This window comes from Haemaphysalis longicornis, unplaced genomic scaffold (assembly GCF_048455015.1).
Source record: "Haemaphysalis longicornis isolate Haplotype H1 unplaced genomic scaffold, Haemaphysalis longicornis Haplotype H1 scaffold_4, whole genome shotgun sequence".
NCBI classification, from domain to species: domain Eukaryota; kingdom Metazoa; phylum Arthropoda; class Arachnida; order Ixodida; family Ixodidae; genus Haemaphysalis; species Haemaphysalis longicornis.
Window position 1 is genome coordinate 110,686,199 of NW_027526361.1, and position 133,505 is coordinate 110,819,703.

A 133,505-nucleotide genomic window follows, 5' to 3' on the forward strand; every position below is an offset into this window, starting at 1 on the left:
GACCGCGTAGAGGCCTCGCAACTGCGCTCGCTCTGAACTTTGCGACTGCGGTACTACGTGACTAGGCGGGGTTAAAAAGGGCCCTACATTAGGTTCCGAGGACCATAAGGCCTGGAGCTTGCGCTCGCCAAAGCGCTGTGGATGCTACGAGCATATAAGTTCAGAGCAAGACAACCGGGAGACACTTGTCAGGGCCCTTGCCCTCCGAGATAGGCACAACCATTGGCTATGGGCGGACGTCACGCTTTCATATAGTAGCTGACGCGCACTCTCCGCCTACTACTGGCTACACGGCACTGCTTTTCTCGTCGCACCTGTTAGCGTCTAGTTCTAGAATAGGGGAAACGGGCGTTTGCCGGCCAGATATAGGGAAACCGAAAGCACAATATGGTCCCTCACGACAATATTTGGAGATTTTCACGGACGACTCTCGGCCCGCTTGCGTTTCTTGCGTGCGGCAGTGTCGCGGCGAGCATGTCCTTCCGTGGCCGGGTCTCGCAGAAAAGGCTTCGCATCGCCGCAGTTATTGGGTCACGGTTTTATGAAGTCGTGCCGACGACGATCCTCAACGCAGTCGTTCACCACACCGTCACCCCCTTTCCCGCATTTCTAAACTGAGTTTCAACAATAGTCCTGCTCTGAGGGGCGGCAACAGGTTCTGCCGATTCCTGCGCTCTCCTTGCCCGTCCATGGAGGCACATTCTTCTCACGATCGCACACGAAGCGTTTCGGCCTGTAGACGTTCCGTGCTTTTAAGCGTTATTCATATCATGTAAAAGACGTGCTGTACAGTGAAATCTCGGTATAACGAACTTCAGAAGGCCACGGCAAATCGCTCGTTATTCTGAAAGGTCGTTGTAGTGAAAATCGCAAAATTTAAGACAACAAATTACAGTGTAGACTACTTATAACATAACCGCTTATATATAGTGCGGATATAAGGCGGGTTTTCCGGGCCATCGGCAGGCCTCCCGTAGAGCTCAATGCATAAGCTTGCCACTTATAATGCGGTGGGTTTCTTGGCGGGTCAGCTGATCTAGCGGTGCAGCGGGGCATCGTCCTAGGGTCACAAAAGAAGAAAGAAAAATGATGGATGCAGCCATCGGAAGCAGCCTGCGCTCCCTTCCCTCCTCTAATAAAAGAAAGGCACTCTTCCGTTAGTGTGTTCCCTTTGCACTCACGTGATAACCACAACTACCCTTGTTCTCAACGCGCCTCTGAAGACCCACGGGCGCGCTAAGTTGTTGCGATTACAACATTGTGCAGATGAGCAACAACCCTTTTCCCGTGTCGAACATGTGGAGATAGCGAGCCGAGCGACGCCGGAGGTGGCCACAACCTGCACATTGTGCAAGCGCCTTCGGCATCGCGAACGCAAGAGGGATGAAAAAAAAAATGACACCACCTTCCCGCGAGGGAACCCTGAGTTCATGCGAAGCATCTCGGAGGTTCCGAAACGTTCACGAGATGAGGTATCCAAATAACGGAAATTGCAGAATTGTTGGCGTCCATTCAGCTCATCGGACGGCGCAGCGTGACTCAACCGAAGCAGCAACTGAGGGAGCGGCGCGCGGACAGGGTTTATTATATAGAGAAGATGGAGTGGAGAGGAGGAGATGATAGAGGAGACGCGCATGTGCGCTTATCGCGCAGCTGCGGTGATGAGCAGCGCGCGTGCTATCGCACAGTTGGCGTGGAAAGGGGGAGAGGAGGAGCAGCGCGCGCGCTATCGCACAGCTGGCGTGGAGAGAGAGAGAGAGGAAGAGAAGCGCGCGCGATATCGCACAGCTGGTGGGGAGAGGGGGAGAGGTGCGAACGGATGACGGACGACGGACGACAATCCCGAGAGCAAGAGATGCTTTGCGTCTAAAAAAAAATAAAAGCCGGCTTGCGTTCCTAACACGTCTCGCTGGTATATGCCGAGCTTCCGCCCTCTCTACGGCATCTGAAAACGATAGGTGAAAAAAAAAGTAACAAAAAGGAGTTCCTTTCTGCGTTTAGTTTTTCCTCTCCCACATTGCACCAGGTTCTCTGAGCACCGTAAAACCTAAAGCGTCGTCGCCTAAGAAGGCCGCCCAACCTTCTTTTCTTTCTGCTTTTAACATTAACTTCATTTATAAAATTTTATTTTCTTAAAACCTCTCGTATCGGCTTGCGCTTTCTGTGGAGCGAGGAGCAAGGCCTCCGCTTATTGCGCTTTGCCGTGTCGCCTGCTAGCCTAAGGCTCCGGTTGCCACGATTGTTTCACTGCGATCTAAGAATCTCCGGACTTCAAAATAACAGTTCGCAGAACTGAGGCGTTGCTAATATGGCACGTAGTTTAAAAAACGATAGATATTTTGAAAGGTTCGCTTTTCTGAAGTACGTAGTAGTAAAATAATTTCACATTAAAAGTATAAGCTGTGAGCGTGTGATTTCTTAAACGTTCGTTAATCTGAAAAGATCGTTAAGATGGTGTTCGTTGTACCGAGATTTGACTGTATCGGCAAACTCAGCTAAGCTGCTGTTACGGATGGCGACGATCGACATTCATCCATACAAAGGTTTGGCTTGCCCGAATGTCGCTCGCATAGACGCACCCGCCGCCGTGGCTCAGTGGCTAGGGCATTGCGCTGCTGAGCACTAGTTTGCGCGCGTGTGTACGAGATTTCGGCGCACGTTAAAGATCCCCAGGTGGTCAAAATTATTCCGGAGCCCTCCACTACGGTGTGCCTCATCGCCTGCGTTGCGTCGGCGTGTTCAACCCAACACTCAATCAATCATGCAGCTCGCATAAACGCAACCCCCCATGCCCCCCCTCCCTCGTTTTATTTAACGTTTATTGGCTTCCGCATTTGACGCATGCAACCCGCCAATAGCGACGCTGTAGTCCTCAGCGTCAGCTGCGTCGTAGCGGTTACGTCCCACGCGGAAATCCACCTCAACGCTCCCTTGAATGGCGACAAGGATTCAAATGTAAACTAGAAAAGAAAACACGTAATGTAGCGATAGCACGCTTCAAATCGCGACCTGTTTTAGGGCCCCTCTCACCGCGGCTTTGCCGGCGCATGCTCGCTCAATATTGTCATGGATGGCTAACCGTATGTGCGTGACCTTCAGCGCAAGCCACAGGCTGAATCCAATCGTCTAGAAGCCTCACCTGTATGAAACACTGTGTGCGTAGTCTGCAAAACCAAGCCAAATAGACCTTTCACCAGAAATAGCTTGGTTTACAAGTGACCCTCTTACAAGTGGCCCTCTGGTTTACAAGCCTGACCCTCTTTCGTTTATTCACTGCGTCCAGATTTTACAGCCGCAGGGTATCCTGGTCCGTACGATCTCCTCCCGGCTGATCGTAAAGACGTGCTGCCCATCGCGGTACGCTACGTGACTCCGACCATCGTGCAGATCGTTGGTTCTCTCACCATCGCAGCATCCGTGATGTCCACGGTCGACTCGTCCACACTCAGTGCATCGACGCTGGTCGCACGGAACGTTTACCATTCTCTAATTCGGCCAAAGGTGCGGTCAGTTTTCTTACCCTGTTTTCCAAGGCGTGAATACCGGCGATGTTTGTCGTGGCGATGATGAAGAAGGCGGCGCTCATTGTGGAACAATCAAAACGCGAAAACTTTGTTCTGTCGGTTTGTCTGTCACCCAGGAAGCAAGAAGAATGCTTGATCGCGAAGCACACGTATATACAGAAGACAGTTGGGGACAACTGAAACTGACGACATGCGTGTAGTTGTTCATGTGTGCGTACACATCAAAATATTTAAAATACATGTTAAACGTGCGTTTAGGATAGCAATCATAGCGCAGTGCAATAAAAAGGGGTCTATGAGAGGAGAAATAAGCAAACGCCAAAACCAAAAATAAATTGGCTCCAATCCACGCTGTGGAGCTGTTTAGAAAGCGAAGCTTTAAACGACACCCACAACAATTTCCCATGCGACGTCACTTGAATTCTCACACGTGGATCTACCCAGAGATTCAGACAGCCGTTACCTGAAATTTGCGGGGGCGGTGTCCTGAACGCCGCAGCGTCGGGCACGGCCGGGCTAGAGCGGGGAATGCCACCGCTGTAGCCCGGCCGTGCGTCGGCGGAAAACGGAGAGGAACATGTTTCGAAGGGTGAGAGAGCAGAACCTAGCCATCCTGACGTGCTAGCTTGGTGCTACACCACCGCGCGACACAAGCGCAGACACCGAAACAATTTGGCATGTGAGCTTGGTGATTCCCATTTATACCGATTTAAACTAGTTAGTTCAGTACGTAGGAGAATTGCGAGAAAGCTGAGGGGACTTTTATAATCGCCATTTATCAAATACAGTTGCTACATTCTCATTTTGTAATACCTCTATTAGCGCAACTGAATTGGCTGGTATTCGCTAATTGAGAAAACGAAGTCCCATTCGTGGCAATCAGTGCGCAAAAGGTAGCGTTTCTGTAGCGGCCAGATGCGTGTAAGATGTTTCGAAATTTTGTTTTCCCGCCCTGCAAACCAATCATTAACGTATCTTTGAGGTACGCTGACTTCATTCCGTCGGGCCTGGTTTACCCAGAAGGTCTGTCAAAAAAGCTAATCAAGCCGTGCGAAGAAAGCACGCAGTTGATGGCAGAACTCACGGAGAGGTTGGAATCGACGTAACTCGAAGCTTCCATCATGGCATACCTGTATTGAAATCAACCGGTGATTGACATTTTTTGTGTTTTTCTCTTGTCGGTGTTACTGGTCATTCAGAACGGTGAGCCGTGGAGGGCGCGTCGAGAAATACGAGACAGAATAAACGTTCAAATTCGTAACCTCCCTGGCGAAAAGATATCAGCAGCGCCAAGCGTAAAGAACTGAATTCGCGCTTGTACTCGGGTTTGAGTACAAGCTGTAATCATAAAATTCGGACACGTACGTTCGCTTCGATTCTAACACAAATATTGATGTTCTGACAAAATCTACATCCAATATTTCTTCAAGCATTCTTTGCAGAATTTCTCACAGAGGCAATGTCTTTTTTCAATAAATTCCTTTGGTCAAACATTCAATTGGGAGGGCACAAACGTTCAAAGCAAAAGATGAGGCCTTACTTGTTTTGGCATTATTGGAATGGGGAGCGCAGTGCCATAAACTTCGGGAATACCCAGTGCTCCTCCAGTTGGAAACTATCTCGCTTGAAAAGTGCTTCCCGATGCACTGGAATGGTTCTTTTGTTGTCTGAAGGAACTAACGTTATTCAGCGAGGTTTTTACACCTTGTGGTCGCAGATAGCTCATGTAACATGTGTGCTGAGCCAAAGAGCGTGGGTTTGATTCCCAACCGTCGCGGCCGCTTATTTTATGGCGGCGAAAAGCAAGAACACCCGTGAGTCGAGATTTCGGGTAAAGATTCTCAGTAGGTCAAAATTAATCCGGACCCCTCCACTGTGGCACGACTCATAGAATGTGTAGCTTCGGCGCGTTAAACGTCCCGTTCAATCAAGTCAAATCTTGTAACATTGCTTGCTGGAGTGAGCAACAGAGATTGTGGTCTTTGGAGATTTCGTGGAATCTTCTATCTCTAATTTATCTCTTATCTCGATCATTTCCTCTGTTTCGTTTTCGCAGGCACGAGACGCGGAAGTCGCACTGGTTCTGCGCTCCACCGTATGGCTGGTAGGTGGCGCGGCAGTCACTTTGGCGCTCGCAGTAAGGTCGGGGGCCCATCTGTGGGCATTTGCCACCGACCTTGCCTACGTGCTACTGTTCCCTCAGCTCGTCTGTCTCCTCTTCTTTCCGGACCGCAGCAACGCTCGCGGCGCCGCTTCTGGTGAGCACACTCCGGAGTACTGACCGCAATATGCATTTACAAAGCTACAACCTGTGTAAATTATTTTGGGGCACGTGCCCACGTGTAGACCACTGCCTCAGACCTGAAAAACTCATCAGCCAGCCACTCTGTGAAGGTGAATGACTAGTGAAGATTTTTCCCGCACGACATAGAGGTAACACATAATCTAGGTGAACAGCATGAGCAAATTCTGTTTCTCTTAAGCGCTGACGACGGTCATCCAGTTACAAGGCCTGTTTCATTCATCATTTTGGACGGTGGAAATACTTATATCCTACAGAGGTGCTACCCGAAAGGTAATTTCGTGGGTATGAAGAGGCAGTCACTGTTCACAGGCCGAGATGCAAACAACAATTGCTTAGTGAATAGAAGGGAGCGATTCCCCGTAAGCTCCAAAGGCTGTCCTAGTGGTAACGTTCGCTGTAGCCGTTCGGACACGGGTGCCGTAACTGATTAAAAACCAGCTCCGTATTTCATTTTATCATATAAGTTGTATGATAAGAGCAGTTTTGCGGTGCCAAGGAATTGCTCGAAATCACTCAGAAGTGTCAAATAAAAGAAGCCAACACAAGTGCAGTGGGAGCCCTGGTTAGCGGGATGGCCTGGATTGGTGGTATAGGCTCACATGTTTGCAAACAAAGCGTGGGGCCTCCCTGTTTGGCTCTTTTATGGCGCGGTGTGGCTGCAATGACCTGAGCCGACAGGTGAGCGCAGGGACACTGCCTCCACAAAGGGTGTCGGGTCGCCTCTAATGGTGTTAGAAGAGACGTGAGGCTCCGCAAAAGACGGGGTTAGTCCCAAACTACCTGGTCGCCGCAAAGGTCCTCCAAGAGTTTCCCTAAACTAAGTAACAACCTTAAAATTTCGGCGCATTCATTTTTCGATGGCTTAACCCTCCTTATTGAGATTCTTGATGCATTGCTCCACGCTGTTTCGAACCTGGCTTGTGTGGTCGAAGTGTACCGTGGTTGGTGTGGTGCCGGGGCGGTCATGAGGACGAAGTTTAAGGGGAAAGAGAAAAATTTAAACAAGTATTTACATCTTGATCTCAGTGAACAGGCAGTGCGCTCCGGCGCACGCGAGAATAAATAAATGGGTTCGGTCCATTTCCGTTCTCCCTTTCTCTCCGTTGTTGCCAGGAACACACCAATCCGAGAGCCCATGGCGCTAAGAGTCACACGTAGACGCACGCGCACACGCACACACGCACGCACATACAGCCACACACACACACGCACAAGCACACACACGCAAACACATGCACACGGATAGGCGCGTTTCCCTCTGACACAGAACAACGTCAGGTTTACTCTGGTGAGGCAATTTGCCTGGAGTCTAAGCCCTTTGGACCACTGAAGTGGGACCACCGTAAGGACATCTGGAACGTACCGGCGGTTCGTTGAACAACGGCGTCAAAAGCGCCTTCAGACACGCTGCAAAGAGAAGGAAAACGATGTTCGGCACGCCGCCGAGGATCATAGGAACGCTCAGCCTGCCATTGAAAGGGAGGCGCTGAGTGTTGTTGTTGCCACCGCCGCTGATCGTTTCCATGATCCCAATCCGATGTGACTTACCAACTCATGACCTACGGGCCTAAAAAGCATCGTGTACCGACACGGAAAGTTTCACATAACACGAAAGTGTTATTAATCGCTAGTTTGCTGCTGTTAGAAATATATAATACTAAACTAGAAATGCATTTTAGTTTAGTTTTACTGCGAAGCAGCAGACCTCCAACCAGCCAAGGAAATTATCGTCTCCGCGTCAGAAGAAAACCCCGAGGCTATTACTGGCTACACAAACAAACGTCGCTGGGCTATTACTTGCTTCTGACTACACCCCTGGCTATATAAAAAAACTGCTTGAACCGCCAGGGATTGAACCTGGGCCCGAATAGGGAAGACGAGCGAGAGCCCGCCGTCTTTCCGACTAAGCTACCCTCACATGTGGAGAGCTAGGAGGTAGACGGTGGTTTGGATTCAGCGTTTTGGGAGAAGGAGGGCGCTCTTTGGAGGCGACGCATTCACCAGGAACAGGAGTGAGGGGGAAGTAGTGAGAGAGTTGAGTGAAAGTGAGAGTGATTTATTGATACAGAAAGTGGAAAGGAAGTGGACTGGGGATATTTTGAACTCACTTGGAGTTCACCAGCATACAACCCAGTCCGGCGGAATGGGAGAAGGGGAATGAAAGGGGATATGTGAGAACAAATTGGCACAGAGAAAGAGGGAGAGAGAGAGAAAGAAAGAGATAAGGAGTGCGTAAAGGCTGGCCGGCAGGCATCGGGCTACAGCCGTTGTATGAGTTTCGTCTCCTCGAGGAAGGCCAGGAGAAGTCGGAATGCTTTCCGCCAGATGGAGTCGGGGCCCTCCGGTAAAATTAGGTCCATCAGGGTCTAGCTAAGTAGCCCGAGACGCTGGAGTGCGGCCCGAACATCTGGGGCGGTATTCTCGAGTTTTGCCCCTTTTGCGTCCCTTTCAAAAGTGTCCCTTTTGGCAAGCCCTGATTGGCTAAAAGCAAACAACCGGAAGTGACGTAACGCAGGCGCAACAAACCTACTGCCAACGCACACTGCTTAACCGGAAGTACGTCACGATGAAAGGGACTCAAAAGGGACGTTTTCAAAAGGGGCAGTTACGAGAATACCGCCCCTGCTCGCATGTCGCCCTCCTCCTCACCCTTGCAAAGACGCTACAGGTGGCAGCCAGAAATGGCGCGTTCCACAGTGCGCAGCAAGGCGCCGGGCCGTAAGAAATAAAAGCAAGCAAAAAAAGATCAAAACTGAGCTCAGCTGTTCAGGCAGGGGGCGCGGCGGCACTGCGAAGGCGGGCAATTTGATTAGCACTCTATACACCTCCGTTTTATTCATCAAGAGAAGAGTGAGACAGGGAGGCGAAGAGCATGATGGATGTAGCAGTGAGCGGATGCCACGTGTGTGAATTCAAGTGACGCCGCATGGGTAATCGTTGTGGGGGTCGTTTGCAGTTTCGTGCGTTTGCTACTTGTTACTTAGTTGTGTGTTTTTTACTTAGTTGTGTGTTTTGCCATGTATACGGGGCACTCTCCCAGTCAAGCCGAGCCACGGCTTTTTGATTGTGCCCCCAGCATCGAGAACTCTTGTAGTTGTTGATGTTGAAATAAAGATGATGATGATGATGATGTAACCACCTTCACAGCGTGGATTGGAGCCAATTTCTTTATTAAATTACACTAGTGGTCTTCCACGGAAGAGTTTAATTTCTTTACTTCAGTACAGAAGTGAAAGATTCCTAAAATATGCAAAGTAGGGTGCCTGGAACATTTTTATGTATTTTAAAAACTTTGCCTATTGGTGTTAGATGGTTTCGAAGCCATTGGCTCATGTCGCCGTAAGTTCCATAGAAATGTTAACAGGTGAGTACCCCATAAAGCGGCCTTCACCGGATGGGCGCTTAGGGGGCCGCGAAGACACCCAGTAGGCTTACGTGAAGCGGCAGCATAAGTCACCGCCGCGTCATAGCGCAGAGTAAAATGTGTTTTGAGAGGAGGCTGAGAGCAATGGATAAACGCAAGTGGACAGCTAAAGATTTTAGCAACTTATACTTGAAATGCTGGACCCGCAGTGGCTTAGGAAGACAAGAAGGCTTAGGATTAAATACGGAAAGAACAGTGGAGAATTGAAAACAGCCAAGGTAACCAAAACAGATGTAAGGCAGATAGAAACGAATAAATGTAGAAAAAAAATGGAAGGTAAAACGTAGTTAGAGATGTACAGGGCTCAGAAAGTGGACATCGGAAAGGAAAATTTCTACGATAATTCCAAGGGCAGTGTTTTACTTTTTGAGGCTAGAGCAGCTTGCTCGCGAACTAAGAGCTTTGTAGGGGAGTAATCACAAAAATGATGGGATATGCGTGGTCTGCGGAGAAACAACAAACTATGCGGCACATAGTGTTAGAATGCGACGGTATCCATCCAAACCTACATGAGGCAACTATACGGCTTCCAGAAGCGGTAGGATGTAAGGGTAGCACAGAGGGAATTAACTTTAAGGCTGTCCAGGCGACGAAAAGAAGATTACAATCCTGGTGGATGAAAAGCAGAGAGGGGAATATTGCCTAGGACAGCTACCACCTCTAGCAGGAAAAAATACATATTTTGTGCGTAATAAGTTTTTTTGTGCCTGCCCTAAGAGCAGCGCTAGTATTAAACGATGAGTATAAAACATAGGTATATATTACTTTTTTTATTAAGATGACACGTCATCACCCCACTGTAAAGGGGATAGGAATAGCAGTCATCATCATCATTGTCCTTTCCCGTAGATGAGGGGGCCGGAGGGGGGAGGGGGCACCCGGACGGCGGCAGGCTTAGATGGTCGATGTGTGCTCAGGCGTAAAACATTCCGCCGCGGCGTTAGACCTGTGCCCTGATACTCAAACTTGAAACACGCCGCTGAAGCATGGGGAATAGTCCAACAACGGCAAGGATTGCCAGTCATTATATATATATATATATATATATATCTCCGCTGTTAATAATGAATCAGAATAAAACTAATACCCGTGCCACACGTAACGAAAAATGACATTAGGGGCTTAATAATGCCTTAAGTTTTAATGCCATTAATTTGACGCTACATGCAAAATCTAATGGCATTCGCTCTAATGTCATTTTTGGTTTAATGAGTTCCGCATAACTCATTGCTCCTCACCAATGCTTTAAATCTGCCTAATCTGGAACGCGATGAGCACTAAATGAAACCAACGAAACTCTCACCACCAGAGTGTTGACGCGGAAACGTAGCTGATATTCGAAATAGGGCGATGTTTTGTGTACTGTTGGTGGCGAAGTTCTGAAGAAGGTAAAGTTCACTAAAAGAGTGGCAAGAGGCAAAACTTTGTATTACTCGTCGTTTTGAATTGTTCGAGTTTGGATACCGCTGGCAGGCGACGGCAGCTACCGAAGCCACTTTTAGAAACGGCTGACAACATGTTTTTAGAAAACACTATTTCTGATAACGTTTAATTTAGCAAAAACATTTTCTACCCTTGGAAGGTGCTTTTCTCCGCGTTAAAAAACTTCAAATATATGAGTGCATTTATAGTTCTGGTCATTATCACCACCATGGCTAACACATTTAATGCCTTTGCGTTCTCGCGTGTAGCACGGCCTTCCCAAATAATCTCATTTGGTATGTTAAGCCCTTAAAAACTTAATCGCATTTTTTGTGTACGCGTGGCACGGGTATTATACATCATGAGCCATACACATGCTTGGTATCGCACCCACAATGTACAGGATCTGCTTTAACCATGACAGAAATTTGATACTTGTTTGATTGGTCCCTCCTTTCCTCGTGTGTGGCCTTCCTCAACTAAGCCTCTTAATGCCATTTTGTGCCTACTAGAAATTTCTCGCGTAGAGATCGACTTTAACCTGCATATAAATAGGCGCATGCTACAATCATCGGCAACGATATCGTGCACACGGCTGTTATCGTGCCGGCCTCTAGTTTCCCTTGAAAATCTTCGGCTGCTCGTTAATGTACTCGTTTGGAAAGTGCTCTCGTCTCGAAAACGAGCTACTTATACTTGAGTTTCATTATTTTAGACTACGACTTTTGAAAATGTCAGCGAAAGGACTTTTCCTATGCAAACACAGACTCCAAGGAAATTAGATCCTACTTTCATAAGACGGAATATGATTGCCTTAATATATTTTGTCGCGTTGTCACTGAGTATGCTCATTTAAATTTCTTGCAGCCTTCTTCGTAGGTTTGGTGCTTCGTGTCCTATGCGGTGATCCAGGGCTGGGTGTTCCGGCGTTAGTCAAGTTGCCGCTATACGACAGCGAGCTGGGGCAGCAGTTTCCTTACCGCACGCTCTGCATGGTGACCAGCCTCGGTAGCCTGATTGTGATATCTAGACTGACAGCACGCGCCCCCCGCCAGGACATAAATATGCAACCCTCGCCATCGTTGGCGATACTGGACAATTTAGAGAATACCAAACCGCGATTGGACAATTTAGAGAATAACGAACCACGATTGGACAATTTAGAGAATACCAAACCGCGATTGGACAAGTTAGAGAATTACGAACCCCGATTGGACAATTTAGAGAATGTCAAACCCCGGTTGGACAACTTAGGTAATACCAAACCCCGATTGGACAATTTGGAGAATACCAAACCCCGATTGGAGAATATGGAAAATACCAAACCCCGATTGGACAATTTACAGAATACCAAACCCCGATTGGACAATTTGGAGAATTCCAAACCCCGCCCAGGTGATGGCGGTTTGCCTTCAAACTCAAAGGCTCGAACAGTTGCCAGCAGCCGCATGTCACCTGAACGCCAGCCTGCTACCAAGGCGAGGGTGCCGCGTGAAGAGTTTTTCACGGCCCAGTGTGGGGCCGCTCCACCGGCAGTCGTTAAAAAAAGCGAACTTCCCTCACCCACTGCGAGCACTCCCTTTAAAAAAACTCCGGCTTCAGTGGCCCGACGTAGCCGGAACCCCAGGCGCGCCAACGGAATCAATTCCGTTAGCAGGCCGAGCGACAAAGCAGGCAAATCTTCGACGCCGCCTACGGCGACATCAAAAGCTCCGTCGTCATTTGTGAGTGGGGCCCCTTCCAGAATGGAGGTAGCAGGGGATCCTCACAAGCACTCCGACGTTTTGGACGCCAAAGGGGAGCATAAGAAGGAGCGGCCAGTTTCAGATTCGCCAGCCAAAGTCAGAAAAACCGAGGACGCGGGATCGAGAGGCGGGAAAAGGAGCCGCCAATCTACAGCCGCGTCGACACCTAATGACTGCGTTACAGGTACTGCTTCTGCTGCTTCTGCAGCACTCGCGGCTTCAGCCACAAGTCAACCGAAAGCGAGCAAGCAAGCAAGGAGAACCGAGAAGACGAAAGCCCCTAGTGAGAAGAGTGAGGTCGGCGGTGGCATAGGCAGAGACCGTTCCTAAAATCGAAGTACTCACAGGAATCCTAGCCGACAGTCCAGGGAGAAGCCAGTCGCATGTTTCGATGAACTCTTGGTGATGATTTTACGTGCCGCTAACACTTTTTGTATGCATTAGGTTTTTAGTGTCGGAGAATAAAATATATATCCTATAGTTTGCATGACGCTATCGTTTTGTTACACGTTTTTTTTTTCAGGTCACCAAATCTGGAATTCTTTATTTGAGGCAAATGGAACGCGCGAATTAAAAAAGGAGATATAGACATTTCATGAAAAATAAAAATAAAAATTGAGATACGTTCTACGACAAAGTTGGCTGGAGTTTTCTTTCCCCTAAAGAAAGTCCCAACGTCTACATCAAACGCTCTCCATTTGCATACAGCCACAGTGATGTCCATTTTGTGATTGCGGTTACTAAGATTTACTCGCTTTCACAGAGTACATGCCTTAACAGAAACGGTTCTTTTAAGAAGACAACATGAATACAACAAATAAGGTCTGTAAGAAAGTGTCGCTGGCCATTTTGTGATGCAGCGGTAACATTTAGTAGGCTTGATGGTAGGTGAAAATTTATTTACTGCATTAGAAGGCTATAACCATTAGATATAAAGACTTGCCCCAAAACACCAACTCTGTACGATCAGGTAGGTGAAAAGAAAATGCAAGCCGCTGCTGCTCCTTCGTTCTTCGTTGCTTCCAGAAGTTGATGCCTACTCACGTTGGCGGTGAAAATTGTCGCTCGTGTGTAGCCCATGGCCCCTCATGCCGGTTGCCCTGCGCTTGCTACGAATGTGACGCCTCTACGACACCCTTGACCCGGTGCCTCACTTTGTGGACCTGTCGTCTCAACCCCTTTCCTCAACTTCACCATCACGCTGTGGGAAGGGGGGGGGGGAGCAGAGACGAGCTGGGTTGCTCGCAACCTGGGCTTCAAGTCTCTTCGGGACTTCCTCCGGGAAACTAGTGCGAACCTGTATCTTTAGCACTCTATAAACTAAGCCAAAGGCATGCTATCGTAATTAAAAACAAACTGCTGCTGCTTGACCGAGACGCCACCGTCGCAGCCAGCCTGCGGCCGGCGGCCACTACGCCTTCCTAATCCAACCCAAGAACAGATTAAAATATTCCGTTGTGAAAAACGCTTGTTCACTGAAAATGCTCAATCTCGCACTTCAGTTGTTGGGTTAAAAAATGAATGCAATAATATTGATTCCTCTAAGTTATTTCGGCCTCGCGGACAGAACGTTACGCAAGGTAAGTGTTTATTTAGTCGTTATCTTGTGATACGTCAAGCACTAACGTGATTTGTTCTATATTTGTTCCCCCACTAGAAGCAGTATACGTTTGTGTAACGTAAACTGTCCACACCGCGTCCTTTTCAGCTAGTGGAAAAAGAAGTATATCACTTTAGAATAGGTGCTTCCGGAAAAAATTAGCAGAATAGGTCTGTATTAGTGGACACGTTTTTATCCCATGGGAATAATGTCTTCGGCTCTATTTTTGCTATTTCTCAGCTGGCTGCCCTCATTAGGAGTGTGTACCATAAGTGACGTCATCGTTTTTGAGTTGCCAGTAGCTTTTCAAAAGCTTTTATGCATGCACGCCAGCCGTCATATTATTTTCAAGGTAACAGCACACTGCCACTCCACAATCACAAAAATTGCGAAATCGAAGTCATTTCGCTGTCATTTCGCTGTTTCACTGTCCCGAATTTGAAGGAGCGTATGTTATGCACAATTTCACAGAATTTGCCAAGTGTGGTGCGCCTTCTTGCGCTGTGTAATGTGTCATCTTCTTTTGGTCCTGTACTTCTGGCGCAATTTTCTTTCCATCATGCCACTTAAATGCAGTGCGTCCAATGCCGTAATTCAGGGTTTGTTTAAAGTATCATTGCCAGCGTATGTTACACCATCCACATAGAAACATGTTTACGTTACTGTTCTTGATTGATTGATTGTAGGGCTCAACGCGCCAACGCAACGTAGGCGATGAGGCGTGCCGTAGTGGTGGGCTCCGGATTTATTTTGATCACCTGGGGATCTTTAACGTCCGCAGAAATGTCGTGTACACGGGCGTTTTTGCTTTTCGCCTCCATCAAAAGAGCGGCCGCCGCGGCTGGGAATCGAACCCGCGACGTAGTGCTCAGCAGCGCAACGCCTGAGCCACTGGGCCACCGCGACAGGTACGTTACTGTTCTCTCTAGACATTTACGTTTTGCCCCTTACCATTCCGAAAGCAAAAAAAAAAAAAAACGATTGGTCGCTATCTCGCCCTGCGCAAGTGGATGTTTAGCAAAGCTGTTATAAAACGCTACAAATGGCGAAGGAGGATGGCATGAATGGTATGTCGTCGTCTCGGCGGGCTTGTCGCTTGCGCTCAGCTTGTGTCACTAGATTAGCGTACTGAGTATCGGCACACTTTTCTCCTATTGTTCCTTGGCGCCGCCGTGGTCACTGCTCAGTACGCATTACGTGACATTTGTTGACACTACGTCCGTTCATGGGCGGCGCCGCCATTTTGTTGTTTACTTGTTTAATCAATCAACTCTGGTAGGGTTAGCTTGTCCTCCCTGCTCTGCGGCTGCGCGCGACCGACGTCATTCTGAATGCGAGTCAACATTACCGTTTTGCTGCATCTTCGGGAGTGTTGTTAACGAATGACCCGGTCGAAGTTAACGGCGAAGCCGTAGATTCGGCAATCCCGCAGCACTCATCAAGGCCAAAATGACCACCGTTGCTGATTTTTGTGTATCAGTGGCGGTACACTAATACCTTATCTACAGACACTACGCTCGGCTTCTCCGGCGGCAAATGCTGGGCCCTGCCTAGCCTAACTCATGAAATTATACAGTCGTGCATCAAAGGCTTGCACTCACTCCTCAGTTTCAGCAATGGATACCCCATTCACGCTGAGTAATCTTCAAACAGCCCTCGCTAGCTTACGGAAACGGTGTGCAGCTGGCCCTGACGGAATCACGAACCAAATGCTGCGTAACTTGACATTGGAGTTCCAGCATAGTCTCCTGGGTTTTTAACCATATTTGGACGACAGGCGACTTTTTTCGTCATGGAAGCTTGCCTGGGTGGTACCGGTTCCTAAACCTGACAAGGATACAACAGATATCTCATTATACTAGCCGGTATCGCCTACTTCTTGTGTCTCAAAGCTCATGAAAAAGCTAGTCAGTGCCAGACTTATGTGGCGGCTAGAGCACCGGAAAAAGCTTCCCGCCTGCATACCTGGCTTCCGCCAGCGGCTGAGCGCCCAAGATAGTGTTGTGGCTTTGGTCAGCCACTTAGAACATAATAGAACATATGGCTTGCCCACTGTTGCCCTGTTTCTTCGTGTGGCTAAGGCATACGGCTGTGTTTTGCAAAGTGCCATTTTGAGTCATCTGCAAGAAACGGAGGTGAAAGGACACCTACTCCGCTTCATTGGCCGTCCGCTTCATGCAGGTGCGGATAGAGAATGGTTTGAGTTCAAAAAGGACAGTGTTCTGTCACCCATTCTCTTCAATGTAGCTATGGCTGCCCTGCCTTCTCCACTGAAGAATCATCGGTCAAAAGCTCGCATGTCAATATATGCGGACGGCATCTGCATGTGGCTCAGCGGATACCAGCCAAAGCGATTGCGTGTAGTAGTACAACATGCTGTTTCATCTGTTCAAGCCTACCTTTCAACAGTAGGTCTAACACTATCAGCGAAGAAATCGTTCTTTGTTCTATTCCCTGGCGTGCGACGCAGGTCTGCACGTCTAAGGATAGAACTGAATGACATCCCTATCTACCAAGCTACTCATTTCTAGTAATCATTCTTGTCCATAGTTTGAATTGGTGAAAGGCTGTAGACAATATGGCTTCCTCTGTGGCACCCAGATTTAATGTACTGCGGAGAATTTCCGGTGTGACGTGGGGACATCACCCAGCCTCTATGGTTAAGTTGCACGAAGCCTTGATCTTGAACTGTATTCTATATCAGCTGCCTCTCATATCGCCTTCAGAAACACACAATCCGAGCGGTTGGAAACCTTACACAAGAAAGGCCTTAGGCTGTCTGTTGGCGTTCCTCAAGCAGCTGGAAACAACAAGATCCTCCATGAGGCGGAGTCAACATCTCGCCATCTTCAGGCTTCTCAACGTTTGCTTGTGTAAGAGTTGCGCCTCGGAATAACAAGTTCTGGATAAGCATTACTCCGCATCTACGATTAAGGGTAGAGTCTCGTGCCCATGCAAACCTGAATATTCTTGGAGTGTTGTGTCCCAAATGGCCTAAAAAAATAGCTACTTTGGACCCGCCTTGGCCAAACGAAAGTGTGTACTACACATTGACCATCCCTCGTATGCGCTCGAAGCGTTGTATACCTATTGCTAAAGCACGATCACTGGTGGCTGGTGCTGGAGCATTTCGAGCGGGAGTACGCGGCTCTCTGCAGATATACACTGATGGATCGATTGACACAAAAAGTGGGGTCTGCGCGGCGGCTTTTTTCATACCCAGTTTGAATATTTCGCGGGTTGCAATGGTGACGTCTTTGGTTTCATCTACAGGAAGTGAGTGTGTTGCCATAGAAGCTGCGTAGCGCCAACTGTCATCGTTTGAAGTGCAGAAAGTCACAATATTCAGCGGTTCGAAGGCTGCCCTTCACCTGTTCGGGGTATGCCTTTGGAAAGAAACGTGTCAGCGATCCCTAGTTTTACTAAAGCGGCTCAAGCATGAAGGCTTCACCGTGTAATTCCAATGGATCCAGTCGCTTGTCGGTGTTGCAGGAAACGAACGGGCTGACAGCCTAGCCAAGGACGCCTTATCATCTGCCAGGACGGTGCAAGAGTGGTGTGATTTCCAACGTATACAGAAAGAGACCGTTCGCGAGTACTTTCGGCAGCTGTGGCAAGCAACCAGCCAGTCGTGACGAAAGGCCTGAAGAGAACCGAAGCGTGTCTGCTCCACCGAGTAAGAACAGACTCAGCCCGTACACCAGCTTGGCTACATAAAATCAACATTGTTTCATCCCCTTTGTGCCACTGGTGTAGTGTGACTGGTGACATTGATCACTACACCACCTTCGCAGGGTGAATTGGCCCACATTTTTTCACAAAATTAGTGCGTTAGTTGCTTGAAATCACTGGTCTTTGAATTACGCTGTTTACAGTTAATAGGCGGACCTCTCTTTATAAAGAAGTCAAGAGCTCTATAGTGACCAAAGATTGTAATTTTTCGCGAAGTGAAAAGTAATAAATGTGTTTTTACTTAGATCGCGGTAAGCCTAGGGTTTGGTCTCTCTATTACACCACCTAATGTATCTAACGATTGAAAACATCAGTCTGCGTTCGGCCTGAAATATGCCCTTCATAATAACTACAGATTGACGCAGGTGGTGTTAGTCAGAGACCATAAAAATGGTAGTGTGGTACATATCACCCACAACTGCCCCTTGCTTCAAAAAAGTGATTGTGGACCTGTTCTGGAACTCTGCGATCGGCTACGCACTGCTTATACCAGTCATCCTCTTGAAAAAACGACCTCAGTATCCTGCATGCGTTTTTCGCTGCCAGACGGGTAGCGTATTTTAATGCGTAGTTTAAATATGGCTGCTCGCTCAATTGGAGCCTCGCAAAGGCTTGCAATGCCTAAAAATGGCGATGTGAGAATTGCGAGCTATTTATTGACGCCAATTTCCTGGAGAATTTTATCTAGAACAGATGCAATGAGCACCGAATCCTTGTGGGACATCAGGGGGCTTTCAGTGAGACCTGTAAAAACAAGGAGTAAGGGTTAAAAATAAAAAAAAGAAAGCTGTGGAGAGGAGAGTGCGAAAAGTAAATATGGTAAAGCTCTAGGGTGGTAAGCGGACTGTGTACGTAACGACAGCCCCAGCTGCAAATGAGCTTGCTGGCCGTACAGACCTTAGTCTGCGTGTCTTCAAAGAAGATATTTCTTTTAAAGAAGCTATATTTGTGTGCGAAAACTACTGGGTTTCGTTGCCTCTAATGAGGGGTTTAATTTTCGATTTAGAGCACATACAAAATTCAATGTTGGTAACACAAGCTGCCCGTCCCACTTCTAATCGATACAAATCGTTTCAACGCTGACCCGGAAATGATTTATTTAGGCGCCAACTCTTTGAAAGCTGTAATTGTCCGATGCTTCACAAGTGTTGAGACACCCCTGAGCATCTAAATAGCACCCCGGCTTAATGTTGCACTAATTTGAAACAACATCAGAGACAATCACAGACGTTGTAGATATTGTTTTTCTGTAAAATGTATCTAGTGAACACGCTAGTTGCCAAAGTTACAAAAAATTACAAATATTCCGTACGTAAATGTGCCGAGTGGTTCCCAAAATGGCTGAGAAATCTTTTATGACATATATTAGGAGCGTTTTGTATTCTACAGGGCACCATTTGAGCATTTCCATCTAGCAAAACTTCCTTCTGATGAAACCTGTTATAAAAGACAACATTCAATTATCATATAAGCCCTTGTTTGTCATTTCGGCTGTTCCATTAACCGCTGGTCTTTGTTATATTTCTGGTAGGTACTGAGAATTCCAAGCATCTAAAAGCCCCGTTGGTTTCCCATCCCTCCCCCAAAGAAACGCGGTAATGTGGAGCACTCTCTTTTTCTTTACTTCAAACAAGCACCGCTGTCATAAACATAATAAAAACCAACAAAACAAAACAATTGCACTAATACATAAAATCACAGTTCCACTCTGCTGGTTGCTAAAATATTTTCATTTTTGTTAACTTTTTCACTTGTGACAACCAGTCTGGAACACACTGGCGTATCTTTTGCACTTCAAGAAAAGAAAATGTGTCCTCTCTAGAATACTCATTTATTTTTAGGCCACATCTATTCGCAACAGAAGCACCTAGAGACGCCCGCTCTGCTAAATATCGGTCAAGATTATGAAGCCGGAAATTTATTCACAGGGTTGAGAAAATGCAGGATATCTGGAACGTGGTTGAGCGAACCCAAGACGCGGTGACTATTTTGGCATGTCGCGCGTGTGAACTACGTTGCGGTGACTGACAATAAAATTTTGCCAATGCATAGAATGGGGAACGCCTCAAATGAAAATATTCTTCAAATATCCGAGACACATTATAAAGGTAATTTTAATGCTTAGCATTTGTTTCCGAGTACCCTCCGCCTCCCCGCAAGAACCGTGTAACGCACTGCATATCCACAAAAATGCAGATTTGGCGGAAGTAATACCTTTTATCGTTATAATAGCGCATGTGGAGGTAATTGGTTCAACGCAAGTTTGAAAAACCATGAAAATAAGAAAGATAGAAATAAATAGCGAAAATGGCAGACAGTGTGACGCCCTTCATTTTCACAAAAATGCAGATTTCGCACAAGTAATGGCCTTAATACTAATAAGAGCATAAAAGAAGATAACTGGTCAGACAGAATTTAAGAAAACCAAGAAATAAGATTCATAGAAAAAAGCGAAAATGGCGAACCGTGTAGCGCCCTTAAATTACACAAAAATGCAGATTTGGTGAAAGTAACACCTGTAATCGTTATACTAGCGTAGATGGAGGAAATTGGAGGGACAGAATTTAGAAAAACAAAAAATATCGCTGTAGGGAACTCCCACTTTATACAAGCGGCATAACGATTCTACGCATTGTCAGAAAATCCTGTAAATTGTTGCAGATTTCTTTTATGCCGCGGTACGCGGTGCTCTACAGATGAACAGGTTTTGAATACTCCGCCCTGTATAGCGCGCCCTCATAAAATATTTTTGTCTTCCGCCTCTATACGAGCAATTCCTTCCACTGGCTGCATCAAAACAGCGTCCTGCGTCTCTGAAGAGCAAATCCATTGCCAGAAGTGGCTGGACATCCCGCATGGCACCTTCATGAGGGACGTGTAAAGTTTCTGTGCTGTGTCAACATAAAGTGGTGTGTCATACATTCATTAATCACCCTGTTGATGTCCATTGCAATACAAGGCCCCTCCCAGTATAAAAGGCTTCAGCAGAAAGCTACACCTGAGTTGCCAAAAGCTGCCCTGATGGGGGAAGAGTGCGTTCGTCCAGACAGCCCACATAGTGTGGTTGCACTTATCTAGTTTAGACTCCCTAGATCCCGACGTCACTATTAAAAGAGTGCACAAAGAAAGTGCTCGTGATTGCAAAAGAATAAGCACTGTTATCTCAAGAGCTCTGGAACAAATGTCAAAGACAATCGATAAGTGTTCTTTTTACGGTGGAGTAGTGCACGAGAACTGCTAGGTCTTGTCATGGCGGGTACAACGCGTTCAAACATTTACAACCACTTTATAGTGTTACTAAGCCATAGCTGTTTCAGCCCCCAGCTCGAGAACTACGCTTACAGTACCGACCACCAGCACGTCGTTCTTCTTGGCCCTACTTAGGCGCAACTATTGTATCCGACTGGATTCCTAAAAAACAGTTATGATCGATCACCGCCAATCAGCTATTTGCCTCGTTTGCGTAGCAGTGGATTAAAATACCAAAAATTTGTGGTGTCGCAACATCGGGCTTGGTCACAAAATATCTCCCCCTCCCCTTCTGTATGCGTTGGGCTAGGAGGCAACGGAGTGAAACTCGGCCAGCACGCGTAGGAAACCACCGCGCAACGCTAGCCGCTGCGCGCAGCTGACGGTAGCGTACGAGCACAAAAAAATTGGCCGCGTATCTGCTCCTTTCGTTGCAAATCTCGTCGAAAGACGATAGTCTTTATCAACTTTTGTCAAGTAAATGCCTCCCTTCGCTTTCCCACTCACCTCTCATGTTGTTCCTCTTGCGTCGCGCTCCTCCCAAGGTAAAGACGCCAAAGGTTTGCTTAAACCATTTTAAAGTTCCCGCGTTTCACTGCTCCAAACCGGGTGTCCCGATGCCAACGCTGCCGTACGGCGAAGACGCGCGTGAATCGAGGCGCCTACTTCAACGTTTAAAGAACCGCGTTTCTCTACTTCGCGTGCGTTGCAAGTAGAGCGTGGAATCTATCTAGAGGAACCTTTCGTAACTGTTGCCGGTTGATTTCTGAAAATGCCGCCAGAAGCTATAGTGGGGCGTGCGACAGCAGGCGACGGCGGATGGATTTTTTTTTCTGCAGTTGATGAAGTATCTAATCTCGCACAAATCAAACATGTACGATTTTTTTTATAAAGGAACGCTGCAAATATCACTTCTGTATTGCTTTGTTCTCTTATATTTGCGTAATATCTTGTTGTTCTTCACCAACATTGACAAGTATGAACATTACACTGGACTTATACGGGCACATTTAGCTGTGACTATATAAGACTATTGCGCAGGCCTTGTTTTAGTTTGGCCGGGTGGCTGAATCGGGTCACAGACAGACGGACAGACAGACATACAGACAGACCAAAATTTCAGGGTTTAAGTAGCCCAAGAAAGACTTTCGTCTTTAAAAGGAGTACATTATCGCTATGCAAAGAGGCAACAATGAATCGAAGTGACGCCGTGACCGATAGGTGGTCGGTGCCACTACGTGGCACCCTGAGGGCGGGAGTCAAGGAGCTTTTCCAGAATAACGTGGGGCTGGGAGAAGAATATGAGAACAGAAGATGACCAAGACGGATTGGTGCTTGAAATACTTTAAAAAGACGGGGAAAGGGGTTCTTGCGTGTGCGCTTTGCATCAAGAGGGCGGTCTCACAGAGTGTTGCAACCAGTGTGCAGTTTTATGGCGAAAGCCATATTGGCCTAGTCTAGCGAGTCTAGCCGTACGAGAAAGTTTGACCTTGAAGTCATCTCACGTGACTCTCCGCCACCGCTGCACCGACTGCTGCCAATAGAACGGGACAATAATAACCATATGTGGCTCACCAACCGTTTCAAAGGCAGACGACCCCGCCCCCACTGCCGCCTCGCAGTTTCGCGCTATAGCTTGGCCAGAGCTTCAGTACAGCCGTTGTTCGATGGTAGGAGGGAGCGAGGACACTGGCACATCGGTGCCAGAGTTATCTACGCGGTCTTAGTCATGAAAGCGGCAAGCTGCGTAGGACCATCCTTTAGAAGTCGGTTGGCTTGCTAATGAGTTAGAGCGAAACGTGAAATGCGCTCGCGAAGCGGCAGGCCACACGAAGTAAAAAACGGGAACTTTGGCGAGCGAAGCGTGTGGAGAAAGATGCAGAAAGATGACAGCGACGTGCTTTAGAGGCGTCAACGGTGCCTCGCCTTCCATGACAGCTTCGGAAACTTACGAAATGATGGTAATGAGTGCTTGTAGTGCGCAACGTTCGACTATTTACATCGTTCCGTCGGCAAACTGTGCTTGGGCTGCTTTTGTTTGCATAACCGAGCCTGGCCGAGCTAAGCCACAGCCATTTTTTTTTGCAGAGAGCTTTGGAACCAGTGGAAATAACGCATTTAAAGTGCGCCCTCAATCTTCCTCTAAACATTTCTCTGCTACTGCCGTATATAATTTTCTCCGCTGCTAAGCTCTTGAGGCATTTATGGGAATGGGGCGTTCTGCGTAGGTAAAAATGTGCATCGATATTCCGTACCAAATACCGCCTCCCTTGCGCAGCGCCACGTTTGTTCCCATTACTTGTGTTCACCCAAGGGCGCAAACCCTTCGGGTCATTTAGGGCATATCATTGCAAGTTTCAGGAATGGCGAATTAAACTTTCGCGCCGATTTCTTGCTATGTACAACGACACAAAATCGGCTGAGGGACCAGGCAAAAATTTCCGAATTCAAATGTTGGCCCGCCATAACAGAAGGGATTTGCCATTACCGCGCAACTACGGTTAATTTTCGCTTTCGTGTACAGAGAGGGGTCGCTGAGCAGGGCCTGACCTTTTCTGTGTTGCAAATGCGCTTCTACTATCGCAAACTAAAGCGCAGGCCACAGTTACGATGGTTCGCAGTTGACTTGTTGGCCACTTTCTTGAGTTGATGATGACCACAATGACAACGATTATCGTTCCGCTTTTGTCCATGTGTAGCTGGAGACGACCATGGCCGTTTTCACGGTAACTGTTAAGCTTTAAGGTGTATTTCCGACGCCGAGAAACACCGCGCGGTAACTGAATGACGGTTCCAAGACGGGAGGAGATAGCGGCCATTACCACCTCCCAGAGTCTTGCAAACTAACATTACCGAGCATACAGAAGCCACCGGAGCCCCTTTACTTGAGGCCAAGCCCGAAGGTATCCCCATACAATTCCGTCTTCCCCCTCTCACACCGGATGTGACTCTTCATATGCCCTCACATCATAACGAGGGTATGATAAATATTTTCCAATGTACCGCTTCGACATGGAGGGCAAAGTTCTTCAACAGTATTGTGGTTTTTTGGCTAATGACCGTCTGTTCATTGATAGTGATAGCCGAGGCGAATACTGTGGTTAACATTGAGATGTTTAGGCAATTCACTGCAACGAGGAAAACAAAGATGGCCATGACGATGACTACCAATCATCCACTGGAACTACAACATCTATGCTCATTCAGGGAGGTATAAAAAGCTGGGCTATAAGGTACGAGTCCGTCCCACTGAAAGCACGCAATGAAAGGAAGTATAGAACAGGTTTCTCATCTTCAGTCATGTTTTAGTATCCTTAGTCTAACGTGCCGTGTGAAGAATGGGAAAAGGGGGCTTTTAATTGTAAAAAGACAAAAAGATTTACCTTGAAGCAGGCAACGCCTGACTTCTTCTATCTCGTAGCGAAGTCCGGAGCTGAACTTGTAGTAGACGGATGCAGACAGAGGCGGAAACGGCATCTCCAGCCTTCCAGACGGTGTGTCAATACCAACGGGCGATGCGCTCGGTGGATGCAGCTTTGCGACCATGCAAACGAAACAAGAGTGATTTGACAGCTCTTCCTTTCAGTGAACCAGTTCTTAGTTCTTAATCTGGTAATCTTCTTTTAATAAAAAACGCATACTTGTATTGATGGTATAGATTCATACCTCACGGATGTAATAGTCATTTGGATTAAGATAACGATTTTCATCGGTCATGGCCTCGGTAGGTCACAAGTTTTTATGTCTAAAAATACCGTTTTTTCCATCTCCTTGCTAAGTTACTATCACTAACGTTCTCTCTGTTTGCGAATGTTAGTAGTCACAAATGAGTAGTTTTGTTATATTATTACCTAATATTAAATATCCTGTGATTTTATGAAAGCGCAAATAGGATGGATGCTGCCTGTCATTAATATATTTTATTGTAAGATGAAATTCTCCAGCTCCTATTTCAAGAAGAACATGCGGCACTTTTCATCGCCGCGATAAACTAAAGGCAACTAAATAAATTCGTTATTTCGGAACGCGTCCCTATTTCGTTCTCCACAAGAATTGCGAGTGGAGGCTCTACAGAGAGCTATTGGAATATAAGAATACTACAATGATCGGTGAGAGTAACGAGAGAAACGGTAACCGGGATGGCAAGGTTCATAGATTGTCGGTGGTGTAGTCAAGCAGGCGGCAGGGGCTCTAGACGACGGAAAAAAGGATGTTTAGCACGTTGATGCCACCTGGGCGGTGATTCCACAGGGGTGCTTAATCCTGGTATAATATGCCTCCCCCTTGTGGCCTCTATGCTAGCTACAAATTTATATAACAGGATATTATTGGGCTGCGCCTCCACCGGAAGAACCTTTGCCAAAGCCACCTGCAGATCCAGTGACTTGTGCCCAGTAGGGCAAAGCCTTAGCAATTTAGTTACATACGTGGCTAGACGTGCTCTGCTTGAAACTCTTAAAAGCCTGGAAGTGAGCTGAACCAGACCACCCTGCCCTGCTTTCTCCTGAACTGTCAGCCGCTAAACAAATAAAGCATCAGTTTGAGCTTCATCCTAGTGCTTCCGCCAATCCCAATAGCACGTGCATTAGACAGAGACAATAGGCTTACCGTTATAATGCCACTTGTTCCGGCTATTTCCACGCTGGATGGCATGTCAAAAACAGATGACATAGCAAATGTGGCTAGCCGGCCCCCGCTAAAGCACATGGTTCCAGCCACAGTCGTTTCCACGCCTAGAGAAACAAAATTACACAATATTACGGCTTTGGTGCAACATTGTGGTGCACCTGCTGGGTAAAATAGAAGATAAACATCTTCCTGTAAAAATCAGACGAGGTCATTGCCCATTGTATTCGCGGCGCGGAAGCAAGAAGACGCAATATATTTACGCAATTTACCTTGTGAAATAAGGCTAGGCGAAGAACGTAGCGTACAGTAGACGGAATGCTCGGCTTGGTCTAAAAGCCAGCCCATGAGAAATACGATCTTGGGTGGCATCTTTCTTACCGCCTTCGATTCTACCAGCCACCCCGAGAGAAGAGAAACAGAGGAACTCTTTATCAGAAAACAGGGTGTGTAGCTCGCCTACACAATCACCTTCATGCTACTCTGTTGGGAGAGGCAAAAAAGATAGGGCCAAGAGAGAGGACAACAGAAATATATTTAAGCCGGAGGAAATCTAACATGGCTATATTAAACATTTTGTTCTAACAGCGGAGATCTAATTTGGCTATATTAAGCATTTTGTTCTAACAGCGGAGCTGTTTAGGCGCTCCCAATGTCCCGCGATGATGCCCGTCACGCCGGGCGAAGGTACTCCGCTGGGGCATCAGATGACACCACAGCCCTGACGGCCCTTCGTGCGTGACCTCGGTAGGTGGCGCAAGTCCACCTTCCTATTTATGAACCTCTAAGCTACCATACCTTCGTAGGCGAGCTTCTGGGGTCTTAATATTACGTACCACGTGAGCGCCTGGAAAAAGCCACCGATGCGCCATCTGGAGGCCTGGCGCCTTTTGTCGAAGCGCGCATGCGCCCCTTCTGTACTCGCATGCAAGCAGACTTTTTCGCTTCCTGCAGCGGTGCAGAGCGACGCCTTTGTAATACTCCTTTCATCCTGATTGCACATTTGCGGCGTAATGTGAAGGTTGCGCCGGTTTTGGCTCAAATGCTCCTCGCGTCCTGACAAATACTTATGCGGAATGTTTTGTTTGGTATTTTTCTGTTTTGTGCTTTACCGTTTATACAAGATGAAACTAGGGGCTTCCGAATGGCGTCCTCGAGTGAACCGTGTATGAAGCACAATCCCACGGTGCCGTGCTATCGACATCAAAACGCCAGCGAGAGGAATCACGAACATCTTCTCTTCTTGTGCAGTTTTTATTTGACCACTGAACTTACCTTTCAGCTCGCTTTCGCGGCCGATAAACAAGCGATTTGCAGTTTCATAACCACAATTGTCTCGTTTTTAGCTGTCTTTCTTTTCTTAAAAATGATAGAAGACATGCTCATATAAATTGTGGGTTCATTCTGCTGGTCGGCATTCGTCGAGATGGCACCTCGGGTTCCCATAGAAACACGTAAGATTATGCGCAACCTTTTAGAAAGAATTCGTATAGGTCATGAGGTGCTGTTAGCCCAGGAGTTTATGCCTACAGAGATGAAGGCCTGCTTGCAGATGCCTCGCGGAGCGGAAGGACAAGTTGCACAACAGAAGAAGAGGACATATGAAGATTGTTGGGGCAGTGCTTGAAGACACGTTCCCTAGTGCCAAAGTATTTGATTGATTGATTGATTGATTGATTGATTGATTGATTGATTGATTGATTGATTGATTGATTGATTGATTGATTGATTGATTGATTGATAGGTTTAACGCGCCGACGCTACAGAGGCGATGAGGCGCGCGGTAGTGAGTGATTGTAGGGTTTAACGCGCCAACTCAACGCCATGTGATGAGTCGCGCCGTGGTAGAGGGCTCCGGATTCATTTTTACCACCTGGGGACCTTTAACGTGCGGCGAAAGCTCGTACACACGGGCGTTTTTGCTTTTCGCCTCCCTCAGAGAGCGGCCGCCGCAATCATGCAGGAATCGAGCCTGCGACCTCGTGCTCATCAGCGCAACGCTTTAGCCACTGAGCCACCGCGGCGGGTGGCGTACCGTAGCGGAGGGCTGCGGACTAATTTTGACCCCCTGGGGATCTTTAACATGCGCTCAAACCAGGAACACACGGGCGCTTTCGCTTTTCACCTCGATTATGCTAAAGACTTTCGAGAGGCCCCTAAGCTCAACGTCTCCGCAAAAACCGTGTTCGGAACTGTGTGGCGGTGCAGAAGCCCCATCTCACAGACAAACAACGGCACGCAAGGTTAGACTTCGCCTCAGCTGCTGAGCAGTGGTCCGCGCAAGACTGGGGTGAGGTCATCGTTAACGATGAGTCAACCTGCAGCACCCTCTGGGATCAGCAGCGATGTGTCAGGTGGCCTGTGAATTGCAGGTACGAAAGCCTAATTTCACCGCTACAACGCAGAATGCGCTTCGGTGAATCATTGTTTTACCCCAGTTGTAGCAGTAACGCTTACTCTACTTATATTACCACCTATACCTGGCGTAATGTTGGCATCTTGCGTTACGTTTTATTTGAGGGAAAGCGTGTGCGTTAAGTCACGTAAGTAAACCCCCTTTACTTAGACTTCGGGAAAGTCAGACAGTGGGAACCAACCTTCATCGTTGAAGTCGGCGCTAGCGGTTATTTTCGTGGGAACCTCAGTGCCGAACACTTCCAGGATTGCGTTAGCGCAGTATGTGCCCATTGTTAACACCGCGGATCCGCCGAGATCCTTGCGGAAAACCCTTTCCAGTCCTTGCATCGGGTACCCAATGGTCACGTGCACATAACGAGGATTGCCGATTTCACCAGCGGCAAGGGCTTCTCGCATCCGCTTGAAGACAGGAACAAAGCGGGTCCAGAGGGCCTGAAAAAAGAGTAAACAGTCTTCGAGGTGGTAATTACATAACACCAAGTTTACTATGTCCACCGAAGCCAGCCTTCTAGCTACCGTTTTGGTTTATTTAACCGGAGAAAGGGCGTTACTACTTCACTATTCAGAGAGTTGGACGCGGCGTATTTAGGTTGTATACATTCAATGTTTTTACTGAATGATTGATGCATAAACATCTTGGCTACCGTTCTGGTTTATGTAACCGGAAACGGGCGGTACTGATTGATTCGATTGATTGTAGGGTTTAACGCGCCGACACAAGCAGGCGATGAGGCCCGCCGTAGTGGAGGGCTCCGGATTAATTTTGACCACCTGGGGATCTTTACCGTGCGCCAAAATCTCGTACACACGGGCGTTTTTGCTTTTAGCCTCCATCGGAAAAGCGGCAGCCTCGGCCGGGAATCGAACCCGCGACCTCGAGCTCAGCAGCACAACGCCTTAGCCATTGCGCCACCGCGGCGGGTAAAAGGGCGTTACTACTTTACTATATGGAGAGTTGGTCGCAGCGTATTTCGGTGGCATACGTTCAATGTTTTTGCGGAATGATTGGTGGATAGACAGTTTGGCTACCGTTTTTAACCCGAAAAAGGGCGTTACTACTTTACTATTTGGAGAGTTGGACGCGGCATATTTCGGTTCTATACGTTCAATGTGTTTGCTAAATGATTGACGGATAAACACTTTGATCACTGCCCGTGCTTCTTTCAACCCAGCTTGGCACTGTTTCGGCATTTCTGCCCTTGCACCTGTATTATCGACATACTACTATTTTGACATGCCATTTCTTATTTCAGTCAAGACAAAGCTGTCAGAAATGATCCTTATGGGAGCAGGGGGCCATGAAACACATTCCTTGTATAGCCACAGAAAGAAAACCTTAATATCGGGGGAAAGAGCTACAAGAAGACAGGTTGAAATGATAGAAATACAACTGGGCAGAAATTCCCTCGTAACTATTAAAAGATCGAATAGCAATAAATTTGTGCGGAGTGCGAATAGTTTTGCTTTTATGCTTTATATCAAGGACACTAGATTGGTCATTTTTTTGTTTTAGCTCGCTATCCATATTTAAGCTTAACGGAGTTCAAAATTGTGAAAACCAGTAGGGAAATGTACAAGAACAGAAGATATCCACGTGACCGTTCCATAGGGCATGCGGAGCATACATTTATTTTGTTATCTAAGCATTCTCACAGCCACTGATCGGCTGCCCCATTTCAAGTAAAGCCAATCTGCACGGTATGACTAATACGCTTTTATTTCCACGAGTTCCGATTCCCACGGAGACGCCTTTGAACGCCGCTATCGGGGATGCACGTTCGACTAGAAACAGTCAACCATACCGAACTTCGAACTTACCAAAACGAGCAATAATCATTGCCCCGTGTCTTGTGAACAACGCGGCAACAAAAATGAGGCTTTTGAACACGGGTGTTGGCGACGAAAGCGACGAACACAGTTATTGTGGACGGGGCCGGAGACAACGTGACCGTGAGGTTAACAGGCCCGCTTGTACACGGAGTGCCCATAACAGTCTCGAATTCTCCGCAGTTCTATCGCTCCCTTTGACCTACTTAAACGTAGGTGTACTCGTTTTATTTAGTTTACTCAAGAAATAATTATGTAGTTTGATTTCAACGAACACTGCTAACGTCTGTTCCTTACTGGTGCTTGACTCCGAATGTGCGCATGTTCCCTTCACGCTGAATATGTTAATCCTGTATGATACGTTTTCGGTAAGGGTAGTACGAATGGGCATGGACATAGAAGTGTTGTGGACGATGGGAGTGTTATATTAGTTTCGAGCGACTTTTACAGAACAGCGCCATAAGAAAAGGCTATAGACTCTTGCGTGGGTCCGCCTGTATGCTTCTCAATAAAACAACAACTTTTTAAAAATAAGCAACAAATTCTAAGAGGTACTCAAGAAAGTACGTTGATACATGACCAAATAGCTTTTATTTTCAGCCTGCCTTTTGATTCCTGGAAAAAATCCAAAAACATGTGAAATGAGAGAGGTTTTTTTTTATCTTGTGGCGGGCCAAACTAAACGGCGATAGTTCCTGCGAGGATAGCGTGCCAAAAACTTAACACGCTTTTGCGACAGAAACTTGTAAATTATATGCGGCTGTCTTATTCCACGAAACGTGTAAACCTATCTCCTAGTAGGTCAGGAAGCAAATATTTTACATTGATATTTTGTGATTCTGACATCTCTTCATGTGTTTTATCGAAATTTGTAACGCAATGATTCACTCGGCTCTCTCTCAGTTCTTGAGTATGACAGACAACCGCAGCGACTCGGTTTTATGCATTCTTGATCAGACAAAAAGGAAAATAGTCATAGCAGGCTTCGTGTCCTGAACAAATAATCTTCACAAAGAACATTTGGCAGTGAGGCCGCAAGGGGAAACAAGAGGCTCTTAATTTTCGCAAAGTCCTTTCTTGCCACCTGCCGCTGTTTCTTATTCAATTGGGCACCACAGGAAAGGTTCTTTTGGAAAATTGTTATTACCGTACATACCCGATTCTAACGCGCCCCCGATTCTAACGCGCACCCGATTTTCGAGTAAAAAAAACCGAAAAACCTTGCACCTCCGATGGTAACGCGCACGGAACTTTGTGAGCAAGAAAAACGAATGCGAGAGAAACGGGCGATTTATTTCCAGAAGTAATCTCACTCCTCGTCGCTCTCCGAGAGCTCCTTGTCGCCTTCCGGTGACCGCGACATCTCGTCCTCTGTACCGTAGAGCACGCTCGCTATGCCACACTTCTGAACGAACGTTCAACCATGGTCGATTGGATTGTGGCCGGCGCCTCGCACGCCCATCCCGCGAGCTTCTCCAGAGGAGCACGCTTCAGCGAACCGCTCGTTGTGAACGCGTGGGAGCCGCTCGTAAGCCGTGGAAGCGGCGCACCTTCGTTGCCGCTGCTCGCATCGCTGTTATCAAGCGCGCAAGTTGAATAATTTGACCATTTGTGTGAACGCCGATAGACGTCTAGGCGCCTAGATCCGAAAAATTGCTGCTAAAAGCTTTGGCGCCATCTTGAGATGGTGATAGCGATGGGTAGGACGAAATTTCAGCTGTTCCGGCAGTTTCGATTTCGTATCCGATTCTAACGCGCATCCGATTTTTCGGCCTGTTTTTCCGGGAAAAAAGTGAGCGTTAGAATCGGGTAAGTTCGGTAGGCTATCCTCGAATTGTACGTAACAAAACAGCATGAGACTTACTCAGTTTAATGTAACCACAACAAAGCAAAAATTACTCTAGCTTCCCTAACGCTAGCGACCATGCTTTGTTGGGCATAAAAAACGAGGTTTACGCACTATTTTGTTTAATGGGTAGATGGAAATCAGAATTATGCTAGGCGCTTTTATGCATAAAATAGGCAAGAGAGTGCTGTTTTTTTAACCTCCATGAGGAACAGCTTCCTCTCTTGAGCCTTTCTGCAGACTTGCTCGGTGTCCTGACAGCTGCTCGTGAGTGGTTTCTCACAAAGCACGTGCTTTCCATGTTCCAAGAGCATGCTCACGGTAGCATAGTGGTCAGGGTGCAGGTTTCCAACGTAGGCGACATCTGTAGAATTGTAAGCAGCGTCGATTACTGAATAACACGGTCAGCATTAGAACATTTCACGAAAAACAGCAAAACACCAATGCACAGTGGCATCCGTCACGACCCGTCGTCTCCTCATAACTCCCGTGCATGACCTCGTGGAAGGTACACCTGAATCGGAAAACAGGAATTACATGGCCAGGTCAGTCAGACTGCGGAGCCTATAATCACGGGCACCGGCAGTGTATACTGGTGCGCCATGTTTTCGCTTGCTCCTTTCATCTTTCTACGTAATGCAATCAGGCTGCTACACTCTAAAGTGTACCCGTAGGGCGCCATTAGCAGAGGACATTAGATTAAGCAATCTAAAGTCCTGAGTAGTGTTCGAATTCGACGAATGATGAGGCCGAGCATTAAATTTTAGTGGGAAAGGGTATACGCGCTTCGACATTGTGCAATGTACAACGCTTTGCGTGCCTTTAGCGTTGTCACTGCGCAGATATTTCTTAGTCAAATCGTGTGTTGGGCTTCGTCGTTCGTTGAATTTGCACATTAGTCCACTCCGATTGGTCATTCTGAACCATTTTTGTGAAGATGCCGTTAACTGTAGGGCCAACGCTCTGTCAGGCGCTCAGGTCTTCGTCTTTTACACTTTGAGCTGTGCGAATATCCATTATGAAAACAGATTTTTAAATTCTAAGTTCGCGTCAATAACTTTCTCTCTATTTGCTATTTTGTGCAGAAGTGAACGACAGCCACCAAGCGTGCCCCACCTCGTGTGCAATTGTTAGAGTTCTTGGGCTGGAGAGTATCAAGAATTCGCCGGCTGCGCTCAACGCATATCCACTTATATCACGTTAGCATCTCTCTGTGTGCAGACAAGTCGCCGTCATGGCATGAAAGCGCCGATGCTGGGTCTCGGGTCGCTACTGAAGTCAGCCATTACACACGATAATATGATGTCCCCTTTCAAACGTCCGAAAGGCGAAGACCTGTGTCATCTCCACTGCTCCAACCGCAGGGACTTTACGCGTCGTCTGAAGAGGAGTGCTCCTCTCCCTTAAACCAGAGTTGAGAGAAGTTGTTTGGCATTGAAATGTTTCTCGAGAAGCTCGATTCCCTCCGAAATTCTTTGCAAGAAAGAGGTGCTAACCCAAGCCAAGTTCCAATAGCGCCTAGGATTGCCGATGCTGCTTTTTGCCATGGCAATTGTGGATCGCACCACTGTGGCAAATTGAATGCGGAACACATACGCTGATGAAGAGTCGCCCGAACGCAACAAGAACGGGACACCCCTATGGAGCACAGCGCAACGACCGGGGGAATTTTGGAAATTCAAAATCGCCATTTCGAGAAAAACGTGATTAACCAACCATTCGAGGCCTCGTGTAGCCCATTACGCAGAGTGGGTTTTCTCAAAAGTCCGCTCGATTAATCATTTAGAGTGTAATTCTAGTACCAAAGCGAGCGTTTTCCCGCTATGGTGTGCGTAAGTGAAGTAGTACCTGCCTCATTTTGTTCTTAACGTTTCAGTTGCATTAGTCAAACTTATGTGCTGTTTGCATGACACAAAGGTCTTGAATCAGGCTCTAAGGCATCAGAACGTGAATTTGATGTGCCGGAAATTCGGATCCACCCACTCAGTAATGGCATGATTTTGAGTACACAGGGCTCTATCGACTGACCCAACGTGTAAGCTAACTTCGCGTTGCCTATGCTGTTGTGAATACACGAGGACATAAAGATGTATTACTCTACTCCCAACTGAATATTGTTCTAACCTATGTTCCAACCTGTCTGCTCGCACCATCTGGTTTATACGTCTGTGGGTGTATTGCTTTAACCGAGTACAGTTTTGAAGAATTCGTAGTATCTTCCCATTCTAAGCAAATGACGGCTTGAAAATATAGGGTAATCGCGTGGAGCCATTTTGGTGACCGACAAGGTTAATCTACGTTGGCCTTTTCAACATGGTTCAAGTATCTTAAAGAACATATATTAGCTTCTAAAATAGGCTACCAAAAAGTTCCAGAAGTTTGCAAAGTACCACAACAATTGGTGTTCTTGAACGCAACTGCCCTTGAATTCCATTCGTGAGATGATGCTTTCGTTTAGCCCTAACCACGAACCTTTGTTACAGACCAAATACCGGTGGTGGTCATTGTGCGATTTGTTTTCAACTTTGAGGCTTCAAACTTGTTTCACTCGCTTGAATCCAGTCACGAAACAAAGAATTGAGATAATAAACACAAGTTACCGACGTCGTCATCTCGGGCGAGCTCCTCATAGTCCGAATAAACTTTGGCAATTCCGTGGAGCTCTCCAAACCGCTGTGCGTTCTCGAAGTTTCTTCCAGCCACTGCAACGACCTAAATTTCAATACGGAGAACAAGTTAATTTCATACAAGTACGTGCATTACCAATTTATACAGCAATCAACAGGGAAGTTCAACTTCGAAGCATAAAACAACACCGTGAGTCGGCCTAGTTGGAATCTATACATGGCTTTACCGATGCGCAAACAAACGAGGACGAAGAAGGAACCAACACGGACAAGCGCACTCTAACAACTGAATTTTTATTGAAGAAAACGAAAGACCTATATACCCACAAACCTGCGCACCATCATCCCAAAAATAGTTTTCACATCACGCATAGCACACGCATCAATCACATGTCGAAATCAGACACTACAAGAAAGCATCTCTATTTCTTTGTCCAATAAGGCCACAGAAGGGTGACTAACACTCTTGGTTTTATGCTTTGATATGTGAAATGCTTCAACAATCTCTCTGGAAGTTTGATTGTGATGAGTAAACAATTCAGTTGTTAGAGTTGTTAAAAATTCAGTTGTTATAGTGCGCTTGTCCGTGTTGGTTCTTTCTTCGTCCTCGTTTGTATGCGCATCGGTAAAGCCATGGATAAAACAACACTTAGACCCAAAACTGGCTACAAATACAATTTCTGGTGGCGGGAGAAAGGGTGGAGGCGTCATACCTTCGACTAGCTATGCAATCATTCCATTTACCAATGAACATTCCAGTATTCCTAAGTACACTGTGTCCGTTAATTAGTTATTTGAATAGCCTGCACGTTAAATAATGGCGTATAAAAAGCGATGCCTTTTAAACTAGTCGCACTGCATTCTGCTCAGTGTGGCTTATAATAACACAATTATTTACTCACACCAGGCATAATCATGGAGTACCGGGAGAAAAAGGAGTTAGATTGGCACTACACGATTGCTTTGGGAGAGGAGTACAAAGTTCGACTACAAGCTATAAAACCTTCTGAAAAAGGCTTGGGGAACAGGGTGATAGGAGTTAATAGAGATCATCTGAGCTTCGGGAGATTTCCGTGCGACGTTATTGAGCGAGTTCCGAAACTAATCCCCGCGTGGTGGAGAGCGCATTCAACGTAAACATTAAGGAGTGAAAGTAGGCAAATAACTAAAAAGTGAGGAAGCCGTTCAGTATCTATAACAATATTACATAAAACTGAAAGGAATTATATAATGATCTTCGCCAAAGCATGAGAACTGGATTCTTGTTGAACAGGTCTGGTGGTTGTGGTGGTTGTTTGGGGTGCGCCCTCGGGTACTAAGCCGGTGTCACAATAAATGGAAGCCACAGGAGTAACGCCTGCTTCCAGTAGTGAATATACGGACAGATGATTCGATTTTCCCTGTGCGATTCCAAACAAAATCTCAGGTGGCACAAAGAGCCATTCCGAGAATGATGACAGCGGTAAAACTTCGAACGAGAACGAGAGGTTAACCATTCAGGAAATAAAGCGCGAAAGCGCGTACACGTTTCAGCTAGCGCAATAAGTTATATTTCCTGTGTACATGCCATACGTTGGCGTTTGCGAAACCTCATACGATATCTGTTCTCCACGAGTAAAACAATGCTGACTTAGGGACTAATTGAGAAGTAGGGACCGACACAATATTTGGAACAGCGATTGAAAAACTATCAGTGCGTGAAAATATATTTAGGCTGACAGGGACTGTATCCGCAGTGTAATCTTCTGTAAATGGCTTTTTGTTGCAGTGCGCACGAGCGGCAAAAATGAACATGACAGTTTTTTATCCGATACAAGTTGTATATATGTATCTTTTTAATCCTGGATGAACAATTTTCTTGCATATTGGCACACTGAAACGCAGATTTCTTGTACCATTTCTACTCATTTGACAGCGAGAAGCATGGAACACCCCTGCAATCATGAGCAAAAGATTAGACATTGTAAAGTACCGTCGTTTTAAAATGGGCGCTTACAATAGTTTGAAAGTAACGGTCGGGACAATCGTCGAGCAAGCACTTGCAAGTGAAAAAGTGTGCAGCACACAGTTGCCACTGGAGTTAATTGCACGAGCAGCCCTTCCCATAAGCAATTAATTAGATCGACATTACTGTGCATCAAACAATCGCAGTTGAGGTCAGAGAGTGCCGGATCACTTTTTCCTAGTAAACGAGTGAGCTGGGTGCGGCCTAAGGCCAGACCGAACAAGTGAGGATATATGTATGGCTATGTTTGAGCAGAATGGACATACTATGTGTGCACATGTGAAAGTAAATGACTGAAGGCAGCGAAGGATATTTTTATACCACTGAAGGGTGGCAGATTTTCCCCCTGAACTTTTGATAACGGTAATAATGTCGTGGTTCAGTACAGAAACTCGCAACATGTTGTTGCCTTTGAATCCTTCTTTGTGTGAACGATCGTGGTCTGACTCATGACATTCGTAACTGTTGGTAGCTCGGGCAGGGCATTGACACTTAGGCAAGGTGAATGTTACGAACAGAAGGAGAGATGATCATGGTATATTTTTAATGGTATAGAAGAGGGCGCTGATTACAGAAAAAATTCAAGAAAGCTTGCAAAAGACTTGAATGGCGAAGCTGTTACAAGTAAGCCTTGCCTGACGCACAGTTACGGTTTAGTATCATTGTTTCTTTGCATTGTTTCAGTGCTAGTAATCGTCATCATATGCATTGAAGACGCTGTCATCTTGTTCGCGTCGAGTGGTGGATGCACAGTCATCGTCAGCATTGTGGACTTCCACCAGCTCAAGTGGCGAAGCTTGCACTAAGTGGCGGAAATGTTGAACCATAGCGAAGCTGCAGGATACCTTTAAACATGACCACTGAAGGACACATCACCACGTATTTTTATTTGTTTATTTTGAAATTGCTTATTTACATGTTACGTCATTGCTTTATATCATCGTGTCCATCGGGTTCCTCATGGCAAGCATTACATGCGCGGTTGCACTTGACGACCGCGCTGGAGTTCTTTTTGTTTTTGTTTTTTTGCTAAAGCCACTGCGCAAACCGGAACTCAGCGGTCACCGCGAGGCTCGTGCTCACGACTGGTAAGAATTCTCTCGCTCCTCGCGGTTTTTGCCAGACTTGTTTTTGCTAAAGCCAGTGCGCTTTCCGGGAACGCTCGGCGCGTACCACGCGCTCACGACCCCTCCGCATTTTCTTGGTATTTGTTAGTGCAACGACGAAATTACTGCTTGTGCAACAGCTATGCTGTTAAAATGACATAGAAAGTACTATAGAAAACTACCACGATTAAGGAAATGGCCTTGCTGCTTGGACGCCAAACATCAGAGCAGCGTGCCTATCATATGCAGGGTATGCAATACATACCTGGTGCTCCTCGGAAGACATACTTCTTATGCAGACGACGAAATCATTACTAATGCGTCCGGCGCCTACTACGCCCCATCTTGTAGGAACAGGCATAACGTATGGCGAATCTTGCTTTCGAAGTTTACACCGAAGAGCCGCGACAGGAGAATTTTGCAGTCGTTTAGCATTCGTTTGTGGAAACTCGGGATAACGTTGTGGCCACTGAAACACAAGCGCTGACTTCAGCAGCGTCTAGACAACGCCGTCACTCTTCCTGCCGACGCGCACATTTGAGTTATCTGTTCGTGTTGCTGCGGCTGTAGGCTAAAGATATAGGAGCTTTTTCTCACCCCACCAAGTGCCTGATAAGCGGAACTTGATCCATCGCACAGAAGCCATTCCACTCTTCTTATCGGGACAACCCAAATGGTTGTTAGCGTACTTCTTTTGACTTGCGAGTGCACGTGTATCTTCGTGATAAGATAATACCAACTATGGCTTTTTCAGGGCTGTATACCCTAGATAAATTTGGTTTGAACCTAACGAATGTGCGCTTTACGCGGCGACGCTGCACCTGGCCATGATGACTTCTGCGGTGGACCACAAAATATTTTATGCCACCCGAAGACCCTTAACGGGTGGCGAAATCTAGAAACAGCGATGTTATTGTTTATGCCTCCATCACAGGATCGTGCTACGTCGCCTGGATCGAACCCGGTTGCTCCTTCAGCAGCACAATACCTCAGCCAGTGAGCTTTCACAGCCAGTATAAGCACTGTGGCGGTTATGTAGTTTAATGCGGAGGCATTAAATTTCTCATTGAGCGAAATCGCCCGTGTTGTCGTCGCAGTTGGCGTGGGTGTCTGTAACAGCGAAGCGGCTGTCATTCCCCATTTCTTTGAGAGCCTACATATATGGTTTCCATTGTACGTTCTGACACCTGGTAGTAGCGAAAAATAGCCGTACCCGCATAAGCCGTATGAGAAGCAAGGGAGGGGGTAAACGCAGTCAAGCGAGCTCACCGGCAGGCAGCGATACACGCCGTGGTCCTAAACTCACCTAGTACAAAGGCGGCAGGAAGGGGCAGCGGCGCTAATCGTACGAGGCAAGTGGGAGTTATTCGAAGTCATGTTTGGTGTAACAGAAATGAACCATTCCAAAGCGTTAAGGTGGAAGGGAATTGGAGAGCAAAGCGTCTCAATCGTCAGAAGGACTAAGCCCTTCGACAACGCGCCGCGGTAACAAAGCGTGTTGACCGTTTAACTGGACATTAACTCTTTCACATGCTTACCCAAACAGCATTGCTTCAGTTTCTTGGGAGTTTGTTTTCTGAAACAACGAAAACATTGAGAAACATTCTAATGTGTGCTACATTTTATCGATCAAAAGATGATTCAGAATTTTATGCACTGGCTTTGCTGCTGTGGTTCTACGATCGTGGGAAAATATGGCAGGCACAATAGAATGACAGCGTATGCTCACAGTTGCCATGAGTGAGCTACCAGAGAAGGCGCACGGAGCACACAACAAAATTTTCTCTCTCTGAAATTTAAGGGACGTATTGGCACAGCAGTTCTTCACCTAAATTATCCAAGCTAAAACTGCTGTCCGAAGGGAGGGCTCACGTTGTTCGTAGGGGACCAGAAAGAGTATAAAGCAGTGAATTAAAATCCAGAGTGAATATATTTCCTTGAAAAAATCTGAACCAGGACTGGCGGCATTTATAACCTTTATGCTTAAAATACAGGCTCGTTTCATCGGGTTGTGCCAACTTTTTATCAACGAGGTTTTTTACACCTGCGAATCTTCAAAGTTCAGGCATGTAAGCTCAGGCGTTAAACTGGATCCGCTTCTCTGAGGGCAGTGCGGGTGATAGCCCTCGAACCCGGGTACGTTGTGTACCGCAGCGGACAATGCGCTTGAAACTCTTACGGCTTCGTGCAGTAGCACCAGACACGGACTATCTTCAGCTTTGCCTAACAACACATTTTCTCTACCTCGTGGCATTGTTCTTCTGTGGAACCTTGATTATATGCTTCACACTACGGCAGACCGATGGTTGCCTAAGGATGCTTGTGGCTGTCGCTAACAGCTACTGCCGGTGTATTATGATGGCTTCAAACACCGGTATGTTCTCTTGAAAAGCACGTGCTACGTGCCCTTGAAAGTGATTGATTGATTGATTGATTGATTGATTGATTGATTGATTGATTGATTGATTGATTGATTGTAGTTGATTGTGAAATTCCTATAGCGTTGCCCAAACTGATCTATGGGTATGCGCTGGTTCCGGGATGATTTAACCTCGCAGTAGGATTAAAACACAGTCAATTACTTTGCGATAGCGTGCGCTGTTGATTAGAAGGCTTACACCGAAAAGTAAATTTTAAATAGTAGAGATATACGTTTAGGCATAAATTATGTTCCACAGCACGCGCTGGTCGTAGGTGTAGTGTGTCGGTGTTCGGCATTGGCCAATACATATCTTCGGGTATGTGCGACGCTTCGTTCTTTCTGGATTTTTTCGGTTTAGGTATTCGGGGATTTGGGATGGTTAAGCTGGCCTCGAAGATAAATGGGAATTGCTGAAATAAATTATCTTCTGTGTGTATGAGGGAATCGGGGTTGGGTATATTGAGACCATAGCCAAAGGACATTCGCGGAACTTGCATTTCTTTTTGCGAGAGAGAAAATAAACTATTTTCGGGACCTTCATTACGAGCTCCACACTGGATGGAAGGTGTTACCTCTTCACGGGAATCCATCGCTGCTCTCGCCGCCTGGCATCTTGTGACCAGCCGTGACTGAGCCTCCATCTTTCGTTATAGGGTAGTGGGGGTAGGGCGAAGCTCGGTTAAAGGTGACGGGTACTTCGAGGTAAATATGCACTCTTCTATCATGTGCCGGAGAGTACCTAATTTTTTACAGACTGAGCAAGGTTCTTCAAATAGGTTTGGGAACATGCAGTTCAGTAGACGGGGGTGCGGAAAGGACTCTGCCTGTATCTGCCTGTATATAGTTTGCTATCCTTAGCGAGTTCTGCGTGTGGTGCTGGGAGTACTTATGTCCCTGTGTGTAAGCAATGGTTGGTTTCTCACCTCTACTTCGGACGTGACGCGGTAAGTCAGTGCTCAGGCCTGCTGGTGAGCAAACTCGTTACCCTTCACCGCAAAATGGGCCAACACCCACACTAGTACCACCGTTTCTTTCAGAAGTTTTTTTTTCATTGAGCACTGGGATAGCCAACCGGGACACCCAGCCGTACTGGTAGCTTATGCAGGCTTGCTGTGAATGCGTGACCACTTTAGTCTTGCCCCGTAAGGTAAGGGCCAGAGCAGTCGTCAGCTCCTCTGCCTCTTCAACGTTCTTAACTTCAGCGAATGTACACGTCAGCACCTCTTGCGTGGTTGTCACCGTTGCTGTTGACCAGTTCGTACCTTCATTCATGGAGGCATCCGTGTAGATAACCCCTTCTTATTTTGCCAGAAGCCTTTTAAAGGCGCCAGCTGGTGCCTCCCCTGCCACCTTGGTGCGTTTAGTTCATGTTCTTGGGGATCGGCTTGGCTTTCATTGCTTCCAGCCATTCATATGGAAGCTGGTCTCTGTCCCCAGATGCCGTCAACCTGCAGCCGATTTTCTTGAAGATGCGTCTACCCGCTTTTGTCTGGCTCAGCCTTTGCTTCTTATTTACGAGGTGAGCCGCAATGAGCTCGCCGACCGAGTTATGCAAGCCCATTTCCAAGAGTTTGTATGTAGACGCGCCCACAGGAACTCCAATAGCTTGCTTGACTGCTTGCTTTGCAGACGACGACATCCAGCGCCTGTGTGTTCACTATGATCAGCAGGAGATAAGGTGTTACATATTTGATTCTGGTCACAACAAAGGCTTGTAGGAGCCTAAGTGTATCCCTCTCCTTCAGGCCTCGTCTTTTTGACACCACCCATCGAAGCATGTGAAGGATTTGTTCCGACATTCGCTTTAGATTACCAAAGTATATAGACACCCTGTTGTCGGCCTGGACTACTAAACCGAGATTTTTTGTTCTGGGGCAAGGCATGATGTCTTATCCCTATAGGCTAACTTTTGTGTCCTCTATTTGCTTCTTTGCAGTCATGGCCACTGGCCTGACTCCACCGGAGTTGGCAAGTGTTGACGCCTATATACACCTTTGCGTGGGGTTGCATTATTGTTTACCATCCGTACTTTCTAAGCAAAGTCAAACTCTCTGCAAATCAAAGTGTATGTGCCCATTTACGACGTTTTCATGCTCGGTGCCCACAATGCATGCACTCGGTCCACCTTTAGTAAGCTTCAGCCGTGCAGTAAATCTTTTGGTGTGGCATGCACCCTTAAGTCGCAATCCTAAGACCTGGGTTCTAGTTTTACCAAGGCGCAGATTTATGTGTGTTTAGACTCACTTTTGTGATTTTTACTACAGAGTGGGCCATTTTAAGACCAGTTTCACTGCAAATAACTGCGGACCCCCCGCTTTCGCGCTCAATGGACGATTTATTGTTCTCGCAATACGTTTTTGGGCACGCTCTAATACACATGTCTAAAATTTTAGTACAGCCGGCACTTTAACATTCCATCTTACACCGAACTCAGGATTCCTGATGACGGCAAGCTGTACCTCTTGGGAAGTATTTGAACTCATTAGCTCAGGCTCACAGTAGAACTATTTGCTTTTTAGTACCTCCTCGAGCATCCTAATATTTCATATATCACGTGGAATAAATGTCCGCAACAAATTTTAGGTCGCCATTTATTGCATCTTGTGGATGTCATTCAGGCAAGTCAAACCAGTCAAGACTTGTTCGCAGCGCACTATTTATTAAGCTTCATTCGAACTACATTTCCCTGAGCGATAGGCTAGTTGGATTCCGTTTTCTTGTTGGCTGGTGCCCGGTCTAGTCGGCTGCAGATGAACTGCAGAGCAAGTTCCTGCGGCCGGTTCTGCCAGTCGACCATCTTCTCGTGGTCTGCATCGATTTGGTCACCCTCGAGTCGGTCCAGAAGAGTCACGCAGACGACGGCTCCTGCGAAAGCGCGCCAGCATAACCTCGCCTTGTAAAAAATCACAACGTGAACAACGGCAAGCTATAAAGCTTTCATTATTACTAAAAAAAATTGACGCAGCTTGCACTGGTGGTGCCAAGCTGGAGAACCAGCAGACCTGGCGGCCCCTCTCCTTTCGTCGGATACCCGGCTGTTCCATCATAATCAGCAGCAGCAGCTTCAGTCCATTCCTTCCCTTCGAATTTCCTTATTTCCCTCTATAGAGTAATTCACCATTATCATTTTCTAGACTCGGCTCTCAGTGTACCCTGGGTTACCCTGAGCCCTCCGATTGTCATTTCGCGTAATTACGTGGTCAGCCCAAGTCCACTTATTTTCTTTATTTGGAATATGATATCTTCGACTATACCTTGTTCTCTAATCCAGGAGTCTCGTTTCCTGTCTCTAAGCGTTATTCCTATTAAAGCGCAAGTTTCCGCTCCATATATCATCACGTCACATTTGTTCCTGAACTGGCTGCTGAAAGTTCTCCATGACTGCCATGCCCAAATCGTTTCGTCCGGAGGCATTTACATCTCTCCCAATGATGACCGCGTTTGCACGTGCTAGAACCCGCGGGCAGGTCCACAGCCAACGCAAGCGCTACGAACCCAAAGAAAATGCTGTGCGCCCGGAATACATATATAGGTCAATTGGATAAACGCTGGTTTCATCACGTGAAGGACCCAGGTCTGTTTCCGATCACGGAAAGCATCTTTTTCTTTCCAATTGGGTGAACATGTTATTGTCCCCCCAACCCCCGCGGCACCCCTATCCTTCGGGCCTTTGAGGTGGCCCTGGGTTAGGTTGACGGTTTCACAGAGTGAAAGTCTCGAATTTTATTCCCGGGACCTCCCTAACCACATCTTTGTCTTGAGGCTTCGGAGCTTTTGGGTACGACAGACGGGTTCGTGTCGGCATAACTGTGCTGTGTGCTGTGTATATATATATATATATTTATATATATATATATATATATATATATATATATATATATATATATATATATATATATATATATATATATATATATATATATATATATACCTAGCGAATCAGAAATGGGAAATGAGGGGCTCTGTGAAATAGACAGAACACAGGATAAGGTTTGGTAGTCAAGAAAACCTCGGAAAGCAAAGGGGGGAGGAATGCGTTAGGTCATAGAAACAGATCAAGAATTTTTTGAGTCAGAAAGAAATTGGCGAAAAAATGCCCACCGGGTGGGATCCGAACCCACGACATCCAAAATACTGGTCTGGTGCGATAACCACTACGCTACCGGCGGGGCTGTTTCCCCACCACTTTCTTGGGTATCTATGTTAAGGTATTTTTGTTTCCTGCACTTGGGGGTGAGGAAAGCAAGTTCTCTTTGCTGAAACGTAGGCCACAACCGTGCTTTTACTTTGTTCGAAGTTTTTCTTCTCTTATATATATATATATATATATACATATAAGAAAATTTAGTACAAGGTAGAAACACATGATTGTTGCCAACGTTGCAGCAATGAGACTAGCCTTCGTCAGGGCAACCTCTCGCCTGCTGGCTGGCACGATTTATATAGGGGTAGGACCCCAAGTGTGAGAGAAGGAAAGAAGGATGTGGAATTGAAAAAGCGGATTGGTTTGGCAGTATTTCCGGGTAGATATTGAGGGGAAGCCGCGAAGTAGGTCAGACAGAAGTCAGGCGGGGGGTGATATTCCGGGAAATTCTTGGCGAGAAAGGATGAGGGGGTGTTTGTTGACCCGCCGCGCGGCATACCGAAAGGTTTAACAACCGCCGGGAACAGAACAGGCGGTGAGAGGGGTCCTTATCAGAAACTATCTGCAAGCCTCAGGTCAAAAGAAATAGTAGAGAGAAGGAATAATTAGGTCACGGAAAAAGAAGAAAAAAAATACAAGGAGGAAAACCACAGGAACACACACAGAAAAGAAAAAAGCAATAACCCCACAACTGTGATGGCACGTGTCGCCAACAGCAACATTCCTAGAACAGGCCTGTGCTGAAACTCAAAAACGAAAAGATAGGGTTAGAGTGATCTACGGGGCACAAGACACAGCGGAGCAAAAAAAAAAACAAATAAAATCGAATTCCACAGAAAAGGTTGGAGGGATGCGGGCGCGTACTTAAGTGGAAGCGAAGGAATGAAAACAAAAATAATTAGGTGACCAATTAAAGAGCAGATGGAGGGGTCATAGTCTTTGGATAAGGTGTATTATATGCAAGTCTTTTTGCTCTGTTTTGAATTCCAGTATGCACCAACTAGCCCAAACCACCGTTCTAACTGAACGAGGGTTTGATCGTTCCAAACAGTTTCGAAAGGTGGACCTTTCTTCTTCGGGGGTGATTTTAATAGGGTTAACTCGTTCTAAGATAACTCTGAAGAAGAAAGGTCCACCTTTCGAAACTGTTGGGAACAATAAAGCTCTTGTTCAGGGTTCTCCATGTGTCTGCACCCAAGTTTTGACCTATTGCTACGGCAGTCCGGCGGAACTTCTAACCTTTATACATATATATATATATATATATATATATATATATATATATATATATATATATATATATATATATATATATATATATATATATATATATATATATATATATATATATATACGTACAAAGTAAAAGCACGCTCTTCGGAGACTTTATTTCTAACGTTTCGAGACCTGAGACAGCTCTTCAGGAATTCTTCAGGTCGAAAGGTTGGAAAGCACAATAAATGCTGAGGAACTGAGCTGCTCAGCAACTTTGTTATAAAAGTCGCACATGCACACATATATATATATATATATATATATATATATATATATATATATAGCGAATCAGAAAATGGGAAATGAGGGGCTCCGTGAAATAAGACAGAAAATAAGGGATGGCAGTCAAGAAAACCTCGGAAAGCAAAGATGAGGTTGTGGTGGGTCATAGAAGGAGATGAATTTTTTGCGTCGAAAAGAAAGTGGTGAAAAAATGCCCGCCGGGTGGGATCCGAACCCACGACCTCCAGAATACCGGTCTGGTGCGATAACCACTACGCTACCGGCGGGGCTGTTTCCCCAGCACTTTCTCGAGTATTTAGGTTAAGGTATTTTTTTGTTACCTGCACTTGGGGGTGGAAGCCAGCGCCACTCGGACTACTCGGGGTGAAGGGGACCTTCTTTTTAACCCCCGGGCCGTGACTCGAGTGTCTACGACACTCAAAAAATTCTTCATCTCTTTCTATGACCCACCACAACCTCATGTTTGCTTTCCGAGGTTTTCTTGACTGCCATCCCTTATTTTCTATATATATATATATATATATATATATATATATATATATGTAGAGAGAGAGAGAAAGAGAGAGAGAGCAAAAAAGAAAGAGAGAGTATATGGACGTTAAGATTGAATGAATGGGTTTACTTATACCTAAGAAGTAAAGCGCCCGACTGACTGGCTGGATGGACTGTACTGACTGGACTGGTTTGGAGTGGACGCAAGGCCACAAGTTCAAAAATTGCTTGAAGAAAAATTATTTCACGCTCCACCGAATACCTTAAAGCGTCAAGCTTTCGTCATCATTTTCCCTTCATTTATCTAACATCAGTGCATGCTCTTCGTCTACCTACGTCACGCGTTTATCATCAGCTTATCATCGACTAGGCACGTGGCGCTTCTGAACATCATCGTAGTTAGGAGTGTCTTCTGGGGTTCGGCTGCTGCCCCCCAAATAAAGGGCCTTCTCTCCTTCAGTTAAGCCTTTTCTCCTGAGTCCAACAATATATTTTAAGCAAAACTCGTCCCCAGCTACTGACACTGGTGGCACAGATCATGCATACAAACTATGTTCAGCGAAGTGTTCGTATATATAAAGCAAAATAAAGTACATATCTGACAATAGGAACGTTATCTGATTTGAAAAAAGGATTTGGTATTAGCTTTTAATAAGACAGCCGTAAAAGACCGTTTTGCTGACAGGCGAGATAAAAGTAAATAGTTTTAAATACCTCCTAGAGCTGTTTTCATGGCAATGGAAGGATAAGTTACAAGAAGATGTTGCGCGAACACTGCGAACACGGGAAAAAGAATCGAGTTGGGGAAATTCCGATGGCATCCACTGTAAAGGGAGGCAGTGGAGTGGAGGAGAACAGCGTAAGGGACGGGAGTTGAGAGGAGAGGGTGTCGTGATGCGATGGAAGCAGGAGATTACGGTTTTTGGACTACGTTTCCACTGGGCAAGCAGATACCCGGTAATTTTTGTTTCTGCGAATACCACCAGTGTATGACCCCACTGCTTGGACTGTCTAACTGGGAATTACCATTACACCTTTTCCTACCTGCTTTCCCACCTATTTTCTGGAGCTGCGGCCCCCATGACAGCGATTTGAGAGTGTTTAACTTATTCACTCCTAAACAACAGCACGGTTTTGTTACAGGTACGTCTACAGCCACATCCATTTCGACCGTATCCTAAATCCTTACCCCTGTCTGCCTTTCATTAAAACAAAATCGCAGTAGGAATATTTTTAGGTACCAGAAAAGAATCTTACACGGTTTGCCATACCGTGCTGTTGAAGAAGTTGGAAACATTTGTTTTTGTGAAGGGCTCAAACAAGTGCTTTTATAGCTATGTGTCATCCAAAGAACAGAAAGTAGTAATTGGTAGCTCTCATTCTGCGTATGAAGGAATCACTTCTGGAGTACCTCAAGGCTTTTTGTTGGGGCAAATTTTATTTTTCACCTTCTTAAGGACCTTCCACGGTCCGTTGCTTTTTCAAAAACTTTTGAACCTGCCCGAAGCTTCCTCTTGTTATGTAGAAGTTACATAGGCCGGTATTTCAGGTAACCTGATTGTGTTAGTTATTTTAAAGGCCATAGGGCCAGCCCTCTTAGTATTGCTGTTTAGTTCCCGAGTATCCTGGTACAGAGCAACAAAACGCACTGCTAGAAAAGTTGAGCAGCATTCTAAAAGTGTTTGATGCGTATTCGTGGGCTAGCTCACCTTTGACTCCCGCATGGTGGCACATGGCGGCGAACTCAGCAGCCTCCATTTCAATGTTAACGACTCCAATGTCTCGAATCTTTTCCATGAACTTGTGCTTCATGTCTTTCGTGTAAGTGCAGACAGCACCGTCGAGCCGGGCTTGGCCTGCCAAGAGTACGGTGCTTTCTTTATAGAGGAAAGTTGGGTAGTTCAAGAAAACATTTATTCGCTGCATCCACAAGCTTCAAGGCATTCCCATTCTTTGCGGCAGAACGTTATCTACTGTGGCTTCAGCGAAGAGCTCCTCGCTCTGCACAAACTTACGCCGCACACGTCACAAAATCTGCCCCCTTCCTCCTGCCAAAAAATGGCCCAGTTTTGGCACTCTAAACCTAGTTACCCACAGGGAAAGCAAAAATGTGCACACAGTGCTTTGTGAATGTTTGCCTTCGCTCAAAATTTGGCAGCCCGCCCACTAGCAACACCAAACCGTATGAATGGGCGCTCCTTTCGCTTGCCCTGAAGGGCACGTACAGACACCCCTGCAGGCGCGCCATCGTTAGAGAGACTGAGGGACCAAGCGCTAGAGAAGCCACCGGCAAAGCAGCGCGTTCGTGCGAGTGCATCGTGTGTTTCTCTGGTCTGGGTTCGTGTCCACTCAGCCAGCGCAGTGTATTCATATGTAGGTCGTAAAACACGTGCCTGTTCATATGGTTCGCTTGACATGAACTACCCGCATACACGGCCCAACCGCCGCTGGGCGATAAGGCGCAGGCGAAGCATCCATTTCCCCCTCGCCTAGTCATGTGGTACCGAAGCGGCAAGATGCTAGCAAGCGAAGCAATAAAAAAGACGCACCTACCACGCCGGCGGTTGAAGGTCGTTGCGGCGCGATGAATGACTTTGAAAAATGTAGCGTAGTAAAGCTTTCCCTATAAAAGAAACTGTGCAATTTTAGATACCAGCTGCGGTTAATGACGAAAGCACAATAAGTGCTGACGAGCTGAGCTGCTAAGTAACTTAGTTATAAAAGTCGCGAAAGCAATGCATATACTTTCTACGGCGGCTTTTGTATTTTATCACATATTGTGTTTAATTCCTGGGCCCTGCATGAGTTAATGTGAAGAAACAGGCAGGCGTGAGCAGAAGATTATTGGCTTTAATAGCGGCATATTAGCAAATTTTTGGACAAGTAACCTCACAGAAAACCTGTCTGTGTTAATGAATCTAGCTACCATGGGAATACAAACTCCCTAGTGTACTCGGTACCCTGGTTGATAAGCTTGTCATAATTGTTTGTGTTCACGAAGGTTCCCCTTCTCAAATTTGTCCAGTTTCAAAGAATATGCCAATTACCAAAGTGAAATTGAGAGCAAGTTCTCGTTGCTTCCGTCTCTTGTGAGTACCACACATGCCACTAGTATGATGTTATCTAGCAGGATGACATCCAGTGCTCTGAACCATTTTAATGAACGCGAAATGACCTTCACCTCCTTAATTTGTATTAATCCTTCTCAAAAGTATGTTTGTTAGCGAGAGGACGAGTATGACAAACGTTAACCATAAAGGCAGCTGTGATTGCGGGGACAAACAGCCCAGTTCTTGCCATTGTGTCGTATGCCAGTGAAATTAATAGCAAGACGTGAAGTTTCCTCGGGCCACAAATAAGCAAGGCTCCAGAGACCGTTATACTTCAAAGAAGTTTTTTACAGGGAAGTGGTCTATAACTAGATTAAAGAAGATTATCTGCGACAACGTAGTGATGTAGAAGGAAAACATTCATAAAAATATCCTAGAGCCTTCAAATTTTGATGTAAAACTGTTTATATTGCCCCTGACAATATGCCTTCCCAGCAATGTATTTGTGCTTAGAAGTGAATCCGACTTTGAAGAGATGGGTGCCACAACTGCGCCACAGAAGAATGCGGAAAGGGATATAAATTTGAGCCACCTTGATTGAATAAATGCCGAGCAAATATTTTCCCCCCAAGAAGCAATGGCTCCGGACGGAATACCAATGCAGCTGACTAACCTGGTTCGACCAATAGCTAAGGCAATGTTTATGAGGGCAATAGATAAGGTGATACAAATGAAGAAAATTCCGCATGATTGGCTAGAAAGTAAGATGAATTTAACATATAAAGGCAGATGCAACAAAGCCAGTATTGATTCATACAGGCCACTCGCAGTAATATAGAGGTCTATAGATTTGCACTGCACGTGACAAAATCAGAAATTTAAGCATGTATGAAAGAAAATGAAATCCTTGAGGAACGGCAGAATGCATTTCCTTGAGGAACGGCAGAGAAGACAGGCGTTTGGAAGATAATTTGTTAGCGACAACACAGTTCATTATAGACATTAAAGGGCCATATGACGACGTAAACAAAGAACTGCTGTGGAGAATGCTGAAACTCCAGGTATCAGGTGACGACTTAATACAGCTCCTTATAGCGATCTACCGGCTGTCCCAGCTATCATGCGCCAAGATTAAAAAAAGACCAATGGCGTCACTCAAAGAAAACCTAGTGCATAATGTTTGCAGTACTGTGGAGAAGCGGACAGTAATTTTTTCGTTAATGAGACCTAACTAATTAATTGTAATCAATATGTAACTCAAGAATTATAGTCCTAATCACTGAAGTTTCAATGAAGCACTTGTAGGTACCCACGAGCGCATCTAACTGCGCTATTTTCAGCGACGAACTAATTGCGTCCTCATTTATTCTAACTGATATAGAAAACCCGCTAAAAATGAAAAATACCACGTGACGGCGCTTCGGGCGCATTGTACAGCAGCATCCCTAAATAAGCTGATTGAAAGGAACTGCTCCGCCTGTCACCCGCCCGAAGAGACAGCACATCACCTTGATAATGGCAGCAACAGCATGATTCACGGGGCGCGTGTGCAGATAAGGCACAGAGTCGGTCGGGAGTAGTTCTTTCTTTCTTTTGTTTATTTCATTATGGCTAACACAGAGCAGCCTGTTTGAGGGTATTGCTTTACGATGCGCGCGCAGGCGCCGTCACGTGGTATTTTTACTATTTCTCGGGTTTTCTTTATTAGTCAGAGTAAATGTGTACGCAGTTAGTTTGTCGTTGAAAATTCTGCAGTTAGCTGCCCCTCTTGGGTACGTACAAGTGACTCCTAGAGTTGGATAATTAATTAATTAATTAAGTAATCCTAGAGTTGGATAATTAACTACAATGAATTAGTTAGGTCTCATTACAAAAAAATGCTGCCCGCTTCTTCATAGAACTGCAAACATAGTACACTAGGTTTTCTTCGAGTTACGCCATTATTCTTTTTTTTTAATCTTGGTGCATGATAGCTGCGACACCCTGTATAAAGATAGTAGACTGCACATGGCATGGCAGGCGCACAAATGCGCACAGAAGTCAACACCCCTCGAGGACTTAAGCAGGGACGCCCTTTGAGTGAAATACTGTGTATGCTTTACACGGCAGGATTAGAAAAAAAACTAGACGAAAGTCATTTAGGGTTTACCCTAACGCATATGTGGCACGGCGAAGTGGTACAACAGCTTATTCCGGGAATGTTGTACGCAGACGACATTTTCCTTTTAGCTCATAACCAGACCGATATGAAACCACTCATCAATATTAGTGGCCAGGAAGCCACAGACCTCCGATTAAATTTCAACACTGAAAAACGGGGAATAATGGTTCTCAATTAAACCAGCACTGACGCAGTGTCAATCCAGCATGGCGAATTACCCATAATCGAGGAATATGAATATTTGGGTCTGTGCATAAACGATGGCGGCAACTACTTAAGAACTAAGAAGGAGAAATTTAAGAGTAAGGGAAAGTGAAACACAGCTATAATGATGCATAGAGCTCTGTGAGGGTACAACAAATATGAAGTAGTGAGAGGAATGTGGAAAGAGTAATGGAATTCTGGGCCTCACGTTAGCGAATGCAGTACTCTGCTTAAAATAAGACGCTCTATTGGGACTTGAAGTGAACCAGAGAACGTTAGGCCGTTTGGTCTTAGTAGCGCTTGGTAAAACAACCAACGCAGCAGTGCACGGAGATATGGGCTGGGCATCGTTTGTATTTCGAAAAGCTCAGAGTAAAATATATTTTGAGGGGAGGTTGAGAACAATGGATCAACGTTGGTGGGCAGCTAAATTTTTTAGGTACCTATCTAGGTACCTCTTCAATGTTATTCACAGCATGTTTACAAGCAGTATTCAGAACGTTGGATTGGGAACAGGTGGGAGTAAGGGTTAATGGAGAATACCTCAGTAACCTCAGATTTGCTGATGACTTTGCCTTGCTAAATAACTCGGGGGACGAATTCCAAAGCATGCTTACCGCACTGGACAAACAGAGTAGAACCGTGGGCCTGAAAATTACTATCCAGAATACTAAAGTAATGATAAATAACCTCGGGATAGCACAGCGGTTTGAGATAGGTGGCGAGACAGCGTAACTGGTAAGCGAAGATATCTATACTTAGGCCAAGGGGTGAACCCAAAACCCCATGTTTCACGAAACGCTTACCGTAACAAACGCTTACCTACCGTAACAAAAACATGCCTGGTGCAAAAATTACGCCCATCTTCCCGCGAGGGAACCCTGATGTGATGCAACGCATCGGGGGGTTCAATTGGTCGTAACGTTGCCTTGAGCCTTTGCGCTGACGCTGGTATTGGATTGTGTCAGCCCACTCGCTGAAGGGACCATCGCTTCCATCACGTCGTCATCGGAATAATCAAGTCAAGCACGGAGTCGTCAAGCACAGTCACGCAGAGTAGAACGAGAGCGAGCGCTGACTGAACCGCCGCAGGGCGCTACCCGCTTCATATTCACAGCGCCTGAAGGAGAGGAGACAGCGGAGTAGAGAGAGAGAGAGAGAGAAAATGACTTTATTGAGAAATAACTATCCTGCGGAGGTGGGTTCAAGTGCGACGCAGGGCACCCCCACCCCGACTATACTGTCGTCCTCGCGACGATGCCTCGGCCCGGGCTTCCGCGCGGGTGGCGCCACAAAGGTCTCCGGGGGTCACCCCCCGTTCCCCTCGCCTGCGCCTCCCTGCGCTTCTACCGGCCGAGAGCCGCCTCGAGCCGCTGGATTGTCCTTCGCTGTGTTTCGTACTCGTGAGAGTTCATCGAGTCCGTGGCTTCCTGAGGCAGACTCTCGTCATACCCCCGCGCACTGTGTTCCGCACAACCCCACAGCAAGTGGGCCACCGTCGCATTCGCACACGCACACTCACTACACTTTGCGTCTACGTATACCTCGGGGCACACGTATCGCGCCAACACCGGAGTCAGTACCGAGTCGGTCTGCAATTGTCTATACAGGACGGCTTCGGCTCGGGTGAGCCTCGGGTGCGGCGGCGGCCGCTCCCTCCTGCCGAGCCTGTACCACTGCAGGATTTCTCCACCGTTGAGTAGAGGTTCTTCCTCCGTTGGCTCTTCACCCTCCGTGCGTGAGACGCGGGGTGGCGCCGCGCGACCGGAAAGTTCACGCGCGACGGCGTCCGCAGTCTCGTTGCGGTTCGGATACGCTCCCGTCGCGGTCCCCGAGTGCGCCGGGAACCACCGGACGTAAGTGACCTGCTCGCACGTGCCCCCCGCACGGGCACCATCAGCTATCTTCGCGGCCGGCGCGCACACCGCGTTCTTCGCATATCCCGATATAGCTGCCCTAGAGTCACTCAAGATCGTGGTACATTCCGGATCCGCCAGCGCCAGCGCGATCGCGACCTCTTCCGCCTGCGCGGCGGTCGAGACCCTCTCGCTGCAGGCGCTGCGCGTCTCTCCGGTCCTGACCGACACCGCTACGGTCACGTACGTGTTCGGGTGGTCCGGGCACCTCGCCGCGTCCACGTAAGTGGCCTCGGCGTCGTCGTTGTAGATCTCGGCCAGCGCCTTGGCCCTGGCCGCCCACCATTCTCGGTTGCTGTCGGGGTGTACGTTCCGCGGCAGCGGCAGCACCCGCACTCTTCTCCGCACCTCCTCCGGCAGGCCGTTCTTCTCCTGTAGTCTTCGGCTCGGACCCAGGCCCAAGCTTTTCAGGATATTTCTTCCGGTCCGCGTGGTCTGCAGTCTTTCCAGCTGAGACGCTCGCTGGGACTCCCCGATCTCCTCTAGCGTGTTGTGGACGCCCAGCTCCAGCAGCTTCTGCGTGCTGGCGCTGTTCAGGAGCCCCAGAGCCGCCTTGTACGTCTTGCGGATCGCCGCGTTGATGCGGTCCCTCTCGTTGCGCTTCCACGGGTGAAAGGCGCCCACGTAGGCAACGTGGCTCGTGGCGAAGGACCGCACCAACCGCAACAGGCTCTCCTCCTTCATGCCGCTGTATCTGTTGGCCACCCGCTTGATCAGTTTGGTGGCCATTCCCATCTTTGTGATTACTCTCTCCACCGTGGCTCCGTTGCCGCCGTTCGTCTCCAGCAGCATCCCGAGCACTCGCAGCTTGCTGATTCTGGGGGTCTCGGTCCCATCGCACGTGAACAACTTGATCTTACTCGCCTCTTCTTCGGCTCTCTTGCGGTACCTGCCCGGCGGTGGAATCACCAGCAACTCGGACTTTTGCGGGGAGCACTTTAGTCCGGTGCCCGCCAGCTGCTGTTCGATCGCCGCTATCGCCTCCTGCAGCGAACTCTCGATGTGGCCGTCGCTCCCCCCGGGGACCCACAGCGTAATGTCGTCTGCATATATCGTGTGTCGAACCTGCGGGATCTCCGAGAGGCGTTTGGCCACACCGATCATCACAGGTTGAACAGCACCGGCGAGATCACCGCTCCCTGGGGGGTACCCACGCTGCCCAGCTCTCTCTCCGGCAGCTCCAGGTCCCCCGCTTGTAGTTCCACCGTCCGGTGCGACAGAAAGTCGCGGATGTAGTCGTGGGACCTCTTGCCCAGACCCAGTTCCGAAACCTGCGCCAATATGGCCGAGTGCCTGACTTTATCGAAAGCACTCTGCAGGTCCAGGCCCAGCACGGCTCTGTTGTCCTGCGACGTTGTCGGACGCTCTAGTATCTCGTGCTGCAGTTGTATCATTGCGTCCTGCGTGCTGAGCCTCTCTCGGAACCCTAGCATCGAGTCCGGGTAGAGGCCCTTTTCTTCCAGATACCGCTGCCATCTGTTGTTCAACACGTGCTCCAGGACTTTCCCGACGCACGACGTGAGGGAAATCGGCCGCATGTTCTCGATATCAGGCGGCTTACCCGGCTTGGGTATCAGTATTGTCTTGGCCGCCTTCCACTGCCTCGGCAATCTTCCCTCGCGCCAGCATCGGTTGAAATACCCCGTCAGCGTTTCTGTCGGCCCGTCGCCCAGGTTTTGCAGGGCTTTGTTGGTGATTCCGTCGGGGCCCGCCGCGGACTTGCAGTTGAGGTTCTGCAGCGCCGCGCAGACCTCCCACTCCTCAATGTCGCGGTCCAGGTCCGGGTTGCTCGGGCCTCTGTAGTCGCCGTGGCTCTCGCTGGGAGTGCTAGGGAGATATTTATCGTTGAGCCGTTTACACGTCTCTTCCTACCCCAACTTCTTCGTCGCGCAGTGCATGATCTGGGCGAGTCGGTGCTGCTGGTAACTCTTGTTGTTGGTATCGTCCAGCAAGTGCCTCAGTAGTTTCCATGTGCGGCTCTGGTGGAGCTGCCCGTCCGCCTCTCTGCAGATGGCGTGCCACTGCTGGGTGCACAGCTGGCGACTGTATCGCTCTATCTCCCTGCCGATCTCGGCGGCCTTCTTCCTGAGGTTCCTGTTGTTTCTGTTCTTACGCCAGCGCCTCTGCAGGGCCTGTCTGGCCTCTATCAGGTGCGCCAGGCGGCTGTCCATTTTCTGTACTTCTTCGTCGGTCTCCAGCTCCGTGGTCGCTCCCTTGATCTTGCGCTTCAGGGCGTCCGACCAGCTCTCGATGTCTGCGATTTCCTCGCCGAGCTCCTCGCTCTCCTCTCGGAAGCGATCCCAGTTCGTGAGCTTGTGTTTGCGCTTGCCCCTGCCGACCTCGTCTGCCGACGCTGGCAGGTCCAGCTTGATTATGAAGTGGTCGCTCCCGTGGTTCTGCCCCGTGTTCTTCCATGCCACCCCGCCTCTGGCCTCCTTCCTCTTGCGGACGAAGGAGAGGTCCGGGCTGGTGTCGTGGGTTATCGACGTGCCGATGCGTGTGTGTGCCGCTTCGTCCGAATACAGGACGAAACCGGCCTCCTCCGCTGCGTCGAGCAGGGCCTTCCCCTTCGCCGTCGTGCGGCTGTACCCGAGCTCCTTGTGTGCGGCGTTAAAATCGCCGCACATCGCCACCGTGTCTCTGCCAGCGAGCTTCAGCATCTTATGCATGGCCATCTTGAACTTCTGCTGCCTGTGGCCCGGGTTGCTGTATAAGTTGAGAAAATACACCGACTCCTTTTTCTTTTTTCCGATCACTACTTCGGTCGCGCAGTACTCAATGGCGCTGCGCCCCCCGAGGAGGTCGTCGTGCTTGACGAACGTTATCCCCTTCCGGACTAACGTGCACACGCCCTGCGCCTCTCCCTTGCCTCTTTCTCTGGCGCTGGGAGGGCTGGCGTGCGCCCGGTAGCCCTGGAGGGACGGCGCGTTCTCGGCGTGGGTTTCCTGGACGAGGATCACGTCCGGGGGTCTCTCCAAACTCTTGATGTACTGCTGCAACACCGCCCGCCGCCACTGGAACCCGTTCGCGTTCCAGTGCCACACTCTCAGGCTCGCTTTCGTTCGTGATTTACTGGCCATGGTTCGGTGTTGGTTGGTTCGCTTGTACGTACTGCCCCGGTGTGACCTCGTCTCCATCCAGCATCCTGTGAAGGTACTCCTGTATCTTATCGAGTCTCGCATTCACGTTCGCCTCGAAAGCGCCCATCCGCTTTTCCAGCCTGCTGATGCGTCCGGCGCACCTCCTTAGGCGTAACTCCCAACTCACGAGCCTCTGCTTCTGCGCCCCTTGTATTCCTTCTTCCCCGCAAGGCGGGTCCTGATCTTCGTCCATCTCGGTTTCCGTTTCGACCGCGTCGCTCTGACCTTCGCGCTTCTGCAACGCCTTCATCTTCGTCGGAGGCTCCGCCTCTTCTTCCTTTTGCACCGGCCTCGCCGGCTGCTCCAGCCGACGCTCCTCAGATCTTGTCATCGCTCCGCCACGTGGCTCCTGTTCTCTTCCAGAACTTTCTAGTAACTTTATCGCCCGCTCGAGCTTTCGGCTGAGGCTCGCGTTTTCCGCTTTCAGCGCGGCTACCTGCTCTTGCAGTCTGTCGACTCTTTCGTCACGAGGTTGCAACATCTCTCTCCGCTGCCGCGGTGACCTCGAACGCCTCCTTCCTTTCGGTGCGCCGGCGATCTCCGCCCACATCACGTGCTCGCGCGACTGTGACGTGGCTCTCGACGGCCTATCGCCGCTCTTCCCGCGCGTTTTCCTGGCCGCCGATTGGCTCCTGTCGCGGGCGCCTCGGCTTGACGACCTGTTGCCGGGTCGTTGCTCCCGCTTCTTGCTGCCGCTGCGACCCCGCTGCTGCAGGAGCGGCGGGAATTCCCCTTCGCTTCTAGAAATTTCTTTCCTTGCTGACGAGGCATCTTTCGTCTGCTGCCGACTGCACTGCCACCACCGCACCAAGTATGGCGTCTTGAACCGGTTCCTGCAGCTTGCCGCCCCTGTCGGGTGAGCACCCCCGCACAATTTGCAGCGCGGTTTGCACGTTTCTGCGTGGTTCTCGCTCGGATTTTGCTTTCCGCACGCGAAACACACGTTCTTTTCGGGCTGCGGGCACACGTCCTGTCTGTGCCCCACTCCGCCGCAGCACTTGCAAACTTCGTGGTGTTGCCTATACAGACTGCACCTAACGAGCACGGATCCGTATTTCACCGTCGTCGGCACTTTCTCGCCCTGAAAGAGCACGACGATTGCCGACGACTTTCCGATCCTTCGGGCGACTATCGCCGTTGGATTGTAATCGTTCACGATGTTCTCTATTATTTCTTCCTGCGTGTCCTGCGTGGAGATGTTGCGAATCACGCCTTTTACCGTGCCGTTCGGCGCCGCCTGATAGGCATACACTTCGTACTCGCGGCTGCCGATCGTTAGAGCCTCGATTCTCGCGTATTTCGAGATTCTCTCCTCTGCGGGAGTGCTCACGATTATGATATTTTGGGCCACGTTGAGGCACGCCGTGTCTTGCATGGCCGTCTCTCTTGCGATGCCCGTGGCCACCATAATTGCGGACGCCAACTCGGTCGGTCTGACCTTCCCTACCTGCAGTCCCCCTCTTGGTCTGATGATAATTTTGTCCTCTTCGCGGGGGATGCTGTTGGGCATTCTCGCCGCTCTCGACATGCTTGCATTCACCTTCTTCACGAATTTCTCCTTCGATTGTAGAGACGTGTTCGCCTTTGCGGCGGGCTTACCGGTCGACGGTGGAGATCGCGGAGCCTCCGCTCGTCGCTGCTGTGGCTTCCTCCGCTGGGTCGTCCACCCCGCGTGGTCGCCCGGCGAGAGCTCCTCGCCCGGCACCACCACGGCCGTCCGACCTCCGCTGCGGTCCAATTGTACTTGCATTTCCTCGTCCCGCTCTCCGCAGGCCTCCATGGTAGCTTCCTCGCTGAATCCCGTCGATGCGGGCTCCCCTCCGGTCGACATCGGCTCGAGCGCCGTCGCCGACGGCCCGGCCTGGCCGTACTCGTACTAGGCCTAAGTTGGGCTTAGCTGAGCGGCCACGCCGCAAACATGAAAAGGGCCGTAAAATTCGGAAATTCGCAAGAGCTCACCGAATTTTTGGTATTGTCAGGTCCGCTGAGCGAAGCCTAACACACTGGTGAAAAATGGGCACTGTGGGACCAATTAGTCCGCAATTATGGCTCATTAACTGCGGAGCCGATGTAACACACGTCCGCTCGCTCCGGCAGCTCGCAGCGCCCCAGCGGAGTAGAGTCGCGCATGCGTGCACTTGCACACCGGAGCAGACGCGAGCGGAGTGACCGCGCGCGCAGCTGTTGTTGTTATGATAATGAGGCGGAGTGAGAGTGTTGCGCACAGCTGTCGGAGAGAAGAACGGAGGAGAGAGAGAGAGAGAGAGACTTCATTTGAGCCCCATGGGGCTAGTCTGGGTAGCGGGTGACCGGAGGTGGTAACCGTCCGGTGACAATTGCAGCTCGCTGAATGACCTTAGCCTGGACCTCACGGTCTGAGCTGCACAACGCCTTCGCCCAGTGCTCTCCGTCTGTGAAAGGGGGGAATGGGTTTTGGGGGCACTGCCACATGCAGTGGTCTTGGGTGTCGAGGGACCCGCAGTCGGGGCACAAAGGGGTGGGGTACAAAGAAGGGTAGATTAGGTGAAGTCGATATCGGCAGGGGAGTACGTGTGTCTGGGTGAGTCGCCATAGGCGTTCCTCTTCGTTGGAGAAGGTCGGAGCGGCGGGGGGTAGTTGGCGGCGGGAGAGGCGGTAGTGCGAGGTTATGTCGTTGAAGGTAACAGTCTGTCTCGGGCTGATAGGGCTCCGTGCAAGGGCTGAAGGCCAGGACCAGCTCGGATGGTGAGCTCTCGAGCGGCCCTGTGTGCTGCCTCGTTCCCTTCCACACCCGTATGGGCCGGAGTCCATACCAGCTCGACTGGGGTGGCGGGAGAATTTTGAAGAAGGAGTTTGAGGGCCAAAGGCGAGATCATTCCTTTGGCGAAATTTTGAACGGCCGTTTTGGAATCGGAGATTACGATGGAGGGGGACGGCCTGAGGGTAAAGGCTAGGGCTACTGCCGCCTCTTCCGCGGTCGCCGGGGAGTTATGGTACAGAGTAAGGGAAGCAAGTGGAGGGGCGTCAGGGCCATTAATGACCGCTACCGCATAAGCTTCACGGCTCCTGTATCTCGCAGCGTCGACGTAGACGGTGGAGGGGGTGATTGGGTACCGCTTGGTTAACGTCCTCGCCCTGTGCTCCCTGCGCGCTCGATGGTTCCTTAGATTGTTTCTTCCTACTTGGATTGAAGAACGGAGTAGAGTTGCACATGTGCAGTTAGCGTGCGGACAACGCCAACGCCGACAACGACGGCGGAGGGACATACCCCAGAGCAAGAGATGCGTCGCATCTAATACGGTCAAAAACGAAGCAAAGGTCAACAGCGGTGCTGCGCAGTATGGTGGTTCCGTCGAGGAGGATACATAAAAACAATGAGGTCGACACGAGAGTAGGGGGTTAAATATAACGGAAAAACTGTATTAATTTCACTCGCACAGAAACTGGTCCCGAGACGCACCACGGACTGCCGGCGGGGTCGGACCCAGAGCGAGAGAGATAGAGAGCTTCGCCCTCACCCTCGAAGAGAAGCCCACATTTGTGGATTTAAAGGACTCGGCATGAGCATGTCTTCCTGCTCGCTGGGAAGGGTTCTCAATTTGGCCATATGTCCTGGAGTTGACTTCTTACATTCTCCCCCCAAAATGAGCATCGCTCATTTTATTTCTGTTTCCAAAGGGTATAGAAGCTGCACAGGACGTCACAGAGTGGTTCCAGTGGACAACTTTGCAGAACAAGGCCGCACTGCTCCGTCACGTCCCTTGAAAACTTCAACACTTCTTCCTGTTTTCCACATGTGTGGCTTTGCATGGTCATCGTGCACAATCACAATGTCATCCGCCGAGAGGAAGTTATCCTGCCGTGAGGGTATCAGGTGCGCCGACCGCAACTGTAGCAGGTATTCCTTCTGCCATCGGTTCCAAAAGGCGTTGACAAGTGACCTTCGGTATTTGCAGCGCCGGTTAATGTCTGCTGCTGTAGAAGAAGGCACCGAGGTTTGTCACTCTCGAGGTGTCAATTTCAACTGCTGCCGTTTTAATCAGCACATGCACAGGAATCAGCAGTAAACGCGCGGTGCTACAGGCTTCAGCGAGGATCCTTGACCCTTTGGGATTAGCGGCGCCTTTCGTGGTACGAGCTAAAGTGCTTTTTCGGCGCCTATGGGAGAGAGGAGGTGGCGGGGATGTGCAACTGCCAGACGATCTCGAAGTGGAATGGAAAAGCTGGTGCTCAGATCTCACTAACCTCAAACAGCTGTCTTTGAGCAACTGTCTTTGAGCTGCCAAACAGCAACTTGGCAGCTGCACACATCTTGTGATGCAAGCCCAAAAGCTTACGGCGCATTTGCGTACCTATGGACGCAAGTTGACAACAAAGTGGGCAACGCCATCCTTATCTTCGTGAAGTCCCGAGTAGCACCGTCGAAAGCGATGTCTCTGCTTTGGTTAGAGCTGATGGCTGCCCTGATCGGAGCACGAATGGCTACATACCTGCATACTGCCATGAATCAAACAATCGCAGTGTATTTATGGTCCCACTCCGCGATCACCCTCTTTTGGGGTCATAAGCACGGCCTAGCAATGGAAGACATTTGTTGCAAATTGAGTGACAGAGATAGCTTAAGCAGCCGAGAAAGTTGAAGGCATTGCCCAGGCACCGATAACCCCGCCGACTGCGTGACGCGCGGAATGACGGCTGAATCCCTCAGAGCGCACGCACTTTGGTGGAAAGGCCCAAGTTGGATGCAACAGAATTCTTAATTCTGGCCAGCAAAAGAAGGCGACAGTACGCGTCCAAGCAACTAAGTAGATGATGAAAAGCGGAAGCGCAAAACCCAGCTTCTTACAGGGACTACCTATACGACCCCTTTGCTACAAGCAGAAAAGCTTAGCAGTTACACACATTTGATAAGAGTGAATGCGTGTGTCTTCCGGTTTCTGAGAAATTACTGCCAACACAGCGAGGTTGTTCCAATGTATCTCACAGTCGACGAAATTCAAGAGACCATATGTTCTTGTTCAAGTCTTTCTTTGTCGCCATATCTTCGTTGCTGTATCTCTACAGCATCTTCATAGCATACCTCTGTCACGTGAAGCCTTCTGCTGTCATAGAGGACTGACGGTAAACAAGGTGTTCCGTAGTCCTCTGCATTCTAAACAACGCACTAACGTTGGTTTGAAGACTGGTCCTAGTTATTTCATTGCAGACGTCACAAAACACACGATTTGGAGGGAGAACCAAAACCAAGGCAATCAAAGCGCCGTGTGTGAGTGTTCTACTCGGCGTCCCGTTCCTTCGCGCTGTTTTAAACGTTTTGAACAGGCATCGAACAGCCCACTTGCTTCCCTTGCGAGAAAAGAGTTCCTGGAACGGTACGAGCTCATTCTTTGTTTTCATTCTCTGCGCGCCGAAACGCACGCAGAGTATTTACAGTCTTCTCTTTGTGGTTTTATATATATTTGCGTGGACGACAACCACTGGCCTCAGTGGCCAAGGCGCTGCGCTACTGAGCACGAGGTCGCGGCTTCGATTCCCGGCCGCGGCGGCGGCTTTTCTGATCGAGTCGAAAAGCAAAAACGCCTGTGTGTACGAGATTTTGGCGCACGTTAAAGACCCCAGATCCCCAGGTGGTCAAAATTAATCCGGAGCCCTCCACTACGGCGCACCTCACCGTCTGCGTTGCGTCGGCGCGTTAAACCCTACAATCAATCAATCAATCAATCAATCAATCAATCAATCAATCAATCAATCAATCAATCAATCAATCAATCAATCAATCAATCAATCAATCAATCAATCAATTTTGGCAGTCCGTCCATACCGTCGCGTATGTAGCTAGCGTGTTTACCGGGACCCGTCTGAGCACTTGGGCATTCGTCACGGTAGGGGGATTAGTTCCGCTGGCCTGCCTTCACCATGTCCGCGCCTCCTCGCCCTTCCTCCTCGCCCTGCCGCACGCGCAGGCGCAGACCGGTCCCAGTGAACCCGGAAACAACGTAACGAACGGAACGGACGGACTCCCAAACTATCTAATGAAAACCACTGACCAGAACAGCCACAGAAAACTACACATGCGTGCCGTTTTGACGTGCCCGCCAGCCAACCGAAAGAAGACATGCGGGATGCTCCGCGGTGAGGCGGAAGCAAAAGATTCAGATTTTTGGCGTTTACCTTGCCGGAGCTACACGTGGACTATGAGGCACGCCGTAATGGAGGGGGGGCTCCGGATTATTTCAGACTAGCATGAATCTTCAAATTGGGGCGAAATATCGAGGAAACAGTGTTTTCGCTTTTCGCCACCATCTGAAAAGCACCCACCGTGTCCGGGATCGAACCCACATCCTTTCGATCAGAAACATGACGCTTTAGCCCCTGAGATACCGCGGAGACCGCGGAAAGAAACTATGCATGAAGTCGCTTGGAACGACAACAAAGAGGAGGCGGTGTGAGCGTAGACATGGCCGACACCGATTGCCCAAGAGCAAATGTTTTGTGAAACATTTAAAATGTAACAAAAATGTTCAGGCCCACTTAGATTCAAGGGCACAGACAGACACACAGACAGACAGACACACAGACAGACAGACAGACAGACAGACAGACAGACAGACAGACAGACAGACAGACAGACAGACGAATAAACAATCAAACAAACGATCATTGCGACCAAAAAACAGACGCACACGAATGTCTCCTGCAACGGAGCGCCTCGAACTTACACGACACGTGAAGCCACCATAGATTTTGCCGACGTGCACAAAAAATCTACCGAACTCAATCCACCACCACCAACAGCTTTGCAGTCAAATAATTCGGCGCTCTGCACTCACCCTCGTAGAAGTCACTGGTGCTCATCGTCTTTCCTTTCACAATGTTGAGAAGAGGCAAGGTACGCCGCCCAACGTCCACGATTTCATCCACAAGGCCCGCGTCCAAAACGCAGGGTCGGTGGACCAGCTCACCAAGGATGAACTAGAGCGAGAAAGCCGGCAGAATAGAAAGAATCCTGAGATACGAGCGGTGGGTGTTCGCGAGAATAAATGACAAAAGAAACTTTGCTTTAGCTGTGTTACATGCTGTCACAAAACCCCGGCTACACCGTGTACTATTATTGTATAAATCCTTAGCATCAGTATACAGCTTCTAATAATTGTTGTACAGCGATTTTATTAACGCAATGCAGACGCTCTTTCCACGTAATTTTCCTTTTCTATTCCTCCCTCTAGCTTCTTAGAATTTACTCGAACAGAGCGGCTGTGAATCATCGCTCGGCCGCCTGCGTGAACCGGCGACGAATCGAATTCACGTACGTCAGCGCATAAAGTAAATAGTAAAAGTATACGCGGCTACAGCTCCGTGACCATGAGAAGCCGCGTGTAGTTACCGGCATCGGACCACGCCGAACCTTCCAGGAGGGAAATATCCGCAAGGACGGCGCTGGGCGGTTTCTGTCATTTCTTTTTCTCCGCGTTAGTGCGGTTATAAAATTGCGCCCACCCTGAAACGAAATCAGTTACATTCGGAAGTCCAGATGTAACAATGGCTTCTGCCCGCGTGTGCGTCGCTATCGACGACCCGCGCCCTAGAGGATTCCGACTTGCTCCCAGGCCTTGAATTCATCATGTAATACATCGGTCGGCCTGTCCTACGACGAAGCAACGCTTCAAGGTAGCCACATCGCCCTCCTGACAGCGGTGAATCGTCCGCCCTGGTCGGTGAATATTGTGGAACTCTGTCTTACGTATACATCGAACCGCTTTCCCATTAGTAAACTCTTCTTTGTTCTATTTATGGTTACGCTCCTTGTTTGTATTCTTAGCCATTAACTCTCGCCCTTGTACTATTACTTTGTTAGCTCTCGCTAATATTCATTCTTTCATGCTTGTACAGTAACTCTCCCGTTAAAATATAAACCTCTATTTGTTGTTTGTTCTATAAAGGCTCTGTCTCATTCTTGGCGCTCTGGTCGGCGAATGCTGCGCATCAGACGGGCACCATCCTCGACACCAGTGCTCTGTAGATTCGGCGTGATTGTTTACTTGCCCGGATTGACTCCCGGTGTCTTCTAGCAGCGCTCCCTCCGAGGAAAATGGTGACAGATGCTTGTTTAGCGTGCATCACGTCTGGGTTATTAAAATAACGTTATGCGCTCTTGAAGAGAATTACGAGCACATTATTACAGTTAAACCTAGATTTAAAGAACCTGCATGTAACGAATTCCTGAATTTAACGAAGTTTTTCAATTTCCTATTCACAGCCCCATCGAAACCAATGTGTTTGCGACCTCCATGTAGCGAAGGCGTTGCGATGGTTAGCATTGATGCAACGAATTCGCAACCCTGATAAGACACTGTTTTTTGCACTTTTCTGAAAAAGAAATGGCTGGAGGAATCCACCAATTTCGACAACTTCGCTCGCAGCGCAAACTGCCGTGCGTTTTCCAGTGTGAGTCGTGTCGGTTGGGTGCTAGGCCTGCCTGTCGGCGTATAGTCGCGCGTCTCCGCTGCCATCTGCGGGGTCAGTTCATCTAGGATGAGTTCCGCGGCCGGAAAACGAAAAGTTTTGGTTTTTTCGAGACAAGCTCGCAATTTTGAATGGCGTCTGCGCCGGCGAGAAAGAAGAACGTAGCCGCCCGGTGCAGTATCCCAGCAAGCACCCTCTCAAGACTTTTTAGTGCGGCAAAGACCATGACCTTCGCTAAAAGGTACCCTTTCAGCATACGTTTCATCCTTGAAATGGGTTAAGGCACCGATAAGTGTGAAAAGGCAAACGTGATAATGAACTTACATTTGTAACTACGAGGGCAAGTGACCTTCGTTCTTTGGAGGGCCGTGTTGTGACTAAGTTCGTTGGAAAGCAGCAGGCGAAAATCACGCAGTTTTTCAATGTGAAATAAAACCTTTAAGTGTGAGATTACCATCAGTGACGTCTAGCATTTTGGTTTCGTTTCTGCTTCATTCACGCGAGTCTTAACTCGAAACCTGCATGTAACGAAAAATTGCGAAATTTTTGTCAACTTCGTTACAACCAGGTTTAGTTGTACAGCTTCGAGGAGCTCACAAGGACTTTCCGTTGTTTGTTATTGCAAGAACTTTCAGCAATCCATTCAGTGGGGGCACTGAACAAGCCAAAAGCTGGAAGATTAGTTTACAAGCGCAACGCGCGGTCATTTGGCTACAGTTACACAACTAATTATCCTATACAGTAATAAAATCGAAAGTTGAATAGCACCTACCATTTCAACGTGCTCCTGCAAGAGTCCGTTGAGCGCATTTGTAGTGACGACGACTGTTCCAGGTGGCACACCTGCACGGAATTGGACAGGCACCATCAACTGAATTCCATGAAAGAATCTTAAGTAACTCATTTCAATCAACTGTAAATTGAATGTAGCGAAACGATGACGCCTAAGGGCCCAGGCAAGTGTTAAAATTGGGGCTTCACGCTATCGGAGAGGAGAATTTTAAGTGGAGCCCCTGGCGGCGCCATCGTGAAACTGAATAGAGGGGAAACAACGCAGACGACGCTGGCCTTTTCACGTTGGCGACGAGCTGCTTTAGATTTCTCGAGACCCATATTTAGCTATTTATCCAATTCTACGGAGCGCTTTTGAGTACATGTTCATCTGAAAGAACTACTCCAACTGAATAGATCACCGGGGAAAAGTTTGCTGGCTATTTTACACCGTGTTGCCCGAAACAAAACGTCAGTTATCTGACTTCCAACCCGCACGTCTACGAGATCAGCCGCGCTCAGCACTTTTACATGCATGACTGTGAGAATGCGTATACAACTTTTGCATGGGACAACAGACTAAAAGAAGAAACGTAAGACTGAAATCTCCAGCATTCAGTTCTCAGCGTTCGAATTAATTTCAAATTTTAATAAGACGCTGCGTTCGCGACCGTGTACTGGCTCACCGACTGTTGCAAAACGTGTTCTGCCGCACTCAACATGGTCGCACCTAGCACCCGCTAAAGGTGGCAGGGTTAAACTACCATCACAGGCTTTTTCCGACGATCTACGCGCCAATACCCGCTGCACTAACCACATGCCTATGAAAGGAAGCTTCGCCAGGTTCGCTGATCGCGCGCGGTCTCCCGGCTTTCTCTCTGCACGCGCTTGCTTCGCGTGTTGTTGTTCAGGTGAGGAGAAAAGAACAGTAGTTTCCTCCCGCATTTTTGCGTTTTGCGTTGATTCCGACAGTGAAGTCAGGGGAGAGAGCTTGGATAGGAATAGGGACGAGTTGGGGGTAATGGGGGGGGGGGTGGAAGGAGGCGAATGGCGTCCCCCTCCAAATCGTTCCCTGCCTCAACGTTAATTTGCCTTTCGTTTTTCGTAGGCATTTATATTAAGACTGTGGGAATGCTGAATTATTCCCGCATTCCTCCAAGGTGGTCCCGCTCTCGCGACGGGTGTCGCGGCGCGCCTGAGCGGCGGGAGCGAGACACGGCTGTTTCGTTTTCCCGTGCGCCGCGTAGCCCGCGGGGCGCGCTGCTGTCCGTCGAGGGAGCGGAGGAAGTGGGGGGTGGTGTCGTCTTCTGTTTTCCGCCGAAAAACCCGAGGGGACGCTCTCGGGTCCTGACCACGGAAGAAAACGGACGTAGGCCACCCCCGCTCCGTCGACCAGGGTCCCTTTGTTCTCTGTTGGAGCGCCCCCAGCCCGGGTAAGCCTGACCGACCTTTTCTCTCCTTTTTATATTAGCCTAATAAGAGTAGCCAGTGTATTTTTTGTACTTTTTAGTTTAATAAATGTGTTTGATAGAGTTCAGGTCTCCGTTTTCGCCCGAACCCGCCGTGGCCGCTGTCCAGCGCGCTGCGGGTTGGGATCGCTACGTGTCCGCGCGCGGGAGCCGCTAGGCGAAGCTCGCTTGCCAGGCTGAGCGAGTAAGGCGATCCCATAAGACATACCCATGGCTCGCGTAATTGTCGAGACCAAAGAGCGTTGATGTCGCATTGACAGCTTCTGTTTGAAACCACGACCGGCTTTATTGAAACTCACTGGTTTTCTCTCGACGTACGAAGGCTGCCCGGAAGGTTAGCGCTTATCGGCGGTTGCGTTAGCTGCCCTGTGTCAGTGTGCAGTGTGCCTGTCTCGCAGTACGCCTTCATTTCCCTGTACTCGGTCCATCGCCGTCTACGTGTCAGCTCACGCGTCATAATTATATGCGCTGCTGCCTCTCCATGTGAAGACGTCTAATGGCCATTGGATACCGAATCCCGCAACAGAATGAGTGATACGTGCAGCGAATTACGGGTCGTCGTCCGAGCTGGGAGCGTGTTTTGCGTTGCTACATGTGAGTACCGCGGCCTTGACTGCTGCGCAACTGGCGCAAAATTAAAAGAAATCGTTCTGTGTTATCGTGCTATGCTTGTTCTTTTGTATGTTCGAGGATCCGTATCCTGGCATTTTTTCATCCGTGCTTTCGACTTGGAAGCAGCAGCTTGTTTTCACGGCGGCCTGCGGCGTGAGCGTTGCTGGTGACTGGGAGTCGTACACATTTTAAATGCAGAGCATTTCAGAAACTCACGATATCACCCGCGTTGACGTCCGTAGTCGTAGTCCGCACCCCTCCCCCTACACTATATATAAAAAAATACTATCCGGCGCCTGGTTTCGATCCCTCGACCCTGCGGGCGGAACACAATGTACATGGTGTTCTACCCACTGCGCCGCAAAGCCGACACAGAATGGGAGGCTACGAACGCGCCTTATATCCTTGACTCATTCAAACTACGTCAAGAAGCTGCTGATACAACGCATTCACTACCACCAACTCCCCAAACACTAAACGTTAACGCAATACACCCACCCCCTATGCGACGCATTTACTCGAGTCCCCCTCGCGGGGAGATGGGCCCAATTTTTAATGGAATGAACGCGTTTTTAGGCCAGTTTCGAGTGCGTTGCTTTGAAACGAAGGTTGCTAAGGAAAAAAATATTTTGAGAGCAGCTTTATTTAGCGTGTTAAATCTTCGCTTTCGGCGAGTGTCCACTGCGGGGTACCTATCATTTTCGTGATTGGTGCCATATAAATTGCCGCACTGACTCGCGGCTCCGTTCGCAGGTATGGAACTTAAAAGCCACGCACACACGGCGTTCATTAAAAGTGACGGAGAGCGAAACTTGCTTTGTCCCGTGTAAGGCAAGCACAATTCAGTGCCAATTCTCAAAAACCTTGTACCTTTCGGCGGCTTATCGTCACCCCGGGCGGGCTGACCGACGGAACAGCTGTTCTTTAAGTCGCTGTCTTTTCAATGCCGCGAATGATTGTAAAGCCTCTCGGGTTGGATTTTCGTGTCTGTGGCGATTTCTGCGCTGTTATTAGAATTTCTGAGTGAGATGTGCCTAAAAATGTTTGCGACAAATTTTGCAACGAAAGCCGCTCTTGTTCTACCGAACAAACACTATGTGCGTCGGCATAATATGAGCGTAGCTCTGCATGTTGCGTAAACACCCGCCGGAGGAGGTTTTAACTGGACACCAGGTCAAAACGAGGACTCGGTACAAACGGGAATGAGGCCTAGAACAATCCCGAGGTCTTTGTCTCCGGGCCAACTTATGCTAACCTCCGCCCCTTGGCGCTGCGACCGTTACCTTCACCAAACATTTAAACACGTTGAGACTGAGCAAGACAACGTAACCAGAACCAGACAAAAGCGTTTCTGGAGGAGAATACGCTCTGAAGCTACCACAGACACAACATCCCACTGGGTACCTGTACGAGGACGCGGGTTCGAATCCAGGCTGCGGCAGCCGCTTCTCTGATGGAAGCGAAAAGCAAAAACGCCCGTGCGTATGAGATTTCGGCGCACGTTAATGATACCACGGTGGTCAAAATTAATACGGAGTCCTCCACTGTGGCGCGCCTCATCGCCTGCGTTGCATTGGCACGTTAAACCCTACAATCAATCAATCAATCAATCAATCAATCAATCAATCAATCAATCAATCAATCAATCAATCAATCAATCAATCAATCAATCAATCAATCAATCAATCAATCAATCAATTAATCAAATCACACTGGTTGACTACGCTCCTAGCACCCCACACTATTGGGAGGCGAAGCTAAAGTTTGCCGGGCGAGGGAAGCGCTGCCCTCTCCCCTCCGGTGGAGTACGCGGCGGCGGCCGCCGCTTTGGCACGTGCTTTTTCCGCTGCGCGCGTGCTGCATTTTTCGCGCTAGGAAGAGGGCTGGGTAAATTTTTTTTTTCTACTTATGAAACCATACGCGTCAGCACGTGTCCAGCAAGTTCGGTTTAAACATAGAGTAGTTACTGAGTTCATTTTTGTCGACGTTTGTCTTGTCGTGTGCTACCGACGCGCTGCCTGCTTCCCGCCGCTCGACCGGCAGACTGCCCCGACGATTTTAAGGGGGGAAACGTGTTGTTCGGCGGTCGTCGGTTGCTCTTTTCTTGTGCGAAGCGACAGCTATTCAGCTTGTCACAACGTACTTTTCTCTTGTTTGTTACTCCCTTCGCGTGCTCGCGCTTCAGACATCCGGACTTTCTGGACTGCAGAAACACTGAGGCTTGCAAGAAATGTAAGATAAACGTGATTGATTATGGTTAATAGGTTATTTCTTACTCTTGAAACAATCAGCTGCATCTTATAAGAACGCATTAGAAAGGCACACGCTAATTAAGGGGTGCGCTGACAGCGCCGCATTTCCATTTTACTTGTCCGTGAAGAAATTTTTGTTCGCAATGTTTGTCACCCGCTTGGCGTACAAGTATGGGTTAGCGTGACAGTTCGCGGAAACAACAGAACAGCTTGTGGCGTATAACTTTTAATTTGGTGTATACCTATTTTAATTACCAGTATTTCTAAATGTGGGAAAAAGCGAACAACGCAGCAATCCCGTCCAGAACACAAGTCATAATGACAAGACGGACCAGAGCTACTACAGCCAGGTAAATCGCTAGAAACTATTTTTTTTTCACCCATGCAAAATGTCAACCTATTGTGTTATATATGGACGATATCGAACGGCACCAGCTAAACAACTCCGAAGCTCATTTATTATAGCGGAAAACAATCATTAGCAGCATGCATTAAAAAAAGTGTAGAGGAGAGGACTCGTTTGAACACTAGTTCACATTTCCAAAGCCGGGTAATGTAAACTGAAAGCACAGAGATACAAACAAAAATGTGTCAACTTATTTCACCTTTCGAACCGCAGTGATCCATGCTTACCGTCTATCCTTTTGGTGCGCTTTCGCGGGGAATATGCAGAATTTAACGAATGGATCCCCTTCTTTCGCCTTGTTACTGTCGTGGCAGCTGACCATGCAACGATATGGGGGGTTTGCTTCGCTTTCAGTGTCATCTTTTCGTTTCGGGCTAGTGAGGAGTGTTCCCGCCGCCCTTTGTACGTGCTGGCTTAAGTGGCTCGCGCAGCCGCGGTCGCTTTGTTCGCATTCGTAAGTAGGAGGCTGGATACCTCAGGCGGTGCGGGAGACAGCGCGAGCTGCGCGTGCACTTGCCAGACGTGGAGGAGCGGGCCGGGGGGCGTCTGCTCTTTGGCGCTGAAAAGCCGTTCACCAGACGCAGTCGTTTCGCGATGACTGAGGTGGTTAGACCAGCCAATGGTCGCCCACAAGAGCACTCTTTATCCCGTGAAACCGCCGGGGCCCTCGGCCGTTCGACTGGCGAGTAGCAGACGACGCGTCTCTAGCAGACGAGAAGACAAGCACCGGCAAAAATAGACCCAGTAGCTACTCTACGTGTAAACCGAACTTGCTGGACACGTGCTAATGTGTATGCTTTCATAAGTCGAAAGAAAATTTTTACCCGGACCTCACCGTAGCGCTATAAATGCAGCACGCGCGCAGCGAAAAAGCACGTGCCGAAGCGGCGGCCGCCCCGGCGTACTCCCCCGGAGGGGAGAGTGCAGCGCCACCCGGCGATCGTTCCGGAGCCTATATTGAATGGGTGTGTACTTGGTGTGCACCGGCATGCCCGTACCGTGTTGCACGCGCCTGCCCTCCCCCGGAAGTGGGGTACCAGCGAGTACCAGCGCGTTCTAGCGCACACACAGTTGCGGTGTAATGTAGTGGGGGAAAATGCCCACAAATAATAGCTGTACATTAGCCAAGTGACTCGATGCGATTTGATAGTGGGGCCTAGAACGGTAGTTCCTGAATAAACACGGGCTTTCCGCGAAAAAGACAACACACATAGGAAGTACGGGACAAGAGCAAAAGCTTTTGCGCTTATGCCGTCTTTCCGGTGTGTGCTGTCTTTTTCGCGCAAACCCCGTGTTTATTCACCAAGAGGCACCAACTCGACAAACAAGTTCTTCTAAAATGTATTTGCGTCGGCTCAGCCTAACGTCCGTTGGTTATCAATATATGATCACAGTCAAAAATAAAAAGAATTGGCAGCGCCATTTCGCTTGGAAAAAGGCCAACCGAGAATAATGGAGGAAAACTGTGAGGCAGTCTTTAGTGTGTACTGTTGGGCAGGGCCATCTCACAGCAGCCACCCCTGTTTCGACTGGCCATCCGAGCCCAGTCACCGGTGTATCGAAGTTGCCTCGCTCCGTCCGTTGCCGACGCGGCGCAAAGCAGAGCGATGAAGTTCTCAAGCGACAAAAAGTTGAAGCAACATTTATATACCGTATGTACAACGGCAATAAAAGCGTTACATGGCTCGGTGCCTACTAAAAGTGCGGCACTTGCTGTGCTTCTGGACTGGTTTTATACGCCCCGGGGTTCCGTTGCAGCCGGGAGCGGTTTTAAACTCTCCAATCAGGACTCTCGCTGGCCGAAGTTTGAATCCGACGAATGGAGGCGAAGCGGTTGCGTCAGCCGAGCCGCCACGACGGGGAAAGGGAAGGCGAATCAGTGGCGCCGTCTCCAGGCGTGTTGCTGCCTGTCTGCTGCGGGTCGTTCGTTCGAGGCATGATTCGGCCCAACCGCTGAGAAGGGGAAAGGAGAGGCGACTCTGCGGCGCGTTCAAGTTGGGACACGTCTGCGGCAGGCGGTTTGGCAGTTGGCGCGATTCAACCCCGGCGTCGTGCGTTGCCAGATGAAGCGAATTTGGTCTGGGCGCTCTGGCACAACAGCTCCTGAACTATCCTTACCAGGGCCAGGAAGATAAAGCACAACTTTGCTTAGTTTGAAAAAGCTAGCGTTTGGTAGCTCATTCAACTCTATTCCAACCAAGAAAGATGTTTTTTAACCGAACAAAGACATGGAAACTATTAGGAACATTTAAAATGTCGTTTTTCGGTGCCGGAATATGGGCACAAGTGATGTAATATGGGCAATACTAAAACATAATTATGAATGTTAGCTGCATGTTAGCATTGAAGTGATGGGATTAAAAAGGAACTACAGGCGCCTCTAAATTGTTCGATCTTTTTTTTGGAGGTGGATTAATCCTATGGTCGCCAATCGCACAAACAACATTCTGTGACATCCTAAAAAAATCGAGCGATAGTAAAGAACTGCCAGTGCTTGGCGCTTCCCTTAATATCTCGCGTGTTTGTTTGAAGTTTGCGATAAATTTTATTACTGTTTTGGGGGAAAAGCAGTGTTCTTAATGAACAAAACGTACATTACAGCTTTCATGGTCTCTCTAAACGTTGTCCGTAAGGGAGGAAAAAAAGCGGAGAAGAGATAGACATAGAGTGGAAAGGAGGTGGTGATAAATGGTAGTGACTAACCACATTTATCTTGTTGGCTGACGCACGCATCCAATTGCTGTTAGCTTAGAGGTAGGGTGACCAGACGTCCCGTCCTGGCCGGGACCGTCCCGTCTTTTCGTCCAAATAAACAATCCTGTCCCGTTTTCGCAAAACTGCATAGTTATAAAATTGGCGCCAAGCAGTTTGATCCACCCAAAAGTCTTCCGACTCGCTACAAGTATATTTTATCAAGATGACTTTGAGTAATTTAAATTTATAATGAAGCTAAAACATAGATCTACTCGTACCGAAAAACGCTTTGAAGTTTATTGCCGAAGGAGACTTTGAAGAAGCATCAGCTCACCAGTGGACCATTGTCAAGCAAAACGTTGAAAATAAACCAGAAACTCTTGAGGTATCTGTTCAGGTGTTTCCGTTTCTGAGAGCTGGGTGCAAGTCTTTCAAAAGATGTCAACAGGGGCCGGGCACGTTGCCCTAAGATATCTCCTGTCGCAGAACTGGCCCCGTGTTTTTTTGGGACCACGGCCATATGGAGCGCGTTTTTTTCATTGTGAACTCGACGTGGACATCAACCTGCGATCAACCTTTCGTGCAATGTTGCTTGTGCGGCCGAACTTGCTCAACAATTGTGAAGAATGTTACGACTGAGACTTGAGTGATAAAGTCCGACTGAAAAAAAATTCGATTGTCCGCAAAATACCCAACGAATGAACCAAAGCGGGACCTTCGTAATGAATGCCTGTAACTGAACTATGAGTGGGATTGTTCCCTCGGCCTGAGTAACGTCTTAGTGCAAAATGTAACGTTTTAAATAAGAACAGTTCGCGCACTAAACTTTTTGCCCCAATTCGCGACCTATGGTCCCACTCTCGACCTATTGACCCTGCAACACTTCCGATGAACGCTTTCACTCTTTCACAGTGTCCGCAAGCTCCACGAAAGCTATCCCTTACAAAAATGCTTTTTTACATTCTGTAGACGTTCTGTTGACATCCTACCAACTTTATTGCTATCCTACCTACTCTTACATTCTATTGACAGTCGTCTGTAAAAAGTCTACTGAATGTATGTTGACACCCGTCTGTTGACTGTTGTATGTAGAAAGTCTACTTAATTCACGTTGACATTTGTCTGTTGACGGTTGTATATAGAAAGTCTACCTCAATTTTCTTGACATTTGTCTGTTGACGAGCTTCCGTAGGATGACCACTAAAAGTGTTTTGACACGCTTTGTCTCAAGTTGAATTTAACGCAAACATCTTTTTCCTTCGTCCTGGAGTCCGATTTCAATTAATTCATATTGATTTTTGCTAAATACCAGGACAGGTTCACAATATTTGGGGACAAACTATTTACTTGACTTTAACCAAATTACGTTACTTTGTTTGAATCAGGTTTTAAACACACACACACACAAACACACGCGCGCCCGAGCGCCTGCACGCACGCACGCACGCACGCACACAGACACACGTACTCTCTCTCTCTCTCTCACACACACACACACACACACACACACACACACACACACACACACACACACACACGTATCTTTCTCTCTCCCTCTCTCTCTGCATGCATGTATCTTCACACTTGTGCAGCAGGGAGCAACTTTCACTGTTCGTACCTCGAGCCGCGCAGTTTCTCCCTCGGAACAACCAGTTCGTCCCTCAGCCGCACGGGTTGGTACTTCACGACCCGCTCGCTTTCACTCTTCACGGTGATCAACATGACTATTCAGCGGTTCCGAACAAGCGCCAGCCAGCGGCATCAACCACGCGCAACCGCTCGTCACTGTGTTTTGATTTGCGCAAGCTAAGTGTCATGCATGGTTGAAAGGAACGAATTATGCCAGTAAATATTTCGCGACAGACTACTGGACGTGTCTCCAACAACGGCGATAATCTAAAATCGCCTGCTATGCCCACCTAATACGGCCGGCGCAGATGTTTTGGTCGCTCTCGGCCAACCGCCAGCGGCGCCCCTCCCTCTTTGCGTACCTCCGGGAGAAACGCGTCAATCACCGGAGGCAGCCGAAACGCGGCGCGCAACCCATTCCAGATTTCCGTTTTGTTTAGTTACAGCTTGCAACAATAAAGTAAACATGAAGATATGTGCAATTGCTTACGTTCTAGTGTTTCGCGGTATTATATTTTGGAAATAATAACGCGTAGTTTTGTAAACATGCAATGAGAGGCGCGCCTCACCGCGGCATCGGCATCCCGCGGCTGGCGGGTATATATACATGAAGTGCACTGCTAGCATTTGTGCGGTGTCGGTGTCCTGCTTGCAAGCACTTGTGGTTTTTCGGATGTAGTACGTTTGTGAGCTGGGGTTGTGTTGTTTGTTGTGTTGTGTTTCAGAAAGTGCGCGTGTGGATGTGTGGTTCCGCAAAATGTGAACCCTCGCAGACGAGGTTCCCGAGGCCTAATCTGTTCCTGCTTTCTTTTTTTTTCATTTTTGCTCCAACTAAACGATCTTTTAAAGGGCAATAATGACGACGTTCTATTAAGCTGTATTGACACCACGGTCTAGGAATGGCCGGCTTTTCTCACTGCATCACGTTTCGAATATCCTGTCAGAAACGCTTCGGTTAGGAACAGCGATTGAGTATGAAGTCTACAAAAAACTTCCTGTAGAAAGTCTACAGAAACGTTTCAGTTCAAACACGGTGGCCAATGGTTGACAAAAAGTTGGTAGGCTGTTGCTAGGAAGTCTATAGACAGTAAGTAGACAGTCTACTCAATGTTGGTAGCTTTTGTCGACTTTTGTCAACAAACATTGAACTCAATGTTGGTAAAAATTTTTATGAGGGATAGTTCTTGCCAGCACGGAGCAGCACTGCGTGATTTGCATATCACAGGAGCTTCGTCTTCCGTGTCTGCTTTACGTTTAGGCTTTTTTTAAGGTACTTGTCGAATGCGGTGATTACCCGCCGCCGTGGCTCAGTGGCTAAGGCGTTGCGCTGCTGAGCACGAGGTCGCGGGTTGGATTCCCGGCTGCGGCGGCCGCTTTTCTGATGGAGGCGAAAAACAAAAACGCCCGTGTGTACGAGATTTCGGCGCACGTTAAAGATCCCCAGGTGGTCAAAATTAATCCGGAGCCCTCCACTACGGCGCGCCTCATCGCCTTCGTTGCGTCGGCGCGTTAAACCCTAGAATCAATCAATCGAATGCGGTGATTGCTAACATAAAGAAAAACTAACCCATAGCTGCTACATCACTGCAATGACGTAATTCCAGTACATGAAGAACGCAAAGACCGCGAAAGAGAGAACAATTTTTTGAGCAAGTTTCTACGTTATCTCACTGGCATCGTAGCTGTATTTTTTAGTTGAGGGACTAGGCGACCCCCTAATCTAAGTACTGGATATATTTGTTGAATACGTCCTGCAAGCATTTGGGATTCCGAAAAGAAGAACTTGTTGCAGGGTGCCTTTATAAGGCAACCCGTGGGGAGACTATCCATCAGGGTGGCTTCCGGGCACGTTGGCGCCAAACAGCACAACACGTCTACTAGAGCTGGCGCTGTAATTTACATATACTCACCAACGCCGCCGGAAGTTCCTAGCCGCATCATGACAACATCGGTGCACTCAGCATAATGGAGCAGCTTCAGTATCTCGTGCATCACGATCGAGAAAGATGGGGCGCCCATGCCATGCTGCGTAATTGAGGGAATAAAGGTTCATTGCCGAAACACCATTTAGGCACTCGCCGTTAGTGGGAAGCTAACGCCAAGGATTTTTCCTTCCGTACAAAAATTTGTGCAACCCTGGAAGACACAATGAAAGCACCTGCCAAATATTCTTGTAAACATAAGCAGCTGAATGCTTTATACCAAGGAGTCAACTCACGGTATATAAATTTGTGAAACTATAAAAATGGTAAGGCTGCTTGCAAACATGAAAAAAAAAATTACGGAAGCAAGAGAAAGTAGCACAAGAAACGAACGTAAAGAGCGCCAAAGAAACACTTCCAAAAACTTTAAATCAACAACCAAGATAAAATTAAAAATCAAGAAAAAATCAAAGCCAGCTGGCATAACGGGGCAAGACTGATGTCACAACAGAGCTGCGTTCGTCCCAATAAGCTAAACTCGACGAGCGTGATATAAGTCGCTCAGAACCATATACCCTGTGTATACGTATGGCGCTCGTCAACAGAATACAGATTCAAACACGAAGTAAAGTATATAAGCAGTTCGTTTGGGCAGTGCCCTCTTCGTGGTCGAATACCGCAAAATCTTCTTCGAGCGCTCCCTCGCCTTTGAAGACCTGCTCTACATTTTTGTCGTCTTCTTGTTGTTCGGGGTGATTGCATTCTTGCCTGGCAGCGCGGCGTGCTTCGTGATAAGCCGACTGTTCTTTGGGCGTCCGGATCGTCTTTGGTCGCCCTATCCCCATGTGTGCTGCGCCGAGTCGGAGAGAGTTCGGCCGCTGCCACCGCAGCGGTTCCGCATTTTGTGAGCGCAGACGGTTGCCCCTAGCAACGCGGAGCGAGTGGCGGCAGGAGCAGACAACAGTCGTTTTATCTGCGACGCTGTTTGCTCAAACGCTGACTGGCAAGTGCGCTCGGTATTTTAAATGCAGAGCATTTTAGTAACTCACGATGTCACCCGCGTTGTCCCGTCGTAGTCCGCACCGTCGTTGTCCGCACCCCTCCCCCTACACTCAATAAAAGAAAATACTATCCGGCGCCAGGTTTCGATCCCTCGACCCTGCGGGCGGAACGCAATGTACATGGTGCTCTAACCACTGCGCCACAAAGCCGACACAGAACGGGACGCTACGAACGCGCCTTATATCGTTGACTCATTCAAATTACTGCTGACGAGCGCTCTCTCGTCAGCAGTTGCCACAAGTGCAACAACATTAACGTAACGCAAACTACTTATCGTCGTGCGCCCCCGGAAATGCTCTGCATTTGATCGTGCCCCTCGCGAGGGGGATGTTTCACTGCGTCTACTGGCCAGTACACTCGTCGCCATCTGTCGGATGTTGTGCGAACCCTTTGCGGCTGATGGCGCGCGATTTGAAATTTGTGGTCCTGCTGCGCGGCGTTTTTTGAGAGCTCCTCACGTGGCGCAAGGCCACGTGCTAGCCTGAACGACACCGGGCGGTCCTCACGAGACACACGCTGACGTGCTCCCGGCACTTCCTTGGTATTTTTTTCTGTTTATGTACGGCGCAACCAAGACCCGAAACAATTCTGGCGTAACTTTCAAGACCCTTTTGCCTTCCATAGGAGCATGGCCAGAGGAACTGTACACATCTCGGTAAAAAACTTCGTGAGAAAACACGATTTCATCATTCATTGTAACTTAGTAAGGACGATCAAATAGGGTTTGCGGTTGCTATGATACACTGATCGGCATAGTCGTAACTTCAGCCACATTTGCGGATAAAGAAAAATTGAGGCACGTGCACTGCTCTTGGTAGTCCAAACGACTACAACATGAAACGCGTAAATCACATCCTTTCCGGTTCTTACATATCGACATCAAAATTGCCGACTACGACCGAACAAAATGTGTCCCTGCAATTAACACTCGCAAAATGTGAAGGCGTGAAACTTTTGACATCGCTGTAGCGCGTTGTAATGGATTGCTGTTCGGAAATCCGAACCCAACTTCGTCTTTCCCCATTGCAGATCACACAACATTATTCATCTATGGTCCTAGAGGAGTACCAGAGTAGCCTCAGGGGAAACAAATGACGCCCCCCTCCGTCTAAGATGGCGATGGTTGGACAGGAAGCTTTTTTTGTACAGGATTCCTTGGTTGTCATCCAACTTTGAACTTTGTCTCGCGGACGGTTCGCATTTTTAATCGTAGTGGCTGTGAATTTCACCCTTAGCCATTTGATTCCTCAAAAGAATGTCCGCGTTCAACGGTCGACGTCGTTAGACGGAGCAGGGCATAATTTTTTAAATTTTGCACGTCCATGCTCCCCCCTGCAAATCCGAACTGCTTCCGCCATATCGTAATTGCGCAAGTCGACGGCTTCATAACGCGAGGTAACCAGTTTCGATTCCGAACGCAGCACGCGTTTTTTCTTTCCCTTTGCAGCAGACGACGTTGATCATCATCATTTTCATTTGGCACTTCACGAGCTGTCGCATGCTCACGTGGCTGCGCCGTCTCGCGCCCGCTTTCTAGATCGATTCATTTAAAAGCCCCATTCCAACAAGCCGTGTCGCTCCGCTCTCTGAACACTGTGCCGCAGCTGGGGGACCCAGAAGTGCAATACATGCTGCCGAAACCCTGGAACGATTTTGGATTCTGCACGTGAGGCAGTCGGTGAGGTGGCGATACAACCATGTCTGATCTGTCAACTCCTCCAAGCTAAACCAGTCGAGCAAGTGTCACCTTCACTGCACAAAGACAGGCTTTCGACTTTGCGACAAAGACAGTCGACTTTGCGGGACCGGTGTACATCAAATCGCATTGCCAGAAGCGCTGTTATCTCGCCATTTTTACGTGCGCAGTAACAAGGGCTGTTCACTTAGAATTAGTTGCAGACATCAGGACGGAAATTTTCCTGTGCGCCTTCCTGAAATTCATATCCCCACGTGGTCTCAGTCAAATTGCGCGTAGTGATAACGCGCGAACATTTCTGAAGGCGTCCAAGGAGCTTCAAAAGATTTGGAGAACGATTATAAACCCGGACGTGCTTGCGTTCTTCTGATCTTCGACAACTGAGTGAAAATTCCTATGCCCGAGCGCCTTAGTGGGGTGTGTTTTTATCCAGCAAAGTGTTATCTTGGAACGTGGGAATCCTTCATTCCTTCTCATCATCATCATCGACAGCGAATGTTGGCTTTCGTGCATCGCGCTTTTGACTCGACATGCATAGACTGTTTCGCTTTTGAGAAACAATTGTTTTCGGAGCAGCCGATCTCATTCCATCATCTCACCAAGCGCAGTACGCTATACAACATAAGTGGCTTCTTGCATGTCCTTTTGTTGCGCAAATTGGCAGCACATGCTGGTGGTCTGCTCCGCATTCTTATTGAAGGCGGTGTCTGTATGCGTTTTGTTACTAAGTGATTTCCTAGCTTGTCCCTGCTACTGCTGATGTAAGTCCATGTGTTCCTGTTTCTATTCGCCTCCTCATAGAGGGCAGCAACTGTTCGGCGAGGAGCCTGGGAAGTTTTCATGTTGGGGACGGTAAAATTTAGCGGTACCGTTGCCATAAACAGCTCCGTTGTAAAAATGGCAGCGGTAACCTTTCATGCTAATCAGAACCTTTATGATACACCACGGCCGGAGAATTACTCTTTCTCCGTAATAATTACGTAGTCCGATAATGACAAGCGTAAAAAAAGATATTTTGTCTTGCTTTTTCGCAGTGAATCTAGCAGCCATGAGTGCTGCCTCGAGACGAGAGCTACACAAGCACTACGCACGGCTGCCATTGAAAGCCACCTATCCATATGCTCCTAAGCGGATGCAGCTTAATACTGCTGCTTTCAGTCGGAGGAAGAAAACGATGGGATGGTGTTGTAGGGAGATAGATAGTGGGAAATTATGGCAGGAGGAATGGAAAGAGAAAGAATAGGAGGAGGGAAAGAGGAATGTATCGGGAGGGAAGGTGGATGGAAGAGTTGGTAGGTGTAGGAGGAAAGATGCAAGCAAGTGGCCAGAGGTTCAGATTAAAACCAAGAACCTCAGAATAAAGGAAGCGCCTGATGTACTGCGGATCCCCATTGGTTCACGAAATGCGGCCTCGGAAATATCCGGGCCGGTGCTGACGCAACATTTCACGTCCCACGTGACCGAACAAAAATAGCAATAGCCGCGCATTCCTGGGATCAAAATAACCGACTTGACTGTCTCTGTAACCGGGCTTCATGGGAATGGAAGACAAAACCCTCACCACTTCTTGTTGTTTCGAGGTTTCATGTTCTTTCGAGAATGTCCGGTTCCGGAAAACAAAATATTCAGGAGAGGCATTTACGTCACTGCTTTGCTGCCCCTCGCCTTATCCCCTGCTACTTCAGTTCAAGAAGCAGATGATAAGGCACACCGGGTTACGATTATATTGAAGAAACGTGCTGATGCCGGGAAATCTGTGCTGAAATCACCTTCTGGGCAGTTAATTTTCTTCTTACCTGCAATTCTGCCGAAGCGCCGTAAACACTGTCCATGGCATTGTGCCAGATTTATTTGCCGCAGCTGTAAAGAAGCAACTCCGTATTTGAACGACCTTAAAGCGGCGTAACTTCATCCACAATTTCTGCACTGCATTGGGGATGCTAGGTGACTCTCCAGCTTTCTCTCCTCCACGCTCGCTAGCTTTCAGAGAGTTAAGTGGCCAAGACGCTTCTAGAAAGCAGAGAAGAGTAAGATGAGCCCATCTGCGGCGGTCGTTTTGTCTCTTGCGTTTATTTTGCTGTATAAGAGCGGGTGTCGAAGGCTCGTCCTGCCGAGACAGAGTAGCCTCGCAGGAGGTCGTGATGCCATGATGGTTTCTGACGTACGCCATCAAGTGTCGTCATAACAGCCACGTCGTGTTGGACTCTAGCTATAGAGCTTATGCAAAAGTGCCGCCATCTACCGGAAGAAAAACGAAACGAGCACGCGACGCCATGTTGGGGGGATGGCGGTCGCGGGATGGCTTGGTACGGAGCGTGTGAGAGGGGCTTCTGGGCTAGGCGATCCTTTTATATTCAGATTTAAGCGCAGCAAAATGAGCGACGAGTGACCTGTGGACCTTTCTCTTCTGCCCACATTTGCGAGCGACTTCGTAAATACGCATTATGCATCGAAAAAGCACTCAGGGAGGCACCGACAGGGAAGCTTTTGGAGGCTGTCGCGTTTCTTCTCCATTTTTTTTTTTTGGCTTTGGGAACGCAAACATTGGAAGTACACCCGTGTTCGTTCGCCTGCTGTGGGTTTCTCAGGAGGTCATTCCTGAAACGCTTCGAGCCAATTCGGGCTGCCCTGAGGTTGAAATGGGGAAAGGTCGGGGGGGGGGGGGGCACTCCGCGATATAGCTATAAGCTAAGGGTCCTCTGGGACGCAGAGGAAACCTGCAAATCAAACCAAAAAAAAAACACACACTTAATAAAAATGTTTAGCGCGTAACCTGTGTGGCGTGTAACGCGTTAAACATTGCCAATATACTACCTATAAATTGCGAATTAATAATGAAATTACCTATACATTGCCGAGCGCTGGTGAGCGCGTGCCTCGCGGCTACCGCCGAGCGTCCCCAGCACACGCAAAGGCTTTAGTAAAAAAAAACTGCGAAAACCTTAAAGGGCAAGCACATGCCGAGCGCTCGTGAGCGCGTGCCTCGCGGCGACCGCTGAGCGTTCCCTGCTCACGCCCTGGATAACAAAAAATTGGGCCCATCTCCCCGCGAGGGGGACTCGAGTAAATGCGTCGCATAGGGGGTGGGTGTATTTCGTTAACGTTTAGTGTTTGGGGAGTTGGTGGTAGTGAATGCGTTGTATCAGCAGCTTCTTGACGTAGTTTGAATGAGTCAAGGATATAAGGCGCGTTCGTAGCCTCCCATTCTGTGTCGGCTTTGTGGCGCAGTGGGTAGAGCACCATGTACATTGCGTTCCGCCGGCAGGGTCGAGGGATCGAAACCAGGCGCCGGATAGTATTTTTTTTATATAGTGTAGGGGGAGGGGTGCGGACAACGACGGTGCGGACTACGACGGACGTCAACGCAGGTGACATCGTGAGTTACTGAAATGCTCTGCATTTAAAACTGGGTGCACACTACCGCGTAGAAAATTCTGCTCGAAAAATTTGATCGTGGGAAAATAGGCTACGGTCGAACTGCAGGCGACGAGCGGTAAATGACCGATACACAGTTTACGTTACTATTTACGTTACTTGCGTTGCTCAAGGCGCTACGTGACGGTTGCAACTCTCGCGGATCATTTTTCTAATTTTTTAGTTTTTCGAAATTTCGTTTCAATGATTATCTCCATTTACGCTGTTATAACGACTACATTTGGAACTTTCCCAAAATCTGTATTATTGTGGAAATGCAGGTCGTTATACGATTTGGTGCTGCTGCTGACGATTGCTTTTGGTATCCCCTTTGTAGTGAAGTGAGGACGTGTCACCTTACCAAAAAAACTAATATACCTATGTTTTACACTCTTCATTTAATACCACAGCTGCTCTTAGGGCAGGCACAAAAAACTTATTACGCACAAAATACTTATTTTTTTCTGTGACAGGTGGGAGCTGTCCTAAGCAATATTCCCCTCTCTGCTTTTCGTCCACCAGCATGCTAATCTTCTTTTCGCCGTCTCGACAGCCTTGAGTTCATTTCCTTCTGTGCTACCTTTAAATCTGGAAGCCGGATATTTCCCTCATGTAGAGTTGGATGGATATCCTCGCATTCTAACACTACGTGCCGCATAGTTTGTTTCTTTTCCGCAGACCACGCATAACCCATCATTTTATGAATACTTCCCAACAAAGCTCTTAGTTCACTAGCAACCTGCTCTAGCCTCAAAAAGCAAAGCACTGCCCTTGGAATTATCGTAGAGATTTTCCTTTCTGATATCCAATTTCTCGGCCCTGTACGTCTCTAACGACGTTTTCGCTTCCATTTTAGCTTTCAATTTCTTCGTTTCTATCTCCCTTCCCCATGTTTTCGTTACCTTGGCTGTTGTGGATTCTCCACTGTTCTTTCCGTAATTCATCGTTAGCCTTCTACTCTTCCTTAGCCACTGCGTGTCCACGCTTTTCAAGTATAGGAACCTGAAAACTTTACCTGTCCAGCTACGTTGATCCGTTGCTCTCAGCCTCCTCTCAAAACACATTTTACTCTGCGCTTCTCGAACTCCAAACGACGCCCAGCCCATATCTCCCTGCACTGCTTCGTTAGTTATTTTTTCATGTGCTTCTAAGGCCTAACGGCCTACCTTTATCTGGTTCACTTCAAGGCCTACTAGAACGTCTGATTTTAAGCAGAGCACTGCATTCGCACATGTGAGACCCGGAACCATTATTCCTTTCCACATCCCTCTTACTACTTCATATTTGTTACATCCCCACAGAGCTCCGTGGTTCATTATAGCAGCGTTTCGCTTTCCGTTACCGTAAGTTGCTCCTTGTGAGTTCTTAAGTAGTTATCCCCTTCGTTTATCCACACTCCCAAATATTTATATTCCTTCACTCTGGGTAATTCGCCTTGCTGGATTGACACTGCGTCAGTGCTACTGTTTTTGAAAACCATCATTCACAATTTTCCGCTATAAAATTTTACCCCAGGTCGGTGGGTTCCTGAGCCCTAATATCTATGAGCCCTTGCGTATCGGTCTGGTTATCAGCTAAAAGAACAATGGCATCTGCGTATAATATTCCCGGAATACGCTGTTGTTCCACTTTGCTTTGCAACATATTGGTTAAGTCTAACCCTAATTGACTTTCTTCGAGTTTCGTTTTAACCCTGCCATGAAAAGCATAAACAATATTGCGCTCAAAGGGCATCCTTGTTTCACTCCCCAAGGGGTGTTGACCGGCTGGGCGCATTTCTGTCCTTCCCATGTCAGGTGCACTCTATTATCCTTATAGATTGCGATAAGGAACTGTATTAACTCGTCATCTAATCCCTGGAGTCACAGCATTCCCCGCAGAGGTTCTCTGTTTATGTTATCATATGCCCTTTTAATATCCAAGAACGTAATCCACAATGGTCTATTCAGAACTTTCGTAATTTCAATGCATTGGGACATCACATTGTGTTATGTTTCATATTTTTGTTATTATTTTTTCAAAGTTTCGTTCCACCAATTGTCTCCGTTTATGCTATTATAACGACTGCAGGTGGAACGTTCCCGAAATCTTCATTATTGTGGAAATGCCATGCGTTATACGTTTTGCCATTTTCCCTGGTTTTTAAATATTTTTCTTATTTTTCAGTCTTTCGAAATTTTGTCCCACCAATTATTGCCATTTACGTTACTACAACGATTACGGTTGGAACTTTCGCGAAATCTGTATTATTGTGGAAATGCAGGGCGTTACACGGTTCGCCATTTGCGGTAACTATTTTATATTTTTTCTTAATTTTTGTTTTTTCAAAATTTCCTGAGACCAGGGCCCGCTTGCTCGAAGCCAAATAAGACAGTCTTATTCGCAGTCTAATCTTATTGGCAGTATTATTCGGGGTCTTGTGTTCCCTAGGCTATAAGACGCTTTCTAGAAACTTATAAGATAGCGAATAAGACTCTAAATAAGAACACAATAATACTGTGCATAAGCCTGCTCCGAGAAGTCTTATTCACAGTCTTATGCTGACGTGGTCGGTCGTTTCATCATAAAGATCGACCTACATACCGTGAAAAGCGAGTGCAGTAGCCGCACGAGTGGCGAACGATACCAAGCAGCGGCCGTTCGACCGTCTGCTTGGAACAAATCAATGCCTGTTCCGAGGAGATCGACCCCGTTGGAAACGCCGTCGGGAGAGAGGGTGGAAAGCGACAGACAACGCAGGCGCCGGAAGCCGCAAGGCCTACTTACTTTGGAGTGGCACCGATGGCTGCAGCCAACCACCGTTTTCAAATTTCGCTGTGCGCTAAGGGCGTGTGCTTGTTTTTCCCGGGTAGCGCGGCTTTTTTTCCCCCCAGGTCAAACAAAGATGGACACGAGTGATAATCTGCGGCTCGATATTAGTCCCTAGCAGACATCGGGCGGCCAAGCGCGCGGTGTGAATGTGCGATCGTCTGCTATGTCGGCTGTCACCACAGTAGCTACGAAAAGGTGGCACGGAAAAGACGGAACAAATGTATTGTTTTATAAAATCATGCCCATTAACCCAGGAACAACAAATAGGCGTTCACAATAGAACTACAATGTGACAACAAAATTACACACAACATCAAAACGCTAGCAGCCTGTAGTACCTCTGCCCGTGAGCGTCAAATAAAATCACGTTTTCAACGAGAAGCTGCGCAGACTCGCGTCTTTCCATCCTTCTCTTCGAAATTGGCAGTTACGAAGCGTATTCGCCGCGAGCTCGACATGTAGGTGGCGACAGCGTCGCGCTGCTAGTGTGGATGCTCCGCTGAGCGGCCCGTAAGAATGCACACTGTGGGCGCGCTTCGTGCCTTTTTCTCGCCGTATGTGCGCACGACAGGTGCAAACAAGAGTGGTATGCTGTAGTTCGGTTACTCAACGTTCAATGTATAGCACGGAAGCGGCAGTCAGTTTTCATTATTACGCCAAAAAACGCGACGACTCATCGGGAATCTCAGAATGGCCATAATTGTGACAATGAACTTGTACGCTGTGGCTCGTAGCAAGCTCTATCTTTCCAGACTATGGCTTTGAGCCTTCAATAAAAGCATAAATGGAAACAAATCAGGAAGCCTCAATCTCTGCAATTCAGTTTCCAACGGCAATCTCAATCGCTTTCACTGGTAGCATGACGCATTCTTGCATTTGTGGATGCTCTGAAATGGTAACACTACTTAACTGCCCCGAAATTCATTCTAAGAGCTTACGATATTTTTTGTGTGTTCAAAAGACATAAAATTACTGAATTTTGATCAGCGCAGACATATAAATGTAACCGCTCTAACGGGTCTTTTAAATGAAATTTTAGCGACTCTGAAGGAAGGTTTCATGAATAACGGTGTCGGATCACTTATTTACGGCTTTCGTCGCAAGTGAACTTGCGAATTGAATTGTCAACGCACGCAGTACAATTAACATCTCATGTTTAGCTAGGTTTTCGCAAAGTGACAAGCAGGTTTACAGTGTGCAAACCAAGCTTCTGGGACCTCACAGTGAGCACAATTTTTCTGTGACGGCTGCTCTGTTGACGATTTGCGTTCCTTTTAAAATCTAACAGGTGCCTGCAACAGCGAGATGTGTTTGCATTCTTGCGTATAAGGGCGCTTATGAACCCTAAAGATGGCAATAAATGAAGTTGCGCTGTTGCAGATTTCCTTTTTATTGCTCGTTGCAAATCAGCGCAACGGGTTCCTGGTAACGACTTTGTTTTGTAAACTGAATATCGCCTTTGTCTTGGCATTTAATTCTTGAGGATTGATTAAAAAATGAAATTCTGCGATTTCATTTTTTTTCGGGAAGGGGGAGGGGGGGGGGGGGTCCTGCCAACGTTGCAAGAGCAGCGAGAAGAGAATAACGCGCGCGAAAAGCCAAACTATGGTTATCAGTATTATTTACAATCGAAACTACACTAGCCGTCGTGTTCTGTAGCGGTGAAAAAGCAGTACACGTATTTTCCAAAATGATTAACCCCCCTTTGGTCCGAGAATGTCCAGGAATTGTGGGACGCCTTTTTCAAAATTGTATTGAAAGCAAGCATTGCGGGAAGAAATTAAAAAAAAAAAAAACCAGCGAGTCATGGCACACACCCCACACACATATGGGCAACAACGTGCATTATATATTACGCGTTTTCTCCTCTTTCTTTAAACTTAGGTCCACCTTAAGAGGTTAAGACGTGACCAAATTAGGCATTTGGTTATGCTGAGTGAGACACGTTTCTGGACAAGGTGATTCATGTCGGATTTGAAAATGATATATATATATGAAAATGACACACAAAATGTCACATGACTGACGCAAACTCACAACTGCTTAATTTTACCGAAACATTCCCCCTAAATACTCTTGGGCATCCATAGAAACGTATTTTAAATAATACGTAAAATTAGCAACTCGATACAGTTGAATAAATGTTTATTCCTCCTCCTGAGTATAACCAACGACTGTCCAAAAATGCTATTTATTTTAGAAAAGGTACGGGAAGGACACGATCACACAGACGCTTGCGGGTGTAAAATACGTGTCCGGTAATGTATGGGCGATAGCGCACGGGTCGTGTGCAGTGTAAATGTTTTTGTTTGTTTCTTCTTTCTGTAAGGACACAGCGCAATTTTACAAGGGTGTGGAATTTGCACGCGTATGCACAGGTCTTGTCGCTTCTTACCCGTTTCGCGTACTAAACTTTTATCCTTTAAATAATCGCCACGCCACCTTCAAAAAGCACCCTTCGACGTTACCGAAACGGCAGACGACTGCACTCAACAATACGAAAAGTGCAATGTGTGGAAGCAATGTTTATAACACGTTTCACACTCAAGCGGTGACCACAGCGAAGATGTTTCGTGGAATTACACCAGCGCATTAACCCGCAACGGCCGCTGATTATTGCGTTTCTAGTGGAAACGAGCACGCAGAGGTTACTATGTCATTGCTTACTGCCAAACGAGCACACATATTGGTTGTTTTGTCGTGTGCAGCACGCGTCTTGCGCCGCACGCAACGTGAAAAAGCAGACGACGCGAGAGCGCCATCCACACTAGGTGCGGTTCGTCCCGCCGCCGCCAGGGGCCGACTGTGTTCGCGCTCGGGGCGAATACTGCTTGAGCAAATGGGATCCGGAGGCGACACGTAAAAGCAGCATGCATAATACGAACATTCGGCTATATTCTACAGCGCGATTGTTTACATCGGCAGCCCTCGCTAACGTGCTGCCGGCTAGGCAGCGTGTTGTTGCGATCGTGTGACGTGTCGCCGTTCCAGGCGGCGTGAGCCGCTGGAGTGCTCGTTGCATCCGAGTCTACGACGGTGAACCCGAAGCCAATTCGCAACTTTCTAATTTACGGTGAGATGAAACGCACGACTCGTGTTGCGACAACGTCAGACAACGTCGCTGCTTTTTGCGTCAGACCAGTAGGTTTCTCGGGCCCACGCTTCGAGCAGACGATATTTGTTTTACCCGGCCGGGCGACCGAGGCCCGGCCGCGTGAGTTGGCGTACCAAGGATGGCGGATCATTCTAACGTATGTGTCACAAGGACCAAATACGGCGTCCGATGGTCAGCATTTCTTGAATTTATCCAATCATGGTCGAAAATAAACGCTTGCCCAACGCCGGCGACGGCAACAAGCAGTTTTGCGGCGTATTCCCCGCTTTTCCCTATGGGCCTCTCTCGTGCTCATCTAGGTACCCGCTGTCCCTATAGTCTTCAATCAGATCGCTCTGTAGTGGCCCGAGTGCTTTCGAGCAAGCGCACTATACCGAATCTTATTCGCGGTCTTATTGAAGTCCGTGAATAAGACTAGACTGTGAATAAGACTGCCAATATGAACGTGTGTTGTGCAAGCGGGCCCAGTTATCTCGTTTTGCGCTATTATAGCGATGACTGGTGGAACTTCCGCGGTATCTGCTCTTTTGTGGAAATGGAGGGCGTTACACGGACCTGGCTGTGGGGGCACTCGGCGAAGAATGCGACGCATTAAAATCTGGTTACGGAATTCCTGGAAATCGAAATAGGGACCTTACCGCCATCAAACCGGCAACCTAACCACCCAGCCACCCCAAAAGAGCAAGGTATACGGGTTTAGCAACGGCTGGTAAAAATACCTTGTGAAGCCCATTTGAAAGAAAAAAAAAATAAACCGAACAACTAATTTAGGCACCCATAGCGTGAAAAAAAAAACCATTCCAACTTGCCTTCCTCGGCGGCCTCATTACAACGCGCTAGGCAAATGCACACATGTTTAGGAAGTCGGAAAGAAATAATAAAAGAGCAAAACAAAGCGATAACCGAAACCCCCAAATTAAGTACAACAGAAAATAATCACAAGACCGCCGCCGCGCGAAACAAACGAGACCGACCACGGGGAAAAATTACACCATCTTCCCGTAGGGGAACCCTGAGTAGTGTGCGAAGCAGCCATGGCGGCGTTGCCCGTGGCAGTCATCGCGGCGTTCCGGAGGAGAATGAGAGGAGCGGAGCGCGCGCCGCATCATTATACTGCGAGCTACAGTGTCGTCCCGAGCGGAGTATGCCGCGCCTACCGTCACGCCTGTAACTCTGAGCAGCTTCGCATTATCGCGCGCGAAGCCGAATGTGTTACCATTCATTGCGCAATCCCGAGGAGGAGAGGAGCTTCGGAGAGGAGAGGAGGAATACCGGAGAGGAGAGGAGCGCAGGATATGAGAGGAGGAATGCCGGAGAGGAGAGGAGAGGAGACAAGAACAGAAGTGGAGGTGGAGGAGGATGCGCATGCGCAGTGGGGTTGTGGACGCCGCACGGCGGAGGGAGGGACATAGCCCATACCATAAGATGCTTCGCATCTAAAAGATGGCTGGCGGTTACGATACTCCTAATGCGACGTTTGGGCGAAGCGGCAATGCGCTGAGGCAGCACTCACTCGTGGGTTGTCGCGACGGCAGCGATGATGAGCCTCTGCGTCAGCGGCGCGAAGTGCGTCTCAGCAAGGGACCGCGACCCGCGTCTTAGGCAGGGCAGACGCACCATCGTCACGTGCACGTCCCCCTCACGTTTCTGCCACCGTCACGCAGACAAGCGTCTCGTGCGGGCACAGCATACTGGTTCCCTCCCCCCACGCACACTTTCGGAAAGCTCTGGCACAGCCACGGCGGACCGCCTCCCCTCACAATTTCGGAGCACTCTCCTCGTTACAGCAACTGCCCCCCTCCGGCCCACCGCATACTCTTGGAGAGCGCTCGCGCCACCACGGCGAACCGCCCTCCCCTCACAACTTCGCGACACTCTCCTCCTTTGCTTTCTTTTACTATTCGGTATTGCCGTCGTTCACTCGGTTACGACGGCAGCGCGGTTTCGCGTTATGAAACCGGCTTCTATGCGACTGCGTTCCTGGCGTGCTCTCTCGCGTGCTGTTCTTCTTGCAAGTCGCCGTGCGTTCGCGCCTGAACTGGGAAGCACAGACGCCGAGATCGCGCTACAGATGCCGAGTTAGCGAAGGCGGTTGCTGCCGGTTCTAGCGCCCACTTGGGGAGAGATGTGAAAGAGTGCGGACGAAACGATTTGTTCCTCCCAGTCATGCAGAACGTTCAGCGAGAAGTTCAGAAATACATGTGAGGTGCAACAGCCGATTCTCCGAAGAAGGCAGAGCCGCCAGCTCTGCTGTTTCTCCAGTCTTGCTGGGTCAATTCTGGGTCAATTCTTTTTCTTAACTTTCCCTTTGTTCGTGTTTGTATTCTCTTGAGTTGCCTCGTACATGCGTGTATGCATTCGTACATGTACTGTATCTTCTTTTAGAATGAACAACTGTGTTTTGTGTTTGTAATTTAGGGCTCTGGCTTGCTTTATTCGCTGCTGACCGCCAAAGGCGCGCACAACACAACAGCCCATAGTCACTTGTGATCAGGAGAGTGAACGACCCACTCTTTTTGCCCGACACCCCATCGAGGTGACAGATACAGATATAACGCGGTTGCCATACGCCGGAACCGAGCCAAACAAAAGCAACCTGTCGCCTCTAACATGTAGATACTCACACTGACAGAGAGGACGGGGCCAGCCTTGTAGAGCGCGTAACGGCTGCCCGCTTGGCTGATGTCGTATAGGTCCGACCCCGAGGGAAGCTGAATGTCGAGACCGGTCTTGATCAAATGGGCGAACCGCTCCATCCGGGTATCCGTACCACCCATGCACACGTACTACAGACGTAAGGGAAAGAGGCCATAAGACAAAGATCTCTACCATTCTTTTTAAAAAAGTTGCGAAAAGCGGGAAAGCTTTCCCTCATCAAAATTTCGTCAAACGTGCGTCAAACCCTTCGCTAAGAATGCGTTTAACCTTTGCTGAAAGTGCGTCCAATCAATTGTCAATCCTTCAAAGATCCAAATCCCAATCTAAGAATGAACCTATACGCGGCGATTTTTCGCACACTATGTAAACGCAACTACAGACGATATAAATGTACACCGATACGTAGTTTATGAGAAAAAGGTGTACTATTGTACTCGTACACCATAATCGATGCGTGTATTGTCTTATCTAGAACCGTTGCTTTTTCGCCGTTTTGAAGAAACCGTTTTGACACAATTGAGGCCCGGTTTAACTTATGCGCCGGGTGTCCAGAGATCATATCAGAGCTTTTCGGTCGACCAACCTGTTTAAGGGAAATGCGTAAGTTTTAAACATGACAATCTTTCTTGGGCTACTTAAACCCAGAAATTTTGTTCTGTCTGTATGTCTGTTTGTCTGTCTGTCTGCCTGTCTCTGACTCGATTTAGCCACCCGCCCAAAGAGATACAAAGTCAGCGCAATAGTCATATACTCACAGCGAAATCTAAACGTCTCAGTCCATTTTGTAAGTTCATGATTGTTCAACAACAACAAAACACTCCGCTAATATAAGACAGAAAATTAATACACAAGGGATATTTAGAGTGTTCCTTTGTAAAAAAATCATAGATGCTTGATTTCTGCGAAATGAAATACTACATCTACAGCGGAAAAAAAATACACACTGTCGCCTGCTGTCGTACGCGCCACTATAGCTTCTGGCGGCATTTTAAGAATTCAAGCCGTATCATTTACGAAAGGTTCCACTAGATAGGTTCCACGTTCTGCTGGAACTCACGCGGACTAGGGCAACAGGGCTCTATAAACATTCAAGTAGGGCGCCTCGATTCGAGCGCGTCTCCGCCGTACGGCAGCGCTGGCATTGGGGCACCCGGCCTGGAGCAGTGGAACGCGGTAAATTTAAATTAACCCGAGCAAACCTCTAGCGTGTTTGCCTTGGGAGTAGCGCGACGCAAGAGGGACAACATGAGAGGTGAGCGGGAAAGCGAAGGGAGGGATTTACAAGGCAAATGTCGACAAAGACTACCGCCTTTTGCCGATTTTTGCGATGAAAGGAGCAGAAACGCGGCCAATTTTTTTTTTTTTTTTTGACAGACGCCATTGGTCCCACTAAAAAAAGTTTTCGCTTTAAAACAACGTTGTTCAATTCCAAAGATCTAGCCTTAGGCAAATTATTCAGTTCCATTTCAGCAACGTAAAACGTTTTTAATCAAGAAATTGAAGAAATATTGATAAACGTACAAATTGAACGCTATAGAGATACGTGTAGAAGTGACGTAATGCGAGTCAGAACTAATATTAGATATCAGTTTGATAACTCCGCGTTAATCTAGAAGTGATACGCTCAAAAGCAAGCAGGTGCGCCCCTACAATCCCCAAGACATGTTTCTTGGCAACTACTTGCAATTACTTGGGTCAGGGGCATGAAATCCCATAAACAAGCGAAGTCATGGAGAAATCACCAAAAAGTGGCTGATGATTAGCCAGTGCTTCTTAATTGCAGAGCACTTTAGGGGCTCGCCTTGTCGTCGTAGCTCGCTCTCTGGACCCATGTAGAGCCACACGGTGTTCCGTCGTAGCCGCTGTGGTGGCGGCGTAACCCAGAGGCTTCGAAAGCCAAGCGGTTTATATAGTCATAAGCGTTCGAAAATCATGAACCACTGGCGCTTGTCATACATCTCCGGTTGTTTTAACGCACAAAAAAACTGTAGGTACATTTGAAGCAAAACTTACGTAATTACTCGGAAGCGCACACGTTCCCTCAGTTAAAAACGCTCGTTGGGTTGGTAATTTTTACGATAGTAAGGGGAAAAAAAGTGGCAGTGTAACGAAGCCACTAGCGGGAGGAACAGCAAGCACAAAAAGAACAGAACTCCCGCTGGCGGAGTTCCAGGCAGGGGGCGCGCGAGCACTGCGACGGCGGGAAATTTGAATTGGATTCGATGGTAGCAGCGAGCGGATAACGGCGCTACGGCCAGTAATGCTGAATCACTGCTCTGCACTTCCGACAGCTTCCACGTTGAGTGGAACGGCTTTAATTTTTTGTTTATTAACTGGTTTATTTGCTTGAAGTTTGCAATAAGTTTGTATCGCTGTTATCGGGACAAATTAGCCTTTTGAATAAAAGAAATTGTATTTTGTCTTCCCCGCCACTTTAACCTAAAATGTTTGCCGTTGAGTGAACTTAGTTTCAGCACACTCAATTCCATGAAGGCAACGACCAAAATCGCAACTAGCAAAGCAACTGCCGCTGCGGCTCAACAGGTAATACGCTGTGTAATACGTGGAGCGGTAGGTCTTTCTCTCGGAAGCTGTATCTTGTCACTCGACAATAACTACGTTTCTGCTCCGGCTATTGACCGTTTGCAAGGTCCGGAAGGATCTTCGCTTATCTCCCGCGTGCCATGTAATAATCAAACTGTGCGCCTGAAACTTTTTAGGCGCAATTTCTTCATTTATTAAAAAAAAACTAATGCCTTGTGCCCCTTGGTCTCTGTAAATTGCAATTCCGCAAGTTCACGGCATTTGAGACACAACTCACCACTAGGAGCAATTTCGCTTATCTACAAATGTTCTCCCAAGTTCTTCAAAGTGCCGAAGTTTATTTCCATGCAGCTAAGCGAAGACATTCCGGATAAAAGTAAAAAGGAGCGATAGAAATGACCGCCCTGAGGCGTTACGGTATATTGATCGCCGCATCATTTTTTACCTTTACGGGTTCTTTACCTTTACAGTTTTAAGCAACGGCGTACATACAAATGTGTGAGTAGCCTTAGAACGATTTATTGACTTTCTTTTATCCCACTCGACGGGACGCCCGTTCACATAAAGAAAAACCACGCTGCGCCACTTTCGACCCTTACAATTTTTTTGAAAGCATAAGTAGCGCGTGCAATTTTTTATGCTAATTATAGTAAACTTTATGCAGCTGTTACTTGTAACTCTAAACCAGAAAAGTGCCAAAAAACAAAGAAGTTTTAGTATCACGGAAGAGTGTTTTTTTTTACTTTCATCTTATTTGCATGGCCGCAAATACGCATGATGCGTTCATAAGCAGCAGCAGGTGTCATGCTCGCAGTGGTATCCACTCGGCGACAGTGTCATCTGTGACAATACAGTCGAAAAAATAAAGCGATCCAACATTACAGCCCACAGTTTTTAGAACTTGATAACCGAAACAACGGTTACCTTGACGTCTCCGAACATTTCCTTGAAGTTGTGAGTGCGCGTGGAGAGCGCGAGGTGGTAGAGGTAGTCATCCTTCAGTCGCTTAAGATTTGGGTTGCGAAGCTCGACATGGGCGTTCTTCTTCTTGTCGTCCGGTGACGAGGAGCTGCGAAGCATAGGATGTATTTATAAATTGCAATTATTTCCTGCAGAAAATATAAATTGTAACGATGGCAGTGGCAGTTGCTCTCCGGCCCTTAGCGACATAACCGATGCGAAATGCGGCTGCTTTCTAGCTTACGCCTGGACCGCTCACGGGTGTGTAGAACTTGAGTATCGTCAGCCATAAAACGGAACCAAAAGGCACCCCACCCCTTTCATACTGACGAAGCTACGACGACGAGGATATAGTCCCCTCAGCTCCCGCAAGATTTGGAAATCATAAGGTACGTACTAACATGCGGGAAAGACCGCACGGAACTGAGACCGTGGACTGCCGCAAAAGTTGTCGCGCAAAGAGCTTTTTCTTCCGCATGAGAATGAGTGTGGCGGGTTTCATTCGTTCTGCGGGTGCTGAACACGGGTGGCGCGGGGGGGAAACCCGTTAATCGGGGATTCCTCAAGCGATGTAAACGCCCCGGAACGCGATGACGTGCGAGACCCGAGCGAAACCGGCCGAAACACTAGGCCTACCAAAAACGATTAGGCCAGCATTCCAAAATCTTAGGCCACGCTCATCTCTTATAAAGAGAAATTGTGCTTTTTATGCATAGGTAAATACCTACAGCTAATTTGTCGTCTATTATCGATGCGAAGTCAGTCCAACGTCGCAGTTTATTTCACACTATTTCGCCTTGTTATTGTCGCGGAAGCTGTGAAGGCACGCCGCAACGGCTTTTTCACGAGTCATGTTTTTGACAAGTAAAAAAAAAAAAAAACAAAAAAAACATGGTGCCGTATTATCACGAAGGAAAAAAATACTCAGAATAGGCCATGACGTCCCCTTTGGGAAACCGCTCCGGCCATGTCAAGATGCCCATAGAGCCCAAGACCCTTTCGTATTCTCTGGGCATCTCGTATTCTCCGCCGCTGCTACCGTAAAAGACCTGCCGAATATAGCACGCCATGGCACGCGAACGCCGAAAAAACCGGCGTAAGCCGCGAAATCTGTTCGATACAAGCCGTGCTCGCGTTTTCCGCCGATAATTCGCAAGGCGCGTAGGTGGTGGCGCCGTGGGGTACCAGGAGGACAAAAACTCCCACCTCCCCTCGTGGGAACCCCTGTGTAGATGCGACGCATAGGCGGAGCGGCGAAGGGACCGCGTTTTATAGCGCGCATAACGTTGAGGGGACTGCGTAAGCCGGTCCCAGTCGATGACGACGTTGGCGTACTTGTAAAGCGGCGTGGACTCTAGGTGTTTGAGTCAAGCGTGGATGTTGCTTGGCCGGAGAACGGCACACCGGTTATATGCGCAGCGCGCCCGAAGGAGAGGAAACCGCGGAAGAGAGAGTACTGCACATGCGCCGGCCCCAGTGCGTCTGCCGCGGCTATGACGCGACGTGCCGCGGCTATAACGCAACACAACCCAACACAATCCACTTTATTCCAATCGAAGCCAAGCCAAGCCAAGCCAATCGAATCCAATCCAATGCCCCTCGCGAGAGAGTGTTCGCTGTCGGAGAGGAGAGGGGGTGAGCGGCGGAGAGCGCAGCTGGCGCGGCGAGGAGAATGGGGGAGGGGTGGACAACGCCGACGACGACGACGACGACGACGCCGGAGGGACAAGGGGAGTGAATCAGATGCTCTGCATCTAAAAAACACTTTAAGGAGGAACGGGAATCGGGGCACGACGCAAACATCCGAGCACGCACGCCCGCACGTTAGCCAGCAGCATTCGCGCGTAGTATTAGAGAGCCGTTTTCCCGTGATAACAAGCACAACATTCACCGAATGCATGCTATGTTCTAAAGGCTATCGTGCTTGATACACCGCGTGCAAGAGATTTCCAAGCGCTGCACGAAAACGACGAACCGAAACACGAACCGAACACAGTGCGCATGGTGTGTATTCTGATTTTTTAGTCCCTCGTCTTCGTGCAATGCTTTTAAATCCTTGCAAGTTTGTACCAACTCGTCTAAACGAGAACTCTGCTGTTAGTTTCCCCCTTTAGTTTCCGTCACCCTTACATGGCGTTTGTATACATATCCCGGTCGCAGATGTTCGTCGCTTTAGTCGTGCAAGGAACGATAACAACGTTGTTATAACTATTTTCCTCATGTTTGCGTTCTTACATAGCAAAGCAGGGGTAAGAGGGCGCAGGTATAACACATTTCAGTAGTAGGATGCTACGCTGAACTATAATCTGTTTTCAAAACCGACCGTCACCTGCTTTGCGCATCGTGCGTTGTGCAGGAGCGTTTTTCAATAATATGGGCTCACATTAAAGGGACACTGAAGTGAATTTGTCAAGCTCCCGTTTTTGCTTGCACTGCGTAGACTGGCTCAAATTAGCACACTTTTCGTCGTTTATCCGGTTGACAAATCGGTAATTATTTTACAAAGCGCGAAAGAAGAAAAACTACCATGCGCGGTTTGCGGCGGCCGCACCAACTAAGGCTGTGACGTTGAGAGGAGGGGCGCCGTGATTGGACGATGCCCAAGGTTAGCAATCACACAAGTTTCGGTTTCGGTTTCGGTTCTGTAAAACATAACCAATGGCTTTGTTGGATGGGCATTCTCAATATCTCAGTAATCATCGTACCGCGCTTCTGCCATGTTGTCGGCTGTAAAATGCACAAGATAAGCCTCCCAGGACGGCTTGTAGTCGTAGCATTCACTAGCCGAGACCTACGCAGTGCATGAACGCCCTCCGCGTACCGGCAGACGCCCAAATGTCATGCGCTTTTCCCCCATATTTGGAGCTTGCCTCCCTCATGCCTGTATCGTAAAAAGCGTGTTCGCACCAGGCCAAGGGTCTGTTCATTCTGGCCTGTGCCCACTGCCTGCAAGCAGTCGGTGCTTATGGCAACAGCACGCCAACGAGAACTCGCTAGCGCGCCAGTGCCAGCCTGCGCGCGTTTTGTGAACTAGTTCGTGTAGCCATGAACGTTGCGGCACCAAAAAAGGTGAACTCAATATAGAAAACATCGGCGGAAAACAAAAAAGTTAACTTACAAAAAAAAAAAAAAGCACGTACCCGCGGGGATTCGAACTCGTGACTCGCAAAACATTTGGGGTGAAATCCTAGCGCCCCAAACCGCTAGGCCACGGAGCGGGACGCGAATCCGTTGCTAATATAGGGTATATATTGTACAACCGGTTTACATTTTTATTCAGTTTTGGCATTTCAAGCCGCTTAGGTGACTATTTGTTGTACTGCGATCGTGCAGTAAGCGTCGCCCGAGTTTCCACAGTAGCTCACGTCTAGCAATTGCATTTCGTAGACGGAAAAGCGTTCGCAGATGCGTAGTCGTGCTGCTGACCGCTGTGCTTGTTCGCCCAGCGCAAAGAAGTGCTTCCCGCGCCCTAGTTTTACGCTGTACGGTAAAAATATCAGTTGATTTTATTTCCTTAGTACCTATATTGACTTCGCTGACTCTTCTCCCGCCTTCAAGAGGCCTTATATTTTCCTACTGGCGTACCAGTCAGCGAAGCGTCGCATGTGCAGCGCTTGTGAGAAGCGACCTTGACTTGGAGCTAGATACAGTGTACAAACAAACCAAGTAAAGAAAGGCACATTCTTCCATTCACAAACGTGTCCTGGCTTCGTTTCAACTAAGCGAACGAATTGCGACCAAGCAATTTTTTTTTAACCTCCTTGATTGCGACGACCCGCCGGCGGCCGGCGGACGAAACGCTGGGCCGACTGACTCTGTCGGCCGGGGAGCCGTGCAGTAGCGCAGCCGTGGCGCAGCCAATTGCCAGCTCATCCCCTCCTGACGTCACACGAAAACGCCACAGAAAATGGGCGAGCGTAAAGAGAGGAGGACAGCGTTTTCGAATTAGTTTTTCTACTAACTAAAGCGAAGAAAAAATGCCCGCCAGGTGGGATCCGAACGTCGTGGGTTCGGATCCCACCTGGCGGGCATTTTTTCTTCGCTTTCTTTCTTTCTTTCCAAATTCTTGATCTGTTTCAATGGCCTACCACAACCTCCCCTTTGCTTTCCGAGGTCTTCTTGACTGCCAATCCTTATTTCTGTGTTATTTCTACGAGTCCCTCATTTCCTATTCTGATTCGCTACATGCATAGCGAGGGCCTCTGTTCTGGCAGTCTTGGTGCCATAGGGAGCTTAAGAGGGTTCAACGCTGGTTGACCACTCTCGACATGTCGTAGACACTCGAGTCACGGCGCGGGGATTAAAAAGAAGGTCCCCTTCACCCCGAAAAGTCAGAGTGGCGCTGGCTACCACCCCCAAGCACAGGAACAAAATTACATTGACATAAATAACCCAGAAAGCGGGGGAGAAAATCGCCCCGCCGGTAGCGTAGTGGTTATCGCACCAGACCGGTATTCTGGAGGTCGTGGGTTCGGATCCCACGTGGCGGGCATTTTTTCTTCGCTTTCTTTCTTTCTTTCCAAATTCTTGATCTGTTTCAATGGCCTACCACAACCTCCCCTTTGCTTTCCGAGGTCTTCTTGACTGCCAATCCTTATTTCTGTGTTATTTCTACGAGTCCCTCATTTCCTATTCTGATTCGCTACATGCATAGCGAGGGCCTCTGTTCTGGCAGTCTTGGTGCCATAGGGAGCTTAAGAGGGTTCAACGCTGGTTGACCACTCTCGACATGTCGTAGACACTCGAGTCACGGCGCGGGGATTAAAAAGAAGGTCCCCTTCACCCCGAAAAGTCAGAGTGGCGCTGGCTACCACCCCCAAGCACAGGAACAAAATTACATTGACATAAATACCCCAGAAAGCGGGGGAGAAAATCGCCCCGCCGGTAGCGTAGTGGTTATCGCACCAGACCGGTATTCTGGAGGTCGTGGGTTCGGATCCCACCTGGCGGGCATTTTTTCTTCGCTTTCTTTCTTTCTTTCTTTCCAAATTCTTGATCTGTTTCAATGGCCTACCACAACCTCCCCTTTGCTTTCCGAGGTCTTCTTGACTGCCAATCCTTATTTCTGTGTTATTTCTACGAGTCCCTCATTTCCTATTCTGATTCGCTACATGCATAGCGAGGGCCTCTGTTCTGGCAGTCTTGGTGCCATAGGGAGCTTAAGAGGGTTCAACGCTGGTTGACCACTCTCGACATGTCGTAGACACTCGAGTCACGGCGCGGGGATTAAAAAGAAGGTCCCCTTCACCCCGAAAAGTCAGAGTGGCGCTGGCTACCACCCCCAAGCACAGGAACAAAATTACATTGACATAAATACCCCAGAAAGCGGGGGAGAAAATCGCCCCGCCGGTAGCGTAGTGGTTATCGCACCAGACCGGTATTCTGGAGGTCGTGGGTTCGGATCCCACCTTGCGGGCATTTTTTCTTCGCTTTCTTTCTTTCTTTCCAAATTCTTGATCTGTTTCAATGGCCTACCACAACCTCCCCTTTGCTTTCCGAGGTCTTCTTGACTGCCAATCCTTATTTCTGTGTTATTTCTACGAGTCCCTCATTTCCTATTCTGATTCGCTACATGCATAGCGAGGGCCTCTGTTCTGGCAGTCTTGGTGCCATAGGGAGCTTAAGAGGGTTCAACGCTGGTTGACCACTCTCGACATGTCGTAGACACTCGAGTCACGGCGCGGGGATTAAAAAGAAGGTCCCCTTCACCCCGAAAAGTCAGAGTGGCGCTGGCTACCACCCCCAAGCACAGGAACAAAATTACATTGACATAAATACCCCAGAAAGCGGGGGAGAAAATCGCCCCGCCGGTAGCGTAGTGGTTATCGCACCAGACCGGTATTCTGGAGGTCGTGGGTTCGGATCCCACCTGGCGGGCATTTTTTCTTCGCTTTCTTTCTTTCTTTCCAAATTCTTGATCTGTTTCAATGGCCTACCACAACCTCCCCTTTGCTTTCCGAGGTCTTCTTGACTGCCAATCCTTATTTCTGTGTTATACATACATACATACATACATACATACATACATACATACATACATAATACCGCGAACCATACATTGGGTTTGTTTATTTATGCTTTGCTGTTACCGCCTGGCTGTGCCGGTCTGTTTTATCTGTGTGCCAAGGGACGCCCGTGTTCCATTCTTTCTTTCTATGCCGCATGTGTTATCTCTTCTGAAAGGGAGAGTGTTCAGAAATAACGTCAACAGTCTAGAATAATCTTCTCTGATCTGCAGTGTTGTGGGTGCAATTCGACTGTTCGAGAAGCCCTCGCGCCGAGAGCTAAATGAGCGCAGACCAGACGCCGCGGCTTTCGACTCGCCGACGCTCGCCTGCACACGTCACTTTGTTGACTGCTGCTTCGCCGCCTGTGTATTCTTTGAGTTGTCAGGGGAGCACAAGTTCGCTCCAATAAACGTGTTTTCCTTCAAGACAACTGCGTCGTCTTTGGCTTCGTGACAATACATACATGCGGGCAAACATACATACATACATACATACATATACAGATACATACATACATACATACATACATACATAAATACATATACACACAAACAAGCTTCTAGTCAGATAGTCCTCCTAGGATAAGGATTAGAAAGAATCAATGAAATGTATGAAAGTAAGCCGTCCACGTCTGGGGTTAGAAGTCTTTTGTTGTCTTTTGAAAGCCTACGTGCACTGCAAAAGCTAACTGAAATAATTAGCATGGCGACTTCACGGGAATATTATCATCCCCGCAAATCATCATCAAGAGCAGCCACGATCCAATAGATAAACATGGAACCAACGTTCGTGATATCGATGGAGACGCAATGAAACAGCGGTGGCATCCGGAAGTTGGCCGAATTGAAATAAAACGCGTGAAATGTCCCTACCATTTCTGTCACATCGAGAGGTCGTCCAATGTTCTGGTTGCCACGCCATCGCAGGAGTGGCAAGCAAGTGGTGGGGCCTTCTAACGGAGTACACGTTTTCTCCAAGTGGGGTTCCGCTCGTCGTTGCTCACAACGCAACTCAGCAATAAGGCAATAACCAATGAACGGGAAATAAGTTCCCCGTAGTTCGGCTAGTGCGCCTGCTGTGGCCGTTGTTGCAGTGAGCGCGCCTGAAACGTGTGGCTCTGCCCCTCGCCGAATGTGCAATGACATTGAAAGTGTCGCCCCCTCCCCTTTAAAGCTGCCTTCAGCGGTGCATGCGGAGTGATACCAGTGACTACAAACTAAGCGACACTACCAAACAATGGCACGCGCTCTACTGAAGACTGCGTTACCTTCTCAGGCTTAACTGATGTGTCGCTCATGCTTCGAAAGTGAACATCCGCGCAGTAATGGGAAGCCGTTTGTAGGCCGAGTACAGAGCATTTGTTCCTGTGAGCACTAAAAGGTATTGTCGATTGTGCCGGCAGCCGGTAGGAGCACCGCACGGAGTTTCTCCCGGAAGTCGCCTAGGATTGGCTACGCGTGCCACCTGGAGAGTGCTTGGGACCAATGCTGCACTTGGGAATTGGGCTAGAATAATTTAAGTTTTATGTTAGGTTACGTTAGGTTAGCTTATATTGGGTAAGGTGGGCTTGGTTAGTGTATATATGTTACGTTAGGCCCTAACTTTTGTCACTGCTGGCGATGTGCCGAGAAAACAACAAAACGCTCATTTTCAAGGCAATTTCACGTGGTTTTAGAAGCGGATGGGACGTGAGCGCCGGCAGAATTATGGCCAGGCATCCCTCCTTGCTGCCGCAGGGCAGACCACAGCACGTAAGTTACTAAGACAAGTTCGGGGCATTGCGCTATGGCATTAGCATAATGCTCATGCTTCCTTATGCTCAAGTGGTCTGTCTCTGGTGAGCATCAGCAGCAGATAGGGAAGTGCTGCTGCCAAGGGCAGACGCAAAATATTGTTCATACTCTTGATTTGCCCGTGGTGTTCTCATGTCTGTACTTCTCTGAAAGCATCGCGGCGCTGGTAGACGAAGCTGTGGAGGGAGAGACGACAACACTCCATTATTCTCCCTCTTCCTCATCTACAATCGCTGACACGTTTTCGACGTTCCAGGACGAACTGGCAAAACAATCCCCATAAACATCCAGCAAAGATCACGATAGGAACAAGCGCAAGCGGTACTGCTTTGGGCGAAGTCGGCCTCTGCGTTACGGAGCTAGGTAACCATCGAGCAACAGGCCATTCTCTACACTTTCCCACGTCTGATCATGTTGTTTCCTCTTGTTTTGATACCACAATATCGCATGAACTCTGAAGCACATTTCTGGCCGCAAACAGAACTCCTTAGTATCCTGATTGATTGATTGATTGATTGATTGATTGATTGATTGATTGATTGATTGATTGATTGATTGATTGATTGATTGATTGATTGGTAAAGGTTTAACGCTCCGACGCTACACAGGCGATGAGGCGCGCTGTAGTGGACGGCTCCGGGTTTATTTTGACGCCCTGGGGATCTTTAACGGAGGTCTAAATCTCGAACACAGGGGCGTTTTTGCTTTTCGCCTCCACCAGAAAAGCGGCCGCCTCGGCCGGGGATCGTGCCGTCGTCCTTGGGCTCACCGGCACAGCCCCTTAGCCACTGAGCCATCGGGGCTGGTTCTTTTTCACCATCACCATCACCACAACCAGCCTATCTACGCCCACTGCAGGGCAAAGGCCTCTCCAATTAATCTGCAATTATCCCGGTCCTGTGCTAACTGCGACCATTTTATTCCCGCAAACTTCTTGATCTCATCTGCCCATCTAACGTTCTGCCGCCCCCTGCAGTGCTAGCCTTCTCTAGGGATCCAATCTGTTACCCTTAATGACCAACGGTTATCTTGCCTTCCCATACATGTCCTGCCCACGTCCATTTCTTCTTCTTAATTTCTACTAACGTGTCCTTAACACTAGTTTGTTCCCTGACCCACTCCGCTCGATCTCTTCTTGTTCCTGAATGTTACACCTATCATCTTCCGTTCCGTTGCTCGTATAAGTCGTCCTCAATTTAAGTTGGATCCTCTTAGTGAGCCTCCAAGTTTCTGTCCCGTTGGTGAGTAGCGGAAAGATGCAGCTGTCATACACATTCTTCTTCAGGGACAAGGGTAGGCAGCCACCATTATCTGAGAATGCCTGCCGAATGCACTACACCCCATTCTTATCCTTCGAATTATCTCTCCCTCATGGTTGGGATCCGGGATCACAACTTGGCTTAAGTAGATATATTCGCTTACCACTTCCACTGCATCGCCACCTATCTCAAACCGCTGTGCTGTCCCGAGGTTATTGATCATTGCTTTAGTTTTCTGCACATTAATTTTCAGGCCCACAGTTCTACAGTTTGTTCAGTGCGGAAAGCATGCTTTGCAATTCGTCCCCCGAGTTACCTAGCAAGGCAACGGCATTAGCAAATCTGACGTTACTGAGGTATTCTCCAATAGCCCTTACTCCCACCTTTTCCCAATCGAATTTTCTGAATACTTCTTGTAAACATGCTGTGAATAACATTGGAGAGATTGTGTCACCTTCTCTGACGCCCTTCCTTATAGGTATTTTGCTGCTCTCCTTATGGAGGATGATGGTAGCTGTGGACCCATTATAAATATCCTGTAGTATTCTTACAGAATGCTCATCTACACCCTGGTTCCGTAATGCCTAAATGACTGCTGAGGTTTCGACCGAGTCAAATGCTTTCTCATAATCTATGAAGGCTATATATAGGTGTGCAGTACACTCAGCGCACTTCTCTATCACCTGATTGAACGTGTGATCGTCCTCCATAGTATCTGATAATTATCACATCACCTAAGGATAGGGCTCCAGCCAGTTTCTTGAGGCTGAAGTTTGACGCATACCCGGACATCGCAAAAATTTGTGATGAGGGTTGCCTTCGACACGGCGTGACAGTAGCAAGCTACAAATATTTAGATAGTACTACTTCAGATTGACTTAACCAAGTCAATGAAAATATTTGCTTCTAGCCATAATCAATGCTAGCGGTCGTGAATAGAACTCAACTGAAATGCAATAATGACAGGGGTGTTATACATACCGCACCGAAGTCTGAGAAACGCTGCGCTTTTGGTCAGCCATGGCGAGCGAAACAACCGTCTTCGTCTTTCACGCGCCGATGATCTTTTTCCTCTTCACTCCTAATAATCGTTCCTATCCCCAAAAACTCATCCGGTCACGTACAATCCATTCTCGTCACATGCATCCAATACGGCTAAGCAGTAACTTTAGCATAATTCATCGAATTAAGCGAAATATAACGTTACGAGTAAAACAGTTAGGTAAACCACAGAAAGGCGGTGAGAATTTCAGGGTCAGTGGCGGTTCTTACTTATTTCAAAGATCATTTTTTGATAGATCGTCTATCTAACTATAACTTGGAGCATACTGGCTCGCTGGTGACTGTTCAAAGCAGAATACAGAGACTTCGCTGAGGAACGCCTTGCTGCCAACGCACAAAGTCAGTCGTTGCCCAGCAGAGCGTTGTGATGTGTTGACGGTTGGCGTTCGCCAATGCTTCCTCCATCCAGCAGGATCCTCCTGCAGGATCCTCCATTTCTTTTTAAAGGTTATCTTGGCAGTAGTTGGTGGAGACACAGATAGTGGTGCCAGGTGATTCGGACTAAACCAACACTCTTATAAGATGTGCTGGAGGATGCCTAATTTTTCACAGAGTAGGCTTGCCTATTATTTCACCTCGACGCCAAATGTTAATTGGTAAATTGGTAAATGGTAAATGAGCGTCAGGCGGCAGTGTTCATAAATATTGGCAAATCTCCTTCCGTCGGAATATAGCAATTTTGAGTGTGGGTATGTTGGCGTCGCAACCAAACCTGATTTGGTGATTGCAGTGTCTAGACTGCAGTCCGACGGCTCTCCAGCTCAGCCATGACGACATTGGAAATTTTAAAACTTGGCTAGCGCATGGAAGAGCGTCGGCGGTTATGGTGCAGGTGTTCTCTCTTAGCTTCCTGATTCAAAAGACGGTGGTTGGCGTCCGGCTCTTGCCTCCTATTTTTGTTACATCTGTAGTTTCAATTATAGTTTGATGGCTTCGGTTGCTTTTAGGTGCTTTAAATGACTGCTTTCTCTTTGTTAGGTCATGTTAGGTTAGGTTGCGTTACATTACGTAAGTGAGAGCGAAGTAGTGTCAGACGGAGCATTTTTTGCTGCGAAAAGCTGGTGGATGTCGCTTCAGTTGAGTGCCTATAGTACCTTCGGAGGGCACTCTAGAGAGCCACAAAAAATATTTGAACTTGTGTAGTGGGATGCGTGCTTGACTCGCAATATAGAGGCCCGGGTTGGATTAACAAACCCACATATATCCATAATTGGGGCAGGATTTTTTTTCAACAAACCAGAAAAAGCTTATATTATTTTACTTAACCAGGCCATAAGCAGCAGTTTTCAAGATATTTTACGGCGGAACAACGCGGAATTTATTTTTAAAAAAGTGGGACACATGCGTCACACTGACACGAAATTGACCTTCAAAAAGTAAGGCGCATTTGTCCCAATGCTTCCTCAGGGCTCCTAGTTTACTTTCGGACGGTATGAAAAGCTCCAAGACACGTTGAACAGAGCCGCGCATTGCACACAGAACACAGAAGGTTGGTGCGCGTTTCTTTCTTTGCAGTCGAGCACCAACGACACCACCTCCTTTTCGAAATCTACTGAGGGTGATGCCCGGTTCCCAGAAATCGGTCTTAATCCGCAGCCCTTACCAGTTTTTGGCCACTTTGTCCCCTTTTTTGTTGACTCGATACGGGTGATTGCAGGGCCCATTGCATGTCTGGCCGTTTATCAGCTGGCAACCGAGGACGAGCCGGAAACACAAGCAGCTCATTTCATTGCTATTGCTGCGTCGAGAAGAAATAAAAAAATCCAGGACTTCTTAGATCATCGATCTACCGAGTATGCGTTCCTTCTTTGTCCGAACTTGTCGAGTCCAACCATCCAGGCGCTATAGTCAGCGACTACTTTTGAGCATTGGACTAATATGGATGAGGCATTGGAAAGCTTCATATAATCGTCCTTAGTGTCGCTGAAGTGATGAAAATTGAACAACACGTGTACGCATTTTGTGTCCCGCCACTGGAAAGCTGGGACGCTCCCTTTCTCTCGACAGATATACTGCCCGTTCTGTAGCTTGTTCTCTAGTTTGATTTTATCAGGTAAATCTTTGTGGTTTGTATGAACCAGCCCTGCGGCCAAAATGTTCTTTTCTTTCAAAGGCCCCCATTAGGTGTGTCGAGGTAAAAAAGTTATGAAAATGTAGCTGCGTGCCAGCCCCTACTCCCCATATGATCAAGAGCAGAACATGCTCTCCGAGATCTACGCTCGCTGGTAGGTCTGCACCTTTACTTTCGTAGACCTGGAATTCAATCAGGTACCATGTATGGGAGTCGGCTGTGCACCACTCCTTGTATCCCCGCTTTATAGGTAACATCTCAAGGTACTGCTTCAATGAGGACAGGGCTTTGAAGCGTGTCATACCTTCATAAATGGCTTGGTGCGCTGATGGAGTGTATTGTGTCTTGAAACAATCATTCAGTGCATGAATGAGGGGGCGCACACTCGCCAATCGGTCGTACCATCCTTTATTTTTAATAGCCGAGCTGCGTAGCAAACCGTAATTTTTCATGTCCGAAGTTAAAAATACCAAGAAATTGCCGAGCACGCGCACGTGAGCGCGGACGTTGCGGCGACCGCTCTGCAGTTAACAAAACTAAGAACATGCCTAGTGCTCGTGTGTGCGTGCATCCGGACGACGGCCCAGCGTCCTTCTCACGTACAGGGACATAACATTACTGCCTCCTCCTCAGGAACCTACTTTCCCCGCATCCTTCACTTACTCCGCTGGCAGCGCACATGTGGTGGATCTTAGAAACACACAATTTCCCACACCGCACTCTCCCTGTGCACACCCACCCAAACCAATTCGCCTCCCCTCACTGCCTCTCGTGTGGCGCGCTGGACACACTCTTCCACTCCCAATGGAGTGTCCGCACGACCCCTTCCTCAATTTTTCCTCTTCCTCTCACTGGGAGCGGGCTCTGGGGAACTCTGACCTGGAAATTTAAGAAATCGTCTAGGCCATAGCCCTGGATGTCGCGGGGGCCCTTTGGGCCCTCGCCATCCCCCTACCCTGAACCAAATGTTGACCAAAGTGGCTACTACTACTGCTTCCCTGCGCACCTTTGTGAAACCAAGCATACCAACTTAGGGAGATTGGCCAAGTCCCGGCGACCGTCCGGCAGTAAAACAAAACACGGAAATGCCGAGTGCTCAGTGTGCGTGCCCTGCTCACGTTTGTGAAGTCAAGCATACCCACTTAGGGAGATTGTCCAAGATTGCGGCGACCGCACGGAAGGTAAAAAAACCAAGACAATGTTGAGCGCTCGTGAGTGCGTGCTTCGAGGCGACCGCCCAGAGTCCCCGGCGCCCGTTTGTCAAACTAAGCAGATACCCACGTTGGAATATTGGCCAAGATTGGCCAAAAGGATTTCCAGCGTTCGCCGTAATCGTGGCAACATTTTCTCGGTACCAAAAAGAGACGTCTTTGCGCACACCCCTCCAAGGTTATGCCCAATGATTATCACTTCCAAAATAATGAAAGCAGTTTACACTTATAGCAACAATGATAGAGTAAAGCTCGTTGCGGCAGCGAAGAAGTAAATCGGGTGCAACCATGGACTTAAAGCTTTGCAATGGCCGTGAAGATTGCGTACAGCTTAGCTACCTTCAAGTCTTATGCGTTAGCGTGAGCTTCCAACATTTTTTAACAGCGAAGCTGTTCATGAAATCGTAAATGGTCGTGGCCGCAGTTAAAAATACCAAGAAATGGTAAGGAATTGTAAATCGTAAGGTTGCAGAACGCGCGCACGTGAGCGCGGGCCTGGCGGCGGCCACCCGACAGTTAACAAAGCCAAGAAAATGTCTAGCGCTCGTGCGTGCGTGCCTCGCCACGACTGCCCAGCGCCCCCTGCACTTGATTATCAAGACAAGCATACCCACTTAAGCTGCGGGTGAAAGCTGTGCGGCGCGTCGCCGCTGGCGGCCGTCGGCAGGGCGGCACGGCAAGTTCGACGCTAGTGTGCACGCGCCTTTAAGGACATTGGCCCAGATTACGACGATCACCCGGCAGTTAACAAAACCAGGAAAACGTCTAGCGCTCGTGTGTGCGTGCCTCGCAACGGCTGCCCAGCGCCCGCTGCGCACGTTTGTCAAGCCAAGAATACGCCTTAGGGAAATTGGCCAAGATTGCGGCCACTGCCCGGCAGTTAAAAATCCAAGAAAACGCCGAGCGCTCGTGGGTGCGTGCCTCCCGGCCACGTTCAGCGTTCCCGGCGCACGTTTCTCAAGCCAAGCATACCCCTTTTAGCCAAATCGACCACGATTGGCCAGAAAATACTCCAGCGTTTGTCGTAATCGTGGCAACCGTTGCTCGAAACGAGAAAGACACGTATAAGCCCCTCTAAGGTGTTGTCTAATGATTATCATTTAAAAAAATGTAGGAAGCTCACACTTGCAGCAACAATGATGGAGCCAAGGTCGTTGCGGCAGCGAAGAAGTAAACCGGAGGCAATCGTCGTCGTGATGGTCGTGAAGGTTGCGTACAACTTTGCTACCTTCAAGTGTGACCTTCATTTTTTCTTTGCTTAGATCAGTGAGGTCCAAACAGTTCATTATGGCCTGAAAACGCCTGAACGACGTAACCTTAGATGTTTCAGCACAATTGAAAAAAAAACTGTGTACTGCTCCAGTAAAGGTAAATTTGATGTCTGGGGTTGGTGATCATCAGCAGCAGTATGCCGGAGTGTGCACAGAGTTCATCAATTGTAGGCTCTTTTGAACTCTGTCGGCCTTACTGCTTTGCAAAGCGGTGTGTCAGTCACCAGTATCTCCATGCATACTTTGTCAAAAAAAAACAACAGCAAAAGCTCGCAAGGCATCGTCGGGAGTTTTATACTCCGTTGTGAGTCCAACATTTTCGGAATCGATTTCTTGTTTGTGTAATGAATTTATGGCCACAGATAGATGGTTCTTTTTTCAGATTAGAGAAACAATGATTTCCCAACTCTGAAATTCTGTTAGGAGTGGTATGCCGCATCGTGGGCCAAATGGCAAGACGCAAGAAAATTGAGAATGTGAGTTGTGTAATAAAAATAAAAAACTATAGTTTACAGCCGATTTGTTTGCAAATTAAAAATTGGCAAAAAAATATTTGAAAATGAAACGCCATTTGTTTACTGCATATAAATATAAATGTTCGCAGATACGGGCCTGCATGAACATAACTTAAAAACGTGAAGGCGTGTTTGATGTCGCCAAAAATACAACGCATTAAAAGGTAAATTGAAAGCAGTTAAGTAATTGCAGCGTCCAGTTCGTACCCGTGAGAGTGCCTTTTCGTAGGATAGTATGTAAATTGTAAATCAGGAGTAAGCCGCCCACATACCAAATATAATTCATTGTACTTCGCCCAATATGATTACCAAAGGCCTGACGTATTGTTCACGCACAATCCCCGTAATAATGACATACAGAAGCTCATGCGTTCATGCAGTATTAAACAGTAATGTCACCAGCACAGCCATTACAATGGTAATGTAGGCATGCAATTAGGTTAGTTTCGGCTGAAGAAAATATGCTGAATACGCTTTCCGCTCTGTGACAGAATTGGACTAAACGTAACCTAATGTATGCAAATATAAGCGTGCGTAGCTACAGGACCAAAAATCTCGGGGTTGAAATTTACAAACATTAACCCTTCTTTTCCAAGATATGTTGTTTTCAACGAACCTTAGGGGGCTCACTAAACGGTGAAACTAAGTATAGCCAACAAACTTGCATGAGCAAAAATAGAAATATATTCTTGACGATGGCCAATTTGTTATGTCTATCTTTTCCTTCTCGATGCGGACTTTCGAACTAAAAAAGCCCTGTCGTGCAGACGACGATGTAAATGTTAAAGATAGCTAACAAAGGAATTAGTATTATCAGTTTCACAGCAAGCTTAAGTTCTCTTGGGCGTACGATGTTTCCGCGAATACAAGCAAATACAAACGCGCTACAACAATGGCCTCCCAAATGCACCTGAATGTTTCGCTGGCTGGAAATTGCACCGGGCATATTTATTCGCCCTTTCGGGCGTTACAAAAATCATGCAACCCTAAGTCTAAAGACGGCGATTCTTAAACGCGAAGCTTTCCCGTGATGGATTCTTTGAATGGCCAATCCAGTTCTGCGAGTATGTGCTACTCTGGAGGTACGCACCACTTTCCCAGAATACCCACAGAAACTCTCGGGTGTGCACTCCGTAGGCGTAACGTGTAGGCTTGTGGCGTACGGCGGGAATCGATACCTGCTGCTCGGCGTTCAGTGACAAATTTTGTGAGTGTTTGCCGGTTTACGGAAAGTGTGAATAAGCTTCACAATTAGTATAGTCGCAAGTATCTCATGCCCACAGTTTTGCTCAGAATGTGCATTCAGCTTTCATACCTAGTAGTAATGAATTTGAGCTTCAGGATATAATTAAAATGATGCGCATAACGAAATCACCAGGAATCGATAATATCAGAATAAGAGATATCGTTCATAATTTTGAAACACTGAAAAAGTTACTACTCTTCATTATCAACGAAATCTTTTTAACTGGAAAAATACCGGATCCGATGAAAGTAAGCATGGTTAGGCTACTGCACAAAAAAAGGAACAAAGAAGGATTACTGTAACTACCGGCCAATTGCAATACTTTCATGTATGACATCCATAACGGGAAAAGTTGTGTATAAAAACATGAATTCTTTCTGTACAAAATATAACTGTCCAGTTCGGTTTCCGCAGTGGAATAAGCACGATCACACTATTAGAGGACTTTAATGACTTTATCTGCCATGAACTGGATAATAATAATTTTGTTCTTTCGTTGTTTCTTGATTTACAACAGGCGTTCGGTACCGTTGACCATCAATTATTATTGCACAAATTGTACGATATTGGAATCAGAGGCCCATATTTGTCGTTCTTTAAAAATTATTTTTTCAATCAGATGCAATGTGTAAAAGTAGGTGTTTATTTAACTAAAAACAGGGCAGTGAATTTTGGTATTCCACAGGGTGCTCTGCTAGGCCCTCTAATGTTTAATATTTATGTTAATGACCTTGCAAAGGTACCACTACAATCCAAACTTTATATGTACGCTGACGACATGGTCTTAGCCTTTCCGAATAACTTGTATGATGAAGCTGCAAGAATTTTTCAGACTCATATATGCCATTTGCTCGATTGGTTTGTTTCTAGTCGTATTTTCTCTAATAAATAAAAAACGACACTACTTTGCTTTCATAACCCACATAAGTGGCTCACACTATCTAGGCCTATGTATCTACACGATAGTGGCTGCCGTCAGTGCTTCTGCCCAACTGTGCCACGAGCAAGTACTGTTAAGTACTTAGGTTTAACATTCGATGAGACACTAGCTTGGGACACGCACATTCAAGAAGTGGCGAAGCGCTTGCGGGTAGTGTTCAGTTACCTTTATTCCTTACAATTTACATCAAATAGCTCAATAAGAAAAATGGTGTACAAATTATTGGGAGAATTAATAGTACGATACGGGTTAACTATCTATGGTCATGCCTCACAATACCGGCTAAACATATTAAACCCTATAATAAAACGAATATCTCGCAGCATTTCATATGGAACACTATTTCAAGGAGAAGACAAAGATTTAATAATGCCTCAACTAGAAATGTTGTCTGTTGACAAACAGTTTGCCTTTGATGCACTTTGCAAACATTTTTTTTTTCAAATACCTTTAAAGTGGAGAACAAAAAACAAATACCTTTGCGTCGTATTGAAACGTATGTAATTCCTCGCGTTTATACCAATTACGGGAAAAGAACACGATACTACTATGTACCTTCTCTTATTAATAAACTTGAAGTAGACGCTTCCCTTCATAGTTTGAAAAAAATAAATTGTTCTTGCGCCTATGGCCAACCGAAATTCCTTGATTATTTACTATACACCCGCACACTTGGCATGGTCATGCACGTATTGTATATGTTTCATAATAAGTTGTGTATTTAAGTTTGCATTGTATATGTTCTTCCGTTACATTATGTTAGTTAACCTTTCTTTTGTTTTATCTGTGTTGTCGAACAGTAATTGTTGTCCGGCCAGAGGAAATTCCCTCCTTTTATTTACCTTTGTATATTTTGTGCCCCGTGCACGAAGTTGGGCTGCCCAGCCAGCTCACAAGCATAATTGCTTAAGTGGGCTGGAATGTATAATGTGTACTTTTCCTGTAATAATGGCTAGTGTTCAGAGCGTCGGTGCATCGAAGACGACACACTCAATCGCTGCAACACCTCTCCGACCTCCCACGCACCTGCCGCCAAGCGCGCCAGCGGCAATGACATCTGCGACGCCTCCACAGCCTACCTTGCTTGCCACCGCTTCAGTAAACGTAACGACGAAGAGCAAGGAACCAGCCTTACTTGGATCATCTGACTCGACGGGCCTGGTTGTTGTAAATTCACCGAAGCGCCACAAGCTTGTTTTCGTGTCGAAACTAAGTCCAAGTACGACGACGGGGCAGCTCCAAGCCCACCTGTCTTCAGTGAACGTTGAACCGCTATTCTGCCACCGACTTAAGACCAAGTATGAAACGTATGCATCGTTCTGTGTCGGTGTCGACGACATGTACTTTCAGCGTTTATGTGACCCCTGTACCTGGCCCCCGGACTGTTTGGTCAAGCCCTTTCCAGGTAGACTTCATTCGGACATGATTCTTTCCCCCAACACCAACTCCGTTCCACTCGATGGCAAAAAGTAACGCTAGCTTTGAAATATTGTATTAAAATGCCCGCGGGCTTCGTACTAAATCTTTTGAGTTTTTCGCGAATGCTCTGTCCTCTACATACCAAATCATTGTTATCACAGAAACTTGACTTTCAAGCGACATTTCCTCCGCTCAGTATTTTCCTCCTAATTATCAAGTTTATCGTGCTTACAGAAATTCGGCAGGTTCTAAGAAAAAAGGCTGAAGTGTTCTTGACGCGGTAGAGAGATCGCTGCAATGCGTTCGACGTCCGGAGCTTGAAACGCAAGGGGAATGTGTCTGGCTTGATGTGCGCCTCCTTGAAGGCAAGAGGCTCCTTATTGGGCCCCAGCTTTCTATGTTCCTCCTGATACCACCCCTTCGGTGTTCAATAGTGTCCTTTCTTCTGTCGAGCAAGCATCTACACTTAACAGCAATCACAAGCTGCTTGTCTTGGGCGACTTCAACACACCAGGCGTTGAATGGGATAACGATACCTTTTGTCACTACAGTTATAACAATGAACAACAGTGCAGCATGATTTTTGATTTCTCAGCATTTACTTCTTTGCACCAGTTAAATCGTACCAAGAACTGCAGGGGTAGCATTTTAGGCCTTTGTTTCACGGACATTTCAAATGCGCAAGTTTTTCATTCGGACATTGGTGTTGTCCGTCCTGATAAATATCACCCTCCACTTCTCATTTCCGCATCTTTATCCGTACAGCGTGACATAGCTCCATCCTCATACTCTACCCCTCACCGTTATTTCTTTAGGCGGGGTGACTATGTAGGTGTATACAAATATATTTCCTCTGCCGATTGGTTCACCGTCTTGATCTACTCGGATGTTGACGCGCAAGTCGACTGCTTCACTGAAATTATAAAGAATTGCATGGACCGGTTTATCCCAAAGAGCAAAAACTCGCACAAATTTTCTTTTTGGTTCTCCAATGAACTCCGAGCTTCCCTTAAGATGGAAGATCGCGCACATAGAAAGGCACGTGACTCTTGCTTCGATAAGTAGAAGGAAGAGTTTCGAATTCACCGTTAAACGTGTAAAAAGCTCTATAAAAAGTCTATATTTCCTACCTTGAGTCCGTGGAGATTAGTGCAACGCGTGACCCTTCAAAATTCTGGCAGTTCGTTTGTTCCCACTCAAATAACGCATATGATCACATTCTTTTAGTTGATTCTTCCGGGCTGAGGTAACTGATGTAGCCAATGCCTTCGCGCGTCACTTTGGTAATACTTGCGCACCTCCCAGATACAATGAGACATCTTGATTTATCAACAGCGTGCGTGTGGCAAATTCAGTTCTTCTTGATGAGAAGCTTCTACTTGAAAGCCTCAAGCACATGAAACCTTCTTTGTCGTTTGGCCCAGATGGCAATCCTGCGGCCATACTTAAAGCTTTTAAGATATTCTACTTCATGTTCTAACATCTACATTTAATAACTGCTTAACTACTAACACAATTCCAGCTGCATGAAAAATTTCTAGAATATATCCTATCTTTAAGTCAGGCAACCGCACAGATCCAACGAACTACCGGCCGGTTTCAATCCTCTGTGCCGCGTCAAAACGTTTTGAGTCCTCGTTACACACAGTTTTGTCTTCGTGCGTAAAAAATGCGTTGTTACCCGATCCGCATGGCTTTATGACTCGGCGGTCAACGACAACCAACCTTACCTGCTTTATGACGCATGCATCCAAAGCAGTCACAGACCGAGGCCAGATTGACGCAGTCTACTGTGATCTAAGTAAGGCTTTTGATCTTGTTACTAATCCACTGTTGCTCAAAAAACTGCTGCTATGTGGTGTCAATGCTCCGGTAGTTGCCTTACTAGGCAGCTATCTTCTTTTCTTAACAGACGCTGTTATGTAAGTGTAAATGGCCAAAGATCTCTCGACTACATTCCTATCAGCGGCGTACCTCAGGGGTCCGTTTTGGGGACTCTTTTGTTCTCTCTTTTCATTAACGACGTATCTACCTATATTAAGAGCTCGTTTTTCTTTTGTGTGCTGACGATATAAAGCTTTACAAAATAATTAATTTCCCAGAGGACTGCCTCGCCCTTCAACATGACATCTCATCTTTCGCGCTCTGGTGCGCTGAGCAGGGATTAATTCTTAACTCTAATAAAACCAAAGTTATCACCTACAGCCGGAAAACACATTCATTCCGATTCTCTTACACGTATAATAATGCTCGTCTGTCAAAAGTTTCCGAAGTTAGAGACCTTGGAGTGCTGTTCGACAGTTCCCTCAGTTTCACTCCCAATATACGACAGATCTTCGGGCGGGCCCTCCGCTCTCTGGGTGCGGTGGGCAGCTTTACAAGAGATTTCACTTCCCCTGTTCATTTTTAAAGCTTTACTCATCATTTGCCTCCCCCAATTAAAATTTTGAAATGGTTCAAAATAATTCTGTTCGTTTCATTATCTCCAATTATAACCGCACTGCTAGCATATCTTTGGTGAAAAGTAGCCTTCAACTGCCAACATTATCTTGCCGACAGAAAGTTTTGCGTCTCTGTTTGTTCCATAAAATTTTTCATCACCCACACCTACGTCATCAGCTTATTTTGCTTCCCCATTTTATCTCGTCTCATTTGGAACTTCAGTAGAATGGAACCACCTTCCTTCATCAACAGCTGCCAATATTGATCACGAGTTACTGAAACATGCTATAGCTAATATTGTATAATTATAGATTCCTTTGTTGTCCTTTCCCTCCCTCGCCCATTAGCTAACATCGTTTAATTTGAAGCCAATTGGTCATTTCTATTTTTGCCTTTTTATGCCTCAGCTATAATTGCATGTTTAGAAGCCACTCATGTAACCTTTGTAATGCCATTTACTGCTTTTGTCATGACTGCATTGTAACTAACCACTGCCATCTACAATGCCTTAAGGCCTTGACAGTAATGTAGATAAATAAATAAATAAATAAATTCATAATGTTCTTTGTGAATAAATGTTTTTTTGCCACCTTAGCCCTCGACGTAAAGGGCGCTTTTGATAACGTCACCCATCAGGCCATCTTAGAAGGACTTCGAGAAACCCAGTGTGGTGCGCGTACATACAACTACGTGCGGGCTTTTCTAACCGACCGAACTGCCACCCTTGGCATTGGACCACTTCGATCTGACACATTTCGCACTCCTCCCAAGGGAACCCCACAAGGATCAGTTATATCACCCCTCCTCTTCAACATCGCTCTCCTCAAGCTCCCACCTCTCCTTCAAACCATTCCTGGCCTCCACCATGCCCTATACGCTGATGATTTCACTCTTTGGACGACCACCGGATCTCCTGGCACACAACAAGATACCCTACAACAAGCCATCGACACCATTCTCGCTTATCTCCGCCCTCGGGGACTCACGTGTGCCCCCAGCAAATCAGCCCTCCTCATCCTCCGCTCCCGAACTCGTGGGCGATGTCCAGTTCCCACACCCGATCCTGCTCCAACAATCGGTTCCACACCCATTCCTAAAGTAGACACCCTTCGTATACTCGGAGTCCAATTCCATCAAGATGGCTCTGGCGCTGCAGTTCTTCCCCACCTTCAAGCCACTGTCACCCAACTTACCCATCTCATCAAGCGCATCTCAAACCAACGTCAGGGCCTCAAAGAAGACGATACAATACGACTAATTCAAGCACTTTTAATTAGTCGCATCACATATTCCACCCCATACATCGCCATCAAACCCAGAGAACGGGAGAAAGTCGATATACTAATTCGAAAAGCTTTCAAAATTGGACTTGGCCTCCCCGCTCAAACCTCTACCTGTCGTTTCTTCCAACTCGGAATCCACAACACCCTCGAAGAACTCCTGGAAGCTCAACGCAACAGCCAACTCACCAGACTCCTCCTTACCAGCACCGGCCGACACGTCCTCCAGGTTCTCGGATACCCGACCCCACCTGCTTCACAAGCCCTTCAGCGCATTCCATCTTCAATCCGGTCCCGCATTACTGTATCCAAAATTCCTAACAATATGCACCCAGAATTCAACCAAGGTAGAAGGCTCTCCCGGGTTAAGCATCTGCGTTCACAATTCCACTTTCATCCCGATACTCGCTACACCGACGCCGCCCTCTACCCCACACGCCAGGCTCATGCTCTGGCGGTTGTAAACTCAGAAGGCACACTTCTCACCTCCCTCACAACTCTCTCGACATCAACCACCACTGCCGAAGAAATTGCCATAGCCATCGCCGCTACAACTGGCTCCGAATACCTTACAATAATAACAGATTCCCAGCAAGCCTGCCGTAACATTCAACGTGGACGCATCTCACTTCCTGCATTACGCATACTCGCCTCAATCAATCCCCTCCCCGACCTGTACATCGTCTGGACCCCTGGCCACTCGTCCCTCGAGGGAAATGAGGCGGCTCACGCCGCTGCCCGCGCCCTTCCACACCGGGCATTTCCCTCAGGAACAGAACCTACGGTCCAGCCTCCTCCACCTCCCGCTGTCCCATCACGCTACCACGACATCCTGCACCATTATCGCAACGTTCGCCTCACTTTGCCTCAACCTCACCCTCAACTAACCAAGAAGAAACAGTCATCTGGCGTCGATTACAAACAAACACATATTACAACGCACCCATCCTCCACGCTACCTCCCCTACCCAATACACCCTCACCTGCCAATTCTGCCCCTCTCTTAATACTACCTACCACATGGTGTGGGCCTGTCAAAACACCCCATCGCTTGCCCCCAATCCCAGACCTTCCCCAGAGCAGTGGGAGGGCCTGCTGACCAGCTCCCGTCACACTGACCAGATGTTTCTGGTCACCCGTGCCAGGGCTGCAGCCAAGGCCCAAGGGTACCTGGACTGAGGTGAACCCACCCCACCGAGTGACGGCTCAACCACCACCGTCTGCTCTAATAAATGTTTCTTCTCTCTCTCTCTCTCTCTCTTTAGAGTGCCATCATGTATTTATTAGGAGGGTGCAGGAAAATCAAATTTTTATACAATACACCTGCTGTATTCACTACGTGATACGTAAAATAAAAACAAAATATCAGTTTTCAATGCAGCTAAAACACGTTTGCAACAAAATGAGGTCAGGCTATTGTCGATAGATATTTACTGTAGCAGCTCCACAAGTATATCTCAGAACTTGCTATAAAAACGCACCGGGTTTCTTTCTCTCGCGTAATTAAGCAAAGCAATATAACTTATGGAAGAGAAATTAAATACGCAGTTCCTTAACACGTTGAGCAAGATTGGCTCTTCATAACCATTCTATTATTGGTCAGGAGACGCTGGTCGGAAGCACCTTAATAGGCGGCTTGTTGAGATGTAGCTGCGGCACACGTCTCACTGGAGTTTAGAACCTGTTTATGCGCATCTTCTACGCCGTGAGTCAACTATTCTAGCACGGCTCTAACGTCCTGCTGATTGCATTGGCGTTGTGTTTTATTCACTATACTTCGCGGCCAGACGACAAGCGTGCACCAAAATTGGAAAGCAATACCATTGTTCAGCCTCTGGGCAATGCACTTCAGTTACCAATTAATTGCGCCTGCTAAGCTAATTCGCCTAGTGATAACAAAATGCCTAGAAATTGATTCAAGAGGCTTATCTGCGCGGCGGGCATGCACAATGCGGAACCTCATGCTTGCATTGCGTGATGCTATCGAGCACAGAAATAACTTTTGGCTCAAAGCGTATGCCCGACATGGTGATTCACCGGAATCGCATCGGTGGCTGCTTGATATCCTCTTTGAGAGCAATGAGGCGAGGATGAATAACACATTGTACTAGGCAGTAGGGATTATGGCGCCCGGTAAATAAAAGTGTACTAGCACCAGTATCTGTTCCATGCCCCACTTTCTTTGTTATCAGCGTATACGTACTGTAACATCCGCAAAACTAGGCTTAGTAATAGGGGCAACACAGATTCGAACCACATACAATGCAAAAAGGTGCTGCGCCGTACAAGGAATACACGTGGCACAAAACCATATTGACGCTGCGAGCATACCTGAGCTCAAACGCCCAGGGCCTCAACTCTCTCAACGTTCATGCGTGAGCCTTGTTGCATTCGCTCGTTGCAGTAGCATAAAACAAGCAACACAACAAGCAATCAAACCTGAGGGAGGAAAGGGCTCAAATATTAGTAGTTATGGAAAGCAACGAGAGTTCGATTCCGCTTTTCATGTGTTTTAGCAACTGAATAAAATGTCCTTCCTTTTTATATAAAAGCACGCCATTTTGTCTTATACATGCTTTGTAACACAAAATGTCATCATTTGGCATGCGATTTCGTTCGTTCTAGAATACTGCAACGGTAATGTGAATCATGCAGATTCTGATATTTTTCTTCGCAGCAGAAGGGGACGATCCGCGTTATGGTATTTTCTTCCGGTTCTCGTTAAAGAGGCTCTGAATTCTTCAAAATACCATGAGTGGATGCATTGTGCAGTTCTAATCTAGTAATCCACTATCTGACAAGCTGTCCACTCAGCCATATTCTGCAGGCTTCTATTTGTAAATTTCGGCAGAAGACGGAACACCTTGAGGTGTTCACGGCCGCCGTACAAAGTACCGTGGCAAGGTAACAATATTTATCGAGGTGTTTTCGTGCTATCTCGAACTTCGAAATATCGGTTTTTACAAATTCCGCAAAGTACCGGGAATTCTTGTTTTTTTTTTGTCGCACGCACGTTGGACGTGTCAAACACACTAGGAATCCACTAAGTTCAGCCCTTCAGAATTTCAAGTTTGTAATCATTGCTGACGTCTCCAAATCCGCTTAAAGGGGTGCAGAAGGAAACCCAATTTGTGAACCCCCTTAACCTGCGTACACTTTCTGGAAAGCGGAGGAATTACTTAGAATGCGGTGCACGCATTGACGCTTGTTATTATTAATAAATTATTATTATTTTATTATTATTGTTATTAAATGTGTGTCGGATTACAAAGGAATTCTCTTCTCCAGATCCATTTCTAATGCTATACAAGGCTATATGTATACCACAGTTAGAATATGCTTCTGTTGCCTGGAACGGCATCTCTAAATCTAGTAGTGAATTAATAGAACGTGTGCAGAAGAAGTTTTTATCCATATTTAAGCACCGTCATCACAATCACAGTTTTCAGCCTGATTCTGACTTACCCATAGTCCCTTCCATCCCTTCTTTGAACTGCAGACGTATGCGTGCAGACCTTACATTTCTCCACAAAATTGTTCATGGTGACCTTTCTTGCGCAGACCTGCTTAACTGTTTAGAGTTTAGTGTACCACAAAGGCCCACCAGGTGGCATCGCCCGTTCTTGACCGCTGCGCGCAACTCCAATCATTCTCCTGTGCGCAGAATACAGAATTGTTACAACCGCTTCTTTGAACGCCTTGACATCTTTCAGAAATCCTTTACAATTTACCGTACAGCGGTATTGAATACAGTATGTTAGCACCTATGATATATATGTCTCTCGTTCTTTTTTTCTGGAATTTGGTTTCTCTGCGGTTGTCTATCCAACTGATAGTTGCCTATATTTGAAACTGTTAACTGTCATTTGTTCGTTTTATCATTTGTCTTTACACTCTTGCCGTTGTTTTTGGTGTATTACTATCAATCTTTGTTGCTCTGCCTGTCGTGTGGCCTTTACGACAAGCAGAACAACATAGGCACCTTTTTTTTTTTTTTACCTGTACCCAGGCTCCGCCTGTGCTTTATTTCTGTCATCTTCACTACTTCAACTTGTGTGTGTCTTGTCGCTTGTTTGTTTCTTGCTATATGTTACTTGTATTTTGTTTTTCATGTAACTACCCGTGCGCCAGCACTCAGGCCTCTGGCTGTTCCTGGGCACGTAAATAAACATGATTGATTGATTGATTGATTGATTGATTGATTGATTATTATTATTATTATTATTGCACTTTTTTTTTCCGCACCAGCACATCGTTCCTTGCCACCACAATAAACAATTAATTGGTTGTTTCATGCATCATTTTTATTATTTCTGCCATTTGTTGGTCTGATTATTTATGTCTATACTCCTGCCATTGTTCTTTTGGCTATTGTTCTGTCAAACTTGTTGCTCTGTTTGCTGTGTGTCTCGACAAGATGGGACATCGCAAAGGCATCGCTCGTTTTAAGGTAATACTTTATTGCAGTGTGACTTTTCAAAAATCAAAACTCAGGTTTTATATGTACACTCTGTCTCCATCATGTGCACTGTGTATTTTGTTGTATATTTTCTTTTTTCAAGTGCCTTGAAAGTTTCGCTGGCCGAGTGTCATAGCTTGCAATGCTGTTTTTTTTTTTTGCTTTTTTGTCATATCGGGGATTTTGTGTGTTGTGCCGTGCTGTCTTACGTTTCTTTTAATAATGTGTTGTATATGGTGTGCCAGCACCAAGACCTTAGGGTTGTTCCTGGGCACCGAAAATAAAGGTTGATTGATTGATTGATTGTTTGATTGATTGATTATTATTACTATTGAGGTGTTGAACCCCTAGACTTGACGCTATGCTAAAGGAGTACTGACAGGAAAATTTTATGATTCATTTTGATTGCTTTTATTGATAATTATTTCTCTGGCAAACCCGACACAGCACTTTAAATACTTCAGAGCGCGATAATTAATCACACTGAATGGCCTTATAATCGTTTGTTTCAATTTCCCGTGCTTTCAGCGCAAAAGCCGCATATGACAGAATCCTGGCATGACCTCACCGCTTTGTGCGGATGTCAAAACACTGTGGAAGCCGGTGGGGGCGTTGTTTCGACCGCGCCGCGCCGGAGCTGAACGGGTGAGCTGCCTGAAGGTGCTAGGCCAACCATTCCGGCAGAAATTCGATGACCGTTTTCAATAAAAGTCCTGATGGCGACTTTTTTCGCGATTCGGGGCTATATTATCGCTTCCTTTCCCGCGTGTGAGCCTTTATTTTTGCCAACAGTGCCTTTCTTGGCAGAGGTTTTGTCTGTAGCTCTGTACGTTCTTCGCGTCGGAGGCCCATATTTCAGCCACGGCATTCTGTTGAGCAAAGGGAGGATCTATGCAACAATATTAACGCCGAAAATTGGTGTCAGTACCCCTTTAACGTTTTAAATGTCAAATGGCACGCAGTGCAACGCCATTCTTCTCGTGACGGATTCTTTGGTTCTCGCTTGAGTTTTCCAAACCCCTTCGACCATGTTGGAATGAAGCAATTGCACTGACGCCGGTTTCATTTCGCGATGCTCCATTTCCTATTCCGGCCACAAGAAGCGTTTTTTCTTTCACTTCACCAGCGATCATTCATCATCTTCGTCAGAGAAAGTTGGCTTTCCTGCAGGGCGTATTGGCGTTCAACGGCATCAGGGAAATCACGCAAGCTTCCCTTCAATAGGAAGCATTGCGGAAGCATGCGTTTTCCTCTTTTCGTTATCGGTTATTAGGACGCCTTGAGCGAATAAGGCGATTCACGTTGGGCGAATCTGCCGATTTTCCGTGACCCACAAATTATGTTTTCGGGGGAAGGGTAAGATAAATCCGACCCTTGTTTGAGGCGGACAGAAGAGAAATATTTCTAACCTCTTAGAAGAACAGGGGGGTGTCGCCAATAGCAGAACAACCTGGCGTATCAGAATCACAGTAACCCCTTGTTCAGTATTCAGCTCAGTCACCCCGATATACATCGATACGCAGCTTTCAGCCACCCAGAAACGCGCAGGTTCTTCCCTGCAATCGGCCACGGCAAAGGCATCGCTTTACTGTTTTCTACCAACCATTTTATTGAAGCAGGTTTTAAAAGATCGTGGTAATCGGGAATAACTTTCTCACGGAGGTAATCGCTGGAGAATATCGTGATCAAATTTAGCTTCTTCGTACGAATAATAGGTTTAATGACGGACGGAGTACTTTAAGGTTAAAATATTAGGAATTCATTCCTAAATATTTAATAGTGCTCTTTGTGAACAAATGTTTTTTTCTTTAGTGCGCTATCATGTATTTATTAAGAGGGTGCAGGAAAATCTGATTTTTATACGATACACCTGCTGTATTTACTACGTGGTACGTAAAATAAAAACAAATATCAATTTTCAATGAAGCGAAAACGCGTTTGCAACAAAATGAGCTCAGGCTATTGTCGATAGATATTTACTGCAGCAGCTCCACAAGTATATCTCACAACTTGCTATAAAAGCACACCGGGTTTCCTTCTCTCGCGTACTTAAGCAAAGCTATATAACTTCTGGAAGCGAAATTAAATACGCAGTTCCTTAACGCGTTGAGCAAGATTGGCTCTTTACAACCATTCTATTATTGGTCAGGAGACGCTGGTCGGAAGCACCTTAATAGGCGGCTTGTTGGGATGTACCTGCGGCACACGTCTCACTGGAGTTTAGAACCTGTTTATGCGCATCTTCTACGCCGTGAGTCCACTATTCTAGCACGGCTCTAACGTCCTGCTGATTGCATTGGCGTTGTGTTTTATTCACTATACTTCGCGGCCAGACGACAAGCGTGCACCAAAATTGGAAAGCAATACCATTGTTCAGCCTCTGGGCAATGCACTTCAGTTACCAATTAATTGCGCCTGCTAAGCTAATTCGCCTAGTGATAACAAAATGCCTAGAAATTGATTCAAGAGGCTTATCTGCGCGGCGGGCATGCACAATGCGGAACCTCATGCTTGCATTGCGTGATGCTATCGAGCACAGAAATAACTTTTGGCTCAAAGCGTATGCCCGACATGGTGATTCACCGGAATCGCATCGGTGGCTGCTTGATATTCTCTTTGAGAGCAATGAGGCGAGGATGAATAACACATTGTACTAGGCAGTAGGGATTATGGCGCCCGGTAAATAAAAGTGTACTAGCACCAGTATCTGTTCCATGCCCCACTTTCTTTGTTATCAGCGTATACGTACTGTAACATCCGCAAAAGTAGGCTTAGTAACAGGGGCAACACAGATTCGAACCACATACAATGTAAACAGGTGCCTCTACGCCGTACAAGGAATACACGTGGCACAAAACCATATTGACGCTGCGAGCATACCTGAGCTCAAACGCCCAGGGCCTCAACTCTCTCAACGTTCATGCGTGAGCCTTGTTGCATTCGCTCGTTGCAGTAGCATAAAACAAGCAACACAACAAGCAATCAAACCTGAGGGAGGAAAGGGCTCAAATATTAGTAGTTATGGAAAGCAACGAGAGTTCGATTCCGCTTTCCATGTGTTTGAGCAACTGAATAAAATGTCCTTCCTTTTTATATCAAAGCACGCCATTTTGTCTTATATATGCTTTGTAAGACAAAATGTCATGATCTGGCATGCGATTTCGTTCGTTCTAGAATACTGCAACGGTAATGTGACACATGCAGATTCTGATATTTTTCTTCGTAGCAGAAGGGGACGATCCGCGTTATGGTATTTTCTTCCGGGGGTCGTTAAAGAGGCTCTGAATTCTTCAAAATACCATGAGTGGATGCATTGTGCAGTTCTAATCTAGTAATACACTATCTGACTAGCTGTCCACTCAGCCATATTCTGCAGGCTTCGTCTATTTGTAAATTTCGGCAGAAGACGGAACACCTTGAGGTGTTCACGGCCGCCGTACAAAGTACCGTGGTAAGGTAACAATATTTATCGAGGTGTTTTCGTGCTATCTCGAACTTCGAAATATCGGTTTTTACCAATTCCGCAAAGTACCGGGAATTCTCGTTTTTTTTTTGTCGCATGCACGTTGGACGAGTCAAACACAATAGGAATCCACTAAGTTCAGCCCTTCAGAATTTCAAGTTTGTAATCATTGCTGACGTCTCCAAATCCGCTTAAAGGGGTGCGCAAAGGAAACCCAATTTGTGAACCCCCTTAACCTGCCTGCACTTTCTGGAAAGCGGAGGAATTACTTAGAATGCGGTGCACGCATTGACGCTTATTATTAATAATCAATTATTATTTTATTATTATTATTTTTATAATAATAATTTTTTTCCCAAGATGGCGCCGAGTACGGATGCGTGTTCCCTCTGCTCGCAGTATTTCTACGGTAAACAAAAGTTTCTTCGTTGTGCTGACTGTCGGAAACGTGTTCATGTGAAGTGTGTCACCTGGCCGGACGATGAGCTCAACATGCTGAAGTCTGGGGAGCGGCAGTTTACCTGCAATAAGTGTGAGTGTGCCGCCGCTTCGCCTAGGCCTACCCGCGACATCGGCTTTACCGACGGAGCCGAAGCAGCCTCGGCGCATTCCCCTACCCGGCCGGCGGCGACGACGGCAGCGGCCACCCCTCCTAAGGAACCGGTTGACCTCGAGCAGGTTCCCCTGCACGGCCTTCTCGTTCGCACGCTCGAGGGAGTCTCTTTTCTGACAAATCAGGTTTCCCAACTGAAGCAGGAGAATGAACGGATGCGCAGGGAGGCGGCGGCGAAGGCAGATGCACACGCAGCTGCTGTTAAATCGCTGGGGCAGGAAGTGCATACGCTTCGCAACGAGTTGACGCGTCAACGCTCTGAATCGACGTCGTTTCCTACTCTGGCGGCCACTACCAGTAGGCCTGTGTGGCCTGCGCAGCCGGGCCCTGCTGGTGCGGTGGCGTCGCCGAAGTCGTCCGCTTGTGCTTCCCCGCCCGGCAACAAATCGTCACCGCTTCCGGCGCTCTCGCCGTCTGTATGCGGGCCCGTGGGGCCAGTGCAGCCGAAAGCGCCCGGAACTGCTGCCTCGGACACGCCTTCGCAATCGTCCACCACTGGTGAGAGCCCACCACTTCTGCAGGCAACAGGCTATCGCCGTCCAACGAAGGAACGATCACCTGCGTGCTTTGGACTGGCAACAAGTGCAATGTTGTCGGTCGCCAGTCAACATCGGCGATCAAAGGCGCTGTTCGTGACAAAGCTGGCTCCTGAAACATCGTCTTCCCAGGTGTCGGCATATGTTTCTAGCGTCGCGATCGCACCGTTGGTGTGCAAACGGCTGAAAACCAAGTAAGAATCCTATGCCTCATTTTATGTTGCAGTAGACGACGAAACATTTCAGAAGCTGCAGGACCCGGGCCTATGGCCGACAAACTGCCTCTTTAAACCTTTCCAGGGAATTCTTCATGATCGTCACCGGCACGCATCTGAGTTAGAAAATGAATAGGTCACTCATGAATAGGTCCCTTAACGTTTTGTATCAAAATGTCCGTGGTGTAAGGACTAAAGCTAACGAGTTTTTTTGTAATGTATCTTCCTCAATTTTTTCTGTGGTTGTTCTTACGGAGACCTGGCTTTTACCCAGTATCTCGTCTAAACATTATTTTCCGCCTTATTACAACGTGTTCCGCAATGACCGTGCCGCACGCACGGGAGGGGGAGCTTTGATAGCCGTCAATAGCTCATTTAGGTGCGTGAGGCGCGCAGACCTTGAGACAGAGGATGGGTCTGTTTGGGTTGAATTGTGTTGCATCGGTGGCGAACGCGTCCTGCTTGGTGTATTTTACTTAGCTCCTAACATAGCTCCGGTTTCTTTTCAAAACTGTTTAACATCGATAGAAAATGTAATTTCCTCTCATCCTAGACACCGTATCATGATTCTCGGTGACTTTAACTCGCCGGGAATAGAATGGGGGGACCTTAGTATTTCTCATTACAATACCTACGTTCTTCAAAAGGCCTCAGCCTTACTGGACTTTATTTCATTTACTGGTCTTGAACAGTGCAACCACGTTGTGAACTCTGCTGGGAGCTTACTTGACCTTTGTTTTTCAAACTTTGAAAACATCAGTGTCAACATAAGCCCTACTGGTTTGGTTACCCCGGACAATTGCCATCCACCCTTATCTATAGTACTACCTATTCATAGTGATGTGCAAAAGGCTAAGCCACGTGTTTCCGAACTCCCCCGCTATAATTTTGCTGCAGGTGACTACATTAGTTTTTACCAGTACTTGTCGAATTTTGATTGGTCGGCAATCCTTGCGTCAAATGACCCAAATTTTCAGGCCAGCGAATTAACCAAAGTACTGCAAGAAGGTATGCGCATATATATACCACTAAAGAAATCCAAATCTTCGAAGTATCCTTTCTGGTTCTCGAGTGAACTCCGGTCGGCGCTAAAAGGCAAAGAGCGTGCCCACAGGAAAGCTCAAAAGAATGGGGTGACAAAATGGAAGTTAGAATTTAAAGAATACCGGTCACTTTGTAAAAAACTGTATGATCGTGATCGGGCTGCATACATTACGTCCATAGAAAGCAATCTTAAAAGGAACCCCAAAGATTTATGGAAATATGTCCGCAGTAGATCACCCCAGAATAACACTGAATGCATTAATCTTCTTAACTCCGATGGAGTAATCATCGATGACGTCCCTGCCGCGTTCGCTCAGCAGTTCAAAACGGTGTATAGGGATACCTGCGACGTTCCGTCAGCTCCGATGTCCAATTGTCGCGGTACGGCACCGAGCACGGCATTTGTAGGGGAGGAAATCGTGATGAAAAGCCCACGGGACGCGAAGCCCTCGCTAGCCTGTGGCTCAGATGGCATTCCCATGGCTCTACTCAAGGCTTTCAGTCCTATCCTTGCTCCAGTGCCTGTATGTGTGCTTAACAACTGTATTAGTACTGGCATGTTTCCTAACTGTTGGAAAATTGCTAAAGTTGTACCTGTACACAAATCCGGGTCAAAAACAGATGCAAAAAATTATAGACCGATTTCCCTCCTGTGCAGTGCTTCTAAAATTTTTGAATCTATAATTCATTCCCTCATTACATCCAGAGTCAGATATGAAATTATTCCAAATCAACATGGTTTTATACGTGGCCGCTCGACCACTACAAACTTAGTTTCTTTTATGGAACATGCGTCAAAGGCAGTGGAAGACCGAGGCCAACTTGACGTGGTATACTGTGACCTTAGCAAGGCGTTCGATGTGGTTGCCCATTAATTGTTGTGTAGCAAACTTTCCCACCTTGACATTCCTGATCCGTTACTGGATCTGCTTCGTGACTACCTTACCAGTCGTCACTGCTACGTTCACTGTAACGGGCAACACTCCGGAACGTACTCAGCCACCAGCGGGGTGCCTCAGGGCTCAGTCCTTGGTCCTCTTTTGTTTTCACTGTTTGTCAACGATGTTTCGACAGCAATTCCGTACTCATCGTTCTTGCTATACGCAGACGATATAAAAATATTCAAAGTGATTGGCGACATCTCAGACTGTGCACAACTGCAATGTGATATCACCGCGTTTTCGGACTGGTGCAACAGAAATAAGTTGATACTCAATAGTGCAAAAACCAAAGTGGTGTCGTATACCCGTAAAACAGATGATATCAATTTCACCTATCGCATAAGTGAAGAAGATCTGAATCGGGTATGCCAAATCAGAGACTTGGGAGTTTTGTGCTCCCATTTACAGCCCATACTAATGAGATTACCCGTCGTGCTTTGCGAACACTGGGTGCAACATGTCGTGTCTCCAGAGAATTCAACTATCCAGACACATTTCTTCAGCTCTATACCTCAATGTGTCGCCCTCTATTGGAATACGCATCCGTGGTCTGGAACGCAACGTGTCGGTCCAACGCGGCGGCCATTGAGAGAGTGCAAACTAAATTTCTATCAATACTAAAGCATAGGTACGCTACTGCGAAGGCTAAAGATGATCCTGGTGTTGTTGACGCCAGCGTGCTTGTAATGGACCCATTACACCGTCACAGGGCCAAGGCTGACCTTTTATTAAGTGCAATGCACTTCTTAAGCGACCCTGAACCTGCGTCCACCGGCGATGTCCGCATAACATACCCACGTGGGGGATTGGCCAGTTAAGTGCGAATGCACTTCTTAAGCGACCCGGAACCTGCGTCCACCGGCGATGTCCGCATAACATACCCACGTGGGGGATTGGCCAGGAATTTCCTCGTCTTCCTTGGCAACGGGGGGAGATGGGCGCGCGCTGCCTGGCCGCTGACATGGCACATACCCACGTGGGGGATTGGCCAGGAATCGGGCGTGAGAAGGGCTAATGCACCCGCTTAAAGGAGTACTGACACGAAATTTCAAAGCTGAGATCCGCTCTAGCAATCAAGTACAACGACAACACAAATAGGTGTCTGTGAATAAATGCATCTTTCTTTCTTTGTAGTTGTGTGTGTGTGTGTGTGTGTGTGATCTCTCTTTCGGGACCATTACCGAACCGCGCAAATTCAACTCGTGCATTCGCACTTTCACATTCTTCCCCTCGGGGAAATGCGGGGAACTTTTTCTTGTACAAACTGGTCCACAGCCTCATTGATTGTACAGAGTTGCTGGGTGCCATAAATTTGAGAACCCCGACAGGCAACACCAGGGCACCTAGACCGTTTCATGTCTCTGCCCGTGTCAAGAGTCCCGTGGGACGCATTCAGCACCTATACAATATGCACGCAGAAAGTTTGTACGTATTCCATCGTCCCTTTCCAGCTTTTTGTAAGAAACTGCGTCGCTTGACAAACCAGGAGTAGTTTGCTTGCCCTAGTATGTAATGTCCATGCACACACTTTATGCTGCCGGGGTCGGTTAACTATGTATGTATGCTAATTGTTTCGATATTCCCTTGTGTATCTAAGTTTTATGCCTTCATTGTGGCGTGATCTTTAGCTAATATCTTTTTCCGGTTTACATGTTTCAGTGTACAGAGTTTTAATCATGCCTTGTATTACACTTGTAGTCTCCATAGCAGTCAGCAGTGTCTTATTGCTATGCACTGATTGCAATGCCTTGTTTGCATATGTGCTCGGGTCATGTGCGTGTGTCAGCGTGTGTGTATCTCAAAGTGTCTCATGCTCGTTCAGACTATACAATGCTATTTTCTATATTTTTCTGAGATATGCACTTTTATTTCTTTCCGCACCAGCACATCGTTCCTTGACACACTAATAAACAATTAATTGGTTGTTTCATTCATCATTTTTATTATCTCTGCGATTTGTTGGTCTGATCATTTATGTCTATACTCCTGCCATTGTTTTCTTCGCTATTGTTCTGTCAAACTTGTTGCTCTGTTTGCTGTGTGTCTCGACAAGATGGGACATCGCAAAGGCATCGCTCGTTTTAGGGTAATACTTTATTGCAGTGTGACTTTTCAAGAATCAAAACTCTCGTTTTATATGTACACTATGTCTCCATCATGTGCACTGTGTATTTTGTTGTATATTTTCTTTTTTCAAGTGCCTTGAAAGTTTCGCTGGCCGAGTGTCATAGCTTGCAATGCTGTTTTTTTTTTGCTTTTCTGTCATATCGGGGATTTTGTGTGTTGTGCCGTGCTGTCTTACGTTTCTTCTAATGCGTTGTATATTGTGTGCCAGCACCAAGACCTTAGGGTTGTTCCTGGGCACTGAAAATAAAGGTTGATTGATTGATTGATTGATTATTAGTTTAGTGTTCCACAGCGGCCCACCAGGTCGCATCGCCCTTTCTTGACCGCTGCGCGCAACTCCAATCATTCTCCAGTGCGCAGAATACAGAATTGCTACAACCGCTTCTCTGAACGCCTTGACATCTTTCAAAGCTCCTTTACAATTTACCGTACTGCGCTGTTGAACACAGTATGTTAAACATCTATGATATCTCTGTCGTTCGTTTTTCTTTTTTTTTTATTGCTGAAATTTGGTTTCTCTGCGGTTCTGTTTAACCAATATAGTTGCCTGTTTTTGAAACTGTTTACTTATCATGCTTGTCTTATCATTTGTCTCTATACTCTTGTCATTGTTTTTGTTGTCTTACTGTCAAACTTTGTTCTCTGCTTGTTGTGTATTCATTACAATAAGCTGAGCCACAAAGGCATCTTCTTTTTTTCTTTTTTACCTGTACGCAGGCTCCGCCTGTGCTTTATTTTTGTAATTTTTGCTACTTCAATATGTGCGTGTCTTGTCGCTTGTTTGTCTCTTGCAATATGTTTCTTGTATTTTGTTTTCATATAACTATCCGTGCGCCAGCACTCAGGCCTCTGGCTGTTCCTGGGCACGTAAATAAACATGATTGATTGATTGATTGATTGATTATTAATATTATTATTATTATTATTTGTTCCTGGGCACCAAAAATAAAGGTTGGTTGATTGATTGATTGATTGATTGATTGATTGATTGTTATTATTATTATACCCGTGCGCCAGCACTCAGGCCTCTGGCTGTTCCTGGGCACGTAAATAAACATGATTGATTGATTGATTGATTATTATTATTATTATTATTATTATTATTGCACTTTTCTTTTTTTCCGCACCAACACATCGTTCCTTGCCACAATAATAAACAATTAATTGGTTGTTTCATGCATCATTTTTATTATTTCTGCCATTTGTTGGTCTGATCATATATGTCTATACTCCTGCATTGTTCTTTTGGCTATTGTTCTGTCAAACTTGTTGCTCGGTTTGCTGTGTGTCTCGACAAGATGGGACATCGCAAAGGCATCGCTCGTTTTAAGGTAATACTTTATTGCAGTGTGACTTTCCAAAAATCAAAACTCTGGTTTTATATGTACACTCTGTCTCCATCATGTGCACTGTGTATTTTGTTGTATATTTCCTTTTCTCAAGTGCCTTGAAAGTTTCTCTGGCCGAGTGCCATAGCTTGCAATGCTGTTTTTTTTTTTTTTGCTTTTCTGTCATATCGGGGATTTTGTGTGTTGTGCCGTGCTGTCTTACGTTTCTTTTAATAATGTGTTGTATATGGTGTGCTAGCACCAAGACCTTAGGGTTGTTCCTGGGCACCGAAAATAAAGGTTGATTGATTGTTTGATTGTTTGATTGATTGATTATTATTACTATTGAGGTGTTGAACCCCTAGACTTGACGATAGGCTACAGGGGTACTGACAGGAAAATTTTATGATTCATTTTGATTGCTTTTATCGATAATTATTTTTCTGGCAAACCCGACACAGCACTTTAAATACTTCAGCGCGCCATAATTAATCACACTGAATGGCCTGATAATCGTTTGTTACAATTTCCCGTGCTTTCAGCGCGAAAGGCGCATATGACAGAATCCTGACATGACCTCACCGCTTTGTGCGGATGTCAAAACACTGCGGAAGCCGGTGGGGGCGTTGTTTCGACCGTGCCGCGCCGGAGCTGAACGGCTGAGCTGCCTGAAGGTGCTAGGCCAACCATTCCGGCAGAAATTCGATGACCGCTTTCAACAAAAGTCCTGATGGCGACTTTTTTTGCGATTTGGGGTATATTACCGCTTCCTTTCCCGTGTGTGAGCCTTTATTCTTGTCAGCAGTGCCTTTCTGGGCAGAGGTTTTGCCTGTAGCTCTGACTACGTGCACCCATTTTTGAATGCGCCGGCGCCCAGTCGCCGCTCGTGAGGCGGCGTGCGTGAAGTGATGTCGCGAGTTCTTGACGAGCGCTGTTCGCGTCACTTCTTTTGGCTCCCACAGGAGATGTCACGCTGATGATGTCCATTTGCTGAGTGCCGCTCTGCGTGCTGTTCCGTCGGCGCGATAAATGAGATCTAAATCAAGTACGTTCTTCGCGTCGGAGGCCCACATTTCAGCCACGGCATTCTGTTGAGAAAAGGAAGGATCTATGCACCAATATTAACGCCGAAAATTGTTGTCAGTGCTCCTTTAACGTTTAAAACGTCAAATGGCACGCAGTGCAATGCCATTCTTCTCGTGACGGATTCTTTGGTTGTCGCCTGAGTTTTCCAAACCACTTCGACCATGTCGGAATGAAGCAATTGCATTGACGCCGGTTTCATATCGCAACGCTCCAGTT

The 133,505-nt window shown here is 47.5% G+C and overlaps 2 protein-coding genes and 1 non-coding gene across 3 annotated transcripts; all 3 read right to left on the bottom strand.

Moving 5' to 3' along the window:
* Positions 1-18,388: 18,388 nt before the first annotated feature.
* On the bottom strand, positions 18,389-38,004 carry LOC144179262 (trans-1,2-dihydrobenzene-1,2-diol dehydrogenase-like). The gene is made up of 7 exons (XM_077707551.1): positions 37,722-38,004; positions 34,319-34,430; positions 31,919-32,082; positions 28,225-28,477; positions 25,610-25,734; positions 24,385-24,535; positions 18,389-18,496 (listed from the first exon to the last, which is right to left on the bottom strand). Exons 1-7 carry the CDS (start codon positions 37,815-37,817, stop codon positions 18,402-18,404), a joined length of 996 nt encoding a protein of 331 aa, XP_077563677.1. The 5' UTR covers positions 37,818-38,004; the 3' UTR covers positions 18,389-18,401.
* A 4,523-nt stretch (positions 38,005-42,527) lies between these two features.
* LOC144179928 (uridine phosphorylase 1-like) lies at positions 42,528-95,080 on the bottom strand. Its single transcript, XM_077708347.1, has 7 exons — positions 94,925-95,080; positions 91,423-91,584; positions 76,689-76,803; positions 65,718-65,788; positions 63,313-63,454; positions 47,742-47,888; positions 42,528-42,743 (listed from the first exon to the last, which is right to left on the bottom strand). The coding sequence occupies exons 1-7, from the start codon at positions 95,078-95,080 to the stop codon at positions 42,577-42,579; spliced, it is 960 nt and encodes a 319-aa protein (XP_077564473.1). The 3' UTR covers positions 42,528-42,576.
* Positions 43,975-44,047, bottom strand: Trnat-agu (transfer RNA threonine (anticodon AGU)). Its single transcript has one exon. It is a non-coding gene; the product is annotated as a tRNA-Thr (tRNA).
* Positions 95,081-133,505: the final 38,425 nt, after the last annotated feature.

Bases quoted from the DNA above. Each gene is read 5' to 3' on its own strand.
- LOC144179928 (XM_077708347.1), bottom strand. From the start codon at position 95,080: ATGCTTCGCAGCTCCTCGTCACCGGACGACAAGAAGAAGAACGCCCAT. The intron at 47,889-63,312 runs GTGAGTGCAGAG...TACTCTTGGCAG, and splicing joins CACCAGTGACTTCTACGAGG to GCCAAGCCCGGCTCGACGGT. The intron at 42,744-47,741 runs GTGAGCTAGCCC...GCGCTTTCGCAG, and splicing joins CCACCATGCGGGAGTCAAAG to GAGCCGTCGTCTGCGTGACT.
- LOC144179262 (XM_077707551.1), bottom strand. From the start codon at position 37,817: ATGCCTGTTCCTACAAGATGGGGCGTAGTAGGCGCCGGACGCATTAGT. The intron at 34,431-37,721 runs GTATGTATTGCA...ATTGAAATTTAG, and splicing joins TGTCTTCCGAGGAGCACCAG to GTCGTTGCAGTGGCTGGAAG. The intron at 24,536-25,609 runs GTAAGCCTATTG...ATGGTCGCAAAG, and splicing joins GAACAAGTGGCATTATAACG to CTGCATCCACCGAGCGCATC.